At 40.5% G+C, this 124,639-nt stretch overlaps 6 protein-coding genes and 1 non-coding gene across 8 annotated transcripts; 5 read left to right on the top strand and 2 right to left on the bottom strand.

Moving 5' to 3' along the window:
* Positions 1–3,053: 3,053 nt before the first annotated feature.
* Positions 3,054–37,720, bottom strand: LOC111225618 (unconventional myosin-X-like). The gene is given in 44 exon segments (XM_022750596.1): positions 3,054–3,392; positions 3,966–4,157; positions 4,267–4,443; positions 4,709–4,812; positions 4,870–5,062; positions 5,364–5,487; positions 5,690–5,826; positions 6,243–6,450; positions 6,546–6,694; positions 6,951–7,099; positions 7,411–7,531; positions 7,634–7,791; positions 7,986–8,180; positions 8,668–8,810; positions 9,297–9,352; positions 9,621–9,714; positions 9,828–9,923; positions 10,062–10,166; positions 10,971–11,109; positions 11,200–11,323; positions 11,489–12,393; positions 12,458–12,744; positions 12,854–12,960; positions 13,071–13,188; positions 13,365–13,489; positions 13,588–13,668; positions 13,781–13,883; positions 14,343–14,425; positions 14,503–14,571; positions 14,697–14,789; positions 15,139–15,205; positions 15,871–15,971; positions 16,079–16,225; positions 16,357–16,475; positions 16,568–16,697; positions 17,103–17,209; positions 17,527–17,611; positions 17,739–17,752; positions 17,920–18,044; positions 18,909–19,043; positions 20,381–20,568; positions 21,873–22,031; positions 33,067–33,165; positions 37,700–37,720. Coding segments are annotated over 44 exon segments (6,237 nt in total). The 3' UTR covers positions 3,054–3,287.
* Positions 37,721–60,151: 22,431 nt separating this feature from the next.
* On the top strand, positions 60,152–70,062 carry atg9a (autophagy related 9A). Of its 2 annotated transcripts, none has more exons than XM_022750908.1 (20): positions 60,152–60,304; positions 60,608–60,663; positions 61,826–61,977; positions 62,106–62,149; positions 62,285–62,349; positions 62,491–62,640; positions 62,932–63,073; positions 63,182–63,322; positions 63,482–63,602; positions 63,816–63,991; positions 64,088–64,210; positions 64,505–64,692; positions 65,407–65,560; positions 66,037–66,216; positions 66,340–66,552; positions 66,694–66,926; positions 67,105–67,222; positions 67,346–67,616; positions 68,158–68,303; positions 68,394–70,062. In XM_022750908.1, exons 3-20 carry the CDS (start codon positions 61,875–61,877, stop codon positions 68,400–68,402), a joined length of 2,577 nt encoding a protein of 858 aa, XP_022606629.1. In that variant the 5' UTR covers positions 60,152–60,304; positions 60,608–60,663; positions 61,826–61,874; the 3' UTR covers positions 68,403–70,062. The 2 variants fall into 2 exon arrangements, with proteins under 2 accessions (XP_022606629.1, XP_022606630.1); XM_022750909.1 differs by having other exon boundaries at positions 61,799–61,977.
* Positions 70,063–70,700: 638 nt separating this feature from the next.
* trnak-uuu lies at positions 70,701–70,773 on the top strand. The gene has a single exon. It is a non-coding gene; the product is annotated as a tRNA-Lys (tRNA).
* Positions 70,774–71,653: 880 nt separating this feature from the next.
* On the bottom strand, positions 71,654–74,377 carry cunh21orf58 (chromosome unknown C21orf58 homolog). The gene is made up of 8 exons (XM_022750846.1): positions 74,324–74,377; positions 73,493–73,549; positions 73,258–73,315; positions 72,937–73,010; positions 72,581–72,766; positions 72,210–72,324; positions 71,996–72,132; positions 71,654–71,887 (listed from the first exon to the last, which is right to left on the bottom strand). The coding sequence occupies exons 2-8, from the start codon at positions 73,535–73,537 to the stop codon at positions 71,654–71,656; spliced, it is 849 nt and encodes a 282-aa protein (XP_022606567.1). The 5' UTR covers positions 73,538–73,549; positions 74,324–74,377.
* Positions 74,378–74,887: 510 nt separating this feature from the next.
* On the top strand, positions 74,888–108,253 carry LOC111225811 (pericentrin-like). The gene is made up of 61 exons (XM_022750843.1): positions 74,888–74,935; positions 76,281–76,310; positions 78,582–78,758; positions 79,239–79,382; positions 80,352–80,501; positions 80,628–81,541; positions 81,690–82,007; positions 82,217–82,625; positions 82,853–83,263; positions 83,375–83,593; positions 84,031–84,126; positions 84,266–84,409; positions 84,753–84,882; positions 85,078–85,157; positions 85,358–85,655; positions 85,955–86,055; positions 86,292–86,403; positions 86,660–86,786; positions 87,037–87,156; positions 87,254–87,329; positions 87,585–87,689; positions 87,824–87,935; positions 88,027–88,067; positions 88,146–88,280; positions 88,451–88,697; positions 88,843–88,993; positions 89,418–89,871; positions 90,435–90,632; positions 90,758–90,829; positions 91,049–91,153; positions 91,488–91,640; positions 92,327–92,473; positions 94,297–94,457; positions 94,755–94,927; positions 95,098–95,279; positions 95,420–95,582; positions 95,825–96,067; positions 96,570–96,802; positions 97,060–97,167; positions 97,715–97,735; positions 98,119–98,355; positions 98,460–98,633; positions 98,897–99,049; positions 99,405–99,584; positions 99,690–100,715; positions 101,723–101,893; positions 102,030–102,219; positions 102,323–102,657; positions 102,771–102,873; positions 103,340–103,512; positions 103,601–103,867; positions 104,043–104,200; positions 104,538–104,667; positions 104,829–105,620; positions 105,767–105,982; positions 106,225–106,449; positions 106,664–106,890; positions 106,982–107,061; positions 107,151–107,271; positions 107,405–107,532; positions 107,932–108,253. The coding sequence occupies exons 1-61, from the start codon at positions 74,888–74,890 to the stop codon at positions 108,159–108,161; spliced, it is 12,624 nt and encodes a 4,207-aa protein (XP_022606564.1). The 3' UTR covers positions 108,162–108,253.
* Positions 108,254–111,183: 2,930 nt separating this feature from the next.
* Positions 111,184–117,511, top strand: LOC111225429 (sentrin-specific protease 2-like). The gene is made up of 17 exons (XM_022750286.1): positions 111,184–111,535; positions 112,205–112,266; positions 112,362–112,474; positions 113,254–113,320; positions 113,443–113,524; positions 113,710–113,884; positions 113,990–114,096; positions 114,224–114,306; positions 114,727–114,775; positions 114,855–114,927; positions 115,033–115,176; positions 115,268–115,399; positions 115,636–115,860; positions 115,992–116,071; positions 116,165–116,249; positions 116,337–116,432; positions 116,540–117,511. The coding sequence occupies exons 1-17, from the start codon at positions 111,357–111,359 to the stop codon at positions 116,600–116,602; spliced, it is 1,815 nt and encodes a 604-aa protein (XP_022606007.1). The 5' UTR covers positions 111,184–111,356; the 3' UTR covers positions 116,603–117,511.
* Positions 117,512–119,215: 1,704 nt separating this feature from the next.
* On the top strand, positions 119,216–124,196 carry LOC111225526 (transformer-2 protein homolog alpha-like). Its single transcript, XM_022750459.1, has 8 exons — positions 119,216–119,362; positions 120,964–121,097; positions 121,240–121,399; positions 121,932–122,120; positions 122,591–122,706; positions 122,827–123,003; positions 123,326–123,396; positions 123,560–124,196. The coding sequence occupies exons 1-8, from the start codon at positions 119,330–119,332 to the stop codon at positions 123,568–123,570; spliced, it is 891 nt and encodes a 296-aa protein (XP_022606180.1). The 5' UTR covers positions 119,216–119,329; the 3' UTR covers positions 123,571–124,196.
* The last annotated feature ends 443 nt before the right edge of the window (positions 124,197–124,639 follow it).

The following is a 124,639-nucleotide window of genomic DNA, read 5'->3' as shown; positions in this document are numbered from 1 at the left end:
GTGATGAAGTTGCCCTTGAAGACAGATTTGTGATCAGATACTTCAAAATCTAACTTCAGTTTATTGTTGTCTTTAGCAAACACACTGATCACATTCTACCAATCATGGGGCAACTTCCTCCTACTCAGTGTAATATCAGTGACAGACAGAACCATAGACGTAGAATAATTAGAACAGGCAGCTCCAGGTTCCTCATTAATTATGGCTTATAAACTTGACCTATAGTTTTGCACTCGTTTTAGCCGAAACTAAAATAATCAAAAGTTTAAACTGGAACCTCTGAGTGAGTTCTGCTTATTCTAACTCTATAGGCAGGATCCCAGTGGGTTGTGTGTATGTAGTCAGGACCATAGCCACAATTAAAAACACTGAGGTCACATACTTAATGTTTTTTTCTATGTTAGTGAAGGGACACTTTCTTTTCTTAACTTTCTGGTCAAATAAGTAGATAATTTAGTATTTCCCCACCATTATTGTATTCATTTGGTGTCCTGGTGGCCCAGGGTTTAAGGTGCTGACCATGAACCGCCATGTCTGGCCAGGGACCTTTGTTACATGACATCCCCATTTCTTTTCTTGTCATGTCTCATTCTACACATCTGTCGAATAAAGGCATAACAATGCCCAAAAATATATTTAGAATTCATTTTTAATTTCTTGCAGTGTGGAAAATGCTTCAAAAAAGTTTTTAGATGTAGACCACATTTGGAATTAAAATGTATAGATCGTATAATTGACCAATAAACAACGTGTGAAATATCCAAATTATAATAATAAAAAAAATTACAGAAAAAAAAAATTCTGGAACCTGAGAATCGGGTTAGAGGCTGAGGGTCTCAGACTCATGACCTCAGGTTTTCTAAAATCCTGGCTAGGCCCTGAATGCAGCACAGATAGACAACAGACAATTTCACCTTAAGGAAAATTACTTTAACTCAATTATCTGGTGTGAAAGGCAGCAAACTATAACTATCTTCAGGGCAAAGACTGAAATTCTTGTTGATATATAAACTATAGTTTAGAAACTTTATCTTGGCCAAATTAGACATTTAATTGGACTGTGTTTTGATATTACACTGTATTTTTCCATGTTATTGAAGTATTCCCCCTGGGTATCTGATGTGGGGAAACACTGTTTTTGTCCTCTAGAGGTGTAACACATGAGGGATGCTGCCGTCTACCTGCAGTGCTGCATTGTCAGGTGATGTTGACAGAGCGGTGACTTCATTTTCAGTCCAAGAACACACACATACACATAAAGCAGTGATAACTGTCGGTATTCCCAGTGCACAATTAAACCATTTCCAAGCCCATTTCCTCACAGTGTCTTATCTGCTCCTTTTTCACTGAGACTGAAAAAATCCCTTATATTTTTAATACATTATCCTCCCAAACACACCTTGCAATACATACAGTACAATAGGAAATAAATAACCCCTAACCCTCCCTTGAGATCCCATGCTTTTCCCTTTAAATCACAATCACAACACCATCCTTTGCAAAGGTTAGTCATGTAAATACGTCTTATTTCCAAGGAATACACTCAGTAAAATTACTTTTCTTTTCTCATTTCCCTTTTCTTTTCCAACCAATTGGAATACACCATTAACACACACGCACACACACACACGCACGCACACACACGCACACACAGCAGCATTCCCGACACAGCACTTCAGGGTGGTTAAGATAGCGGGGGGCATACAGTAACATGAGTAGTATCAGTAATAAAAGTCACATAATCATAAACAGGTTGGAAACACAGACAAACTGGAGCTTTGATGCGTTATCGTTTCAGTCACTGATCTCCTTGATAAAAGAAAAGGTGAGATTAGCATGAGCAGACACAGATATACAATACTGTATGGCTCCGGTTGATGCTCTTTAGTGTCAGTCCCACAGATGACAACAATGATAAATTCATCAAAACACTGTGAAAACGTGGCCACCATAGCAGCCAGTCTCATAATAGTCTGTGTTTCTGCTAATTCGTACTTCTCTGTGAGTCACATTAATGGCACAGCCAGTGAAGGATGTACAGTATTGGCATCATATTCAGACATACAGTGGTCATTATTAACACCATTCACTTGCATGTATTTTTACACGAGAGGTGTCACATTTCATTTAGTATGGCATCTATATACTGTACAGTGCAGTGGCCACTGAAAATTCAATAATAACTCTTATATTGTGTGATATACAGTACAAAACGATACATGTTCATTCAGTTTATGTTTACATGTATGTGAATATACAGTAGATGTATGTAGTGTGTGTTACATGTAGACATAGATAGGGAAACATTTTGTCACATACTATTCTGGTTGATATTGTTCTCTTTACAGAGCCACACGGGGCTGTTAACCATGCACAGACTCTTGATGTCAAGCTAAACATGACCAGAGAGCCTCCAAAGCAAAAACCCCTACTCTTCCTTCTTCTCAAGAATATCTATTTGATATTGTTCAGAAATAGTTAAAGCCACTTCCTTTGGCTGCATTTTCTTCTTGTGGCCACACAGTGGCACTGACAAGTGAGCAAGTGAACACTATGTCGGGCATGGAGCTTATTTTGCTTTTAGTAGCCCTGAAGAGGAATCATCATCGAGTCCTTTTTCTCAGTCACAAACGAATGTAAATCTAGCTGATGTTACAGATAAAAGACAGAGAGAGAAACAACAGAGAGAAAGCAAGCAAGAACAAGAATTCAGCATCGTAACGTAATACCAACAGCAAATAAAGATGCAACAGGAGTGAGGACACGTGAAGAGAAAGAGAGAGACTCTGAACTCGGAGGAGGAGTGAGAAAGAAATCTAACTGAGAGAGTGTGGCTTTCTTCTGTCTGGCAGTGCACTGGGGGGGGGGATAGGGAGCCACCTGGGACAGACTGGGCGGCTGAGTTGTGCTTGTAAATTACTGAGATTTGTTTGTCCGGAAAGGAAAGCGGAGAGAAGTTGTGGAGTTGTGCTTGAACATCTACATGCAGGACTACAACTGGGGGTTATGTATTTGAAAGGACCGTCCCAAAATACAGGTTGTTTTCTTTGTCATGCTCATTTTTAAATAAATCCCTTATCCCAAGTGAAACCCAGGCCAGTAGTAGAGTGTGCGTTTTGGCTTCTGTGTCCACTCTTCCCCATTTTGCTTTCCTCGCTCATCCACCGCTCTTGATTCAGCCGTGAGGATTAGCTGGTTGGTGCGACAAAACCAACCAACTAATGCCGTGGGGCCGAGGCATCTGCTTGCCACTTGACAAACCGAGGGCTCTGATTGGTTGGTGCCGATCACCTGACCCAGGAACTGGCGACGCTGGTCACTGACATGATGCTGCAACGTTTCTTCACCATCATATTAATGTAGGCCCTCATGATCTTGGTGATCTCTCCAACCTAAAAAGTAAAAAAATATCCCTCAGTTTGCACATCGGTGTTAATGAGTGGTTAAGAGCTAAAATATTAAAGTGACATTTTGTATGGCAACGGCACTCTGTCAGTCCAGAACTGAAATAAACTGAAATATCTCAACAACTGTTGGACGGATTGATATAAAAGTTTGACATTCATGGTCCTCAGAGGATGAATCCCACTGACTTTGTTGATCCCCAAACTTTTCAAATTCAATCAGGTGTAATTATAAACAGGAAGACAAGACAAAACAAACAAGAATATAAAAAGCAGAAAAAGAAGCATAAGATGAAACATAAGACAAATAATTAGTTGATGAACACAGAATTATTGAGTAACCATTTTGATAATAGAGTCATTCTTTAGTTTTAGTAATTTTTCAAGCTAAAATGCCGACATATAGAAAATTGCTTTTTTTTTTACTGGTTGCCGGTGTTTTATAGATCAAGCATTAATCGAATAATTGAGAAAATAATTGGTGCAGCATTCAATAATGAAAAAAAATCATGAAAAAGGAAATGAAAAAAAAGAAATAAAAGGTAAATAATGAGCTCTCACCAATGGAGTCTCAAAGAACATCTCCCTTTCATCCACGATGATCTTGTAGGTGCAGGGCTGAGAAGCCCCGAAGAAGGTGATGTGTTCGTACTGGAAGGTCTCCAGAGGTTTGGGTTCACCTCGTTTATACACAGACACATTGTCAGCACTCACACCCAGCCACAGGTCGTGAGGGAAACCGCCTTCTTTACACTGCAGAGAGAACAGGGTAGGGAAAGGTCTACTTGTCAGATTTTAACAACAGATTTAACATTTTAAATTCTATTGCACCATCACTCTTCTCTTCTAAGTCTTCTCTCACCTCCACGTCAAACAGAGTAGATCCATATCCAGGCCACTCCTTAATGATGCTCATATATTTAAGCATGGCCTGGTGCTGGGGCATTCCCTGCAGTCGGGTCCACTTCTCCAGCACGCTGGTCCGTGTGGCTGACGTCTCCTCTTTCACCCACATCTCCAACATCTGCTCCTCCTCCACCTGAAACGTCACAGGTCAGCCAGTCGATTAAGAATATTCTGTCAAACTCTCAGTCAGTCAGAGATTTATAGGATTTATATGCTTTTAGAGTAATGAGCTCACAAAATGATATATTGCCGCAATGCAAATTGAATTAAAAAAGTAAGTTAAAGAGTTCTATATGAAATAGGTAGAGTTTAACATGTCATATGTTACACCACTAAAAATACTAGTTACATGTAATGCATCAAAAAGTCTGCAGGACTTGTAGCAAAGGGGCAAAAACCTTCTGTTTCTTCAGTGAACCAGTCTTGAAGCTCCTCCTCAGGGTACCATCCAGGAAGCTCGGGGTCTTTCGTTTCTCCGTTCCGATAGGAACACCTCCTTGTCCTCCAACCAAGCCCTTTCCGTCTCCCACTCCTCCTCCGCCGCCTACTCCAGCGCCACCTGCAGCCCCCACGCCCGGCTTGGTGGAGTGGAGGATGCGATTGCGGAGACGTCCGATTGGATAAACGCTTCCCAGGCTCCATCCGGCCCGGCCTGCACCGTCGCCGTGGAGATACTGGAGACGTAGAGCGGCCAGGTGCTGCAAAGTCTCCTCTGACCCTGGGAAGTGACCACTTATCAGGGACTCATGAGCCTGAGAGAGAAAGAGAGAGCAACACATTTTATGTTTTCAAGAAATGGATTTAAGGACATAATAATCAAATAAAGTATTCTGTACAACTTACTAAACTTTAACTTAAATAAAAATGCTATTTTTCTTACATCCTGACTATTGATAATAATATAAATATCACTATGAGTAATTGGTGAAAACTGTTGCCTACCATGGTCTTAAAATAAGAGCTAAAAATAAGAAAAATAAGGGATCTCATTCTCAGTTAGCAGTAATTATTACCTCTTGTGAATATTGGCTCCAGTTGTGGAGTAAATCTCACCTGTTCAAACATGAAAGCAAACTCCACTCCCTCTTTGGGCATGCTCTCCACATCCAAGAAGCAGTAGAGTTTGAAGTAGAGTTTCCACTCTCCTTCCTCCTCCTCTTCTTCACTACCTGCCAATCTGGAAAACATACGCAGCAGACTCATGTAGAATCCCCAAGCACAGAAACATAAACCAAAGTAACAATTAACAGCAAAACTGGCCAATTACAATCATCTCTAAATCAGTATTTACATTATATGATACTTAACCCAACCAAACAATTGAAATCTGTGCCAATAGAATTCTTATAGATTAACGCAGGGTATGAAAAATTAGATACCTTTCAAACTTGGCCAGAACATCTGCCACAATCACTCTGCTCTCCAAAGCTCGGTCTGTGCAGGCGTTGTGTTCAAACAGAGAAAACAGGTTCTTGCTTTCCTCCATGGCCAGGCCTCTGATCAGCTTCTCCACAACCTGCAGCAGCAACATTAAAACACACTTTCGTTTTCACTCTGAAATGTAATAAGTGGAGCTTACATTTATATTTTTCTTTAAAAATTATCTTTTGCAGATGTTTTTTTCAGTTTTATACACTTTTTTGCTTTTTCTCCTTCCTCTACTTCCTCCTATAATTTGTCACAATAAGAGGGGACGAAAAAGGAAAAAACAAATCAAAAAATACACAATACTTGTGACGGTGTTTCCCCTTCAGAATAAATTAATGTAAGACAGATGTTTAAAATGGATATTATTCACTACATATGGGGGACTGAATGTCCCATAAACACAGAGGAAAATGTAGAAACACTGCCTTTATATCATCTCTCAGGTGGGCCCAGAAAAGTGTTTGTATGATTTGTCAGTGTATGAGTGTGTTTTCTGAGGTGCACCTCTCCAGCTGTGGTGTGCGAATTGATGGAGATCTTGCAGGAGCCTCCGCCATGGCAGTAAACGGTGGTGCTCATCTCCTGTCTCACCAGCAGGGCGGCGATCTCCTCCTGAGAGGGAACAAACTCACGAGTCTTGGTCTTCTTCAGGGATTCCCCGATGAAAGCAGCGTAGCGCTCGATCTCTGTGCCGGGATAGCGCTCACGTACCCTGAATCAAATCCCGTACATACACATTTTATTACACCTTTATCCCATGAATGACAAATCAAAGAGGCACTATCCAAACTGCAAACACACACTGACCTCTTGAGGTGGAAGCGGAGGTATCGGAGGATGGCTCGACTGGGCAGGAAGGTGCAGCTCATGCAGGTGAGCAGGTGCCAGTGTGCCCGATTGGCTGGGCTGTTAGGCTGAGGTACATGATTGGTCTGCTTGATCACCTGACAATATACCTGAAAAACAGAAATATGGAGGAGATTTTAGAAATCTGAAAAAGAAAAAATGTCAAATCACTGTATACACATTGCTTTTCTTATATGTTATATTGGAAAAAGCACTAAGACGCAACTTCTAATATATTTTCATAAAGCTCACACTACACACCACTGTGTTTCTTTATTCAATTCTAACTCTGTGTCTAACATCTTATAAACAAACCAAATTTTTCTGCTGAGACCAGACAAGAAAGTAACTTCAGTTTTCAAGTACCTCATCCCTGAGAGGGCGCAGGTCCTGGCAGGTCTGCAGGATGCCCTGAATGATGGGCACCGTGTCTGCCAGAGTCTCCATCTCCTGCAGCGAGTTGAACACTCGCACCGCCTCATCCTGCAGGCTGGCGTAACCCTGCTGCCTTTGCACTGCATGGAGAAAGACAAAGGGAAGAAAAGGTGAACAAAGACCAAACTTTTTGGTAGAAAAGGGGAAACGTGATCGTGGATGCGAATGTGGGAGGTAACATAACAAAAGAACTTAGAATTGATATTCAGCCATATGATCTGTTTCAGTGCGGAAATCTGCAAACACGACCAGTCATATCACGTTTTAATATTCATGTATCTATATGTGCACAGTTTGGGAAAGAAGAGGAAAAAGAAGACAAGACGCAGGATGAAAAGGAGGAGGAGGAAGAAGAAGAGAGTGTGTGTTGCAGAGTAGGAGTTTTACTTACGGGTGGTGACCTCTCCATAAGGGAGCGGCAGTAGAGGGGAGTGCAGAGGGTGCTGAGTGTATCTGAGGATGGGGTTTCTCCTGTACATCTGCTCCACTATGTCTGGGTTCACACTGTTCTCCTGTGGGAGTGGGAGGAGATTACGATCAACTTTAAAACACATTTTCTGTTGATGCATTATAAATCTTCTCTTCCTGTGTCTGTGTGCATTTGTCTGTTTTACCTTGATGTCTCTGATCAGCTGCAGAGTCGGAGTTTCTATGGGGGTCTTGCTGTCTATGACTCCCTGTATAGCAGCGGTCCACCTCATGGCCTCATTCAGCATCTTGGTGTAGAGGCGGTAGGAATGCTTCCTCCCGTACACTATGATGTTCCAGTAACCTGTAAAAACATTTAGCATGTATTACTATAAAATGAAGAAAAAAAAAATTCCCCTAACGGAAGGTTTTATATGAGAGATATATTCTCTGTAATTTAGCAGGTGCTACATAATTGCACATGTAGCACCTTCTATGTGTAATCCCTGATTAAAGTTACTACTTTCTGTCTCTTTTGCCATTTCTCTCCATCCTCACCTGTCTCCCTGTGCACTCGTTCATCTGGCTGAATGACAGAGCAGAGGGAGTTTAGGACCAGAGTTCCCATCTTGGAGGAGTTTCGCTCTGAGCTCTTGTAGTAATCCAGGGAGTTGTGGGTCAAAACAAACCAGCGCTTCTTCAGCTTCAGGGATGTGCTCTTAGCGTTCGTCTTCATTTCCTTTTGGAGCCAACCTGAAAGATGATGAGAGTAGAGAAGGAGAGAAGAGGAAAAGAGTCAGAGAGACAAGGAAGAATGTAAATGATTTTCACAGCAGGGTTAACCAATAATTTAGTTTTATTTCTCTGAGTAATCATATGGTGACAAATTTCCCACCTTCAGTGTCTAAATGTATGAGGCATTTTACTAAAACCTTTCAAACACGCTTTTTTAAAATACTTCCACATTTTATTTATTCATACATATTTCAACAGATTTTCTCCACTTTGTCACTGCTATTTAAAATATATATATGCTTCAAACTAACTATATATGCAGGTCTTCTTAGGTCTTCCCCTAATTTGACAAACAATTTTGTATACCAATTAGCACTATCTGTAAATGGTACATTTTACGTGTCTTATTATAGTCCCACAGTTCACAAAAAAAGTAATGAAATCTTACTACAGGAAGGTGCATGTAAAAGCTTGTACATATCTAAAAAATAAAATCTCTTCTCACCTCTGACAAGGAACTCCTGCCCGTCGATCCTGGCGTCTCCTTTGGGTTTCTGCAGCAGACTGATCCAGTGATGCATCTCCTCTGGTGTGTCACTGTTGCAGTGGATCACACGGTTGGCAGTAATGATGACAAAAGAGTTGGGCCTGCAGAGGTCAAGTGACAGAAATAAGATGGCATACTGAGTTTTCCAGTTAACACAAAAAAAGCAGAACTGCCCTGTGCCATGTGTTCAAATTTATTGTGAGAGGCACAAAAAGAGTAACTCAGTCGTTACTAGTTTTGTGTCACTCAGCAGCAGAGTCCAAGTTAATCCAGAGTGAAAAATGTTTTATTTTGAAATACAAGCTGTACCGAATTAGTCTATTCAGACTACACTCCTTTTCTACAATATTTTCTATGTATGATTGGAAAACATCAAATCAGCAGATTTCTTTTTATAAAGAAATTCTCTCTCTCTCTTTTTCATTTAAGAAACTATTTTTGAGATTTTAAATATTCTGAGATTTTCATTGACACCAAAAATATTCTGCGATCAAATTCAGGGAATTTGCTGTGCAAAGAACAAAATGGTCCCAGACCTGCTTAGTAAATCAGCATTTTGCTTCTTTTTGATGATCAGACCAACTTACCGATCAGGGTTGTCTGACGCACAAACAGAGTCAATCAGCCCGACGTCAAGGGTTCCCTGAAGGAGGAGTGGAGAATGATTTAAAACATTAATGAAATGCATCATCACTTCTACAGCGTCATGTTCGCAATTACAAAGTGACCTAACTCATAGCTTTTTCATGATAGTTGCTTTAGATCAAATTCATTGTACCCTCTAGAGTAAAAGCCATAAAATAAAAGCCGCCTCACAGGATATTGAACACACATATTGTGTGGAATAAGTGAGAAATGACAGAGGGATAAACACATAAAAAGTTATTGCATTATATTTTTTCAAGACTGACCACAGCGTTCTTTGGATTGGCCTGTTCGTGGGACATCTCCAGCAGCTGCTCAGGAGTGCAAACACGCACCTTACTGAGGACATTAAACCAGCCACTGCACAGAGAGACAGAGGTGTTGTCACTATTATCATCATCAATCTACTCAGATTAACTGTGAATACGAAACATGTTGCTGTTTTCTACATAAAGACTTCATCTGGACAGCACCTTGCATCCTCTGGTGACTCAGCAAACACCTGATAGGTCCTCTCATCCGTCACGATGTTCAGAGCGTTCTCCTTCTCATGATTATCCATGATCTCCCTGTACACATGCGCACACGCGCACACAAACACACACACACGCACGCGCGCACAGGATATAATTGCAGCTGTTATCTAGAAAAAGAAAAAGTAGTAGTGAATATGACAATGTGTGTGCGCGTGTCGTGTTGGATCTTACTTGGCAGCTCTGATATCGATGGTTCCCTTCAGCTTCTCCTCACTGTCGTTCTCGTAGTACATCAGCTTGCTGTCCCTCAGCACAAACCAACGCATCTTCCAGTTTCTAGGGCAAAATGAGACACAATGAAAATAACGGCCAAGATAACACACTCTAGATATTAGAAAGGTTTATCTGACTTGACTACAAATGATAGGTGCACATATTGTGCTTCATTTCTATTTGCAATACAAAGTGAATTTGCTTCTTTATATAGAATAAAATCTGACATATGAAACATGTATCCAAGGGTGGAAGTACCTATTGATGAAAACTATATTGTGCAATTTAAAAACTTTTTAATGTATGTGTAGTTTTTGAATAATAATCATAATCATAACAATAATAAATGATCTTTCTAATAAGTAACTCACTAACTTGTTGTCTAAATGCATTTTAAATAATGAAAGATCTACTTTTTTGAAGTGGAACATCAACTGACACTAAGTAAAGCATCAGTAAAGTCACTGTACATCAGCTTGAGTAGGACACTGTAGTTCGCCAGTTCTGCAGAGGGTTTAAAGCTTCAAGTTAGACAAATACCCCAAATACTTCAACAGAACACTGGACTATCTTAAACAACTCAAGACATATTAACCTTGTCAATTCCATTCAATATATTGAAAAGGTCTTTGAAAAAAATCAAGCTCACATGCAACCACTAGTTAAACTCTTAATTTCATGCAGCATGTAACATGAAAACTGAATTTAAAGGATTTTGGAGGTTTGTCAGGTCTTACTGACTCATGGATAACTACATCATCATTCAACTGAAACATTCACTGGACATTGTATTGGACTGCACTTCCAGCAGAGATGTGGTTTCATTTAATTAGCATGCAGGCTTCACTCAGTAACAACTACAACAACCTCCGTGACAGAGTGGAGAGGCCTCCTCCTTTCTTGTAGAGCCAGCCGGACTTCAGAGACTCTTGTTTGGACCGGAACCACATGAAGGTTTCATCTTTCAGCACACACCAGCGCCTCCGCCACGGGATCATCAGTCCAGCTGGGGGAGCGGAGGAGAAAATTTTAGGTAAAATTTAAAAAGGTGGTAAAGGCTTAATTTCAGAATAAGACACAGATAATATAAATTCACCCTTCATGTAGAGGTAGCCATGGAAATATGGCGGCCCATTTCCATTAAGCAAAGTCACTCTGCCGTTTGTCACTTCCTCATCAGTGTCCATCATCCCATCATGCTCATCATCACTGTCTGCATACTGGAACAGCGGACAATAACATTCATGAGTTACTACAGTAAACAATAAGAAATGACAAAGTGTGTCACACTTTTAGTTTATACTGAACATCGATTGTAACTGCAGAGCTGCTCATACATATCTGCGTGCACGCGTGTGAGGATGCGTGTGAGTGTGTGTCCTCACAGAGTCAGAGCTGCCTCTGTAGGACTCAATGCTGGCGTTGGTGCAGGTTGACTTCCTCGGGTGCTCCTCGTCCGCCACCGCGGCGCTGCCACGGTTGCTCCCGGATACAGAGCTGTCATCTCCCGCAGTGACGGACCCTTCCTCCTCCTCCTGGTCGTAATCCGACTCTGTGTCGGCCGGCATGCTGTAAATTGGCTCTTCCCCGTCCACCAGGCTCTCCACCATGCTTACCTTCCTCTCCGGCTCCAGCTTGGCTCCCTCCTTCTTCTCCCCCTCTCCCGGGGGAGGTGGAGGTGGTATAGGAGGAGGTGGAGGTTGAGGTGGAGGGGCAGCAGAGCCATCTTCAGGTGGAGGCAGAGGAGGAGGGGGAGGAATTCCAGCGGCAGGTGCACCGTCTGTGGGCAGAGGAGGTGGAGGAGGTGGTGCAGGAGGCACCGTCCCCTCTGCAAAGGCAGGTGGGGGAGGAGGGAGCTGAGCAAATATCTCCTGATCCACAGGAGCATCTGTCTCAGCAGGAGGAGGGAAGTCAGGGAGAGGGATGCACTCCTCCTCAGCATGGAAGCCTTCATCCACCTCTTCCTCTTTGGATGCACCTCTGGCGGCACTCTTCCTTTTCGGCGCTTTCGCCTCGGCAGCAGGCTTCGCTCCTACTGCTCCAAGGGAGGGATCCACGCCTCCGAAGTTCAGGAGGTCGATGAGCTCTGTGGCCTTGCGAGAAGCCTCCTTCTTCATCCGTTTGAGCTCAGCGTCCCGGCGCAGCTGCAGCTCCTGTTTGGAGGACTCACACAGCTGCGACACCTCATCCTCTCTCTTCTTCTGCAAGCGCTCGATCTCTCGCTCCAACTGCAGGATCTCCTCCATCTGCCGGGCCTCATCCTGGAGGGGAGATGACATTTTGCGTTAATCTGAAAATCAAAGAAGGCAGAATGAGACACAAAATCCCTGGTGAGACAATGAAAATAAAAACACTAGCCTCTGACGATTTTGTCTTCATCTCTGCTCCTTCATCCGCTTTCTCCTGCTCCCCTTCACCAGGTGTTTTCTTCTCTTCCTCCTCTTTCTTCTTCTGCTCGTCCTCCCTCTTCTTCTTCTCCTCCCGGAGCTTTCGAACACGAGCACGCGCCACCTGGCCTCGCCTGTGTTTCTGGAGCACCAGAGCTGCCTTGCGTCGCTTCACGAATCGCCTGCGCTGGATGTGCTTGCGGAAGTGTTTCTGGAGGATGACGACACTGGCGCGTACACACTTGAAGTGCTTCCTGTAGACAAAACAGGAATGCACGTAAGATACATTGAATAAGAACAGTGTCATTAAGCCACAAATTTGTTCCCAAATGCCGAAAATTGCAGTTTCACTTCAGTTCTTACTTGGCAGAGAAGGTGAGAAGGTGAGCTCGGATTATCATAGCAGCCTGGCGACGGACTTCATCCCTGTCTTTCTCTAAACGCTGCTCCAGAGACTCTTTCAAAAACACCTACAGAGCAAAGGTAAAGAGTTATCAGGAAGAGATGGAGGAGGGAATTACTTTGGATAATGTTAATCATCAGTTGTTACTGGTGCTGTCCAACAGCTCCTAAATGTTACCTTGGTCTTGCCTAACTGCCACTCCTTCTTGGTCTTGTCATATTTCATGAGAAGGTCTGTATTCCTCTTTTTATCATCTCCAGCTGCTGCTACTTTTTCTTTCAGAATGATCTTATACCTGGCAGCCAGAAAAGACATGAGACAGAGGGTGAGACGCAAGAAAAGACAAATTGCAGCAACTTAAACAGAGAAAAAAAAACAAAAGGCATTTCCTCAAAAAGAAATAAATTCAAAGACACAAGCAGAAATAACAAATAACAAGACAAAGATAAATTCAGACTTGAGATATTATACCGAGAGAAAAAGTCTTTGAAAGTCCTGCGGACGGGGAACCCAGCACGACGGATCTTCACAGTCTCCAGCATCCCAGAATACCTCAGCTGGTTCAGGACGACCTCAGGGTCAAACACATTTGGATTCTACGAGTAAAATCAAAGAAAAAAAAAAAAGCTTCAACATTAAACAGAGACCTTATGAGATGATATGCCGTCATCCTGTGAGACAGAAACAGACTGACCTTTTGCATGTTGGGTTTAATGCAGCGGATGAAGAAAGGGTTGGATACACTCAGAGTGGCCATGAGAGCATGAAGGGAGTCCTGAGGAGTCAGAGAAAGAGATGAATTGTTAGCACTTTTCTCCACTACGTATTTACAACTCCCTCTACATGTCTTTTAGCATCGATGTCCGTGAATTGCATTGATCACTCACCCTGAACTGGGAGCTCACAGTAGGTTTGCGCCTGGCTGTTCCCATCTTCTCCTCGTTGTTCCTGCTGCCAACCTTCTCAAACAAGTCATAGATGAAGTCCAGTCTGTGGAGACACAGAAACATAACACGTTATACATCTACATATGAGTTCTGTCAGTGGAAATGACAAAGCAGTGTTCAAAAATCAGAACAGATATCAACTACAGCTTGATTTTTATCCCTGAAGTAATAACTGTTTGTTTTTATAAATCACAATAAATATATAAATACACAACTCAATTATGTTGCTGGCAGGTGGAAATATTATATTTCTTGATGAGATTAGTTGAGTAGTTGAGTAGTTTATTTTTTTAAGAGAACAAATGGTCCTCAAACCTGTTTGTGTCTTGCAAAGTTGACATTCTGGATGTGGTTTGTATTATTATAGTTTTCATAATGACAGTTTGAATCTACTAATTGAAACATGTAGAATGACTTTGCATCAAAAGATTCATATCTACTCAACTCTCTGACTTATCACAGTCCCAATTCACTATTCATTTAGTGCATCTGAATGTCTCACCTGCTGTCCTTGAGCATGTTTAGGATGTCGTCTCTGAAGGTGTCTCTGTTCTTCTCCAGGATTCCTCTAACGTCATACAAGACCTGACGGAAACATAGGTTCATTATAAATATCCCAGACGTCACACAGTAACATATACCCTAAGTTATGTATAACTCACCTCCCCGGCATAATGTTTGATACCAAACTGATGATCAGCAAGTCTGGGCTTCACATAGTAAGGGTTTGTCTGCAGCGAACAAGAAAAGAGAAATTCAAAACTCAAAAATAATGTGACGTTTAGAAGCCGCACAGAAGCTCAACATTTTCTTTAATTATGCAAGAAGTGCCTGAACAAATGTGTAAATAACGCACAGAGTGTCTGCTGTGCAACTTCTCCAGCAGAGTGAAGTCTGTTCCTTTGGGGAATCGACTCTCTTCATTCACCAGTGCCAACAAGCCCAGTTTCTAAGGGAGGGGGGAAAAAAAGCCTGATGTTATTGCATCCTCTTTATCAAATCAGCACCACTTTCTAAAACATCAGTCTAATACTATTAGATCATTTTCCAGAAACCAACGGAGGCAGGCGTCCAACACAGCTCTTAACTGACAGGGAAGCAGCTGTTATTTTAACCCACTTCAAACCAGCTCTGATCCAGAAAAGACTGACGCTTGGCACGGCAACAACATTATGTTAAAGTGGGCCAACATTTCAACCTCCCTGGCCACATGCCCAGAAGATACTAAGAAACTCTCATTATTTCAACTCTAAACACTGTTTATTATGTCACAAACTGTGTAATAGCATTTTTATTACCTTCTCTATAAGGTCAAGACACTCTGCATTGTCCATCCAGTCTATGGCATCCCACTGAACACCCTCCCTGTGGAGCGGAAACAATCATGCATGGAAAACCGGGGTCCAGGATTTCTGTTAACTGCATATCACATGTACAATCTGTGCATACTCAACAAAACACTGGTTAAACAAAACAAAAAGTCTACAGCCATGCTGCGCACACCAGGCTGACGCTGCCAGAACGGCTGAAAAAGATCTTCAAACATAAACGTAACCTGATTATCTCTTAGAGAGACTGTACGGATGGAGTTGTCCTCCACCCGAACTCCTGTGCTAATTTGGTACTGGCAGACACAAAATGTACAATTATATTCTCAAACTCACCAGACTGGCTAAGATTTGAGCAGAATTTAAACTGAATTTGTTCTCAAGTGTCTCTTGTAAAAATAGATCTTCAGCCATTCTGAATAAATACAGATTAACTAACTCACTAAATTACCTTAATTGACTATTTCTTATGAACAGACAAGAAAGTTATGAGGCACACTTTCCTCGATCCACATTTTATTCATGTGGTGACAGAGAATATTGCTTAAAGCTAATGATTTTACTTGTTCTCCTCAGTGTTATTTGATACTTATAATTAATTAATAAAATTACATAATGGTTTTATTAAATGCAGTAATCCAACTAACTGTGTCGTCTTTGCTTGTGCATTCTTGTATAGATATACTGTATGTGGAATTTCACCTGTTGTACTCCAGCTGCTCCAGGGAGAAGATGTGCTTATTAAAGTATTCCTGAAGTTTCTCGTTGGCGTAGTTGATGTTAAACTGTTCAAACCGATTCACCTGGATTGAAAGATGGAACACATCTTATATACAGATCTGTATCTGGTCTGCATGTAAATCATATAGAAGACGTGCCTGAGTCTCATATGAAGGCTTAGAGTTCTGACCTCAAAGTTTTCAAAGCCGAAGATGTCGAGGATGCCGATGGATTTAAAGTTTTCCTTCCCTTTGACTTTCTGATTGATCTTGAGGATGATCCAGGAGAAACACTGGGAATATAACGCCATGGCAACAGAGTCCCGGGAATCCACAGCCTGCAACGATGAGAGAGAGACCCGAGGGATGGTCAGGATGGGTGTGTGAGTGTCGGGAAGAGGCAGGGATCGATCTATACAGGGAGGATAAATGTGTGTACATATGTGTGCATATATATGTGTACATATACCTGCTCTATAGTGAGCGGGGAGCAGATTTCCTCTCCTCTGAGTATTATGGATCGCTGAGTCAGGACTTCAGACAGCTGAAAGGCATCCAGGCCCAGCAGTTCACTGGCATCAGTGACCACTGGAAACATGCACAAAGATGTGTTACACTTCTGCAATGTATCTATGTCAGTTTTAATTTTCCTACTCACTTTACATGAGGTTTTCACTGACCCTGTTTCGTTGTGATCTGGGCTCCTCCTGCAGTCATGAACTCGATGTTTCCCAGCTGTAAGACGCCTGACAGCAGCTTAAACATGTCTCTGATCTCCTCCTCTGTGAACTCTAACACCTTCAGCGCCTCCTGCACACAGAAACCAACAAGAAAAGAGATTAGGCCCTGCCAGAAGATGAGCTGCATGTATTATAAACACTTATTTTCACTTCTTTGCTGGCAAAGTTAAGTCTTTATTCTAATGTCGCAGTGACAGGGAGGATTAAGACAATATATTCTACATCACTACAGTCATAGATGTTTGATAAATGCTGATTGAAATTTCAGCTTTACGAACATGCCATAATTTACAGTAAACTTCCAGGTGCAATGCCAAATATTACACAGAAAAATGTAGCAGAACGATCAGTATAACTTAAAGTAATATGGATTAATTTCTGCTTAATATAATTTTTGCCTCCAGACAAATGTTGTTTTTTTTTTAAACTAGAATATTGGACACAGTTAAAAACAGAGTGATGTAGATAAACTGACCATAACGCTGTTAAACAGTTCTTTGTCATTCAGGCTCTTGTCCTTCAGACATCCTGATTGGCTGAGGTAGTGGAAAGATTCAGCGGGGTCCTCGAGGAAGTAAAGGCCTGACAGAGGAGATTTATGATGTCAGTGTGACAGTGGTAGAGATGAACATTTAGATAATTAACCACGCTTGATGTTTAGACATAGTAAAGTTATACGAACATACTTTGGTTGATTAGAACGTTATCCGTGTTGACCAGAGTTCAAGTACATTCCCTGCAGTTTAATTTTATCTCCAATATGCCATTTTGATTTGTAAATCATATAAAGCTCATATAACCACGTTAACCCAAAGATACATAGGTTTTAGTCAGAAAAAAATGAGCAGGTTTTAAAGGACAATGTTGATATTTGAAGATGTTAACTGAGCCTTTCTTACTTTTATGCTCTTTGTTAGCTCCCGCCAGCAGAGCGTAGAAGATGTGGTAGTTTCGTTCTCCAGGGTTTTGTCGTACCACGCGGTTCTACAGCGAAATCAATGCAGCAAAGCCTCAATTAACACTTCATTATGATTCACTACACAAGACAGACAAGTCAGTAGTAATAAGTTTAAACTTGACATGAGCAGGCTGCAGCCCCGGACATAGTTACCTTTTCCAGTAAGTCTGAAAGGTAGACAGTCAAGGAAACACAATCGAACCTCGTCACTGGTCTTCACATATATTCTCCTTTAACACCCCTTTTTATCGTGCGTATTATGCAGCACATACATTTAGAAAATTCTAATACATCTGATATAAATCTATTTATTTTGTGTAAAAAATAAGGATACAGTCGATGATGCAGCCTCCCTGGATGTTGCCGCCCTCAGAGAAGTGAAGCTGGATGAACTTTCCAAAGCGACTGGAGTTGTTGTTGTAAACAGTCTTTGCGTTACCAAACGCTTCCATGATCGGACTGCAAGGAAAACAAAAAGCTGAGGTTAGCGTGTTTTGTCACATCTGCTTTTATCTGTGCATGACGTTTAGAATATAGTACACAGACCATGTGCTGCAGAGGATGTTCCCTCAATAACTGTTTCCACCAAAAGCAACAATTACACACATCCCTTAGTGTCAGGTACAAATACTGCTTACTTAGCTCTCACACAGTATCTGGGCTTGCTCAGGGGCACTTGGCAGTAATCAGAGCAAACTTCAGGCTAAGGGTTGACTGCTTTGACGCCCTAAAGACTTGACTTAATAAAACCCTTTAAAACCTTTAAATAGAATATTTTGCAAAGGTGCTCACCTTGAATGTTTAACAATTACAGCTACACATTGAATGGACATGAGAACGAAGAGTCGATTAGTCAATTAGTTGTTTGACGGATAGTTTTGATAATTCATTGTTTAGTTTTTTAAAGCAGAAATACCAAACATGCTCAGGTCTCAGCCTTTCTAATGTGGTGTTTTGGTGCTTTTCTCAGTTTTATATCTGTAAACAGAATAACTTCGGGTTTTGGACTGTTGATCGAACACAACAAGAGATATGACCACTTCATTTTTTGTACTATTTTATGGACCAAATGATAAATCAATTACTTGAAAATAATCAGTAGATTTATTTAAAAATAAACATTTTGAGTTGCAGCCCTAGTCAGCATTCAGTGACCCTAAAGACTTTCTTTTAAAAACACATGACTTTACTTAGACTTGCTCTCAAAGATAGATACAGTTAGATAAGAGTCAAGATTTGATCTGGTCTTGTCCCAAAACAACCCTACAGTAAAATCAGAGCAAAAAAGGGAAAGCGTGTCTTCTTCACTTCATCAGTATGTACCTGCTCTGTACGATGGCCTGCTCCACACGTGTGGTTTTCTCTGATGGAGCAGTCCCGGCTGATTTCTGGCTCATCACTGACAGGAACTGCAGCAACAGTTTAGTGCTCTCCGTCTTCCCTGCACCTGATTCACCACTGAACCATGCACACACAAGCACGCACACACATACACACACGCGCACACACAACCCATTTTAATCAAATACACTGTGACCTTCTCTGACATTCCCATATCTCAGATTGGTCTGGTTGTTTAATTGATACTGAGGTTTGATACTTTCAGCGATATTGCATTAGCTCCCAGTCTCTCTCAATCAGGACATCAAGTGAGACAAAGACTGAGCTTAATTGAACGCATGATGAGATGTCTGACCCCACAACCAGATCATGTCAGTTAGCAGAGCAGGCCAGGAGTGGTTCACCAACTTCATCTAGTGGGCTTTTTTAAAATATTGGCAGGGTGTTGTTCATTAATATTCACTACCAAGGGAAACACAATCATTATTTCATCCTATGATTCTTCTTCAGCTGACAAAATTAAATATTTAGAATTGACTCAGTCTCTCTCTCCAATAAACCGCGGAAATCAATATGTCTGGAATGTGCCGACAACCTTGATTGTTTATTATGTGTAATAGCTGTCACTGTCTGCCAGTCTCTGCATGAGCTCCAAAGGTGAAAAATACATTTACATGAATATATTCTAGTGGCTTGATATTCATGATGAGATAGACACAACAAGTTCTCGTTTGTGGTATAATTACATTAGTGTAAACACCAGCAAGGTTATTATAAAAATTGCTGTGGATATTCTGTCAGTTTTCATGTGGTGCCAGGACAAAAGGAGGAAACAGCTATCCTAGCTCTGTCTGAAGGTAACAAATAGGCCTACCAGCACCTACAGAGCTCACCAATGAACACATTATATGTTTGTTTTATCTGTGTTAAACTGAGGTTACTGCTTCCAGCCAAGATACAGCTTGTTACAAAGCCAGGCTAGCTGTTTCCATCTCTTTCCAGCCTTTACGCTAAGCTAAGCTAACCGTCTCCTGGCTGTACACCAAATACACAGATACAAGAGTGGTATCCTATTTCTCATCTAATCTCAGCAAGAAAGTGAATAAACATATGTTCCATAATGTTGAACCTTTCTTTTAAATATACATTCAGACTGCATGCAAAGACATAAAAAATGCATGTGTAACTCCGGGTAAGTAGGACAGTAAGAATAGCTGGAATTTCCAAAAATGGAACTCCCCCCTCGCCCAGTGCATGCTGGGATAGGCTGCAGTCCCCTGAGAGTCTTAACAGTATAACCACTTATTGCATAGAAAATGGATGGATGGAACAACTTTTCTTTCAATGGACAAGCATGAGGCAATGAGGCATGAACTAGAGCTTAAACCAGTTAATTATTAGTTTGAGTGTGTGAGTGTGTGAGTGTGTGTGTGTGTGTGTGTGTGTAAACTCACCTGATGAGAACACACTGGCTGTCGTGGCGTTTCCAGATGCAGCGGTAGCATTCGTTGGCCACAGCAAAGATGTGTGGTGGCAGCTCCCCTAGATGGTGCTTGGAGTAAAGGTCCACCCTCTCTGGGTCATACATACCTGAGATCTGCTTGTAGGGGTTGACAGCTGCCAGGATGCTGCCGATATTGGTCTGAAAAGAGTCAAGATATGACGTTTCAGATTCTATCCTTGTATCGCTTTTGAACCTTTAGTATCCTTTAGTTTTTTCATTTCTCTTTGTCTCAAATATACAGACATGAACATGCACCCACTTACACACTTAAAGCAGTGGCACACATTTGCTAACAACCACTCAGGAACGCACACAGCAATATTAAAGCAGTCTTGTGTTGAGATTAATTTGGAATGGAGGATAAGGGAAAACAGCAGGGTGCAGATGCAGATTTTTATTAGAAAGCTGAGGTCAAATGGGTAAGATGGAGGAGGAGGGAGGCCAGATTTCCATTTTGAACTGTTTGTCCTGTAACAGTCACCTTGTTTTCTCTCCTTCTGCTCTAGAAACGAAAAGAAAAAAAAAAACACTGGAGGTCAGCATCCCCTCCCTTGTGTCATATTACCCTGTCTGTGCATTTTGTGTACTACACACATATAAAACTGTGCTAAAGGACACATACACATGAATGCATGAACATACAGTGGCACAAAAAGCTGACCCACACAGGGTAAATGCTTATGATCAGCTTAAGGGAAATCCGTGTATGGACAATATTTCATCATCTAGATTAGGTCACACCCAGGGCAGCTGTTATTGGTCTGTTGTCTGGTAATCCTCAGGTTTCCAGGCTTTCCAAATGTGACTTTCAACATATCATCATGTGACCAAAATGTAGGTTTATATATTTGTTCTTATCATAATTAACTGATCTCAATATTAATTTATACAACTTTAAAGATAGATTGTTGTCTGTTCAAGTTGAGTTTTATTGGCATCAGCTAATGCATCCATTCATTACGGACAGTAATGACACATCTATTGATGCCTAAGCTAGGGCACATCATCAGTGACGTATCCTGTGGTCAGCGGGTGCTTTGGGTGTTTCGAACATCAGACATTCTCACTCAGGCGACCCAGCCAAGGTTGATCAGGCCTCAGCTTCTGCCCTAGCTGCTCTCTCCCACAGACCGGCTCTCTAGATCCAGAGCCACCTGGAGGCTTTCTCAGCAGCCTCTGTGTTGGTGTAGATGGCTCTCCTCCTCCTCTTACCTGTGATGCCGAGGGCAGCTGTAAACAGTCTGTCTTCATAAGCCTCTCTCTCTCTCTCTCTCTCTCTCTCTCTCTCTCTCTCGCGCTCTCTCTCTCTCGCTCTCTCTCTCTGTCTCAATTGATTTGTGCTTCGCACTAAAAGCTTCACACATGCAAAGATAACAGGAAAGGGAGGGTATACACATAATGTACACACACACACCATGTGTCTTGACATTCAGTTCACTTACATAGATGTTATCCTTCTGGTAGCGCTGGTACAGGTTGTGCATGATGGCGGCCTCATGCAGCTCGGCCAGCGCCGACATATCCTCCACCCCATCGATGCTGGACTGGTGCATAGCATACACCCGCTCCCTGGTAACCTCTGCCTGCTGCAAGTACAACACCTGGAAAACAACAAGATATACAGACTGTCACTCAGCCCTGAGGTACTGTATACTGTAATGAAATGTTGTAATTTGTTTTTCCCACCACGACTTTCAATAATCTTAAAAAACACCTGAACTTGTTGCAGTTGTACTTATCAGAACTTTACAAAACAAGAAATAAGAGCTACTCATATCTGACAGCAATTTCAGGATGGTAGGTAACCAATGTCCACATGAAAACAAACCGCTTTATTAAGGTACAGAAGTTTTTAAAGTTTTTAAAAGCCTTTATTATATATAGAGTCACTGAATGTGAGCTCTTGGCCATGTTTGTGGTGTTTGGCCTTTTGGATGATTTTTCATGCATATATCGGCTTGCTGTGGCGTCAATTGGCAGAACAGAACTTGTTGAAGCCTGTGCTCCTGTTTCATGAGGTGAGTGAAATCCTAGTAATATTTCATTTACATGTTAGCACTAATTAGCAAGTATCGTCTCACCATAGCTGGCTTGTTAGCTTAGCTCTTTAACTAACTAATTAGCCATCAAATGAATTAGCCTTGTGTTATCTTTCGAGCAAGACACCCAGCTGTACTAACGATGCTAGCGGGAGCACCACAGTTATTAAACCGGCATCCATCGAAGTCTCAGCTCTACACTCGCCTCACTCTGAGAAATAGCTCCTCACAAACATATCAGTGACATCTCGGAGGCTATGTCCATCTTTATATAAAGTCTATATGGTTTATCATGTGTGTTTCAGGTACACAAACTGAAAAACATTCTACTGTCAATGTGCTGGAGAATCTCTTATTGAGTCAGCACAACTACTCCACAACACCCCACTCTATGCTGACCGGCTGCTGGTGGTCGCTTCATATTTACTGTACAGACGAGTGTATGGATCTTCTCAATTCTCAGTGAGAAAGCGAAAAGGCATATTTCCTAAATGGGAAAAGGGGATTTTCCTTGTAATATATCACACACACTGACAACGAGTGATGTGCTGTGTGGTATGGTATTAAAATGGTCTGCATTGGCTGCTCAAAAGAAAATACATCACAATACTTCGGGTAGATTTCTGTCAAACCTCTTCCCTCTCAGGTAGATGTAATACTTGATTTCCAGTTGTTAAACTGGTAGTGCTGCCTGCTGGATAATGAAGCTATGTCAGAGTAGTCAATGTGTTGCAATATGATGAAAGTCCACATGATGAGAATACAGAGCGTTGTGGCTCTGCTTTGTCTCCCCAGACCCACATCTCATCTATGTCATCCATTGCCATGGCAACTGGAGAGTCGGGGACAAGACAGGGTGGGGAGCCTGGCTCTGTGAGGGGAAGGAGGAGAAGAAGAAGAAAAAGAAAGAGGAGAGAACAAGAGAGTGAGGACTGAAGCAGAAAGGAAGAGAGAGTAACAGATGTGATGTGGCAGGACCTGACAGGTGAAAGCAGCTCGGTGTGTATTCAGGTCAGGCACACACACGCTGCTACAATGATCCCTGTCTTTTTTCCCCTGTACACAGTCAGAACATGCGCCGGTGCAGGAGATAACTGTGATTGTATTTCAGCATAAAGGTCGTTTATTCACTCCAGCAATATCTACTTGTCTAAGAATAGAAACCACGGCCTTTACAATGCTGGGTTGTTAATATGTCAGCTCAGCCTCACCGCCAGCCTCCACCCTGTGTCTGTGTGTGTGCATTTGTGTGTGTGTTGGTGCAACAGATGTGTTGGAAGTCTGTTGAGAGTGGCAGAGGGGGCACGCTGTAGGCACTCCAGCATCCTGTTCTTAAATAAATCTATTTCACTCCAGTAACACTGTCTTCGCTGCACAGAGCTGCTGCGTGCAGACAGATCTCTCGGGGCGAAAAAAACTTACAACGGTATCATCGTTTCTGTCATCACCAACTGTCTGCAAATAAAATGTTGTGTGTGGACTACAAATGGAAACCTGTGAGCCATATGCTACTATACTACTATCCAACCACATAATAGTTTTTTTTCCCCAGCTTGAACTGCTGTATAATGCAGTTTGTTCTTTCCTTCTCTTGCCTCTCATATTTTGTAAAACTACAGACATCTTGTGCATAGTATGTTGGTAACTGCTCATCAAGTCTCTCACCTTTCTCTCTCACTCAGCTGTGATGAAATGACCCAGTTGCCCCTCATTCTCCATTAGAGAGAACATAACTTATAAAGGCTTCACTGACTAACAGCTCCCCGTCTTCATTATGACCCCGTCCACTTTGTCTTCACCTTTTACAGCCATAGTACTCAGTCAAGGCACTGACATGATGTTATCCAAGCACATACACATTTACATGAGTATTAGAGCCAGTACTGGTAGCACATGTAGAAAAGAGAAATGGTGATTAAGTAAACTGCAACAATACAACAATTATAGGCTGCGGTTTGGATTTTTTTAAACTACTTTTTTCTTAATTCCTGGGCAATTTTCAGCAAAGTTTATGATTCAAAACTGAATTTGCAAAGTTACTGTTAGTGTCATTTATCTTTTCTCTTTAATCTTATCAGAACTATAGCACTGGCAAACCCACAGATATTTATTTACCATCAACTCTGAGGTTCCTCTCAGCTCTACAGTGTTTTCGCATCTTTCAGCTCATTGTTTTGGTTTTAAGGCTCTGCTTCATTCTCACCACTCAGCAGAGAGACAACCTTAGCAGCCGGCTGCTAAACACAGTGGAGCATGTAGCAGCTAAAGAGCCAGATATTTCCCCTCAGGAGGATGGCAATCAAGAGGCAATATTGAACTAATATGTAATATTGAAGACCACCCCCAAATGAATGATAATGTTGATCTAAAGTTCTCAATATCAACTTTATATTGTGATCATATATCAGTGTTGTGTTTACAGCTTGTGTCAACAGTCGCCAAGTGGCCAAAAACGATGAATGCAGGTTTAATTGATTCATCACATTCTCTGACACTGAGTCGTACCCACTCGTGGCTTTTCGCATGTACGTATATGTGTTTACATGTGTGTTTGGTTACGTACTTTACAGTGTCTGATGTGCATGGGAGACACGCTTGTCTGAGTGATGATAAGATGCATTACCGTGCTTGTTAGTCATGGTTTGGACAGCTGTACACATGCAGAGGCACTTTCATATTGACTGTATTACAACTAGAGCTGGGTGTGTTCCTGTAGCTGTGAGAAAGAAAGACGGAAAGTCTCTCAAATTATATCAAAGTCCATTTGCTCCCCTTCTCCCCATTTCTTTATGTTTCACCCAATTAAATCCCTCTCTCCCACTATCACTCTCTGTCTGAATTTTTCTTTTTGAATTCTGTGTCTTCATGTGTCAAACACCATTTCTCCATTTCTCTCATCTCTCTCTCTCCCTTTGTATATCACTCCTCTTTCATCCCTTCCCCCTCTCTGTCATCTGCTGCTCCTTTTCTCTCTGTTCTCTCGCTATCTTCCATTCCACTCTTCATTAATTTACCCCTCTCTCCGCTGCCTGCCCTGCACTGTATTTCCCGCATTTCAACCTCCTACCACTTTCTTTTTCTTCCTCCACTTTTCCTCTTTTATTTTTTATTGCTGGTTCGTTTTAACATCCATACTGTATTTCTGATGAATCCCCTCAGCCAGTTTTCCATCTTTTTTTTCCTGATCTGTGTCTCTGTCTGTCTATCTAATGTACATGGATCCCTGTGTGCTCACTCACACAGACTCACTTAATGCCTAAATGGCTCAATCTGAGACCCCTGCCTGTAAATGGAAGGCTTACTGAGAGCAATTTCAGTCAGAAAGTAAAGCACGCCTTTGCAATCCAGGGAAAATTATAGAGGAACAGTAGATAAGACTTCAAACACACACACACACACACACACACACACACACACACACACACACACACACACACACACACACACATCACTTGTGATAAGTAGAAGGACACCAGGGTGACTAAAATGGAGGCCTGGGTCTCTGCTGTCAAAATGAATTTCCTTTGTTTACAATAAGACGTGTTTAATGTAATGCATGGTACCAGGGAGTAACCAGTGTTTTTTTTTAATGTAGTATGTTGGAAATCAAAATCTCATGTTGCCAGCACAGTTAAGTTAAAGCAAGTTAAAATCCAAAAGGTGTGAATGAACACATTTTGGGTGCTTCTTTTGACTTTACTTGACTGAAATCCTGGTTTTATTGTCCATCTGTATCTATGTTTGCAGCAGATACGTTGACTTGGTGCATTGTTCCTGCACACAGTATCTGACATGTAGTAAGAGGCCAATGTTCAGATGTGTGATGATATTCAAAGTCACAGTAAAATGGGAGTTTGAGCATCTATAGAATTAGAACTTGGAAAATGTTTTTCTTTTTTAAACACCTTTCTCAATTTAATGTTTTATTTTACTGTTTTGTTCTTCTCTTAATATTGACATTATCTGTATTATTGTACAATTACAGATTAACATTTTATCTGTATGTTACAGTAACTGCACTATCATTGTTACTGACTGACAGTAGACTTCAACTCTTGCTTATATGGGTAAGGTACCACACATAAATACATTTTTCTGTTTAAACTGATGAGGCTGAAATTCAATAATTTCACATTTGCTCTGAATAAAAAATAGATTAAGCAATAAGAGGAGGTCAGCTAAGCTATACAGACTCTGCTCCTCTAACCACTAAAATCCAAACCCTAATAGATAGTGTATACATATTTCCATTAAGAATAAATATGTATAAGGTATGAAACAACTGTTTCCACAGGCTGAGTACTCTTCATAATGAAGAGTGGGCTTGTGGGCTTTACAATTGCTTCTAATGCTAAAGCTGCTTTTACATATAAAGGCCTTAAACAGCAGATAAAGCAGAGAAGAGAAAACCATTCGAGACAACCCATATATAATGATTCAGAGAGAGAAGATGCTACGAGCAGAGAAAGTATGTCACTGACTGAAATAAAATGCAGTTGAAGTGTAAGAAGAAAAAAAAAAAAAAAAACTTTTTTGAAAACGTCTGTCTTTTCTTTCCATTGCCCTCTGGTGGGTTTTAACACACATTTTGTGCATGGCTGCTTAGTGTACATTAACACACACAAAAAAGGACACACGCATGCACAAAATGTACTGTATGTGAAGCAGATGCACACACAATAAGTTTTCTGTGAAGAGAGTCTAAAATGGGATACTTCGTATTTAATAATTCATTATTGGAGAGCGGAACAGAGGAAAGACATGGAACTAGTGAGAGGAAACACAGAGAGAGAGCCAGGGAGGGAGACCGACATACAGTGGACTGACAGAGAGAGAGAGACAGAATGAGAGTAATGTACAAGTAGAGCATGGTTAACCAACTCCGATTCGTCTTCAGTAGTATAATCTCTCAAGGAGCTGAAGTGTGGGAGAGGAAGTTTCTTAAAGGATAAGGCTGGTGGTACTCTCTGTCTCACACACACTCCACTTCCTGTTTCATCATTTTCTCTCTTCTCCTGCAAAACTGCAGCATTCTTAACCTGCTTTGCTCATATGAACACACACACACACACACACACACACACACACACACACACACACACACACTTTCACATACACATACAATGACAAGCCTCTTCATCTGACTTCACATATTAGCTGTAGTCAAAGTGAAGAGAGGGAGCAACAGAGATAAAGATGAGAAAGAGAGCTGTGGGCACAGTGACCTATATATTCTGCAGACCTCTATTCACCAGTGCAAGATACAGTATCACACCGTCCTGAACGCACCTGCAGCTCTCCTCGCTGACCTTGAATCAGATCTGACAGACCTGCTTGGGTCAGATTAGGACTGGTGAACACTGAGGAGGTATTTTTTGTCAGATCAGAGTATATTAGAAGAAAAAGGAGCCACTGCAGCTGCAGCAGCAGTGGGACAAAACCACAGTGTACCAATGCATGTAGGGAAAATGAGCTTTTTTGGACGGGTAACAGGAACCAAGTTATTGATTTACTTGGGTGCAAGTATCCACAGGGAGCTGAGGTAATGAACAAATCCAAAATTAAAGTGACAATTTAAAATCTATATATTTAATTTAGTAAAAGTATATTATAAGTCAACGTATTTATAGTGCTAAATTCAATATAATTCCATGCAAAGGCTTTGGACAATCTGAAATAGACACCCACATCTTTTCTAAATAAATTATCAGCAATGAAAAATAATCCAAACAAATTGAATTTCCCTGTCATAATATTAAGTTATAACCCTGTAAGGTAACGTTGTAACACTGACTGTTGTCAACACTGACTGACAGCTTTGACTTGATGGTGAGACAATGAAAACGCTAAGATATGAAGGAGAAAGACTTTCAATGTGTACAGTTAACAAGACTAAGAGTCTGAAAGGCTGTACATAGAGGTGCTGACATGCTCACTACAATAATGCACATTTAATGTTTACCATCTTCACTATCTACAGTATATCTGAGGCTGATGGGAATGTCATGTGTTTTGCAGGGATTTGGGCACAAGTGACAAATTAATTATAAAAGTCAGTAGGATTAACTCTGGGGAACATAATAGCAATCTGTCCAATATATGTGATGTTTCACTCTGGACCAAAGTTGTGGACAGACTGACCAACACACTAACATCCAAGGAAACATACCATCAGCATGGCTAGAATTAGCTCCAAACCTGTATTGTATACCTCAAGAACTGCATCCTACTCCTCCGTTGCTCTTTCTTTTATGACAGAGCTCGATGAGTTGGATTGAGAAAAAGAGGTTAACAACAAGCTTTAACTCAGTTTATACCTTCTCTGCCCCACAGCACCCATTCAGCACTGGAGTGAATAACACATTTCATATGCCATCACCCTTTCAGATTTGGCAACCCACACTCATCCCATCCCCAAGGGGGATCACTGCCTCGTTTCTTCACTGATAAGGGGCACAGCAAAGAGACAGATAGGGAGATGTTCGTGTGTGTGTGTGTGTGTGTGTGTGTGTGTGTGTGCGCGTGGTGTTTTTAAGTTAAATTAACGAGTTAAATTAATCTCATTATGTGATACTAAGCGAGCGAGTAACTATGGTGTCCTCAAAGGGTTAGAAATATGAAACTGTGAAGAGGAATGTGGGTCAGGAGATCACACAGCATCATCAGCTTGTTTCTGTGCCGAATCAGACAAAACAAGTCATTTCTGCGCTTTTCATTAGGCGCATTCGACGGAGTGTGTGTCAATTTTTCTGTGTGTGCGTGTCCAAGTACGTAGTCACTTTGTGTGTGCAGGAGTAAAGGCTTTCCCTGCAGCATGTACTGTTCTCGCGTGAGCTCTCACTGCAGCTTTTACGCTAGCTACTGAAATCCAGGTCACATAACACACATTGTCCATAACTCATCGTTAACGTAACGTCTGTGTGTGTGTGTATACGTGCATGTGTGCTTGTGTGTGTGTGTGTACTATTTAACAGTAGACCTCAGTCTGTGTCTGTATTTCCCACAATAAATTCCCATGGGGGTGTAAATGCGTCCAATGCAAGTATACATTAGGACATCACAATTATCTAACATACGTAAGGAGAAGTCTGACGGTATCCCTGTGACCATATCCATGGCAACCAGCCCAGGAAGATCTCTGTCAGGTACAGAATTGTCTGACGATGTCTGGTTATAAATATAAAGCTGGAAATATAAACTTTCATGTAGGGTGAAATGTGAATGTCAAGCTGCACGTTTTGTTCAACCAGTCTAAAACTCAAAAGATATGCGGTTCACTGTCAAACATGACATTTTAATTTATTTTTTGGGCATATTATGGCATTTTAAAAATGACTAACCATTAATCGATTATCAAAATAGTTGCCAATTAATTATATGTCAATTGATCAATCCTCAATCCTGCTGCTACAAGACAATTTGCACCTCAGTGAGAACATACATTCGTAGCATGTGTGAAATACTACTACTACTAAAGTGCAGTTAGTTCCCTGCTTAAATCTAACATCATTGACATGCAGTACATCCATAAATTATGAATATTGTAAAAACATCTTATAAACTAGCAGGTGCTCTGTTTTATCAAGGCTACGTCTAGTTTTTATATTATCATCAGTACGTTCATTCACTGTATTATCTTCACTATCTATTTGTTTTATCTCTATCTACAACCAGTTCTTTGTTGACCCAGTTTCACCACAGGTTCATTAAAGTTTCATCTAATCTGATCTGATCTAATCATGGTTTCTATACAGTAAGTTGTAGAGACTTAAAGGGGAAAGGTAAAACCTTGGATCATGGAGAGATCTTTGGGCATGATCTGGGGTTTTATGAATCCTAGGGGATTGGTTTAGCTCTTGATTTACCAGACAATTTACCTTCCAACCCGCATTCATGGTCATGAGCTTTATGTAGTGACTGAAAAAATTATACTGCAAATACAGGAGAGATGAAATTAGTTTTCTGTGTTTTTATGGGCTCCTAGCTCAGACACATGATTGGTAGAAAAAGAATGGATGGGTGAATGGATGCATCACAACCAGAGACAACCAGAAATGACCATGGTGGATGTAGACAGTTCTGCGTGATTGTATCATAGCACGCAAAGAATGAAACTGCTGTAGGTGTCAAAAGCCCTCCATAACCTGATGAAGTCAGCATGAAGTCAGAGATGACTTACACGAGAGAACAGTAGGAATAAATCTCACACCATCAGCCCACCACTGCCTACTTTTAAACCTTAATGCATGGTTCAGTATTGGCATTTTTCAGTGGTGAAAAAGCAGGTGTGAATGGAGTATGAATGATGTAAAGGGCTGTATATACCCCTGGTAGTTGTGAGTTGTGCTGATTTGACATGATGGATAGTAGTTCTGCAGCCACAGCATTTGTAACCCAGAACTGGTAATGTGTTGAACTGGGTCAGGGTCTGTAGTGACAGGGAAGCAGGGAGGAGAGTATGAGAAAGAACAGGGTAGAGGAAAAATAAAAGTAGTATCAAAATCAGAAAGAAAAAAAAAAAAAAGCAAAATGCTTTTTAAGACTGGTAGAACAGAAAACATGCAAAATTTTTAAATTTTACATGCCTCATTGGCATCGACACTGAGGTCATTTTTAGCTGTTTTATGAAATATACTTCTGGGATTCATTGCGCTCTGTGGTCACTGAAATAAAAATGTATTTATAACCAAGATCAGGGGGACACAGGGCAGAGCAACAGGGAGGGATGGGGATCCCGGGACTGTTTGCAAGGGTTAGATCCTGTTGTAACAGGGTAACCCCCCCTTTCCTGCTGATTCTCTATCAAATATTCACCACCTCCTGCAGAGCTAACATTTAAACACCAACAGCTAGCAGAGAGGGGAGGGTGGAGGGAGGTAGGGAGAGCTGGATGGGGGCTGGGGAGGTTGAGGACATTCATAATCCAGAGCAAAGAGAATGCCTGCTCCTATAACCAATCCTCTATTTTGGGAAATGCCTGTCGGACCCTGCTGTGTCCCCGAACAGGAACTCCGGGCTACGGCTATAGCATCAAAAGACGATGCTTTTAGAGCAGCATTTGGCCATTTTATGTCTTAAAGGCCACAAAACACAACTTCATTGTATATCTGAGAGAGAGAGGGCAGATGTGGATGTTCTTTGGGGGAATAAATGGACTACTGAGACTCTTGAATTCGGGCCAAAGAGCCAAGTCTATTATTAGCTCCATCTAAATGCTGCCAACTGGAGCGCATGCATGTGTGTGTGTGAAACACATCAGCCATCAAAAAAAAAAAAAAACATTAAATCCAAAGAGCAATGTGTGCATGTCCTTGCTCTGATACAGATTAGATGAGCGCACACATGCACACACATACTCTTAATGAGATTTAAACATTCAATTCCATTATTTTGGCAGGGGGTGTGGTGTTAAAGGGTTGGGGTTGACATCTGACATCCTGAAACAAGCATGTGCGTTTGTGCTCCCATAACACTTTCCATCTATTCAGGCTCTCCTCCGGAGGCTGAATGTGTGTCAGAGATGAATTTTGCATATGTATGAGGAGGAGGAGGAGGAGGAGGAGGATGAAGGAACTTAAGGGGGGGCAGGAAAGTGGAGCATCATGACCAGGAGTTTCTATTGATCCACACAGGAGAGGATGAACCTGCACAGCTGCTTCACCTTCACCCTGACCTTTACATGCATACAAATGCACAGTCCAAGCACACCACTGCAGCTTCAGCTCATCAGTCATCTAATGCTGACACTGTTTACTAGTCTGGTTTAAAATAATTACAGTTTGTATGCTAAACAAACATCACATAAAAAAGTAATGGCATTCTGAGGACCTTTAAAGTTTGGCTCATCACACAAACACAAACCTTTCTATATGTACGGTAAACAATCTTTCCAGATCATCACAGTTCCAATGGAAAATGTGTGTAGTTTGAGCGCCCTGGTGGCCTTGGGGTTTAAGACGCTGCCCATAAACAACAACAACACGAGCTGAAATCCAGCTGGAGGCCTTCCATCTCTCTCTCTCTCTCTTCCCTCATTTCCTGTCATCTCTCTACTGGCAACTCTATAATAAAAGGTATAAAATGCAACCAAAATATTTTCAAAAACTGGCTCATTAAAGCAATTCGTAACTAAACCATGTTTTTCCTTGGAGTTTAAAGATCTAACTGCATACGTTGCCCGTTTGCCCCTGATGCAAGCAGGAGCAGTATGACAGCTATTCAGCTGTAACTATAAAAAACATTACAAGTATCAGAATGATTTCCCTACTTAGAGATAAACAGGCTGTATTAAAGTAAAACCAGGGTGTTTTCATATTAACTTGAATTAGCTACATCAAACTTGTGTTCCTTTATGTAATAACTGAAACGGATTAATCTATTTTATCCACCCAGTAATGTGTTGATCAGGGTCCATATACAACCGTCTGTCATAATCCTGTTCTATCTGTACAGTGTGCAGTATGATTACTTCTACAAAGTTGTGTCTGTTGTGAACGGTGCAATACTACGCTTTTGCTGTCTTTGGTGGTGCTACCTACAAACAGGGTCAGAAAAGACAGGCGCTGGCAGTGCGAGTGTATATGTGCACATTTCTTACCTCGCCATAGTCGGTTGTGACCACAAGGGTTCCATCTCCACAGGAGTTTACAGTGGCAGGAACGAGCTGCTCCTTCTCCCTGACCCAGACACGGGCCCCCTGGATCACACAAACACACACAGATTGAAGTTAGGCAGTGTACAAAAAAAGGAGTCATGAAGTCATGAACCCTCCGGTGACCATGGGCAGCAGCTGAGCTAAAACAACTTGGATGTCTCCGCAGAGTTTAAAATACATGATTATCTCCTCACGCTTCCAGACCTGAAATGATCATTTTCCCACTGATATATCACTGTCATTACATTTCATAAAACCTTGGTAACCATCTCAGTTTAAAAACATGCAGACATGAGCTTGTGGTAACTGACAACGCACCATGAGGTGTCCAGTTGCTGTAGAAGAGAACAGTTAAGATAAAAGGTAAAGAAAAGCACAATGTTGTTTCTAGAGCTGCAACTATTACACTAATGAATTTGTGGATTATATTGTTAATCAGTTCATCCATGTATTTTTTTTTCAAGCAATAATGCCCAATATTTTCAGTTTCTCAAATTCAGGATTAATCGATTAAATGAGAGAATAATCAACAGATTAATCAATGATAAAAATAAACATTAGCTGCAGCCCAAGTGAATTATCTTATTTTAATGCTAATACGTATGAGACTACAAAAAAATAGTTTGTGTTAATGCTGATAGTCACAGGCAAGTTACAGTAGTTTCATCTACTACATGCAACACAGTAAACTATTGTACAGTGAGAGTGTGCATGGCTGCACAGACAGATGTCACAGATGTGTTTAATGGGAGACAAAGTCTTTAACATCTGGATTTCCTATTAAGGTAAAGCAACAGTGCGTGTGAGTGTGTGTGTGTGTGTGTGTGTGTGTGTGTGTGTGTGTCTTGTCATAGAGGAAGTGTGCTCTTCCTGGATCTTTCCACACAGACAAAACCCTCTTTCACACAGTCACTGACCTCTGACCTCCAACCCCTAAAAAGGGGCAAAGCATAACAGGAGGGAGAGAAGAAGGGACAGAGGAAGAGACACGACTAAAAGAAGAATGAGGAGTATTAAATTACAATAAACAAAATCAGCTTTATATTCAAAGCAGTAATTCATCATAATAAAGATTAATATTAATCTTGTTTAGATGATCTGTTAATGCATTACACCTTCTGCTTGCTTGGGAGCATGAAAACATTGCAGGATACTAAATATTATTTTGAAGGGAAGATCACTGTATTAACATATCAATGTCTTCAAAGTGATAAATAAAGTAAAGTGTGGAAGGACTCAATTGTCACACTTTACTTAAAGACCCTATATTTATCATAAGCTTTAATGTATATTAACATTTAATAAATGGTTTATAATAAAAAAAAAAAATGTAGCTGTGAGCAGAAATGAGTGTTTGAGGAGGTTTGAGCCCTGAAAAGATACCAGATGTGTGCGTCTGAATGAAGTGAGCAGCAGAGGAGGGATGGACATGAATTGTTTCAGCAACAGATGGTCCCACACCCCGAAGCACCCCCAGACAACCTTTAACTCTCTCATTTTCCTCTCCTTCTCTCTCTTTTTTAGTCTTTTTCTGTCTTTTTCTTGCACTCAGTCTGACACACACACACACTGATGATAATAGAAAACCAGTCGTGCCCCAGGATATGGAGTTAACCAGGCAGAAATCATTCACACACATACAGTATCTATATATACATGCTGCTGGGTAGCTCAAGGTAAGGCTTAGGGGAGAGAATGTCTGAAAGCTTTTGGATACAGACTTTAACGCTGCTGCCTTTTTCCAAACATAAACTCGTGTCTTCAAACCTTTGCATCAGAGGTACAAACCTTTCACTGACTACATTCCTTAAACTCAAACCTTAGCTTTAATTTGGAGTCCCATATGCCTGAACATGCCCTAATCTTAGCACTTAACCTAAATTACATATATACTATGGCCACATGTGGTATTTACAGGATAATAGTACTATTGCTTTAACATTATTATGTGATTTGACTTGAGTGAACTAAATGAGGTATGGCGTCTTTGCTTTTTCTTCCTCAATTTTGTGATAAAACCACTGTCCTGGAGATATTTTCAGATTCCTCAAAGACTCTTTTAACAATCTGGTTAAAAAAATATTCAGTCTGCTGCTTGATAAAAAAGACTTTCAACCTGTTTCCCAAGTTATGCCTCTTTTTCCAAACAAAAATGATAGCTGGAAATTGTACAGGTTGAGCCAAAATTAAAAATGTATTAAAGGTTATATTGATATATGTTTCTCTACAATATTTTATATTTTTATACAAAATAACACATTAATAGTTTGCTTATGTTACAAAAAGCTGCGTGAATTTGCAAACACAGTCACAACTTCAAAAACGGGATCATTTTCATCATGCAGCAAAATACAGAATATTTTTCATCAGATCGTTATTAGTCTTTGAGGATTCAGGAAATACCATCAGAATAGCAGTAAGTGTTGTTAAACAAAAAAAGGTTGTGATATGTTTATTTTTAGGACTATTAGAGGTTCAGTTCTGTGATTCGAATGTAGTGGTAAAACATGTGCAGCACAAACCGAGGCTAATCTAAAACGTAGTGCAACAGTAGCATGTGTGGAGAAGAGCCATTAAGTCAAAGAACTGACTCAGTAATGTCAGTAACCCAGAAACATCTGTTTAACATAAACCCCAGAGAGAGTACTGATTTGTGCAAGGATGTGTTTTATGGCTCATAGTTCAACTTCTCATTTGTAAGAGAAATTATGTTTTTTCTTCACATTCTAAAATCTGGTTTGCAAAAGTATTGAAAAAACAAGCACAAAATAGAATAATTTAAATAGAAAGACCATCCCAAAGAACACTAACGCACTCTGGCCTAATGGGATATCATTGGGTTTATTGTAGTAACTCTGGCAGAGTGCACTATAAGACATAACAGGGTCTAACTGTGTCACACACAAACAAACAGACACATTCATGCTGAAATTACAGAAATACGAATGTGCAAAAGCGACAGTCCAGACCAAATAAATATGTATACATATATATATATAAACAAAACAAAATCATAGACAAACTAACATTCACATACATCATTTTAACCAACATATGCCCTCTGTGAAAACTGTCATGAAATTAGTTCACATTATTATTATTATTATGATGTTGTTGTGTTTTGGTGCCACAAATGAAGTTGTTTGATGAAGGACATAAAAGTGTTTCTGAGTTTGAGCTCTGCATTTCACTGAGATGTTACATTTAATGCTAATTCACTCTAATCTTTGCATGAACAAGCCTCATACATCTAGAATCACTCTGGCAACTGAAAAATTCAAGAGCCTCCTCTGCTCTCTCTCTCCCCCTCTCTCTCTGTTGTTCTCTCCTCAGCAACTCTCTATATATAGCCCCCTCATCGCTCCTCTAGATCCTCTCTCTCTCTTTCTCTCAGCCTGTTTCGTCCATAAATCCAGCTCGTCTGCCCGTCAGATTCCAGCACACAGAGCGGTTAGAATAGTGATGATGCTGTGACTTGACCCGATGACCTCCCCGGCCTAAGGCTCTATGCTCAAAGCTCACCAGTACTTCACTACATCCTGTTTTAACTGATAAAAAAGACCCCTGACCCCACTTGAACCTCCAATACTGGTCCTTTATCACTGGCCCTGAAGCACACTCATGGCACATAAACACATAGCATATATAAACTCTTTTTCCTCTCCCCGGTTTCTTTTTACAGTCTCCATAAACCAGAGTATAATGAACGTTTGTGCCTTCTGTATCAGTCTCCCCTTTAAGTAAATGGGTCTCTAGTCTCAGATCGATGTACTTTGCTGGAGCCATGTGCAATCTCTGGGGCAGATACAGCAAAGGGGAGACAGAGGGTTATAAATGACCTGCCAGCATTACAACCTACACCCACCAACGCCCTCCTCCTCTTTGTGTCCTCCTCCCCTCCCCCCGTCTATTACTGGCCCAGACAGGCAGGAATGGCCATGCATGACAACAAACTCGGGGTCTTTCTCTGTGTAAAATGTTTTCGTCTTTCACTCTTTCCCTGCTCCGTGAAATCCAAACTGGACCACAGTCAAAACCCTCCAGCTCCGTCTATCATCTTTTCGTCAAGCTCCATTAAACCTCAACTGACCTCAATTTTCGCATCACCCTCAAACATGACCTCTGACCTCACAGCCCAGACCCTGCTCTCTGACCAGCAGGACTTAAAAAGAAAAACAAAACAACCAGCTCAAGAGATGCCATTTGCTGAATTTCTTTATACAAGTTAAGCATGATTAATTAGCGCAGTTGTTCAATTGTCCATAGTCCAATGTAAGTACAGTATGTGTAATTTCAAGTAAGATACACAGTACATTGCATGATTGATAACTTTATATCTTCTCTCAGACATTTATTCTTCCTCTATCTGACTGGTTGTTCAACCCGCCAGCTGTTCTGGAAACATCAGATTTATCAGTTTCGGATAAATATAAGGCAGAACGATTACAGAATCATGCTTCATATAACCTTATATTTGAAATAGCTGTTTGAAGAGCCAATTGTGTGTGTTTACATGCACATAAGTATCCTGGTTTTGAGTCTTATCCTGGTCTTTATCACCTTTAGGATATGGAACATAAGAAAAATGGTTATTCATCTCCCTATTTATATTATTCGAACAGTGTCTAGATTTCTGATCATCTGTATGCACAGTCCATTTCATTCACTATGTGCTGCACCAACAAAAAATGTTTAGAAACCTTGATAAGGTGTTTACATGCCACAGTATCCTGGCTTCTATCAGAAAACTCCAGGTTACGTATCAAGGTTTCTCGAAACTAGCCGGGGGCCTTATCCTGGATTTTGAAAGCAGGATATGACATTTACGTACACCGCACATACCCTGGATAGTCATGTGCATGTTAACACATTCATTGGTTCTTTTGATGATCGTCAAATTAAAATTTCATGCTGGCAAGCTGTAGTCTGGTTTGTGGGACTACCAAAGAGCAACATATCTGACGAAATAAACAACCAAATTCACATTGAGGTTTTCATAGTGACCGTGTTTGATGATTGTTTGTTTGATTTTATGACAATGTAGATTATGAATACAGTGTCTCTTGGCTCAAAAATCTTTGTCATCAGAAAATCCTTAAAAGCACAAGAACTTTTTATAAACAGGATCTGTTTGCAACTGCATCCCCACATGACAACAGAAGCCTCTAAATCTCTGTAATCTGATTTTCATACTGTACAAGAAAACAACAGCTACCTGGAAAGGTTAATCTCAGTTAAATGCTACTAACAAATGCTCATAACGGAAATACACATGATAAAATAGTGAAAAACAGAAATTACACAGACTGAAAAGTGGCAAACATACAGTCTTTCGCATTTTAAATGACCACCATTAATTTAGTAAGTACTGTGATATGTAATATGATTCGACTTTTTTTTAAAAAGTGTATAGTCTCATAATAATAATCTCACAAACATAGTCTCTTTCCCCCATATGTATCAAGGCCTGTGTGCAGAGGGAAAGCAGCAATGTTGATTACACCAAGAAGAAAAATGGAACAATTATTAAGAAAATCCTGAACATCTAATAATCTTTCATTACTGAACACACAATAGAGAGCATCCCCAGAGCATTGGCCCAGACCCCTGACCAGCTGCATATGTGTGTGTGTGTGTGTGTGTGTGTGTGTCTGAAAAAAGGCCTTGTTTCTGCTCGGATGATTATGTGGATGGCCCGTGCCATTTGATTGAGGCATCGCCCTGGAGACAGCCTCTGATAAAGGACCCCTGCCTCTGAGAAACACTAATGGCCGAACAAACACTCGTGAATCCTAGACACAAACATATGGTCAATGTCTGCAGGCGCACACACACACACACACACACACACACACACACACACACAATGAACTTCAAACTGCACATTCAACAGACACTCAATTGGACATCAATACACCTGATACTATCTCAAATACTCTGGAATAGGAATAGGTGTTTGATCGAATGGGGGAAAAAAAGAGAAATTCATGTGAAGAAGAAAGAAATGCAAGAGGTTATAATACACCGTCTGAGCAGCACTACTTCTTCAGGGCAGAATGGACGCTACAGTGACTCAGTATCACCAAGTGACAAGATGTTCCAGCCAGGCCAGGGCTAGCTGGTTAGCATGCTAACTTAAGTAATAGAAGTGTGATAGAAAAAGAAGCAAACAAGAGCTAAAAGTGGTGTTGGTTTACAAAGCTGGAGACAGCTCTTGGCAAGTAAAGGAATCAAGTTGATGCTGCACTCGCAAAAAGCTGTTAATGCTAATGTTGGCTACGTGGCAATAGAAAAACTCACACATTGCTCCTTCAAGTACTTTAACTTTAATAAAGTTTAGGGGAAAACACACACATACACACAAGCCAAACAATGGAGGTGAAACGAGAAGAAGTTTGTGGCCACAGCTTATTTTTTGTTTTTCTGCATTTTCAAAACATAAGAGCAACACGGAGGGATAACGCAAGCTGATAACGTGCACAATCTGTTCAATGGCTGCTGTGTCAAATTGATATCATACAGTCCGACAGATTTTGACAAAGATGTTTTTAAACTCATTGTGCATATAGTGACATGTAACTAATACCTTGATGTTGAGCTGGTACTATAGGTTCCCCATCATAACACACACACCATCGTGTTAGCATGTTAACATTTTTGGTCTTAAACCAAAGTATGAATAAATTTAAGTTTCACCTGATGATGACATTAGAAAAGTCAGAGGATCGTATAATTCATCCTGAGGGGAACATGAAGGTGTGTACCAAATTTCATGTAAATCCACTGAGTAGCCGAATTGTTGACATATTTTACTCAAAACCACAAATGTGAACCAAAGCTAGAGAAAAGGATTGTCAAAGTCAGAGGGATTTTTCCTCTGGGGACTGTGGATGTCTGCACAAATTTCATGTCAATCCATATGATAGTTTATTGAAATATTTTAGTCTGGACCAAAGTGGTGCAGTGACTGACATTTCCATCTCTACAGCCACGTGGTTAGCTGGCTAAAAAGAAAAGAAGAAATGAAGGGAAAAGAAAAATAATAGAAGAAAGAAACATAAATGAATGACAGAGACAGAAAGAGAGAAAAGGACTGACACACAAGAACAGAGGCATATTTGACAACGTGGCTGGCATCGACTGACAGGAGAACAGAGGAGAGGAGACAGAGAGGACAGAGAAACAGAGAAGACGGAGACAATAGGGATGGTCCTATAAATGCACAAAATGTACCAATGGTTAGAAGTAGAGGAGGTTGAAGAAGACACAAAATGACACAAGCAAGACACAAATGAATAAATGATGAAGGAAACAGCTGACCGGTCACCAGCTAATGGAAGATAACTAATGACCAGCATGGAGGTGGGAGGACACAATGGGATCTCTTGAGACTAAAGGTCAGGGGTGCATTAAGAGTTGACTTTGAATGTGTGTGTGTGTGTGTGTGTGTGTGTGTGTGTGTGTGTGTGTGTGTGTGTGTGTGTGTGTGTGTGTGTGTGTGTGTTTGTCTAGCTCCGGCTGTCAGCTTCAACAAACTCATTAACTACAGTTACTAAAACCACAATGCTGAAGCAGCAAAACACAGTCAACAATTAATAATCTAACGTGAGAATATTTCTGAGTCCAGCTGCCTCTCTTCTTCACAATCAATGTTTTGGCACCTAAAGACAGAATAAAGATCATGTTGTGCTGCACCACATACCCCATTCAAATCCTGCCTGTGCTCTCCCTGTGATGGATGTGTGATGGTGGAGTGGATGTGGGTGTGGTAGTAAGTGCTTATGTCAGTTAATCAGGCGAGAAAGCACAATTAATCAGGCGAGAGGAGGAGAGCAAATATGGTCCTTGTCCATCCTTAGTGAAGGGATAGTTTTTGTTATTGACGTTATACAGTTCCTTCAAGTAGAGTGAGTGGAAACTTTCTAATCTCTTCAAGTCAATGAGGTTAACGGGTGAAAGAGCTCTGACCAGCTGCATGCGATACATGTTGGGTACTTAATTTAAACTTCCACTTAAAGGTTTCTCTCTTTTTTCATTTTTCACACCACTATTTCTGTCACTTCTCATGTGAACAGTTTTAGTGTGCCACACTATGAATTGTCTTCTAGAGAGACTGTCTGAAAATGTGCACTGTTAACCTCATACATAACCACTATCATGTCTCGCCTGTTTTGATGATGGTCGACTTTTCATCACACCTTCACCAAAACAGTTTAGATTTCCAGTCACACAACTTGCCATAAAAAACTAGTCCTTTCCTAGTATATCCTGGCCTTTACAGCAGGTTCGGCACAATACACAAGAGTGAATAGTTTGGGCAAGGTAAAGCACAAAATTAGGAGCAGCAATTAATGACAAGGTTAATTATGATAGTAAAAACTACAATCACAATATTAATATTCAGACATCATATCTATATATCCAATATCCATTCTCCAAAAAAGGCCTATTTTCTGCCATGCTTAAGATTTTTACTCAAGTGCCAGAATGATTGGACAGTAGATACGTAACTATGGAAACTTAGAGAAAATTGACTTGACTTGCCATAATAACACGTCTCTTGTAAATGGAAGACCCCATAGGACGTGCACTGTGGAGTATTTGTGGTTATTTATTTTATGTTCAGTTTAGTTGAACTTGCCACCAACCGCATTGGACACTAAGCACTGCATGGTGTCAAACTGGTCCTTTTGGCATGAACGTTAGAAGCATTGGCTGTCATGGAGGGTATTGCATGACATGTTTTTCTCTAACATTAACATGACACAGTTTCTGAATGTATCTACTGTAGCGCAGCCCAGCCTGTGTTGGAGACCTAAATCGTGTCAGTAATACTCCATTAAAGGTGATAATACAATCACCTTTAATGGAACATTAAAAGCTTTCAGCAGATTATGGCTGCTGGAAGGACAGCAACAACGTGTGTGTGTGTGTGTGTGTGTGTGTGTGTGTGTGTGTGTGTGTGTGTGTGTGTGTGTGTGGTGTGTGTGTGAGCGGGCGAGTGTCACCTGTCCTATATGAGTCAGATCTGTCAGTGAGAGAGATTACAGTCAAAATTCAACACTAAGTTAAAGAAAACATCTGGGGCTAAATAAAACCTGCTAAAAGTCACAAGTGAATATAAAGACATGGATTTTAGCCTCAAGCATTCATTTAGTATAATTATCTTTTAATCAAAGGTTTTATAAGGTGGCTCGCTATTATTTAGAGGAATGCTGCATTTTGAAATTGCGAACATCCCATTTTTGTTATTGCTTCACATAACAGAGGACCTTCCACAGACTTACGTCCATTCCCTGACCTTTAACTATGACAAATACATTAGCTGATGATTTCCTACATTTCCTTGAATTTGCAGCATTCAGCTGTGGGGTTTTCATGTAGGTGAAGACAGTAATAGTGAAAGTTTTTCCAGGAAGATGCACCTGATACTCAAAGTGTGTCAACATTCTGCTAAACAAAGAGTAAACCTCTGCTTCTTCTACAGTGGATTTCTACCTGAAAACATCTCACTCATCAAACTTCATGTTAGCCCACCTGAAACCGCAACACCAAAGCTTGTCAGTTGAAACGGTCAAATCAAGAACAACAGACACCCGGAGATGCGAAATACGTTTTTGCCTTTAAAGCTGCAACACTTAGTATCTCAACTGATTATTCGATCGCAAGAAAATGAATCAGCACCTATTAGAATAATTGAATAAATACTTTGGTAGATTTATAAGCAAAACTGCCAAAGACTTCCTGTCCCAGCCTCTCAGATGTAAAAGCCTCTTGATGCTTTTATTTGTCATGCATGATAGGAAACTATCACTAATCACAACTGAACTGTAAACTTTGAACTGTTGGTTGGACTATTTTCTGACATTTTATGGACAAAACAATCAATTCATTAATCAAGAAAATGCAGCCCTAGCTGTAAACATACAATATTTTAACAGAATTAAATGTCTTTATCTTAAGCCTCATGATTCCATGACCTAAACTAACAATTAACACTAAAATGGCTTCTTTTCAAAGCATTTCCAAACCAACAAAATGTCGTCGTCTTTCTACATTTGACTAGTGTAACACATAAACCCCTACACACACACACACACACACACACACACACACACACACACACACACACACACACGCACACACAGAGAACCCATCAGGTCAAAGCTCACAGTAACTGTAGATACAGAAGTGCCAAGAGTCTTATGTGCAAAAGCGCAGTGTGTTTCCTATTTGGCTGTGTTACTGTTATTCTGGAATATCTGAGGCTTTAGACTGATAACCTTTTAACCTGTCCTGAATTCCAAAACAAACACATGAATGATTTATCCAAAGTAAACCAGATCAGAGTCTACCGCTAAATTACAAGCAGGGATAAAGGCAGCAGATAGAAGCAGCTGTTAATGTTGTTTTGTATCTGTGTGTGTGTGTGTGTGTGTGTGTGTGTGTGTGTGTGTGTGTGTGTGTGTGTGTGTGTGTGCATGTGCATGTAATTGCAAGTGTGTGTTTGTACAGTTGAAATCCTCTTTAAGAGGCCAGTTTTGAACACTCTGCTAATTATCACATTCTCTCTCATCTTGGATTAAAACTACAGTCACACACCCCCACCCCCACCCCCAACCCTGGCACCCTGGCAACAAGACTCCACGGCAACAGTGTGGAAACAGGGCGCCATGGAAACAGCCTCTCTCCTCTTAGAGCTGGTGGATGCTGGGAGATGGTGTTCAGGAGGATTGTGGGATATGCTGCGTGTATGTATAATAATGTATTTATTTATTTGTTTGTTTTATATACTCTATTTATATTTTTGTGGTGTTGTTTTCTTATCCATAGTTTAAATATAGAAAGTGTTGGATATTGTACAGATTTGAGACTAATTGTCCAGAAATTCAAAACAATCATACTTTAAGTCAGGAAAGACAATTACAAATGAGCCAGTACAAGAAATTAGATATCATGCAGTGTACTAAAGAAAAAAACTCATTCTTACTTTACTGTTATCAAAATAATAGTGACAATTTAAATTTTCAGTCAGGTTTCCCAGCTGCATCATAGCCTATTTAAGAGAAGCATAGGATTCTGGGACATGATGCTTCATTCATACAGTGTAAAATAGCTTCAATGCAATTTGACTGAGTGGAGCGGTAGTCTCACACCTACACGTGTAGAACAAGCAGGAGAGTGAGACGGGAAGAAAAGGAGGAGATATGGAGGAGTGGAAAAACAGAGCTGGAAAAATGCCAGAAGGAGGAGAGGGACTGGCAGAGCAGCGCTGAGAGCGGTCGGTTGAGCGAGATGGAGAAGCACCAAGAGAATGGCCGCAGGGAGAGAGAGAGCTTCAGAGGGAAGGGAAAAGAGAAGAGAGAGAGAGAGGGAAGCAAAGCTGATGCAGCTCCTGAGCAGAACAAATGTGTTTGGAGCTGCTGAATATAGGTCACACATCTCCAGTGACTGTTACCTTCCCTCCACTGAACCAGCTTCCTACAGCATGCACCTTATATGAAATCCTGTATAATATGTACCACAATTGATGGGCACAGGCCCTACTAGCTACTTTTACCCCTCAGTCTTGTGTGTCAAAATGCATCACACAAAAGATGTTGATGATGATGTTTAAGCTGCAGAAAGTCAGGAAAATGGAAGCTGCTTTGATTTCGCCATCTTTGCATGAATGTTTCACAGCTTATATGCAAGCAGCTGTACAGAATGCATGCAGATGATTAATATTTTACTGCGGAGCAAGTTCTTTGCATGAAAAATCAACTTCTGTGTGAGAAAGCTTTCATTGCCCCATAACTGTTCTCAGTGTGGTATATAGTGCCCACTCAACAAATTGCGGACGTAAATAACAATTTACAGCCTGAGGGAGAGCAACACAGCGAACAAGAGAAGAAGAGGAGTGTTGACCGGGGGAAAAGACAGGACAGAACATGAGGCTGTAAACAGGCAGATATGATAAAGCAGCAGTGACAGCAGGTTTGAGATAATGTGTCACTGCATCGCCAAAGCTGTTCTCTCTACATTCACACCTGTCTGTCCCCTGGTTATCAGTTCATGGTGGCTGTGCACCTGCAATCCAGTCCAAACCTATCACACACACCAACACAAACACAAACTGTCACCCCCGAGACCAAATGTCATCTACCTCTCTTACACACACACACACACACACACACACACACACACACACACACACAGATTCAGGTGTTTAGGTGTTTAGAGCACAGAGTATTTCAATGCACAGCTCCTCGGTAAATGGGACAGTGATTACACTACGCTGCTGTCATCTGAACACAGAGTTGAGAAGGTCAGTAGTTTCCAGTATATACGCAGCTTCTTTTATGGTAAATGTAAACCACATTTAAAAGAGGTCCTCCTTATGCTATACGAAAGAAAGAAAAGGAAGTAGAAATAAAAAACCATCTCTGCATTGTTGCTATTATTTGCCCTGCTATACAGTATATATCCATTGCATTTCATGTCTTTGCAAGCCAAAGAGAATTTTCTGCCCTGAACAATTCAGTTCTGTGCTATTCAGTTCTAATATTCAGTGTAGAAAACACTAGACATCACTGCAAGGTCAATTGCGAGGTCTATTAAGTAGCTGTTGTGGTTTCAATATTTCAATCATATCACACAATCCACATCAGCAGATGGAGTTTTCACATTTGTTGTAATGGATGTTTAAATTTCTATTGTGAGCATTGTGCATGTGAAGGACTTCTCATCTATTTTACTCTGTGCTCTGTTTACTTTCATTCTATTCAATTATGTAAAGTGCTTAAATGTTATTACAGTGCAGTACTGAGTTTTGGTAATGCCCTAATTGTGATTCTAAATACAGCTAACAATGTAGGAAAAAGAGCTGACATTTTGACTAGAGAAATTAAACCATAGGCCATAGGGGTCAGTTACGCCACCTGTTTTTAAGTTGAAAGTGTTAATTAAGTGGAGATCACAACATTACAACAGATTGCACCACAGACACTATTTTTTATGTAGAGATTAGCTGTTACTAAATAGAGTGTTGCAGGAATGAGTCCTAAATCCCAGGAATTAGTTAGCATTTTTGCACTTCTTCACCCCATGGAAGTTTTGATTAAATGCCGAAAATAAGGTCTATGATTCACACAAAATATTATGAAATAAAGTCATACACATATATGACCTGACGCTTGAGATTCTAAATTACATTTCAAATTGTTGCATTAATGCCAGTAAATGTGAGTTGTGACTCCAATGTAGTTAACTCAACCAAATGACAAGCTAACGTTAGCTTGTAAAGAGATCACCTGTTTCAAGTGAAGTTTAGATTTGGGGAATATGTTTGACACATCTGTCCTGACACTTACAGGTATAGGTAAAAGGTATAGACCTGTTAGGCTGTTAGGCTACCTTTGATCTGAAACAAATCTAAGAGATTCCCCAAACTTAGTCCTGCAATCGGCTCACTTCCTTGCCACGTTTGAGGTAAAATATGAAAGAAAATATGACATCATAACAGGAATTTCATCCCGGGATCACATTTAAACACTAATTTTCTGCGTTTTATTTTAATGTCCCTCTAGGTTTTTCTCACTGTTACAAACTGTATCTCCAGTAGCATCCTCTAATTTTTGACATGAATGTTGTTTTTTAACCACAGTAACCAGAAAAGGATTGATTTTCACTTTATGTCACTACTACTACCATATTCCACTACGAACCAACATGGTTCGAAAATGAGGGGATTATACAATATTCTAATGCCACCTGACATTTCATGCTTGGCTGGCTGGCCAACTATCATGTTTTCTGCCTGGGCTGAGAGTGAGACAGAGAGAGGGGTCAGCTGTTCACTCTTTCTGGTTTAAAGGATAGAGCGACAAATGGAGGAATGCAGTGGGGATATAAGGTTGAGGGATGGAGTGGTGAGGACAGCAGAGGAATGAAACTAAGTGGATGTTTGAGAGACACCTCCCAAGAGGACTGATTACTCAGCGGCCCACTGCATGAAGGCATATTTCTGGATATCAGGACTGTGAGCCTGAACATATAACTCAATAAGTAACTCCATTTTCAGGTCTCTCATAGGCTTTCAGCGTCCATGCTGTGTGGGGCTGCAGGGTTGCTGATGTGTTGGTCTGTGAATCAATGTTATGATCAATATATTACAGACAGACTGGTGGGAAATGGAGCAAGAGAGATGATTGTAGCTTTTCACTGTTGCTGTATGATCATCCTAAGGGTTGTCACGGTTATGTCATGCCATCATTTACCTTTTTTTTTTTCTTTAATTGTTAATGTAACACATAACTGCCACGACTCAATGCTGTATTACCCAGCAACAGCTAGAAAAAGAAAGGTATTGCATGGACACCAGTGCTCACCATGGCACTTACATATACCCACTGTACTACTCACACACACCAATAAATGGCATGACATCACTGCCGATGTGAGAGGCATTTAAACCCATATCAGATTAACTTAAGAGGGAGGAGGATAAGTAGCTTGGAGAGGATGGATATTGGCATCAAAAGCAGTGGACAAGAATATGTTTCATCAGATTGCATGTATGTATGCATGCGTGTGTGTGTGTGTGTGTGTGTGCACGCACGCACACGTGCCACTAAATAGTGTGTGTGTGTGTGTGTGTGTGTGATACCACAACACAAATGAAATGGAGGGAAAGGGGAAGAGGTAAGAGCTGGCTTGCATCTCCTGAGGTGGGTGAGAAAGGAATGGAAGAGGGAATATGAGAAGTAAACTGAAGGGAAAACTTGGACACCGCTCTGGATCTGACTGGAGAAAACATCAGTCTTGGTTTTTACAACTGTAAGAGTTGTTCTGTCAAATAAATCCCAGGATGCTGGAGGTGAAAGCCTACAGTGGATTTCTCCCAGCAGGACAGGCAGTGGAAGAATGTGGAGGAGAGTGAATTAATAACCACTGATTTACCTAATATTCAATTATGATGCCAGTTGTTAACCATTTATCTCCCTCCTGTCCCACCTATTCCATTCACACACGCACAAATATCCCTCATCCTTCTCCTCCTCCTCCTTCGACTTTCCAGATAGCCAGCCACCCTCCTTCTCCCCCTCCCCCTCCACCCCCTCCTCAATTCCCGCAGCCGTGTACCGGCCCATTCCCACCCATGGATCCATCCCATTAACAGTGCAAGAAAGTAGCAGAAATTGTGTCTTCGCAGCAGCATGGTGAGGGAGGGCTGTTGCTGAAGGCCAACACGGTCTGCCCTCTGTTAACAGATTGGCTTTAATCCGAGAGCCAGCTTTATGGATGCAAAAGCCCGTGTCAGCCCTCGTTTGGCCAATTTATCTGCGGCTCTGCTCTGAATTAATTCACCAAGCCGGCAACCAGGCCCTGATGCTCTGCAGTGATAATGAAATAACAGGGGTTTAGTTTATTTCCAATCGATATATGGATGAACACGCAATGAGACAGGCCTGTTCCTTGTGGTATTTGCAGGGGACGGTCAGGAATGGTTCCAGTCGACAGAAGCAAAGCAACACCTGCCCTGACCAAACCCGATGTGGATCATAAAGAAAACCCGTAGAAAGCATCTTGCAGCATACAGGCACATGCATCGGTGGAAATCCAGGCTATATCACGTCGTCAACGCTTAATCTGTCATTAATGTTTAGCTCGATAACAGTGACACATATTCTCCGTGGCTTACCTCTGCAAAAAACGCGTCCATCCTCCCTACTCCTCCCAGACGACGCGCGCCCGGCCCCGCAGAGCGCAGACACCGGCTCCGGTTTCGTGTGCGCAAATCTCGCCAACGGAAGGGTGAGCGTGCTTGTCAAGATGGGGGAAAGGTAGTGTCGCCTCGGTGTTGGTGTATCCCATTCACCAGGCGTTTGTCTTCATCTCCGAGATATGCTCAATTGCTCAAACACGCCTCAGCAGCGCTCGGGCTCGATGCGCCAAAAAAACACAAGCCACATGAGAAAAATCCAATTGGAGTCTATGAAAAATTAAAAATGTCCACGCCAGGGAGTCGTCGGTGGAGCGCTAATTGAAGCGCCCCGGTTTTCCAGGTCTGCCTCGTTTGAGTGTTTCAGTGTGTGTGCATGTGTGGATGTATGTGTGTGAGCGTGTATGTGTGTGGGTGTGTGTGGGTGTGTGTGTGAGGCTGTGAGTAACTGTGGTGCGTGGGGTTGAGAGAGAGGACCAGTCCGGGGGCAGAATGAGCTCGACGCTGTCCACGGCACACACCGACGGGGCGGTGCAGACTCAGCCTCTTTTAACACAAAACTCACACATTCAGCTTGTACATGTAAGCTACACACAGGCAGATATAGAGCGGTAAACTACAGGTTTGAAGCTTTAGGGCTGTGGTTAACGCTGGACTAACATGGATTTTCTTTCTCCAGTCATAAAAAACAGTTGTGTTATCAGTGAGTCTATGTTTGGGGAAAAAAGAAGTTGCTTTGGTTTGGTGACTACCAGAAGAGATGAAAGAGCCTCTGTCCCACTTGGCCCAATTACAGGTGTTGATCCTGAAATGAACCAGACTGTCCAGCAGCAACATCATTTTTCATACAGCAGTGATCTCTGGCAAAAACTGCTAATAGCTATGATACAAAGAGAAAATTAAGAAAGTAAGACAGGTGTCTCTCCTCTTGTCAAAATCACAAAAACAAACAAACAAACAAACAAAAAAACAGCTGCTTTTGTTAATAGATATTCAGCATCTTGCTCAAGGGCACTCCAGCCAGTCTTCTGATCTCATACCTCCATATCAAAGCCCCACTGCTCTAGGATCAAAAAATCAAAGTCAATGCAGTGCAATGTTTTCACATGAGAAACATTCATGGTGCCATTTTCTTAAAAGTTGTAATAGGTTTATAATAATTTACTAATGTCTTATCTTGGTGCATAATTTTTTTAGCTTTTTAATTCACCAGGAAAACTCATCCAATAGATCAGTTGACCTCTGATATTTTGGGCTGCTCAAAATTTCATTTATTAACAGATGATTAACATTTAGAAGTGCACACTTGATCTTTGTTACACTGTATAAATGACTTATTAACACTGCAGAGCAGATGGTTTAATGCTTTATTTATGACTATTAAGTTGTTATTCATTAATTATTTCTTATTAATCGTTTATACCTGAATTTATACGATTAATAGTTAAAGATTTGTTAACACATAATAAAGCCTTTAGTTACAACTTATAAACTCTTTAAAAAAGGTGACTTATTAAAAGTGTAGAAATTGTGTTGTGAGATGAAATAATGAGTTTTGATAAGCTGTCTTGAGTCTATACGAATATGTAACAATGCTGAGGAAGAAATCCCCCTAACATTCATTGAAATTATGTCTAAATTAGCCATGAGGCAAGAGCTGTCAGCGCTATTCACTCTAATGCTTCTCCAAAACCAAACCACAAAGAGAGAGAATGAGGGGGGAGAGTTAATATTTCTGTATGATCTTTCCTAAAAAGCCTCCCCCTCATGGCATGGAAGGAGGAGGAGGCTTGGTTACAGGGTTATTCAGGGGCCCCTGGGTGAAAAATGATATCTCACAACACACACACACACACACACACACACACACACACACACACACACACACACACACACACACACACACACACACACACACACACACACACGAGCAGAACAGTGAAAATCTAAATCAACAAGGATAACACACAGCACACCTAACTACACCAGTTTGTATGAATGAGATGGAAATGGAGAGACAGCTGGTTAATGTGATGTGGACCATGTGCGGTTTTATTCTCTTCTTCAGAAGACCAAACAGCAGGGGCCAGGTGCAGCTATCAGCAGCCCAGCAGGCTGAGGCCTCTCTGGGGTAACGTATTGTGAAGCTCAGCCTGTTCCCTCTGGAGCCCTGGAGGTATAGAGGGGGCCTCCTGTATGCATGCATGCATGGAAGTATTATTTAGCTGCACCCTCTGTCTTCATCAGGGAGACAGTTCAAAAGCTAGACACAACAACGGGGCCCCCGTTTTTGTTAGAAGTGTGTGCGTCTGTAGGGGGTATGGGTACACACATGTGCACATACACAAACACTCAGGAAATGAGACCTGATCTTTATAATCTTTCATATGAACTGGCCTTAAGGGAAAAGAAAACTTGTGTGATCAACCTGCGCAGACCTCATCACGCACTCACGCTCACTGTAAACAGTAAGCTTGTCTGGGCTTACACTGGAGGCGGCTACATGGCTGGTATATAAACATCAAGATTACCACTGTGCCACCCACTCCACTCTCTCAGTGACCACACCCCCTCCAACAGTATATACAATACGAGATTTAATGTAAATTAAGAAGTAATTTTGATCAGAAGGATCAAAATAAACAAAGAAGCAAAGAAAAAAGATGACAATAACATACCAATTCAAAATTACATCATATTAATTCTTTAATGTGTAAATCTGCTGAAGACCAAGCCTCATGAGATGATCTGCATTTTAATGTATGTTAGAAGATGACTACAAGTCACTTTAAATATTGCTACTTCTGCAAACATCCACCTTAATTACATAGGATGTGAACAAATGACAATGTTATTTTGTGGTGATGCATTCAGGTACCCCAAACTGTTTATTGACATAGGACTAACAGAGGTGACAGCTCTCTCAGTTTGAATAGCTGGTCCGCAGCAGTGCTTACACATCATAATGGACTCTCAAATTATCTCTATGGCTTTCTCAGAAGTTTTTCTTTTAAAAGTTTAATGAAGCCCTGCTCTGAAGGACACTGGCATCATTTACCATTCTGTGAGAAAAGTGGAGATTAATGTTGTGATTGTATTGGGAGATTTTGAAGACAATGCTTTTACTGTATTTTCCATTTATGACATTCTTTAGCTAGCTAGAGCTGATGCTGAAATTAGTTGATTGATCAACAAAAAAATGTCAACAAAACTCTTTTAATAATTGATGATTGTTTAAGTAATTTACCAGACAAAAATTCTTATGCTACGCCTTCTCAAATATGACAATTTGCTGCTTTTCTCTAATGTATATCATTGTAAATTAAATACCTGTGGGTTTTAGACTCATGGACTAAACAATCAATGAACTAATCTTCGTGTTAGCCCTAGTGATAAGGTGCATTTTTCAAAATAAGATTTTGGCTAAACCTATTATAGTTCAAACTGTATGCACTAAACCCCTCCCAACTGGTACTCCAGGGTGCATAAAACAATGCTCTGGTCATATTTTTGATCTACATCTACATGGAAGTCAATAGACCAAATGCAACAGCTACAGATTTGAACTGAATATTCCCGGGAGTGAAAAAGCCGGAGGGGGGGTGGTCGCTGCTACTCGTAATTACTCGGCTAAAAGCCATCGGCCCAAGAGACATCTCAACATGCACATGTGTACAGGAACACACACATGCATGGAAACCCACACACACATCAAAATACACAAACAATAGAAAGTCTGGGCTATTAAATTCTCATTACCATGACAACATCAGGACCAAGCGACCCTCAGCAGTGAAGTGTGGGGCAGATTTTGTTCCCTGCGAGCCAGGAGCAGAACTCTGCTAACTCATCTGAACACAGCTCTGTGTCCCTCTGTTTCTCCTTGACATGACCCTCTCCTCTTACTGTTACTCTGCATATATATAATATAAGTGTGTATGGTGGGGTGGGGGAAGGTGGGTGTAAATCAGAGAGAGGTGTGTGTGTTGTGGACGGATCATCAATAGGTCCTCAGCTTCTTTGAGTGAAAACGCAGACAGATTACTGAAGAGCTCAGACCCGAGGCCACCCAACCATGATGCTGAGTCTTCATGTACATATGCATGGGAGCATACTAACAAATAAGACTAACATGTGGATAACCACGGGCATATCATTTTATCTAACTGGTGTGTGAGTGTGTGTGTGTGTATGTGTGCACATGTCATATGTTGCATGCACTAATAGGCATCACTCACCAGTGTCACAGCCAATCAATTTCACAACCCCAGCATCAATAAATCTCGCTTCATTTATTACCCTCTCTCTCTTTCAGCCGCTCCTCTTCTGTGACCCGACTCCCTCACTCCAGACACAGCTGTTTATGGCTGTCTGAGAGGATACGCTGAATCAAAGAGGTGCAGAGAATCTCACTGTGGAACCGGTTGACCATCAACCTTACTTTGTATTGGTTTACTGGTAAAATGGGACAATCAAAACAAGGCCTGATGGCTCTCTTTTTTCTAAATGGTCACAGCCAGACAAAGATGCATTGTTCAGTCCAATTTCCTAAGATTTTAGGTGTGAAAACTATAAAAAATAGTAACATTCTTTAAGACACAGCTCCTTGTTATAGGTTTTAAATAATTCTATTTAATGTATAATATTCTTCACCATTCTTATATTAAAGAATTTCGCATGCATGTGTTCTGCAATAAATCAACAAAGTCACTCTTTTGAGACGACAAAAAGTAGCTGTTACTACAATAGCTGCAGCAGTTTAATGAAAACCTAGTTTTCATCAATCTACATTATAGTTTATATGGCTTGCAATGAGACACACTCACACACACAAACAAACACACACTTGATGAAATGTAATATTGAGCAGATGAGGTTACTTAGTCGCTCTAATTTGATTTATTCTGAATTACTCGTCAATATTAAACTCCTGCCAGTGGAGGGCAAACACTCCTGTCCACAGCAGTAACATTTCAACATTAGTCAATCAGATATGCTCACATATCAAAATCAAAAACAAAACATGGAACACATTTTTAAACCCAAAATGAAATGAAAACCAGATTTATATTTTCACTTTTGAGGATAACTTCTCCAACATATCATACAGGATGAATACCACTATTGGTTGTCAGAGAAATGGAGTTAAATTTAATAAACTTAAGTAACAGCTGTTAAGTGAAGGAGTAATAACACCAGCTATAATCATAAGGAGGAATGCGGATATTCTTAAGGATAAAGGTGACTCTTCTCCTTAGCAGAATAGTTCACATTTTGAGATATACATGCATTCACTTTCTTTCTTGTGTCTGTGGGTGAATATGAAGCTACACTCAGCAGCCGCTTAGTTTAGCTTAGCTTAGTTTAGCTTAAAGAATGGAAATGGGGAAACAGCTAATCTTGCTTTGTTTAAAGGTGACGAAATCTGCCCCTGGTTTTTTTCTACCTTTGGACAGAGCCAGACTAGCTGTTTCCCCCTGATTCCAGTTTTTGTGCTAAGCTAAGCTAACTGGCTTCTGACTGTAGCCTCATATATACCATACAGATGTGAGTGGTATCAACTTTCTCTAACTCTTGGTAAGAAAAAAAATTAGCATATTTGTTACTATTCATTTAAAAAGGAACTACTGCAATTATTGTTGGGTGTTTCCATTATTTTGTCCTTGAGCCTCAGCTGGTTTCTATGAGTCTTCACATGCCACCACATTTTCATATCTCTTTTCATCTGTATTGATTATTAAGTACTCTACTGACATCGAGCAATAACCTTTCTGTCTGGTGAGCAAGTCTGAAGGGCATTTACACGTCTGGATGGCGATTCACAATAGATAGACAGCAGAGCTAAGTGTGGAGAAAGTAAGGCCAAAGTAAATATGGAAGAGACTACTGCTGTGCAAAGACCCAATCTGAACTGCAAACGTATTTGATAAAATAGTAAAAAGTACAAAGAGCTAAGTGGAAAATTGAAATACAAAGAAACAAGAGCCACTGTTGTGCATCTTGGGGACAATTCATGCAGTCTGGTGTCAGAGTTCACTCCCAGGGGACCATCACACTGATTCATGCATTCATGTCTAATGCACACCAAACACACACTCTCAGATAGTGACATATATGATGTTACCTGATCTGTATGACTCATACCACCCATTCAGTCCTTGGCCTGGATTTAAAATGAAATCACATTTCTGAGAAGAAAGAAGGATCGCAGAAGGTCATTTCAGAAGAAACTTACTGATCAGGCCTCTTTTTAAATGGAATAAAATGTAAGTGTTCAAGTTATAATTATGATCAGCAGACCATGGAGTGTATCACTGCTACTATTCAGCAATACTACTATGGACTGTTCTAAAAAACCTATTAGGTCGACAGTGCCACATCAGCAAATTATGAATGAAAGTTTGACCTCCCCTTGGTCTCCACACGGGCCTATGCTTTTAATTCAACATAGAGTTTTTTGTTCCTTGGGTATGATTCATATTTTTATCTTTCTTAGTGTCATACTAGACCAACAGGGTGAGTTAGGTCCCTTCCTCACCTTCTACATGGGAAAATGAAGAGATCAGTAATCTCTTTGTTCAGGTCGCCTCTATTTCACTCATGTAACACACACACTCACCCGCATACACACAAAAACAATCTAACCTTCCCTATATTAGTCATATATCTGTACTCAAATCAAATAGGAAATTGATATCAGTGCTCCATTCTGTGTTTCTGTGTGTGAGAAATGTAGGAGACCAAAGGTTGGCTGATATGAGAAAAAAATACATGTCTGTCTTGAAAACCAGAGGATCTCCTTCCATCTTGTTAAAAAAATTGCTTGTTAAACATAACTGGCAATCCAACTTGACTGAATGAAGTTCAAAGTGAAATGGCCATTTTCAAATGGCATGTTTCAGAGATCATTCAGGCACTGAGGTCATGTCTTTAACATAATTACTATTTCTGAATTAGGGGGTTTTGAGGCATGTGGGAGAAATTTTGCAACATTTTACAATTTTAGAAATGGTGGGAATTTTCCAGGCTGATCAACATAGAATATAACTGAACAGCTGACAGAATTAAAAATAAGATAAAAGACAAATGGTGAAAAATAAAAACTGTGATGACTCATACTTCAGTATTCAACCCGTCAATAATAATGATAGCAATGGATACAACTATTAAATATCTATTGTGTATCTGGTCAGCCCTAAAGGAAGTGGGACAATTAAGGCTGTGGGAAAACTGCCCCAGGGGTACCAGCAGAGAGAAGAAGACAAGCTACAGTTTCAAATTTAAAGGGAGGTTTGGGAGTGTGATGTGTATGCCCCCGTGTGTGGAGATTTCATACCTGCTCTGTTGGGTTTGCATGGGTGCACGTACAGGAAGGGACATGATCTAATTAAGTTGTTCCAGAGACATGACTTCATCCTGTTTCCCTTTTCCCTACCCCCCACCCAGACCATCGTATAGAGCAACCCCACCTGCCACGCCCCACTCCCACCCACCCCCCATCTAACCCAAGCACCACCCATGGGTTGTATGGCAGCATGACAGCACGTCTTTGGACCAAATTAGCTGTCAATGCAGCCCCCTAATTCCCGACAGACAGTGGGGTAATTTAATCAGCCGGCTATAGCCTGCAGCAGAGCACACATGCTTACATGCACGCACGCTCGCACGCACACACACACACACGCATGCACGCACGCACGCACGCACACACACCCACACACACACACACACACACACACAGCAATTGTTTTAGCAATAAACTCATAAGACATAAGAACATCAACGTAATTCAACATTAAGAACAAACCATTTAGTAGAGACAAAGGAGGTAAAAAGCACCAACTACCCTATTTTTCATTTATCTTTCTGTCAGAGCTACTTAATTTCTAAGTTACTGCTAAGCTAATCAATGTAATGTAATATGTGACATTGCATTTCATTCATTGGGATCAGGAAAAGGGCAAAAACGTTTTAACTCAGGCAGGATAGAAAATGATCTACTTCATCTGCAATTTTACCCCTAACCTTTCCTGTACAAATTAAATGCAATGCAACAGTTTAAATATGGTCTATCAATAGATGGAGGTTTGTGGTAAGCAACTTCTACATTATACAGTATGTTATTTCAACATCTTAGTTACTGTTTGGTGTTTATCAGCCAGTGCGCTTCGTTGTGACAGACTTTTACCACTGGATTAAGTTGAATGAAGCCTAATCCTAATCAGAACAGATTAAATTACCCAGATCACTATAATAACTAGATTACACAGACTCCCCCTGACTCAAGACACCCCTGCCCTTTTTAAAAAAAATCTTGGTACACACAAACACACACACACATACATACACATACACATACACATACACACACACATACACACACACACACACACACACGCTGTCAGAAATGGTTATATGGGATGGGATGAATAAGTACTTAATTGTAAAGGTGTAAAAGAAGGAGAAAGGTTAAAAAGTAACAGAGGAATGAAGAACTGCAGAACTGCCAGATTGTAAACAGTATGATGTTGTGTGCGCATCATTTGTGAGTATGTCCGTATGTTTGTGTTTTTTTGTGTGTCTGGTTCTGGTGTCTGTGAGTGAAAACATTAATTAATTTCCATTAATTCACTTCTCTTAATGAGATCATCATTGCTAAATTCACTTGTGCGCACACACACACGTGATTGGTGTTAACAGTGTAACTAATGCATAACACAGTGAACAAAATCCCAGCTGTCACTCCAGAGGCTTAACAATCATATATGAATATTCATCACAGCAGAGACTGACAGAAGGTGAGTTTGGCTTTGCAAAGCATCATTTTTGAACTGTAGAGTCAGCTCCTGCACCTCATCTACTGTATGTCCATCAAAGTCCAATTCACAGAACCATTTTTAAATTAAGCATGTAGCTGGAAACCAGTCCAAACATCATTCAAAAAGCAATGGTTGCTTTTATTTTTGGGTATAGCGAGGCTCTATAGCAAAAATACATGGTGCTTAAATCTCCATCACAGAATTCTGTGAGGTAGCATTGATGAGGATCAGATCTTACTGTATGTGCAATCACCAGATTCAGGTCCTTTTGGTGTAGAGGTTGTACGGCATGGGGGACAAGTATTGAGCTGTGTTTAGATTAGGGTTGAAAAATATTGTATTTTTCAATAATATTTTTCTAAAGTACCAATTTTGGCAATTCTTTACTTTCATTTTCAAATTCCCTTGGAAAGAAGGAAAGAACAATGTAATTCAAACTAAAACTGGGATGATACACTTAGCTAAAACTAACAAATATGGTATAATATAGTGTATAAATCATGACAGAATATTGAATTTGTGTTGAAATTGCTTTAGAGATTATTTTGTCCACCCCAGAGAGTAGGCCAAATAAACAAAACACCCTTTCTGTATGATGAAATACACTTCAACAGTAACTACATCCTCCAAAATTATCATATATTTGAATCAACACCTGTCTAAAACCACTCCAATAAAATGTTAACATTATAATCTTCACAAAGGAAAGATTTATTGCAGGACTGTTGCATTAGGTGCATTTATTTTAGCCAGTTTTTCCTAATAAACTGCCAACTGAGTATAATAAACAATGTATACAAATATTAAATAAAAAAATATCAAGATATTCACATCACATACTGTATCAATATGAAATCACTTAGAAACTCTGCTAACAAGTTGTGCTCACAAAATTGCGTCTTTTGTCAGCACCTGCTTTGACTGTGACCTGTTTGTTTTCTGCAGCATCTCAGACCAAAACAAATCTTTCGTGGGGCACTTCCGGTGTCCGTTAAACCCACCCCCACCCCCCACCCCCCTTCACGTTCTCAGTCAGAAAGGTGTAACGAAGCCCAGTGAATTAAACACACAAGAAGAAGTACAACTGAATTAAGTAACCTCCTGTACACGAGAGCCAACAAAAACTATCTAGCCACAACCATTAGCCAACGCTAGCATTGCCGTGATATGCTCCACAGCAATGCAGACAGTTAGCCTGCTAGCCATAGCAACATTTGCCAAGTCCATTCATAATATTGGTAACAGCAAGTTTGCAAACGTTATAATGCCCTTTGTAGCCGGTAACTTATGAAAACAGAAATATAAGCCATCGAGTTACTTACAGTCAAGGAGAAGAAAAGCCAGTTATGGAAGAAAAGCTGTGGCCCTTTAGATGCTCATAGGGCTCTCCATCTCAGTAAAGCCAGACCAGCATTGGCTCCAGGGTCAGACTGAGAAGAAAATTCAGCCTTGGACTTATCTGCACAGGCCAACTACACCAATGAAGACACAGACAGAGCCGGTAAAAACTTTAAAAACATTTTGAATGTTTTGATAGGCCACCAGCCGACCAGGATTAGAGCCGGTAGTCCGCACGGCCAGTCTTCCTGTGCTCTGGTCTTATCTGTGTTTGTCAGAGGCCTATTTAGACAAAAACGTGGTTTATTCAGTGGAGGAAATTCTAGAAAACTGCTTTCACCTGAACGCTGCATATGGGTGCAAGTGTGGGCGGAGCCTGTGTGTTTATAAGTGTGGCAAGGCCCTATGGTTTAACATGGAAGGACTCACATGCACTAACATGCACAAGCTGCCAGACCCAATACCAAAACAAAGAAGAGAAGCTCATATTACAACTATAGACTGTATATAAAAAGATTAAAACATATACAGAGGGAGTGTGACTTCATTCTCTGCTCAGGGCGCCATCCCTTCCCTATATCTTTTCATAGAAAATAGTTGTTTCCTGCTGTATTATTGTTTAAAATCTCGTTTAGAGAAACTTTAATAATGACGTTAATGACATGAAACAAAAGTTCAAAATTTCAGATGAAACTTTTGATTGCATGCATTATAAAGCCCCCCATGTTCGGGACACCCCAGAGCATAGGTTTTATATGTATATATGACACTCATTCATGTGATCATACAATAGGCTACAGTTGATCAAATGTAGTCTTCAGTTTTATTTTAAGATATAAGATGATCCATTATTGATCACAGAAAATAAAAGCTTTGTAATAACAGGAAATATACATGTAAACTCCACATGTAGCAGCATCTGTCAGGCTTCTAGTGCTACTAAAAACGACCAGGCGGTGGTAGTAAATACCCATTTAATCAACAACCAGAGTAAATAGTGAAGAGACTATCATGGAGGGTCACACAGGGCGTGTTACTGACGTCCCAAATCTACACAACACATTCTTACAGCCCGCCTGTCGACGAACCCGATTGGCTGCCTATCCTACTGCTGGAGAGCTCGTCTTCTGATTGGATAGTGTCCTTGCCACTCAGCTGTGGTAAACGACACACTGCTAGCTGTTTCGAAAATGAAACTGGCTTGTATCTGAGTTCGAGAGGGAACGAAGAGAAAACGAAAACAAGACGGTTACCAGATAAAATCTCCGGGATTTCGATCAAGGTTTTAATCTGACGCATCGGAGGCAGGGGAAACGAAAGGGTAAGGTAACTCCATGTGGCGTTTGGGAGATGATATTTTTGTAGAGAGAGAGAGAGGGGCAGGCCTGTGCTGTCAAACCACGATAACAACAACACCTGAACCAGTTCTCCTGTGTCACTGCTTATTACCATTTCAATCATCAAAAGTCAGCTATTTCTGACATTTTGTGTGAACTCAACCTTGTGCTGCACTGTAAATTGCCTCCGAGGAGAAACAAGGCATACGTCTTGCAGTCTGTTGTGGTCCTAGATTAGACTGTAAACGACAGCTTAAAGGAAATCTGCCTTCCTGTTTTTTTTTCAGCTGGGAATGTTGAGTAACCACCAGAGCTGGAAAAGACGTACTGCACTGCAATGGAGGTAAGGATATTTCTTTAACTGACATAACACGTACAATATCTTTGCTTTCAGAGGTGTATCAGTATATAGCATTAGTTAAATGGCACCAGCACCTTTGGTATCTCCTCCCAACTACATGTCACATGAAGAGCTCTGTCCTTACACCACAAAATCTTGTTATTACTTTTCTTTTATAAGTCTAAACTTATATGCACAGTAAATATGGTGCCATCTTGAGGAACATTTTGCCTTTTTTTTTTTAATTTTCTTTGTACTTCATTCCTGCCAGGTGCTATTGTTTTGTCAATACTGTACTATATGTGTTATGCTTCATAGCATGTAATTATGATATCAAGGCAATAAGAAATTAATCTGAGGAGTCTCTTTGGGACCTCCTGTCATTATTATTATCTGTCTGAAGGCTTTGAGACCTGCAGTGCCAGGTGGATATGACATTGTTTATAATAATTTTGCTGTCACAGCTTTAATTAAGTAGACATATCTTGTGATAAAAGCCTTTGTCAATGACCCATTTGGCTGGTTTTGGTTTCAGCTGATTAGTTACTTTGTTTAACTGACAAGGGCAAATGCAACATACAGGGGATTTACCATAAGTTTCATATGGTATTCTCAGTACACACCCTTTACATTTAACATAATCGCTGAACCTTTCCCCGGCCATTCGTTACAATTCGTTCATTATTTAGTCCCATCTGAAGCTAGTACATCATGTAGAGGCTTCAGTATTGTATAAGGAAAGTGCCCTTTAAACTGGATGTCTAGTTTTGAATCTCCTGTGTCAGCAAGTATCCAGCTGTAGGCTGTCTGCTCTTTCAATGATCCTGACCTCTGATCTCTCAAAAGGATCCGACAAAATTGAATTTTTCTTGAGGGATCAATATTAAATAATGCAAAAATCAATAATGAGTTATACTCTTAGTGTCACGAGGAATGTTGCCTTTAAAGATCAAGGATAATGTTGATGGTAAGGCCTCAATAGGGGCTGTAGGCCGAACCACACATTTTTCATAATTTAGACTGGCGTAATCGCAAAAATGAGTTGGTGATGATTATATGGCTCCTCATTTCCCCTTCTCCTCTCCATTAATGTTGACTGTTTGTCTTCATATCTTCCACACTCTTGCCTTACCCTCAGCTCCCTCTGCTTTTCTCTGTTCTCCAGTCTGTAGCAGTGGGTTTGGCTACTTGGTGAGACTGAAGCTGCTGTCAGTATGGCGCACTTTGACACAGAGTACCAGCGTCTGGAGGCGTCCTACAGCGACTCTCCCCCTGGAGAGGAGAACCTGCTGATGCATGTGCCTGAAGGAGCCAAATGTATGACACACACATACACACAAAGATCACAAACAGATCATGGACTTCAGAATCACATTCTTCTCTTTTACACAGACAGTGATACTTCACAAGAACGCCATTACTAATTTGCAATGCATCTTTTGCAGCCCAATGGCACCACATAGAAAACCTGGACCTGTTTTTCCAGAGAATATCCTTTTATATGTTTTTGGCATATATTCGTTGTTTGTTATGTTCTGTGAATTGTGCTTTCTTGAATTTGGCACTGTGAATGATCTCAACACAAATAACATTTCTACCCATAGTAGTCCTTAACATTCAATACGTCTATAATCTGCATCAGAAGAATGGATTCACCTGTATGCTGCTGGGAGAGATCTTTGAGCTGGTGTACGTATCCTGCCCATCATAAATTATGTTTTTCATGCAAAGTAGTATCTGTATAGGAGTTTAAGGTGTCTTATATGTGTATTTTCTCCCTGTCTTTCCTCACTTCCTCTTTCTCTTTCTCCTCTTTGTCTTTCCATGCAGTCAGTTGCTATTTGTGGTTGGCTTCACAGTGTTCCTAGCTAACTGTGTAGATTATGACATCCTCTTTGCCAACAAGTTTGTAAATCACACTGATTCATCTAAAGTCACCTTGCCGGATGCCTTCCTCCCAGTGAATGTCTGCAGTGCCCGGTGGGTATGACATAGTTTATAATAATTGTACTTAATGATATGTACCTTTTTGCATAAAATCTACAAGTGTCATTTACATTGCAAATGTGGTGTAGCTGAGGATAGGTCAAGTGATTGCTTTTTTAGGATACAAGAATCCAGTGACACACCTGTAAAGAAAGAGCACTGCTTTAACATTCATGTAGAATTTCTACAGTACAGTGTGATGTAAATCATCAGATGGGACTGTTATTTTTAGTCTTGTGTATTGGGAAATGATTGAATGATAAAAGTAAATATTTTCTCCCATAGTATCCAAGACAATGCATTTGTGATCTTTGTGCTGATAATCTCTGGGGTGTTTTGGCTACATCGGCTGGTCAAATTTATCTACAACGTCTGCTGCTACTGGGAGATCCGATCCTTCTATATCAACGCCCTCAAGATGACCATGGTGAGAAAGACAAACTAACGTCACATGATTTGTTCTGTTGACATTAAAAATACAGTCTCCTGGAATGTTAAAAATTGAGACAGCCTTCACTGTGCTTTTTCTTCTCAGTCAGAGCTCCCCTATGCAACATGGCAGGAGGTTCAGGCCAGGATAGTGGAGATCCAGAAGGAACACCAGATCTGCATACACAAAAAGGAACTTACAGAGCTTGATATTTACCACCGCATTCTCCGCTTTAAAAACTACATGGTGTGTTCATTTGTGATGAAATGTTAATAACACTGTTTGGTGCAAAACTATTCATGTTTAACACTACCCACACGCTCATGTTTAAAGCTACTTGCAAACATAATGACACAGTGGTGTGACCTGAAACCAAACTAAAGCTGTCTTCCTCCGCTTTTCTAGGTCGCTATGGTGAATAAATCACTCCTTCCTGTGCGATTTCGACTTCCTGTACTTGGGGAGTGTGTGTTCTACACCCGGGGTCTCAAGTACAACTTTGAGCTCATCTTCTTTTGGGGGCCAGGTGTGTGTATTTTCACTGTGATTCATTATATGCGTACAATATGTATCCGCATTTCTACGGTGTCTTGTTTAGGTGAAATCATGGGTCTGTTTGCAGGCTTTGACAAGGTTTAGAATTACAATGAAGTCTTATTTTTTATCTCCCTTGTTTTTTTGTTTTGTTTTTGTTTTTGTTTTTGTTTTTGTTTTTGTTTTTTTTGTTGTTTCTCTGTAGGCTCTCTATTTGAGAATGAGTGGAGCCTAAAAACAGAGTATAAGAGAGGAGGCAACAGGCTTGAGCTGGCTGACAGGCTAGCGTCTCGTATCCTGTGGATTGGCATTGCCAATCTGCTGCTGTGTCCGGTCATTCTGGTGTGGCAGATCCTCTATGCCTTCTTTAGTTACACTGAGGTAATTGCTCCAGAAGAGCAGATACAAACTCTAATCAATTTCCTCCTTCATTTAGTACTGTAGATAATAGTTTGTTGTGTGTTTGTGTGTATCTAGGTGATCAAGCGAGAGCCTGGTTCTCTGGGAGCGAGATGCTGGTCTCTCTACGGTCGCTGCTACCTGCGTCACTTCAATGAGCTGGACCACGAGCTCATGTCACGTCTCAGCAAAGGCTACAAGGTCAGTGGACTAGCTCACCCTCTGCAAACAGTTGATGCTCTGAAGTTGCTTGTCCTTCAGGTTTACAACTGCAAAATTTTATAGCACTGAATTGTTATTTTTCTTTAAATAAATGCAAGGAATGCGTCTGTACATGGCAGTGTAGAAAATCACATAACATTAAAATAAAATATTTTTGAATACATACCATGCTCTTAGTGTTTATATTTGTGCTTCTCATTACTTATGGAATTGATTAAGTGTTTCCTCCTTTTTCTCTTCCTCTTCCTTCTCTTTTGTTCCCATTTCATTCAGGCTGCATCCAAGTATATGAACTGTTTCCTTTCACCACTGCTGACGGTGGTTGCCAAAAATGTAGCGTTTTTTGCTGGGTCCCTCCTGGCCGTTCTCATCGCCCTGACCATCTATGATGAAGACGTTCTTGCAGTGGAACATGTTCTCTCATCAATCACACTGCTGGGAGTGTGTATCACAGTCTGCAGGTAGGGATTAGTGTTACCCAGTCAATCTGTCGGCTGCTCTCATCTATCTAAATGCACATAATTGATTTAATGATTTTATTTAACCAAAGCATTTTATGAACATACAGATGATCATTTAGATCATTTAATGATTAGTCAGGATACACAACAATGCCCAAAGGCTTATTTCCATTATGGTCCATTGGATTGGGAAAGCAGAGGAGGGAGGAGAAAGTACTACAGCCTGTAGCAGCTTGTCAGTGAGTCGTTCAGTCACTAAAATACATCACTAGTTCCCCACTCCTCTCTGCTAATGTATTAACTTCATCATTATAAAACAGACATTAAATTGCAAACATCAGGTGCAAATATCCAACATGAATAAAAGACACAAACCTTCAACTGGAAAGTCAGGGTATGTTATCCACCAGCCATTTTTTTTATTGCGCTTTTAAAGCTACCCAGAGTTGTAATCTCTTTAATGCTCTTGGGCAGCTTACTCTGCTGTATAACTGATGAGTATAAGAGGGTTTCCTTCCCTAAGTAGCTGCTGACTCTTTGAAATCTGTGTTAGCTCTGAATTGAAATCGTCAAGTATTGGGGAACATTACCACAAACTGAGTTCTACCTGTCTAATTCTATTTTGTACTTTTGTGAGGACAGAGACAGACCGATATTATCCAATATCCTTCAAAATAAAGTTCTTTTCCACCATCATCATCTCTCTCTCCTCAGGTCATTTATTCCTGATAAACACATGGTGTTTTGTCCTGAGCAGCTGTTGCGGGTTATCCTGGCTCATATCCACTACATGCCTGACCATTGGCAGGGTAATGCACATAGATATGAGACCCGGGACCAGTTCTCCCAGCTCTTCCAGTACAAAGCAGTGAGTACAAATACTCACAGCATGAAAATGTGAGGTGTAATTAATATTACTAATAAGGGCTTTATTGCACACATATATAACAATCTAGTTACCTTTCTAGAGAATATTGTCTTAGCTCACAGATTATTTTCTCTAATGACAAGCTTTACTCTCGCACTGTTATTTGCATTTATATCTTAAAGCAGACCAGTAAAAACCACAGGTTTCTGCTGCCGGCTATGACATAGATCCACTGAAGAAATGGGGTTTTAGTGCCGTGTTGCGAAGCACCTTGTTGGTACTTGTAAGGGGAAGAGATTAACTCTCCACTCCCAGATTTCCTCAGCTGGTGGCACTTTTAAATCTTTAATCTTAAAGGAACCAAAAGGATTATGTCATTTTTAAAAAGCACATTTCAAGTTTTAGGTACGAGTTGGCTCAATCCTTGTCTGTTATCTGACTCTAATGTGAATGTTTCCCCATCTGTTTGTGCCCAGGTGTTTATTTTAGAGGAGTTGCTAAGTCCAGTCGTGACTCCCATCATCCTCATCTTCTGTCTGAGGAGAAAGTCTCTGGAGATCATTGATTTCTTCAGGAACTTCACAGTGGAGGTGGTTGGGGTGGGAGACACCTGCTCCTTTGCCCAGATGGACATCAGGCAGCATGGACACCCTGCGGTGAGGGACTGCTGCAATAAGTGAAGCCATACACACATGAAGCCACACCTGTAGACACGCATTTAAAGTGCTTACGTAGAGAGTGTTGTGTGTCTCTGATTTTACTCTTTCCTCCCTCTCTAGTGGATGTCGGCGGGCAAGACAGAGGCATCTATCTACCAACAGGCAGAGGATGGAAAGACGGAGTTATCTCTAATGCACTTTGCCATTACCAACCCTCAGTGGCAACCTCCGCAAGAGACAACACACTTCATCAGCCAGTTGAAAGAAAGAGTTCACAGAGAGGCCACAGGGGCTCCTACAGACACACATCCACTCTCACTGTCAGAGTCTGAGGTATGGAGATAAGCCATGCTAAGTCATGCTAAGTATCATGGTGCTTTTAAGTTAAATTTCCTAACATCTTAAGAAGTAAAATTGGATTTACTCTTTTTTTCTCTTATCCTTTTTCTGCCTCTCGCTGTCTTTCTCTCATAGCCAAGGAGCCTCATTGCAAACCTCTTGGCAGGTCCCTCTACACTGGCCTCTGTTCATTTTGGCAGGGACGGTTCTCTGACCAATCACGCAGCAGCTGGCATAAGTGATGGAGCATCTGCCTTGCGCTCCCTTTCCCCAATCAGCAGCAGTCTGCACCTGAGAGGTAGTTTGAGTGCAGCTCACAGGACTGCTGGTCACACTTCAGCCATGAGCAAGGCAATGGCAGGCTCTGGGTAAGAAAATACTCCTTCTGAAATATGCCTCAACTCAATTCCTTTTCAGGCCACATCTTTCTGTCCAACACTAAATACTCTCTGAGCTACTGTCTTTCGCTACCATTTTACTTTGTATCCCCATGCCTTTCTCTTTCTGTCCTCATTTTCTCCACATTCTTGCTCTCTCCTCCTGTAGGACTGATGCCCGAACTGTGAGCTCGGGCAGCAGTGCATGGGAGGGTCAACTCACCAGTTTGGTCCTATCAGAGTACGCCTCCACTGAGATGAGCATCCATGCACTTTACATGCATGAGGTAAGTGTGTCTATGCACACATGCGAGCTGTGGCCTTGTCATTATGAAAATCTTACAGATCTTCTCCATCTTGGGTCCCATGCGTAATACCTCCAACTGTATCTATATTTTTTTGTCTTGTAGCTTCATAAACAGCAGTCTCGTGGCGAGGTGTCTCGTCACACCTGGCACAGGCAGGAGAGTGATGAAAGCAGTGATAGCATCCCTGATGAAGTGAGGAGCCATCCCAATCCTCATTCTAGAAATTTCCCCCGCTCACATACTTTCCCCACCACAGTTCCCAGTCCTAGTGCCATTCCCACTTCAGCTTCAGCAACCAGCAGTGCCACCGTGGGCCATCAGGGGGCATCATCACAGGGCAGCAGCCATCGGCGCCATAGTGGACCTACCACAGGTATCCACATTGTGGTTATCTCTCCATTTTTCACATCACATGCATTTAAATGAATGGTTATTTAATGATCCTTTGGACAGCATCAGAATAATTTCCACCTATGGTTCTTTTCATATATTATCTAATATAATATTTTTAACATTACCTATCTCTTATTGCTTTGGAAGATTATTGCACTAAATTCTTACTTTTCTGATTCTGTCACAGAGGTTTTTCACACCTTCCAGCACCATTATTTCTATGAATGAAAACACATTGGTAGAAAATTTGTGTAGATAGATAGATAGATACTTTATTTCGTGATGACGTATATATTAGAAAGAGATGTAGGACCAGTTTAGGACAAGAAATACTGATGTAGTGTACAAATCATTCTCAATCCTGGTGTAAAAGTGAGTGGCTGAGTTTGGCTCAGTAGAAGATCTATAGAGCTTTCAGAGTATTTCATTATTTGTAAACCAACTGAGAACACAGCTGTGCTGGTGCTATAGAGATCAGTGCTAATTGCTGACACCTTTCAACCACACTGTCTGTTTTCCAGACTGTTTTGGTGCAGGGTGGAAGGTAGTGAGGTCTGCCCGTGTGCCCATGGGAGGTTGGGCAGAGGAGGACCAGGCAGCACCACGACAGCACGAGCCGCTACCAGAGGAGAGCTCAGAGGACGAAATGCCTCCTCACATACACAAGGTGATTGCAGTTTGTGTGTGACTGGGATGGTGTTGTTAATCTGCTTGTGTTCACTGCAACTAAACAGATGTTTTTTTTATTTCTTTTTAGGTTACATAATCAAGTCATGTGAATAAGTATCAGCACCCTACCTTCCATAGATAACCACCACAAACACACACCCTCACCCTTGACCAAACCTTTCTCCAGGATTGGCCATCTGATCAGACACAGATGAAGATGGAAATGTGAAAAGTGTACCAAGATCCCTACAAATACGCAAGTAGTAAAACCATCTGGACAAGTTTAGATTGATTTATGAGAACCATGACTTACTAAATGACTTCCAACATGCCTAAATAGGCACACAGGGTAAATCTCTGAACTTGTGTATCAGAAGAGGACCTAAAGGATCAAGTTCTTTCCAATAGCCATTGGTACCGTCAGATTACACTACACTTTTTTATAATGTCTAAGGATTACAAAATGAAAGTGCATGTGTTGCTGCGATGTAACATAAATTGTGAACACTCAGCACTGCTGCCATAGAAAAATACAGAACAATTTGAACAAACTATGATCACAATAGTCCAAATTGTGCTCTTTTCACAATCAGATGGTGTGAGAAGTGAAATCTGAAGAATGTATTGTGTCTCTATAACAATAACAACATTCAAAATGTTGGTTACATACAGACTTTCATTGTGTATATCTGTTCTTGTACCAGTAGCAAAAGGCTGTGCATCGTGCGCTGTGCTCTGTTTCAGCTTGTATTCTGCCTCTTCGCAAAAAATATTAAGGCCTCAAACAGTATAATATTCAGTTGATATTTTTCAATTACATATTTTACTCCTTAGAGTTTTTTGGTTTTTTTTTAAATTTCATTCTGGATTCATTAAATTTCAAAGTTCAAGTGAATTTTCTAAAATGTTCTGAAACTTTTCCTGAAGTTTGGCTCTGTTTGCACAGATAGATGCTAATTTTAAAGATAGATTGTACAAAGAAGCCTGGTATTGTGCATGCGCACATGCACTATGTACATAAATGTTATCAGGTCAAGTAGCCTGCAGCCATACAGAATACTGAATACATCACTTTAACACAGTTGTAGGGTATTTTATATAATCAGAGATGTTGAATGCAAACACATTTTAATCTGATTTCACCCAGGTTTTTACTGTTTACCATTCATTATTTTACAACAGACTAGCTAAAAGGTGCGGCAGACAAATAAGGCTGTTAAGCATGTAATATTGACTTCTGTGCCATACAAGAAGCCCCCAATCACAAGTGCATGACTGTCATCCACTCATCTTCTAAAAAGTTGTAACTAGATCACCCCACAGCAAAAATACTGACCATCCTCCATGTCCTGCTTAACCACAGCATGATTTTCCTCTGTTCCTCTATCATTAAGCCGCAATTCTTTAAAAGAATTATGCACTTTAAAAATTTGTTGATGCAGAGGGCGTCACTTATCTTGGATTGTTTGTATGTTTTCATATATATATTTTTTAATTATTTTATTTATCAAAAGGGATGTGCCATGATGATTGACAGTTGTGAATCAAGGTTGTGTTTTCTGTTGTGCATTTTGATCAGGATAAAAAGCTCTGTCACACTGCTGGACTGATAATATGGTCTAGGATGCAGTGATCCAGTGTGGTAAAGTTAGATTAAAAGTGATTACTGTTGTTTTTTGTTTGTTGTTTTATAGATCCTGTAAAATACCATTTTGTACAGCTGTAATTTCATCCATTAAAGACAAATGGTAAATGGACTGCACTTATATAACTTTTCTTCTCTTATCAACCACTCAAAGCGCTTTACACTGCAAGTCACATACACCCATTCACTCACACATTTATTCAGCGTATTTCTATGCATAACGCGATTTTTCTCTATCACACACACTCACACACTGATGATACATCGGGGACATTTTGGGGTTCAGTACAGTCAATATGTGGACTGGAGAAAACGGGGATCGAACCGACGACCTTCTGATTAGTTCATATCTAAAGACTGAAAAAACAACTAGCGAATGTTGAGAGGCTTAATGATGATGAACCCCCTAATTAATATTTGGCTAATGACTGACTGATCGACTACTATTGTACCACAAAGTCGCTTTAGCGTTACGTTACATTTTCCGTCTGAATATGTCTTGAAGGTGATGTTGCCAAGGACTAACGGCTAACTTGTTAGCTGTTAGCAGCTAAACCGTTAGCTGATAGCAGCTAAGCCGTTAGCTGTTAGCAGCTAAACCGTTAGCTGTTAACGACTTATCCCCTTAGTATACGGCTATCTTGTTAATTTTGCTAGCTACGTAATGTTTGTTGTTAACGGTTATGAACCAGAAAAATTATCATGATCATGTTATATTCTTATTCTGTGTCGTATTATTTCATTGTCAGAGCCCGGATAGCTCAGTCGGTAGAGCATCAGACTTTTAATCTGAGGGTCCAGGGTTCAAGTCCCTGTTCGGGCGATAATGTTTTTCTCTTTTTTGTCACATCTCTAACTGTTCTTTTGAAGCATCTGTCTTCTGTCTTTTTGTTATTACTGTGTCAAAACTCTTCAAAGTCGGGATCTACTGATTTGACAAGCTAGTGGAACCGTTATACATGACCTAACGATATATATCAGCGATGGTTCATTTAGACTTGCGTTAACTACTACACTTGTAAATGTTTTGGCTAAGTTATAATGTATTGGATGGAAGGTGTTAGTCAAGGTTTACGTTTATCATTGAATCATCACTTTTATCACAAATTATATAAATAAATGTCCCTCAAAATATAATTCTAAATACCAAGAAAATGTAAAAAGTTAATGGTATTCATGTAGCTACTGCAAACAGAATTTACCGATGGGGATAGCTCAGGATAGCTAGCTAACTTTAGCTACGTTTTTGCCTAGCCTACTTCAAGTGGATGTGTTTTACAAAAGAATTGACCACTTACAAACATAAAAAATAAAGTTTAAGTTTGATCAGCAGTAGTGTACATCCACTGGATTATTATTTGTCATTCATATGAACATTTTGAAAAATCTCAAGGATAATAGTAACTTTTACATTAGATCCAACTATTTGTAAATGTGCAATGTGTGTGCCTCTGAATTTTTTTGTACTTTTTAGGCTGGAGTTATTGTCATGACCAGTGTTGTGCAGCCAGGGCTTCTTCAAAAACTTTTATGCATTTAAATTAAGAGACAACAGGGGACTTTCAGAGAGAAATCTGAGTTCAGTAAAGACATAAACACACAAACATCAAATGTGTTTGTTAGCATGTGTGTGTGTGTATATATATAATCCTCTATGTGTGTCTATATAAGAACTTAAAGTATACAGGTGCTGTTAGGGATGCTTACACGTTGAGAGGTGGAAGTGTAATAGGTGCTGATACATGGTGTAAGGAGGATAGGTGCCCCCCTGCTTGTCCTGCTGGGACAGATGACACGCCTGGTAACCATGTAGGGTAGCTGATGGGAGGCAGCTGAGGTCCTGCAGGGGTAGGACCATAGTGATGATGATGATGGACAGCATTTCCCCTTGGTTTGACATCTTGCCTTACAAAAATAGGGGTTCCCTGGTAACTGTCCTGGAAATACAGATTTGGGACTTTGTTGCAAGACAAAGATTACAGTTTTGTAAAGAGTGGCGACTTTGTGCTTTGACTCTATGTGTCAGAAAGTGTCTGTGTGTTTACCTGTCCAAAATGAGTGGAACAGTGACTGGACCCCCCGAGTGGCGAGAAGGCCATAGGAGGCATGGCTTTCAGCATCATGTTGTGCATTATAATCTGGTGCATCTGGGCATTTTGCATCAGCATCAGTTCCACCATGTCTAATATTCAAATTACACATACAAACATGAATACAGGGAGACCGAAATAAGATATATATTTATTTGCTGTTACATACCCTCCTTGATGCTGCCTGAACGTGGTGCAGGGTATGGGTGAGGTGGGGGAATCTGAGCAATCAGAGGCTGCTGTGGTGGCAGCTGTTGTATGATGGTGGCAGGCTGCTGGGGTAGCTGAAGAGAGAAATGAAAAAAGGGGAAATGATTAGTTCTTTTACATATTTAATTTGCACTATTCTTGGCCTCATTGCACATCAATCTGGATTGCAGCGTCAGTGATAAATATCTAATATGAAAGGAAATTGATGAACAAAAATAGAAAAAGGGAATAGGAAAAGAATATTAAATGCTTTCAACAAGCCACATAGAAGCAGAGTAACAGATCTGTGGGATTGGAGATGTTTTTGAGAATTAATGTCAATTGTCTCACAGTCTGTTGAACGATGCGTGGAGGTGGTGGAGGTGGCAGGAAGGGCAGAACAGGAGCTGGGTGGTGGATGTGGGTGGGTACCATGGTTGGGAGTGGTGGAGGGGCAGCGACAAATTGTGACTGGTGGTGTCTTTGGGGACCTCCCCAGGTGTGAGGTCTGCTGAGATCTTCTAGCATGTGCTGCTCCTACACAGAAATTGACATTGTGACAAGTGAAACAATAAATACTGAAAACACTGGTCAAATTTCTTCTGTTTTTCTCTTGCATTGATTTTTATGGTCTTCATCTCTCTTAAAGTAGGTAAATAATATGTGACTAAATAAAAATGTATAGAAGATAAAGATTTTGTACTGACCCTCAGTCTTTGCAGCAGGTCCTGCTTTCGCCTTAGTGCACGGTGCAGTGCATCCATCTGCCCATCATAACTCCCTGAGCACAGAAAATCATGTTTTCACAAACTAACCCTGTAACTTTTTACTGTCCCCCATGTTTACGACCTCAACTTGCTCAGTCAATACAGTTCCATATCATATCAGTTTACTACCAGGTTAAGTTTATAACTACGTGACATCTTGGGAAGTCATTCTTCGTTTCAGCTAAACATGTATAACTGAGATATGGCAATACCATCCACAGCTTGAAAGGCTTCATCACAAACAATTCTTTGATATCTTACTTGCAGACTGGGCAGACTCTGCTCTGTCGTCCATATTGTGCTTTTTGTTTTCCAGTCTCTAGGAATGTAAGTCAAGAATGTTACTTGAAGATTATGATGTGTAATTTTTTCAAAAAAGGAGACAAAAAAGGTCTAGCTAAACTATTTTACATGAGAATCCTTGAGAGGAAAAATTACCAAAGTAAATGAAGATCAAACTACAGCGTTCTATAAACTGTAGACTAACTTCACCTACCTTCTCCAGTAGTTTGAGTTGGAGTCTTGTCATCTGATCAACCATGGAGCTGCCATCCTAAATATACCAATAATTGGTTGAAATACTAGACACAAACATACAGATGTGCATGTATATGCTTTTAATACCTAATTAACCTGAAATCTTGGCATTTGGAGTCACACAAACTGTGTTCACCTGTGTGTTTGAGTCAAAACTAAAGCCGCACAGTGGTTGCCATGGGGCATACCTGTTTACCACTATGACTTGCATACCTGCATGGTTTCTATGCTGAGATAGAGAAGAGGGAGGCAGTCTTTCGACATCAAATACCATTACTCAGTACCCAAAATGCACTTATTCTGGAAACAAATAGAATTACCCTGCTTGGATCCAATTTCATCTGGAAATATAGATAGATAGATAGATAGATAGATAGATAGATGTATTCGTTAAAGGTAACCTACAAATAACAGGATTACAGGATGACAGGATTACACTTATTGTTATGGTTTGAATAAATGTAACATGAATGGTGATCTTTTGACCCACTTTTATAAGATATACTTCACTGTCATTTAGTTCCAGTAGTGTATATAAAAAGTGTTTTAGGCATTTTAGATGTTTAGATTCTTATCCATCCTTATCCAGTACCATCAGATCCCAAATTCATTCTGCTGCATGACATCAACCCCAGACATACAGCCAGAGTCATAAAGAAATATCTTCAGGGTCAAGAGGAATAAAAAGTCCTGCAACAGATGGTATAGTCCCCAAAGAGCCCTGATCTCAACATCATGGAATCAGTCTGGGATCACATGAAGAGACGTTAAAAACTGTATTCAGATGTACCTTGTACTAGAACTGTTGTAAATGGCAATGGATAAGTTAGGGGTTAGTTTTTTTCTGTTTACTGCACTTTGTATAAAGTAAATTAATAAATAAAAACTATTCATGGCATTATTTTTGAAAGCATCCTCCCTTTGTACAGTGCCGTACGTTGCTCTATTGCCATAGAAACTCCGCAGCAAGTGAGGGACTGGGCATTCACTTTCAAAACAGAAATGAACAGAGGCATGTTTTGTATTCGCCTGCACTGATTGGCTACAACAGCCGTCAATCCAACATTGGCTACTACGAGGTGGTTTATTGGTGCTGCAGGAATATGTTTAACCGAGGCAAATACCATTGGCTAAAGACGTGGACTGAAATGATTTGATTCGTCCGTTCATTCAAGGAAACTCGATAAGGGCGGAGTTGAAATGTCTTGGCGGCCATATTGAATATTATCTGTTGACAGTTGTGTCTACGATAGCTGAAATATTTTGTTTTAGCTAACTTATGCTAGACGTTGTGCTTTTCAACTGAATTAGGACATCTGTCCTAAACTTTTAATGCCTTTGTTTAAACCAAGAGATGGACGAAGATGAACGTCAGAGGAAACTAGAAGCAGGGAGAGCTAAGGTTTGTTGCCAACATTTAACGCACGCTAATACGGAATGCTAGCAGTTAGCTAACTCTTTTGTCATAGCACTGCGTTTGTCCACAGCTAACTACACCCACCTCCACATTTTATTACGTTTGATTTATTTTATCGTTGCTTGGATTCCAATTATCCGTTAAATTTCGGGTACTGGCAACTTTACTCATTTGCCGCGCACATGTGGCGGGTTGAACATTAGCAGAGCTTGCACATAGCTAACGATAACAATAACATTTATGGAGTAGATAATCGGCTAATGAACTGAATCACTTCACATACACTTCGAGTCCAGCACGGATAGAATGAGGCACTTACAGAGTCGAGGGAGATTATTTCTAACCTGTAAAATGAATACTTTAAAAACATTTAAGATATTGCCTGTGTCAAGGCAAAGAGCAGGTGCAGCCCCTGTTTTTGTTGTTTTTTTAAAATAATATTTTGGCACATGGTTAGAGTAACTTCCATACAGAACTGCCCATTGTTGCATTTCAGCATCATAAGCTTTGTGTATCACTATATACAATCACAATTTCAGCAGCCATTGTAACTTTCGCCAACATCCAGAAACATGTTATAGTTATAAAATGTTCCCAGTATAAGGGGTCTATAAGTTTAACATGGGTATAGCTCTGTCTCAAGCCTTGAAAACAATAAAATTTAGATTCCTAATGTTAGTAGTTAGATTATTTTATTATATTTTATTCTAGTTACACTCCTTTTAGCTCTCTACAGCTGTCTGAGAGCCAAGAGATAGTATAGTAGAGTATTCCAAATGGTATTTTTTCACCATTCTGTGAAATGTATTACTGTGGTGCTGCCAAAATTGGGAAAAAAGCAAGCAGCTGTTTTACTTCAATGGAAGACCATATTAGTAATGAATCAATAACCAAGAATTACTCTCTATGGATAACCAGGCCACGTTGTCTAAAATCTAGGTTCAAAACTAGGTCACCTTCCAAAGAGATAGACCATCTCGTGATGGGATCACACCAGTAAAGATGCCTGTCAAAATGTTGACGTTATGAGCAATGAATACTCAGTACTTATTATTACATTATTGCATGAGTAAATAAGTAAAGTTTTGTGACTGCATCTTGCACAGTTGTGACATTATTGCTCAAAATCACCTCTTTGACAGTTCCCGCTACAGTAGATGTGTCCATGACCACAATATGTCAAGATGACACACATACACATGCACACAGACTCACCAAGTCAATATCATATCGTCCCTGCCATAGTGGCTGGTAGTGAAGATGATAAATTACTATATTGCATGATGCTAATAAAACAACGCAACTGAACCACTGATATTCCTTATGACAGAAATCTTCCAACATGCCACGAAACCAGTCAGTAAGTATAGAAATTGGTGACTGGCGGGGACATTTGACTTTGTTTATGGGATTATTGGTTTGTGGACATTGTGATTTCACCCTTCTTGTTTTTCTTTCTCTTGACTGGGCAATCAGGGCTTTCTTATGCTTTTCTGCACTATGATAAAGAATGATGCAAAATACAGATTTTCAATTTTCTAAACCTGAAAGTAAATCTGCATTGCCTTCATAATTTGACTGTCTAATATACAGTAGCTGCACACCTTGCATACTCTGTCATGCTGGTTTGCGGCCATCAGGTGGTGCAGTGAGCCCATGAGATTTGGTAAGGTTAGATATGTTGCTCTTGCATCTTGCATGAATGGTGTTGCCATGGTAATGCAGTGCTGTCACTTGCCTTTACTGTATTTGGCGCATGAAAAGCTCTGATTTCTCTGCCTCAATGAAAGCATAGCATATATGTATAAAACATGCATACAGACAAGCAGAAATGTAAACAAAGAATCTGTTCCCATTAGAAACAGCAGCATGGCCTCACCCTGTCTTAGTACTGACATTGTTGCAACACAATAGCAGTATTCAGTTCAGTGACATCTGACCACAGTAAGATCCAGCCTGCTGGTTAGTCAGACTTTCAGTGGTGCGGAAGCAGCCTTGGGCTAAACACAGTTCATCTCGCTGATGTGTCTTTTGAAGATGTGATGTGCGTTGTGGCAGGCGGAGGTGGTGAATAGGGTGATGGAAGGACACAAAGGGTGGGGTTTTAGGTGAGTAAGAGAGCAGATGAATGACGTGAATTGGGAAAAGATTTAATTGTGGAGGAGCTGAGGGAATGAGTTTAAAAAGAAAAAGCTTTAACCTGGTTTCAGGAGTCAAATTAGGAAGGTGGTATTGTGGTGGATGCATTGCACGGCACTAAATGGGAGTACAAAGTAAAACCTTAGATATGGTTTTATGACCAGGCATGTAACATGTCAATAGAACAAATACTGGTGCACATGCACACACAATGTTTTCGTGCACATGTATGTGACTCATCACACAAAGCAACAAGTAGCTCTCCTGAGGACATGTAATCTCAAATTGAATTGAGCATGCACACTCTGATGCTGCTTGCCACACACAGAGCTCTGTCTCCTCCTCTCCATGTGAGTACATCTCCCAGTCTCCACCCTCTTCCCTTAGCCTAGACACATGCCATCCACTCTCCAGAGTTTGTGGAGCCCTCTGCTCTGTGCGTTGGCTGTGGCAGTGGGTTTTAGGATAAGAGGCTGGGTCCAATGTGCTGTTGCCTACAGACTAAGATCTACAACTGGACAATAGAGCAGCTGACATGATGAGGAAGAATTGAGAGGTCTGAGCACCAGCAAGAAAGGGAGCCGTTGACTGACTGTCAGTTATTGATGGAGGGCTTGATGAGGGTCTCTGTCACAATGTGAACTGCTGTAATCTGATTTAAGCTGCTTAAAGAAGAGGGAGACAGGCTGAGAGAGAGAGAGAGACAGAGAGAGAGACAGCGATAAAAAGAGGAGGAGTGTGTTGCAAAGAGAAACAGCCTGAGGTGGATTTGTACCAAATCGGTCTCTCTGGAATTCAAGCTCAATATCCTGGCTTGATTGGGGATGATGTTTTTCACTGTGAATGAACTTCACAGGCTTAAACTCTTGATATTTTTGTCCTTTCATGACTTCAGAGAAGACTCTGTGTTGCTACAAAAAGCTCCAGTATACCTGTCTTCTTTGCTCTGATTTTGATTTTCCTACAAGCTGAAAAATACGAAGTGACTGAGATGGATTTCTTTTTCATTTCTTTAACCTTGCTCTGTTTCTGGTCTGCCGAGAGGTTGTCCAATATGTGTCTCTAAAATCTGTATTTCTCATGGGCTTGGAATTGCTATCTGGAGATCTGAGCATATTTAGTGTCATCACCTCATTTTGAACTTGTCGGGTTATGGTGTACTCTATTTTGGGTATGAGTTTGGGATTTCTTCTTGTTTCTTTGGGCACTGTCTTTTTTGCTGCACAACTCTGACTCATCAAAATAAGGGCTTCCAATCTTTTTTTCATTTCTACAATGGGGACTATCAACTACTTATATGCGTATTTATATTTTGCTTAATGATTTCAGAATGATGTTTTGAATACTTTTTCTTTTTTCAAATGAGGACATACATCTGGACTCTAGTTCTTTCTCACCTTTGACCGCTGAGTTTCACCATGCTGATAGTGTGGTGGTGCTCAGTGGTTCTGACCTATGTATCCATCTACCTCTCGCTGTCCTTCCTGCGCAGCTTGCTAGCTTCAGACAGAAACGGGCGAAAAGCGTCAGTGCGGGGGCGCCGAAAAAGACGCAGAAGAGGAAGGGCCAGACTGTCACGCAGAATGACAGCTCAACGCAAGACTGTCACGTAGAACCAGCACCTCCATCAGCCAGTGACACAGAGTTGAACAGCAAGACCAACCATGAGGTACTTCACACTATATAGAGATTATCAGTACATCAATAATGCAGTTTGTGGAGGAGACTGAAGAAATCTGATTTGAAACTGTAGGTTTAATTTAAACAGCCAGATAGATTTGTCACACAATTGCTTGACTGCATGACTTCACTCTGGGTTACACCACCTGATCTCCACAATTTGTCTAATTTTGTTTGCTCACTCTATGCGCAAACAAGTGGTCCGTGCCCCCTGTTCGATAAACATACATTAGAGAAATGGGTCACTAACCATCATGTTGCCTGTAGGGCATGTTGTCATAGCAACCTGGCCAGGATTAACTGTGGCACTGTTTACTGCCTTTTTAAAGGGAAAGTTCACCCACAAAATCAGATACAGTAAGTGCATGTTTGTGGCACATGGACTACATTGACTTTTTTTGCATTAGTATCAGGCAAGGTAGTTAATATCACACTTATTTAACATATTTACATTAACTTAATTCTTCAGGAACCCCAAAAGCCAGAAAAATCAGAGGTTCAGCAGAACCAGAGACAGAAGGATCAGCCCACCATCCTGGAGCAATGCCCGTCCCCTGTGGAAGAGTTGAGAGACGAGGAGCTACTTGCACTAACTGGCAAAGAACAACTCAAGGTATACACAGTCGGTGATTTAACATTTACATAGGATATCAAACTCTACTGCATTTTTAGGATAAAATGTCATTTTTCATAGTGTATGTTATAGCATCTGACTTAAACACTGTTTTTTTTGTTTGGATTAATTTAGAAATTGTATGTCCTCTAAGTCACTTACTGGTTTTATTTTGGAGTTGCTGTTAAAGACTGAACTGAGCTTGTGTACAACTAAACAAGACTAGCAAAAGGGAAGATGGGTGTGATGTGATGAATGCATACTTAGCATTAAAATCCTAGGCTCTAAATTCACACGGTGGAAACTGGTCCCTTAAACTGATTTTATAAATCAGTGTTCCTGTTTACATACCATGTTGTAGTGTATTTAGATGTGTTTGGACACACGGATTGATTTATTTTCATGCTTTGTTAACCTGCCAAGACAATGGAAGTCTTGTATTGCTGCAGGTACTATTGAAGACGGTTTGTGTATTTCTGTGTCTGTGTCATCATCAGGCCATGGGGAATGTAACTGTCTCCTCTTCTGCATGGCTGCTTGGCTGCACCGATCTGAATGTGCAGCATATTTCATCTATAATATGAATGTCAGTGTGTAGAGGAATAAGGTTAAACAGGCTGTCCTCAGGTTGTAAAATGGCCTTAAATAGGATTTACTATAGTGTCACAAAGTGTTTCACATATTGCAGTAGTTTTAAAAGCCTTAAAAAGTGATGTTTTATTTATATTTTATTTCAGTTAGGAAGTTGGCCCTATATGTTCAAGTAGTCGGTGGTTCAGTACTTTCTGGCTAGCAACACAGGAAAGAATTAGTTTGAATTGGCCTATTTTTCATTATTTCATCTTAGGACTGCTTAAAGGTTTGAATTGCTTTACATACTCAAAGTGTGCTGCGCTTCACCTTAGGAAGGTGTGTGTATGTATGATTGTGTGTATGGATATAAAATTTACCCATAATTTATACTTACAGCAGTTACAGGAGGCTGTGGAGAAGCGTAATGAGATAATTGCCAAGCTCAGCTCCAACCTGCAGGAGGCCTTGGCCAGCAGAGACCAGGTGCAGCTGGAGGCACAGTCACTTGCTGGACAGATTCAGGCGCTACAGAGACAGCTCCAACAGGTTAGTGCCACTGAAAGCTAAATCTGTGGAAGGATATCAGGATAATTGGTGCCTAAAAACATGCACTTCACAATTCATATGCACAACAACTGAAACTGGATATTGTCTGAATTGTCTTTTACACAGACCAGTGCAGATTTTCTGCGCATCAAAAGTCAGTCAGGAGCTGAAGGCCTTAACATTCATCAACAGCAACCTCAGCATGGCCACTGCTCCCAAGATGCAGACCTCAGTTATAAGGAGGCACCATCAGAGGGATCAGGAAGTGGAGGACCTGCCTTTCATTCAAGTGTTGAAGTCTTCAGCACTGACGGTGACACTGAGACTGACGGTGTTCTGCACAAACTGAGGGCTGAGCTGGAAGAAGAAAGGGAGAACAGCCAACGCTTAAGTGCTGAACTAGCGGAGGAGATGGAGAAACACCAACATGTGCTTTCTTTACTGGAGAAGGAGAAGAAAAGAAATGAAGAGGAAGGAAAAGAAAGGGAGGCACAGCTGCAAGACCTCCAGACCCAGTGCCTTGAGATGCAGCAGTACAAAGAGGAGAAGGAGAAACTAAACAGAGAAGTGCTTGAGCTGAGGAAAAGGCTTCATGAGGAAGAAGATGCAGAGAGGAGATTTAATGAAGAGGTGGCCACATCTGCCCTTCGTCTCAAGAGCCTTGAGGAGGAAAGACAGACACAGGAAGAGGAGATGAAGAGGCTCAAAGAGGAGCATAGGGAGGAAGTGGAGAGAGTCAGGCAGGTGTTGGAGGAAAGAGAGAAAGAACTGATGTTTAGGGAGGAGGAGTTTATGGGACTCAAAGCTTCTAAGAATTGGCAGAACAAAGCAAAAGCTGGTGTTAGCTGCGATGAAAGTATTTGTTTAGATGAGGCCAATCTGGAAAGTGGACCTGATCAGGACAGTATGAATGTATCAATACCTGGGGACATTATGATGGAGAGATACTTGTCTTCAGCTCCCCTTGCACACTCTCGGTCTTCATTAGTCAATGAAAGCTTCGAACACTGCAGCCAGCTGGACATCTCTGCAGACCACAGGTTAGAGGACTTCTATTGTAATTGGTCTATATGTGTGTTGCAGAATCTATTTTCATCTTGCATGCCTCATATTTCAGTAGGTTTCATCACTTGAGTTTGTTTTCTAGCCTAGTTAAATCCCCTAATTTATCTGTGCCTCTCTTCATAGTTTTGAGCTGAACAGTGAAGTGCTGGGAGATGAGCCTCTGTTGTCAATTTCAAACCGCCACCTCGACGAAAACGACAACCTCCATGATAATTCCAATCCTCAGTCTCTGTCTCAGTGGCTTCACAACTCCACTTCTGAAGATCTGGATATGAGTAAACTGTCCGAGCAGCAGTTTGAGGAGACAGATCTGGAGAAGGAGCTGCTTAATCAGCAGTGTGGGGAGCTCCATGAGGAGCTGGCTCTCAAGGACAGGGACTTGAATGTATTAAGGGAGGAAGTCTTGAGGAGTGCAGAAGAGCTGGAGGAGGCCAGGAGCAGGTAAGGAATTTGATTAGGGCATGTGGTGATTTAGTTGATGATTTCCAGATCACTGCATGTTTTATCGTATTATACATGTATTACTTCTCTGCGCTCTTACTTGCAAAAGAAACATTCAGTTATTTAAATAATAACCTCATGTTGGTACTACATTAAATATACAAGTACCAAATAAACATTTGGATAAATAAAGTATATCATGTATTCAGGTGGGCTCAAGTAACAGAGGAGCTCAGACAAGCTCTCTGGGAACTTGAAGAGGAAAAGGAGAAACGGAGACATGTTGAGGACGAGATGAACTTGAAAGCCCATGAACAAGACAACCTGAAGAACAAGCTTAGTGCCTTAATGGAAGAAAGAGAAAATGAGAATGCAGTAATGTTGATGGGCGAGGAAGCTACTGGAACTCTCCTGCTCGTCCCTGATAACTTTCTATCAGAGGAGGAAGATAAACTGGCAGGGGAGCTTAAGAAGGAGCAGGAGAAGGAGGCTGCACTCCCGTCTCATCAAAAACAGCAGGAGCTGCTCGTATCGTCTCTGCAGGAGATGAAGCAGAGTGCAGACTCTGCGAGACAGAGCCCAGAGCCCAGAGATGACAACCAGCTGCAAACACTACAGGTATACCAGTATAATAAGTGTGTTTGTGTTAACAGCTTAATAAGAATATAAACATGCCAGTCAGGGCATGCAGTTTTTTTTTAACCCATCTTGATTTGGATGGATGGAAATAGTATTATATAGCAGCATTAATATGTTTGTGCTAAAAGGCTTCAAAGGGAGGAGGCAAGAAAAATGAATATAATGTACAGAAAGCTAAAAGAATGTCCCTTTCTTTCTGTCACTAGGCCCATTGTGACCATCTCATGTCAGAGCTAGAGGAGACAAAAACAAAGCTTAAAGCTGCCTTATTAAGTCAAAGCACCATCAAGCTGGATGAAACATTAAAGGAGCTTGAAGCTACACATGCACAGGTTCTGAATATCCAAACAGAGGTGGAGAGACTGCAGAAAGAGCTGGAGAAGAGCCACGCCAGTCTGGACAGTGCAGAGAAAGAGAGGAATGAACTGGAAACTCAGATCTTCTGCCTGAGACAAAACCTGGCCAACCTGGAGGAGGCTCAGGCCCAGGCAGTGCATGAGAAGGAGGAGCACAAGAGAAAAGAAGAGGAGATGGATGAGAGGATTAAAATAACAGAACAAGTCTTAGAGGAGGAACTTGAACAGTTTGAGAACTTGCTAAAAGCCAAGGATGTTGAGGTGAGACAGGATGATGTGCAGCTGATTTATTTTGCACAGATTCCAGCAAGGAAATCTGTTTGAATTACTACTGTCCAAAGATTAAGATGATGTACAAAATGATTGTTACAGTTGGCTGAAGAGAAGGAGAAATGGGAGGAAGAGAGGCAGGAGAAGGAGAAGGAGCTCCTTGATGTGAGGCATCTCATGGAGGAGCAGAGGAGGGAGAGGGAAGAGGAGGTTAAGTCTCTCCTGGAGAAGCAGGTCCTAGCTGTGGAGGAGGTTGGAGAGAAGCTCAAGACATCTCACCAACAGGAGATAAATGACCTGATGGAGAAACATAAACAAGAGGTGGGATTTACAACGTGCACAAATTTTACAGACCGTCAGTTTTAAAGATCTATGATAGTGTTCATCTCTAAGAAGTTAAATATAAATATTTGTATTTATTTAACTCCAAGGACCCATATTTATTCTTGTGCCACCCTGAAATTGCCTCACATTTCTTATATATTTGCATGTATTATATGTTAATATATATAACCTAGAACAGTGCATATATATACTGTATTTAGTGTTGCTGAAACTCATATTGACCATATTCTGTTAAAGTTAACAGAACTTAACAAAAAGTGATCTGTTTTTGCTGCTTTTTTTTATGATTTTTTTTAAACTATGAGCTGCCACACCAACCTGAAATAGGTACAGATTCAGTTGAAGTACTTTTCAACATTCATCATTAAAATATATAAAGTTTCCTCATTTCCTTGATATGTTTATTTGCATAGATTTCTGACTTGAACACCCACGTGGAGACGGAGCTGCTGAAGCGGCAGGCCAGTATGGAGGAAGAACAAAAGGGACAAATCAGCTTAATCAAACAGGTATCAGATACGGGAGGTTTCACTTTTGTGTTCTTTTTGAAATGCTTTCCCAGGAGTATTTAGACTTATTCACTTTAAGTTACTTATCCTTTTCCATGCTTGTACCATTTTTATCTCTCATCCTGTTCCTTCCCCCCAGGTGACTGAACGTGAGCATGAGCGGATGGTGTCCGAGCTGACTGTCAAACACACTGAGGAGCTTAGTCAATTGAAGACAGAGCTGTCCCTGGAGCTGAGAGAGAGCATGGAGGCTGCCCACCAGGCTGAACTGCAGCAGTCACAGGTATACTATATATACACACAAGCACAGTGGAACATCTTCAGCCACAGCATGCAGCGCAATAACACTTATAGCTGTCTTCCTCCCTTACATAACCATTTCATAGTGAAGTTTTATGGTTTTAGGAGTCATTAATACTGGTATTTTGGCACTTTGGAGATTTTGAAATTTAATCTTATTCCTGTTAATCTTATTTGCACAAGTTATCAATAACTATGGAAGAAAATGGTGTAAGATTAAAATCTAAATGTAATGTATAACCTTCATTTCCCCCCAACATGCAATCACTGTTACACTGAGGAAAAGCTCTGACACAAACCACACCTTATGCTTTCATTTCCTTTAGGCCCAAAAGGCCCTCGAGCTTGAAGCCCTGCGTCTGAGCTTGACCAACGTCCACATGTCCCAGCTGGAGCGCTCCCAGGTAAACCAGGAGCAGCTGGAAAGACTGCGTGAGCTGCACCAACAAGGCATGGGTGAGTCCAGACTGCAGTGCTTTTCAGTTGTTGTGTCAGTGTTCTTTTTCATGTTTGCCTTTGGGTGCACTCAACATGTGCGCCATTATGGATGTAGGTGAGTCACCCTTATTCTTTAGAAGCTTGTTCTGTGATTAACATTTGTAACCTTCAAATTCTTTGAAACTCTTTGTGTGTGTCTGTGTCTATGTTCAGATGAGTTGAAGCAGCAGTGGGAGATTCGTGTTGCTCAGGAGAGAGCGAGCATGGAGGAAACACAGACCAAAGAGATACAGGTAAAAACTGTCATACATATGTTGCATTTGACAACTACATTTTTGTTATTTTAATCGATAAATTTTTTTATAATAATTGTTCAATTTCTTTTGCATATTTTACCAGTCTTTTAGTTTTATTGAAATTGATATTTCAGATTATCATGCTCTCTTTTCTTTTTTCTTTTCTTTCTGTTTTTTTCTTTCTTTTTTTTTTTTAGGCTCTAAAGTTACAGTGGGAGAAGGAGGCTGAGAGCACCCGGTCAAATCTCCACACATCTCTCTCAGAGACCCAGGACAGCCTCTCTGCCACCCAGACAGAACTCGCCAGCACCCAGGCCTCCCTCGCCCAGATCAACAAAGCTCTATCTGAAGCCCAGGCAGCTCTGTCACAGACCCAGTCAGAGCTGCGGGAGTCACAGGCCAGGCTGGAGGAACTCCAGACCTCCAGTAAAGAGGAGAACCAAAAACTAGAAGAGGAGCTGAAACAAGCCTGGGCTGACAGAGATGCTGCTGCTTGTGAGTTGCATTCTTCCATTAAGGCTGCGGAATCCTCTAAACTCACAATTTTAATAATGAAAACTGCAAATAGTTTTATTTAAATCTTTATTTTATACATTAAATTATATATTTGTATGTGTAATCATGCTAACAGGCTAATGGGGGAGGCATGATTTTTTGAGAATATCTAATTTCTGTAAGCAAATATTTTTTATTTGCAAGATTATGGTCAATTAAATTTTGAATAGTTTGTATTTTATGTTCTAATTTTTAAAAATTGTGAATCCTGTGCTTCTGGTGTTGTGAATGCTGATCAGGTTCTCTGGAGGAGTTGGTTTCTAGTCATAAGGAAGTGCTGCAGGAGAAAGAGCAGAAAGTACTACACCTAGAGGAGAAGGAGAAGCAACTGCAGCAAGAGGTCAGTTCACCGGAACACATGAACATTTAGTCAGGTTGTTATTTATTTCTCATTTCAGGTCACAGACCCCTGCATTAATAAAAGGATCTTCACAATTTTTATGAATGTTTTTGTATTATTTTATATATATGTTATAGACATTACACTAATTTAGCTAGTATTAGTCTATAAAAACAATAGGAAACACACATCGTTTGTTGTTATTTTTAGAATGGTGTTTTTTCTCTGTCAAACAGGTTGTGCGCTTACAGGAGGAGAAGACTTTGCTGAAACAGAGCTCAGAACAGGAAGTAGGTCAGCTGTGGATCCAACTGGAGAGCATGAGGGCTAGTCGACAAGAGTTGGGAGGTGAGATTGATGAAATCTCCTTAACTAATACTTTATTTTCATCTACTGTAGTTATTTAAATACACTTAAGTTATTCAAAACTTACCAAGTAGAAAGTGTTTAAAACATGTTAGTAGTTAACAATGGCTGTCTTTGATGTGATGATGCAGAGGAAGAGGAAACTTGAACAACTTTACTCTCAAACATCAGTTGCGTTTGTGTATGACCATCTACTGTGTTCTTCTGTTCTGTCTTTTGCTAACTTATTGTCTCACAGAGCTGAAGGAGCAGCTGCTCGCTCGCTCGTCTCGTGTTGATGACATCGAACGCCTGAAGACAGAGTTTAATGAACAAAAACGAGGAATCAAAGAGCAGAATGAGGCTGAGCTGGAAAGCTTGAGGAGGTATGTGAGCACACACAGTCTTTTATGCATTTATTCTTACTGAAGTCTTTAGTGTACATTAGCTAATGTTCAAAATGTGATGTTTGGAATAGAAACAGATTCAAACTCTTTATCACAGATGTGGTTTGCAATGCATGCAATGTATTGGCCACAGTTTACAGGATTGTCAGCTATCTGTCAATTTTCCTATTTTTTTTCCTTTTACTGACCCAAGTCAAATTACACATGCATTACCTTCATCCTCCTTCAGGTACTTTGAGCAGCGGTTGCGTGTGACAGAGGAGAGCCACAGAGAGGAAATTGCTCTGCTTCAGCTAAGACTGGTAGAAGGTGCTTTGGAGGAATCTGTGCTTAAAACCACAAATGACAGGTATGCCTCTCGGCCTATATCAGGACTAGTTACTTGTATTGAAATCTTGCATAAAGTTCTGCGAATAACACTGGTGCCTATGGTCTCTCTATCACAGTTCCATTTTTCAAGATGAAGCTGAAGAGGAAAAAGATGTTCTTTCTGGTACCAGCCTCAATCTTGAACAACACAAGGTAAAAGTGCACATATACTGTATGTGAGCAAATTAATAGCACAAGACATTTTAAAGATCGGCTGTTGTCAGATAAATGTCTGGTGTAGAGTTGTTTGAAACGTTTAAGCTACTGTCCAAGTTGCTTAATAAAATTTTTCGCTAATCTCTCTAGCTTATGTTGTAGTGGAGTAAAGTTTTCTGCACATTTCAGCCACATTACTTTGGGGATCTTAATTACACTGTATTTTAAGGTATTGTGTTTTGTCTCATCCAGGAGTTGCTTGACAGTTTGCGCCTTCAGCTGGAGGAGAAACACTCAGTGGAGCTTGCCAACCTACGATCCTCCTTGGCTCTTTCATTCAAGGAAGAGGTGATGCAGGTCAGACACAGACTCAGTCCTTCAACCTTTAATGTCTCTGAGAAAACCGTATAAGAAGCTAATGTGAGAGGTTGTTGGAACACGGTACCTTACTCTCTAATTTACTTACATTTTATGTTGTTATTGTGCATTAGGTGCGCTCAGACCTCACAGACCATTACTATGAAGAGCTGCAGGAGATGAAGACTCGTCATGCTTTGGAGCTAGAGCAACTCAAAGCCAAACTTTCTGACAGTCACTTACGAGGTACGTCACGCATAATAAAAACATTTGCAGATTTGTTGTGAGATGATGCTAAAGCTCAACAAAAACAACCTTATAAATATCTTTGTCATAGAGCTTACCAGAGTCCGTTTGGAGGCTGCAAGGCAGGTTGAGGTAAGAAAAGATAATCAATAATGTATACAGCAAACTACACACTTTTATGAATCATATAATAATTGGGATTTTAATTAGGTGGAGGTCGAACAGAGACTGTGGTGTCACACTGAGGAGCTGCAGACAAGGATGACCATCATCCACACCCTGGAGAACAGACTGGCTGCCATGAGTGAACAGCATGATTCAGAAATGCAGAAGAGCACACAGAAGGTACATACACTTACACAAGCCTGCATAATAGAAAGGTATCGTACACAGTTAAAAAAAAAAAAAAAAATGGGTCGGAATATACTGATAGTAATTTAAAAACACAGATTGAATTTATACAATATGCAAATCTCAAACCATGCTACTCAACATGTTCTCTTCAACTCCTACAGTTGAAACAGGAGTTTGCTGGGGAGCTCGTTTGTCTTGAGGCAGCTCTGAAACAAGAGAGGGAGCGTGTGCAGGAAGAGATGAAGAGGTTGAGAGAAGAGCTCCAAGAGAAACATGAAGCTGAGATATCTGTCCTGAGGTCAGATCTTGTCCGGGAGACTGAGAAAGAGCGGACACATCTTGAAAAAGCACTTCATGAGGAGAAGGAGAAGTTAAAGTCTCTACAGGCTGCACTGGACAACAATGACAGTAAGATCATTTTTGAACAAATCATTTAGGTTGTCAGTAGAATGTCAGTGAATTATAACTTTCAGTCAGATCAGAAGTTTTGGAAATTGAACAAATTTAAGTAGTGGTTCTCTATGAGTTCCTAACATGTTGCATTTGTATATAGGCCCACAGGTCCTAATCGTGAGGCAGAGACTGGAGGCCCAGTATGACAGTGAGCTGCAAAAGGCAAAGAGCTACATGGCAACAGAAATCAAGGAGCTCACTGCTCTCCTCAAGGGGCAGGGTGAAGAGCGGCTACATCAAGCTCAAGAGAGGTGAGATCTGTCTGAGATTAAGACCCTAAAGTCTTGATTGAAACTTGATGTCGAGGGGTTTGTCAAAGGTTAGACCGTATACAACCCTGAATCATGTCTGTAATGCTATATTAAGCAAGTTTCTTTGCTTATCTAAGATCTAAGGAAATGCAGATAGGTAATTAGGGCTGCAGCTACTGATTGTTTGTGTTATTGATGTAATGTTTTAGCTAAAACAAATTTCTATCTTGATTTATTATATAAAATTTAAAGATGTATGTAAATATAAAGTGACATCTTTCAGCTTTGACTGTTGGTCACAAAAACAACCAATTCAAACATGTTCACTTAAAAAAAAAAAAAGAAAAAAAAGAAAGAAGAAAAAAAGTCCAATATATCCATTGTTTTTAATAACCTTGGGTGCTGTTTTTGTCGGTGCATTCAGGTTCCAAGAGGAAAAAGCAGTGTTGGAGCAGCATTTGGTCCAGAAATATGAAATCTCTCTGGCAGAGCTAAAGAACAACCGTCAAACTGAGCTGGAACATGAGAGGGCAACACTACTCAAGAAACACTCCCAAGAGATGGACACACTCAATGCCAAATACAAAGCACAGCTAGATTCACTCAGTGCCAGTCACAGAGATCAGCTTGCAGCTATTGCTGCTGATCTTGAATCCAAACACAATGCTGAGATTGTTGCCTTGGAGGCGGCCCTCAATTCCAAACAAAACGCAGACCTTGAAAGTCTGGAGGTCGTGTTTCAGGAGACCAATCAGGCTCAGCTGGAGGCTCTAGAAGCTGAGTTAACTCGCAAACACCAGGAAGAGAGCGATGAATTGGAAAAGCGGATGCTGGGTAATATGGACACTTTGGAGGCCACATACCTGAAGGAAGTACAAGTAAGAAGACGCTCATAGAAAGTGAAACATGATGTCAAGCCTTATCTGGACAATGCTTGAATAGCCTTAAACAGGTTATAGGTTAATATTTCCTCCAGCCACCTGTAGGCAGTTATGGTAGTTCTGAAATGTTTTTGTAACTGATTGCAGGCTGTTGAGAGATTTTATACTTCCATAAACTAAAGTGGGATTGTCAGAACAGTGGTTTGTGCAGTAGGAGGCGCAGCACCACTAGACCTGTGGCAAACACTGCCACTGCTGTTAGCTACAGTAGCAAGGAAGCTCATTGTGCTGGTTGTGCTGACTTAATTAACTGTATCATTAGGAGTTATTGTTATTCTCTGGGGAGTTACTGAAAAAATTTGATATAATGATCAATTATATGAGGAAATATTGTCCCTACTGGGGTTCCATCATACTTTCATACGCAAGTATGAAAATATGATGTATGATTGTATTTTTTATGTATTTTAAATGTCATAAATTTAACTTGGTGAACCCTGCAGTTTCTCAGTTTGAAGGGCATTAACGTACTTACAAGGCTACTGTCTTCTCAATCTCAGACACTGCGGGATGAAAAGTTGCAGCTTGAAGAGAGGCACCGTCAAGATCTGAATCGCCAGAAGTCAGAACATAGACAGATAATTGAGCGCCATGCTGCAGAAGAGCTGTCCATCAGGGAGGAACTGAGGAAAGAACTGGCTCAGGTACACATGGAGAAGTTTAGTGCCATGGCAGCAGAGCTCAGCCACATTCACAAGGTGAGAAATAAAAATGGGTGGTGGACCTCTGGCTAACATTTTATCAATTCAATTATTATTCATTCAGTAAACAAAAATACAGGTAATTTACAACCTCTGCTGTTTTTCCTGATTTTCTCTTACAGACTGAGCTGGCTGTTCAAAAAGATGCCTTAGATACTGAACACTGCAAAGCCCTGGAGACCCTCAAGAAGCAGGTACTTACCCAGTCATCCGTACATTACTTTGTTTTCCTAATCTCTTAAATTGCCCAAATTTTAACTGTCTTCTCTTGAAGGACACTGGTTATAAAATTAGTGCAACCTGAGCATATATAATTGCTCAGCATCTTCATGTTGACATAAATGGTAAATATGGATTTTTCTGTAATTTGTAACTGAAGCAAAAATTCAGTGTCCTTTTCTGTACTTTTGAAGGTTTTGGAGCTTGAGCAACAACACAGCACTGCTCTCCAGGAGCTCTCTTGTACCTACAGTGCTGAGAAAGAGCAACTCATCAGGCAGCACAAACTCCAGCTCCAGGTGTGCAATGCATGATAGAGCATCACATTGTATGTGTGTGTCTGTGTGAGTGAGAGAGAGACAGTGAATCTGTCATCTACAGGGTGAATAAAGATCCCATGCTCTGCCTTGCTAGTTGCTTTTAATGGTTGTCACTAGAGTTCTTGTCTCTGTCGCTCTTACAGCCCATTAGTGGAGGGATTACACAGAGATATTATTCATCCTTTTATAATGGCGTATTTGTGTGTGGAGGCACTGAGTATTTATTTGGATTTTTTCTGAGAAGCTTTGAATGTAAGCATTTGACCAACTGCCGGCATAGCCTGTTATTAAACACATACATGTCCTACTGTAGGAATTAAGGGGTGTCTCTGCAAGGGAATTGGAGGCATGTCGCAGGGAGCTTGAAGAGGAGTCATCAAGGCAACGTCAGCACTTCCTAGAGGAGGTGGAGCTCCTCAAAGTCCAATCAGAGGAGAGACTGCAGGATAGGATAAATCAACTGAAGGTAAAGGAAATGCTTGAGAGGAAAAGATGACTTTGGTTAGTTTTGATTAAGATCTTTGAAATTAAACATTTTTTGGCATATAATGTAATCAATTCATTATATGTCGGCAAATATCATAAAGGTCTTTCCAAACCTTTATTTCGTTTTATTTTAAGTTGTGTATTTATTTGAATGTGAGTGCTTGTTTGAAACATCATTATGTAATATCTGTGGATTATTGAGAGCTGTAGTGTGTGTTGTGGCACTGCCCCGTCTAAGCTCCAGCTGCACCAGTTCACTCCTAGGGATAGTTCTTTCTCTTGGATTCTGTCCCACTGGAGCTTTATTCAAACCCAGTTTCCACATAATCCACCATCATATATGTAGAAGTGTTCTTGTCCGTCTGTCTCTCCGCTCTCTGAATCTGTGCTCTGCTGGTTCATGCGTGCGTTGTTGTTGCTGCCATCTGAATGGTGGCTAAATGGGATGGATCTAAGCTTTTTATCCTCTGATGCAGAAGGTTTTAAGGCTGAATGTACTTTTTTTTCCCCAGATATTTAGCATTTGACCATCTGAAATGTGAAGCCAGTAGTCTGCTATAAGCCAGTAAGACAAAGCCAGAGATCTTTTTGTAGCTGGGAAACAAATAAACCTACAGTAGACTGCATCTTTTAATTCATGAATCCACATTACTGCTTTCTTTGAAGACGGAGTTTGAAGAGCAGAAGGAGGCGGAGCTTGAGAACCTGAGGCGGTGCTTCACTTCTGAACAAGAGAAGAAGGAGCAGAGCTACACAGGCAAAATGAGCCAACTTACTGCCCAGCTGCAGCAGCTTGATGCTGTGGTGGCCCAGGTACTGGATACACACTTGCATAAAAAAATTCACTAACCAATCTAGTATTTTTACAGTTTATATATATATATAATGTTCTTAATGCAAAATAAAAGCTTGAATAGGATGACTCCTGCAGCTTCTCTTTGCTAGGGGCAAGACTAGACAGGCCTGAGAAAAATGTGTTGTATTATGGATATTGTAGTTCAAAGGACAATCTTAAGGAGGTGAATGAGAAAATACAATGAAATGGAAAGTGGATATCATCAGAAAATAGAAGATCTGGGAATTAAGAGAGAGAACAATATTGGTGCTAAAGCATGGCCTCCATAGGCTGGATTTTCCTCTCTCCACTACATCAGATTACATCTTGTTAAAGGCATCATATCAATGAATCTACTAATCTGGTGTGTATATGTTTGTGTGTTGTGCATTCACACTCTGGTGATTGAAGCAGGCAGAAGGGCTGAAGCGATTAGTTGATTAATCAATCAATGGAAAAATATTTCATTTTCTTTCAAAATTGCCAAAGGATTTCCTAATTCTAGCTTCTGAAAGCTACAATGATTTGCAGCTTTTGTTCATTTTATGGGATAGTAAACTGAATATCATTTTTGTTTTGTCTGATCAACAGTTGAAAATCCAGACATTTGAAGACATGAGTTTGGGCTTCAGTGAATTGTAATGGATTTTTTCGCTATTTTCTGATAACTTACAGACGAAGATTAATTAGAGACGGTCCAATTAAAAGATGGTATAAAAAATTGTTTGTTTCAGCCGTGGCAAAGAAGTGAAATACAGACTTCAGATGGATGGGGTCATTGGAGCAAAGCCTCGCTGGTTTTGTTTGTTGTGGAGATTTGAAGCTTTTGGAGCAAATCTGCATTCATTTGTTGTTGTGGAGATTTGAAGCATGCTGCGACATTTCAGTCGGTCATTTACTTGGATCATCCTAGTTAGTACCAAATTATTGCTATGCTCTTTAAAGCTTGTTTATTTCTAAAACATTTTGACTCACTTCATAAATGTCTGATTTCTGCATTCCCGTGCCCTTGTTCTGCTTCTGCTAATTCTGTAAATTTATAAAAAATCTGCATAAATACGATGTATGTATACATTTGTTTCCATGGCACCTGCACGGTTTGGCTTTTTATAGTGAGATATTAACACACACACCCCTTGGGGTTAGCAAAGAGACGCTTGGAGAGTTTGGGAGGGTACTGTTGTCAGGGCAACAGCATTGTTTTGTTGAGGCAGGTGGCTGCATGAGACATGTTTGATAGGAGAGGGAGGGAAAAAGAGGGGGAAGACATGGTGAAAGGACAAGGAGAGAATGGACTGCCTGAGGAAGGAAAGGTAAGAAAAATTAGCACAGATATGGAAGAAAACTCTACAGAGAGAGAGTGCAGTAATGTGCCAAGGATGCCTGATGGTTATAGTTGGGGTGTGTGTGTATGAGTTAGGCTGGTTTCAAATGAGTATTTTCTCTTACTGTAGATATATTACTACAGATATAGATCTGACTGTTAACATTTGGTTTTGATTCCCAGTGGTCCCCTTATGTATGCAGAACAGACCTTCTGCTTTTGTCATGCTGGCTCTGCTGGGATGTTGTTGACCAGGTGGTTTTGTTATTTCTGTTGTTACCAAGACTTGAAGTTGTCATTTGATTCATTGGGGGTTGAACCTCTTTCCATGTCTAGTTTCACTCTGTTACCTCTTTCTGAGATTCAGTTGCACACATTGGTATGTCTTTTAAACAAGTCTTAGCACAGGTGGGAAAGGGGCAGTCCATAGGTTATTGTTTTTTAGAATTGACAACCTTTGTGTGTCCATTTTCCCAGCTGCGAGCAGAGGTTGGCTGTCTGCAGGGAGAGTTAGAAGGGAAGCGTGCAGAAATGGAGACCCTGGACACCCTCCTTCAACGAAGGGAACGAGAAAGTCAGGAGGGAGGCAACCTTCTAAAGATGCTCACTGATGACTTGCAGACTGCCAAAGAGGAAAGGTACATGATGTTTTTGGTGTCCTTTTTAAGCAAAAAAAAAAAAAAAATTTCTATCCTTGCAACTTTTGCTGGTATGTCAGTTCTCCTCATGTCATAAAAAGCATTCATTGCATTTTACTGAAAATAAGCTTGAAATAAACTGGTTAAACGTATCTACAAAACACACACGGGTGGTTGTATGTTTTATTGTTTTTTCAAACATTTCTTATCATGTACCTGGAGACAACTTGCCAGTTTGACAAATGGAGCAAAAGATGGCTCGGCGTATGTGTGTCTGATGTGTTACTTCTGTTCCAGACGTAAACTGCATAAGGCCAACGAAAAGCTGGGTAAGGTGCTGATTGAGATGCTTCGCAGCACTGTTGCAACAGAGGAGCTGATTGGCCAAAAGATCAGTGCCAGAACCAAAACATCTCAGCAGGCGACTCATCAGAGGAGCTCATCAGGGATGAAAGATCCACAAGAGTCAGGTCTGTTAGCATCTGATTCACTCTGAAGTTACATGGCATGTTACTTTGGTCTCACGGGAGGTTTTTGTTAGAGGTACAGTTATGACTTAAATAGTAAGATTCAGTTTGTCATAGACCAAGAGGCCAATATTTGTATCGATGCAACAAATATTTTTGACTTTTTCTCATAGGTATCTCAGTTGCAGACTTGTCATCAGAGGACCTGGAGCTAACCCAGCGGCTCTGTGAGAGCCTGCTGGTTTCAGATACTCAGATCAATCCTGGAGGAGAAGAAGCAGCTCTGAATGCCTGCAGCAGACTGCGACACACAGTAGACACACTACTGGAGCTGCTCAACCAGGCCAACACACAGGTAACGGATGTTTAGACCCAACGATACTTCCAGATGTGTTTCTCAACAATGCACACAAAAACCTTCTTTCAAATATCTTTTATTCGGTTTTATAAAGTGCTACCTGTCTAAAAATCGTGGGTTTCTCCCCTTTTCTTCAGCTGGAGCAGACTCATGATGTCCACATTTCTCTGGAGGAAAGGTTCTCTCAGGGCAGAGAAGACTCCGCCCAGCTTCTTGAGCAGCACAAGCTCTTATTGGAACAGCTCGATCAGGAGGCGAAGCTGAAGAATCAGCTCCAGCTGGAGCTCCACAAAGCAGAGGGTGAGAACTGTATCCTCATTGGCTTTGCTTCACTTGACTCGTCTTATGCTGCCAAGTTACAGTAGTTAATCCACTGACTGTTGACACGCCTTTCTCTTCTGCCTATGCTCCAATTTCACCCCTTGCACTGAAGTTTAAACACAATTCAGCTATTTGTTATGCTAAGCACAAGAATCTGAAGCATATTATGTCTTTCTTTTTTCTTCTCATATAACCTCTTTGCATTTGCTTCATGTATTTAGGGCTTCTAGAGGGCTACGTGGCTGAGAAAGTGGTCCTAGAGGAGTCTCTGCAGCAGAAGGAGGCCCAAGAGGAGAGACTAGTGGAGGAGCTGGAGGACCTGAAGGTGAAGCTGCACCAGATGCAGAGCCTCACCGGAGAGCTGGACAGCCTCAGAATGAAGCATCAGGAGCTCAGTGAGGAGCACACAATTCTCCTGCGTCAGAAGGAGCATCTCTCCGCTGGTCTGGGGGAGAGGGAGAAAGGTGAGTGGAGGAGGCACAAACTCATGAAATCTAGTGTGTCTGTATTAAGTGTTACGCGACCTCTTTAGTGAGCTTGACCATACACTTATGTAATGTCTGTGCTCAGATGTGTCTTCTCTCCGTAGGCCATTGGCTCAATTTAGCTCCTGACGCAGGTTTGTGGGTCAGAGTGGAGTATGTGTGTGATGGGGGGGGTGGGAGATGAATATGCAGTATATTTGCAGTGCTGTGTGAGGTTGCCGTTTGTAACTCTGTCATCGCCAGTAGTTTTTAGCAAAGGCTCTTGGAGTGCTGTGTTATTTGTTATTTTTACCTCTTAAAGAATGTTTTAGATCAGAGCTGTTGAGGAGAATGCATTCAGTGTTTTTTCAGGAGGAAAATCACAGTATGTTTAATAGTTGTATTACTTAACTCCTTATCTCTTGCCTGCTTTTAAAATCCTTCTGCATACATGTTTTTACTTTGAAAGCATTGCCCTAACCATCCTCTCTCATTCTTGAAGCTCTACTAGCAGAGACAGAGCGTTTGACCCAGGACAGGCTGGACTTGCAGCGGCAGGCAGAGAAGGACCACGGCTCTCTGTCTCAGCGCCTCAGGGCCCTGGAGAGAGAGCTGGAAGAGCAGGAAACAAAGGGCCTGGAGACAGAGCTGCACCACAAGACCCACACTGAAGACCTTAACCAGCGTGTCCAAGCACTGGAGAAACAGCTGAAACACGACCGCCAGTTCATAGAGGTGACTTTTTACATTGAAATAACATGATCGTTTAAAAAAACAAACAAAAAAACCCAACTTATTTCTGTATTTAAAATGTAATTCTTCATACATCTGCTCTTTCAGTTTCCCCTTTCGTTTTTGCGGTTGTCTGATCACTGCATACACTCACTTAACATTCTTCCTAGTGTTATTTAAGAGTGGAATGGACAATCTCTCCTGTTATTGCTTAATGTAGTGGACACCATCTTACACATGGTTCTTCCCTATACATACAGGAGCAAGCTGTGGAGCGCGAACATGAGAGAGACGAGTTCCAACAGGAGATCCGAAGGCTGGAGGTCCAACTCAGACAGACTGCCAGTGTGGATAACAAAGGACACAGGGTGAGGCCCATTAACTGTAGAATTGTACATATACAGCTTAAGGGTGAAGCTTTATGTTTAGCAACCACATTATAAATTTTACCATCACTGAGCTCCATTTTGTGACCTCATTACCGCATACATTAACTCCGTGGTTCAGTCACATAGTATTCCTCATGCAAGGCTAGTAATCCGACAGATTTATATGAAGCAATGTTCGGGGAGGTCACAAATAGGGCCGAGTCTCACTTTGAGATTGGTGTTTATTTTGACATAGAAAACCATAAAGCAGCATAATAACATCTTTAACAGAGCAGTATTGCAAAAATATATTTCTCTTTCTAGATATTGACAGGTACTAAAAGTGTGAGGCATTTGCAGTGAGTTTGATTTTTGACATGTTTGATGTGATGAGTGCCTTCATGTTTTGCTGATGGCTTTATTTATGGGCTACCTGAAGAATACATAGTACTACTTACAGAGGTTGACGTGATGAATGTATTGTTTGTTTGCTAATGAGCCTGACTTTTACCATGTGTTTACCCCTGTGCTGAACGGATTGCTGTAGTTTGAGGACTTGGTTCTGCAGGTATGAAATCTAACTGTAGCCTACTTCTCTTACCACCTCTTACTCTTGTGCATGGTGTGCATTGTACATCATTACTTTAGTGCAACCATCCATAGATAAATCGTACTGCTTTATGTGCTTCCTGTACGTTTTTCATTCATTCCCCTTTCATCATCCATTCGCTAATATTCATTTGCTTCAGTTTTGCTCTCCATTTGTCTCTCACCTCCATGTCACTGCTCTCTGGAATGGCTTAATTTCAGTGTTCGGTACCAGTGGCTGTTGATCCGGAATGGCTTATTCAATTAAAAATCATGCAGTTTTCCATTTGCAAATTCTTTTTTTCCGACTTAAAAATCTCAAAACTTGTTATCCAAAATGTTGTCCCCTGTATGTCTCTGCAGGTGGAAAGTCTACAAGCTGTCATCAAAGACAAGATGGAGGACCATGCCTCCTTGCTCGCAGCCAATCAGCAGGCCCAGCGCGACCTTGCAGAACGCAACGAGGAGATAGACAAGCTAGCCGGGAGAATCAGAGAGCTAGAGCAAGCACTGCTTAACAGCGCTGAGAGTAATAGGTCTACCAGTCAACTTGAACAAGAGCTTCAGAGAGTGAAGTTGAGAGAACAGGAGCTCACACAAGTAAGAACAAATGCACACTTTCAGTTTAGGTCTAGTGTCGGTGTTAGTGCACACCTTCACTTTTTTTCTCTAGAATTTACGTCTTATTTTTTTCTGTCTGTCAGGATAAGCAGGCACTGGAGCAGCAGCAGCTGTCTAACAGGCTTCAGATCTCCGCTCTCCAGTCCAAACTGGATGAGACGAGGCACTGTTACCATGACAACACGCGTGACCCCACTCAGGAGCTTAGGGATGCCCTGGACACTGCTCAGCAAAGCCTCCAGAGCAAAGAGCAAGAGGTCTGTAAGATTTTATGCAAAGCTGGTGTAATGTAGCCAAGATGATTATGGCTGATAAGTGGTTTTTGACTTGCGCATTTGGTTGTAGTGCCAACCTTTGGTACAAATGCAGATGAGTATTCAGATCCATCTTGTAAAACCACCACTAGGATAAGAGATCTCTGAAAGCTCAATATTTTTAACCTAGTACAGAAAACTATGTTGCAATTATAGAATTTTGAAAATTGAAATTTAATTTTTTTTCAATAAATAATGTCTTTCAGGCTGAGGTCCTGCTTGGTCAACTGGAGAATGTGCAGAGAGACTTGAACATCAAAGAGGTTGAACTAAAACACCTCACACTACAGCTGGAGCTTCTGACCAATCAGAATGCAGCTCATGTTAATGAGCTCCAGGAACAGATTGCTGCACTGAAGGCAAGAGCTACTTCACACAACATGATGTATATTTCTCCCTCTCAGACGATTCAATATGTCTCAATCCGTAATAATGGAAATAGAATATTAATAAGTGTGATTAAGTAAATAAATTGTTTTCTCAATTTTGTTTCACTGGATTTGTTCCACTGTGGGTTTTTGTGGATGGCTTGAAGCAGGTGGTGAGAATGCAGCATGCTAACAAGAGAGTTTGAATTTTGGTTGGATCTGTGGTTGATGTAGCAGAATCCGAATCTTGTATCGTTTTTCAGATTTGGACTGGTTAATCTTTAAACCCATGTTATCTATGTTATTAGATTATAATTGAAACTGGCATGTACAACTGTGCTTGCAGGAGACTGTGTCGGCACTCACTATAGTCAAGGAGGAGAAAGAAGAACAAAGTGATGTGGAGGAAATGGAGGAAGAGACACTTCCCTCAGCACTACTCCAGGAGAAAAACCAGGAGATCGACCATCTCAACAATGAGATCCAAAGGCTTGAACAGGAGCTGGAGAATACCAGGGACAACAAGGTTGTTATAAAAACACACAATGCATGCAGACAGTGTGGGAATACATGTAGTTGATGAGACAGTGATGAAAAATTTAATTGTCTGCTTCTAATCTTTCTGAAAAAGGCTTTTGAGATTGAGCTTGAGGATCTACGCTCACAGGTGGAACATCTTCAGTCTGAAATCGCGAGAGTGCGTCAGGACAAAGAGGAAGAAGAGGAGCGCCTTCATGAGGTCATCAGCACGCTGCAGGCAGAACTCGCCACACTGGGCCCCAACCTACATGAAGTTAGCGACTCTCAGGATGGTGACAGCATCAATCCCTCACCCGCTCCCAGTCCTGAACCTCACCACTACACTGTCCAGGAACAGGAGAGGAGGGGAGGGCCAAGCAGCCTGAAGCAAGAGCTCAGTCTGACTCATTCTGCATCCTCTCGATCCCTTCGATCTCGTCTCAAGGCTCTTCAGAGTCAGCTTGAGACTGCAGTGGCAGAGAAAGAGGGACTAGAGCGATTATTGCTCACCCAGGAGGAAGAGTATAGAGGACATGGTGAGGAGTTTGGGAAAAGGCTGAAAGCTGAGAGGGAGAAGGCAGATGAGCTCCAAGGTCTCCTCACCCTCAAGGAAGCTGAGCTGGTGGAGATGAAAGAACAAGTAGAAGAGGAGAGCGACAAGAGGAAACTATCTGAGGAGGAGAGGGACAGTTGGAAATTTCAAGCTGAAGAGGTGAGCTCCCTGCACAAGGAGAAAGCCCACCTTAACACCCTGGTTACTGACCTCCAAAAGAAAGAACGGGAGAGGGTGAGAGAGCTTGAGACTCTAAAAACAAAGGAGCAGGAAATTAAAATAGAAATAGAGGTTCTCAGAGAAACCAGTCTCACTCTTGAGAGACAAGCTCAGGAGGTAAGAGCCGAGGTGGTAGACATGGAGGAAGTGGTTGCTGGGGAAAGGGCAAAGATTAAAACACTTGAGACTGTGAAGGGAGAGCTTTCTGCTGAAAGTGAGGCACTGAGGAGGAGGGAGGGGCAACTCCAGGAGGAAATCGAAAGGCTTAGACAGGAGGCGACTTCAATGAGAGGCCTAATCCAGGACCTGACAGCTCAACTCAATGAAAAGGAAACCAGTCAAGAAGAGGCTCAAAAGGAGGTGCTGGTGAGTGTTGCTACTGTACAAAGTAAACTGAATGTTTTTTCAGTTTTAAAAACACAATCTAAAATGCAAATTTGAACCAGAACTCCAAACACAGGATATGCTGTCACTTTCAAATTGATTGATAGTTAGAAAAAAAGTACATCTAAGCTGAGATTTAATCATTTATCTAGTTTCTAATCATGTCTGTTTGAACATATTACTTCAAATGTATATGGTCAAAAAAAAAACTGACTGTGCCTTTAGACTAGTCAGGACACCCAGAACAAGACCGTGTTCCAGATTTGAAGATGTCTGGGTTTTTCTTTGCAAAGTCACCCAGACAACTCAGTGAACCTGCTTCAACAGGCCCCAAGTCCCACCAAGAAATATCTTGACACTTTTTTTTTTTTTTTTGCTCACATGCAGCTGTGTTAGCGACTGCAGGCAAGACCACATCTGTTTATAGTTAGGAGCGTAATGACGTGTTACGGCACTGAGACAGCAGAATCTTGCACAGAGGAAGTGACATTAAAATGAGGAAGAAGGAGCAAAATCTTTGTTAGCTCTTGTTTTAAAAGCTGGTGCACGTTATTTTTCAATTCTTTACGATCTATCTTGGCAGGATGTGGTAAGGAGAAGTTGTGTTCTTTTTAAAGAAACTATGGAGGCTGAAATGCATTGGTTGTGCTGTTGCATTTCTTTCCATTCTGTCGAACATTGTTTGTACTGTTGCACAGCTGGTTTTGACATACAGTATGTCATAATGGTCACAGCATGTTAGAATGGTTTGTAATAGTAAAAGATGGCATCAAATTTCTAAGCTGGGAACAATGCATGTATGACATATGGTGCTCATTAAAATGTTGCTACATTGCAAAGCACTTAACTCCGTTCATCTTGCGCTCAAAAGTTCTTTAGAGAAAACTGAAAAGGGAATGAAAAACATGCGGCGTGAATGCATATGCCAATCCAGGAAAGTGACTATTATGATACTTACTGCTAATATGGATGTTTTTCTTTTTATTCAGACACATGCTGAAGTGACCCTGGCTAAAGCAGACGCTGCCTTGAGACAGAAGGAGACTGAGCTCATCAGACTGAGAGCAGATCATCAGGCTCTGAGGGTGGAGCTGACTGCAGTGAAACAGGGTCTGTGTACCAGTACAGAGAGGGCTGAGAAACTACATGAGGAAGGACAGGTGAGAATATAAAACTGAACAGAAAATCAGATACAGTTCCTGCACCTCTGGGAGTTAATTCATTAGAATTAATTAAATTAGACCTACGTATTATAAACTTAGTAGATGAATTTTAATGTCTCCTTCTGTCTATCAGACCAAAGACCGTGCCCTTGTTGACCTGGATAATGATAACCAGCAGCTGAAGGCAGAGCTTCGAGGTTTACAGGAGGACCTGGCTCTACAGGAAGAGGAATTGGCCTATCAACAAAAAGAACTACAGCAACTCCGACAGCGCTGTCAACAACAGGACACACTTCATCATCAACAAGGATACGCACAGAAAGGTGAGGACTTAATGTGTCTTGAAACATGTACTCTGCTGTTAAATATTCAGGTTATGTACTAATTGTTCTCATAATGACAATTTTTATTTTCTTCATTCAACAGATATTTCTCACAGAGCTTTTGAGGACATTGTGAGTGTCTCTCGTGATGAAGCCTCTCTGAGCTCTCCAGAGGTTTTAAGGAGACTTGAATGCTCCGAGGACAGAATCCCAGAACGGTTCCACGCCTCTGTTCTCTGCTCTCGCCTGTCTGAGCTCAGTGCTCTGAACAGCACAGGCCTGGATCTGCCCCAGGTCAAGACATCTCCCAGGGTTGTGATGGAGCCTCCCCACTCTAGAACCATCACACCAGATCCAGCCACACAAAATACCCACTCCCCAGGCTCAGTGTCAGTCTCTGACAACTTCTCCATGCTTGACTCTCTGGATGCTGACAAAGTATGTTGTCTGACAATGGTTGCATATCCTATTTTTGGACATTCTGTAAGAAGTGTTTGGATTTTTATCTTGGCTCAGATGTGGCTTAATATTTGTAATTCTTATGTTCTTAGGTGCATGAGTTGGATGGACTTGATCTAACAACCCCTCCATCCCCCATTGGCTCAATCTCCTCCTTATCAGCACCAGAATGGGCCAGTGATGGATATGGAAGCAGTGAGTATTTCCACACCGAGCCTGATGCCTGTGTAACTGTTATCTGAGAAGATTTTCAGTCCTCTCGGTCATGGTTTATCTAGAGGTGGTACATCAAGGCAACTAGACTTGTTTAAAATGAAAGCCTTTTGGATAAGATGTGAATGTCCAGTTGCCTTGACTCATAGCACTTATAGATACTAACTAATTAAGCAAGAAATATTCAACAAAGGATAAATACAACTCTGAACTAACCTGTTCATGGCACACAACATGAAACCCATTGATTCCTCCTCAAGACAAATCTTTAAAAACTGAGAAGAGAAGAATTCATACTTATGTTGTTATTTAACTTTTTTTCTTAATGGGGGTAAAACATTGTCGGTTTTGGTCGTTTAATGGAGATTGTCGACAGTAAAAGAAAAAAAAAAGTAGAATATCACCAGACTCATCTACTTAACTCTTCTGTTCTCCTCTTGTGCTTCAGATGTGAGTTCAGAGTTGGGTGCGAGGCTCAGAGTGGAGCTTGAACAGACTGAAAGACTGGATGCTCAGTTTGTTGAGTACCTCCGCTGCCGAGGGATGAACCCAACAGTTAACACAGATAGTGCTGCAGGCAGTATGAGCTACAGTGATGACCTGTTATCACCTGAGCTTCAGGTGGGCTTCATCTACACTTAAAAATGTTTCTATTTATTTGACAGTAAGCCCTAAATTGTACTCAATTTCTTTCCCCATCTTTCTGCAGGGTCTGTTGAAGAAAGTGTATCAAGAAAGCTGCAGAATTCTCACCTTGTCCCAACGGCGTGCCACTTCCTCCTCCCAGCCTCATGTCTCAGACTTAAAAGCCTTCTCACTGAGCCAAGCACAGCAGCATTGTGAAGATAGGTCCACCCTACTGGACAAATCATCCTCCAACCCCCCTATGAGCTGGCAGCAGGAGAAAAGGGCACTGCAGGAGACTGTGATTGCCCTCCGAGAGCTGCTCTGTCGAATGGCAGAGAGACATACACAAGTGAGTTTCTGTATCTTTTTAAATGAAGGCTTTACTATCATCTACTGAGGGGAAAAATTATTGTAAATGCTGTGCAGTGAAGTTTTTGTTAAAGTTTTGACATTTAATTGATTTCTTATCTGATAACTTCAGTGCTGTGGAATATCTGTGCTGATCTTCCATTTTTCTTCCTCAGACGGACTACAGAGGTGAAAATGACTGGCACAGAGATCAACTACACACTGATGGACAGGTTGAATCCCACCTAAAGGTGGAGCTGGATGAGAGTCGGAAACAACTGAAATGTGCTCATGACACTCAGCAAGAGCAAAATAACAAAATGCAATCACTCAGGTATACCTACGTACTGTATAACAGCAACATTTTATGTCAGAAACAAGTCAACATCATATATAAAATGGAGCACACTGTGTACTATCCGCCATATTGATTGAGATCAGCTTTGGCATAATTTTTAAAGTTATCAAGTAGATGCCACAAACAGATGCAATTTTTTTAAAATGGGATATCTGTATTTTCAATAACTTTGTATCTTATTTTATTAATTTGGATTCAGTTTTAATTGGCTAGTTTGTATTTTTTGAGCTCATGTCTAGGAATATCAGTCACACAAACATACATTCATGTAATGCTGCCAAAAGTGGTGAAAAGTATAATTTTGCTTCTCCAGGCTTGCCATCGAAGAAGGTGAGGAAGCTTTGAGGAGGGAGCAAACCAGAGTCCAGGAGCTTCAACAACAACTGGAGCAAGAGCGAGCTCTTAGTGTCCGTAAAGAAAGAGAGGAAGAGGAAAGGAGAGAGGTAAGAGAAGAGAAAACCAGAGAACTTGGTTTATTAGTCATGCCCATAATATGGCTCTGCAGTGTGGCTGTGTTTATAAGATCAAACTATGTGAAGAATCCAAAGTGACTTCAGCTTTCCTTTTTAAACTCTGAAAAATGACCCTCCTCTTCCCTGTCCAGGCTATGCAAGTATCCTCTGAGCAGCAGAGGTCAGAGGTCATGGCTCTGAAGGGTCAGGTAGAACAGGAGAAGGTGTCCTGCAGCAACCTCAGACGTGAGCTTCAGATTGAACAGTCTCGCAGTATGCTGCTGGAGAAACGGCTTGACGACACCCAGAAGGAGCTAGAAGATGAACGTCAACGTTCTGCCCACCAACAAGATCTCAACTTGACAGAAAAGACTCGTCTCGAGCGTCTCCTGACTGAGGCAGAATCTCGTTTGGGTGAGATTCACTCTAAACTCGCAGATGCTCACAGAAAGCTGGATGAAGAGAGAGACCGAAGCTCCAGGCAGGTGGATGAGCTCAGCCGCAGACATGAGGCTGATGCAGCCAGAGACAGGAAGTTTATCTCCGACATGCGTGTCCAGCTAGAGCAGGAGCGAAGCCAGGGGGAGGAACTGGCAGCTGTGACAGACAAACTGAGGGCCGAGCTACTGCAGAGCAGAAGGAAGTGGGAAGAGGAGGACAGAACGAGGAGGGAGGAGCTGCAGAGGGAGCAGGAGGCCGCCACTCGACATCGTGTAGCTATGGAGACCTTGAAGGAGCAGAAACAGGAAGCCAGCCTTGCTTTAGAGGTGGAGCGAGAGCGGTCCAAACGCCAAGGGGCGGATCTCGCAGAGCTGAAGGAGAGACTCCGACTGCTGAAGGACAAAGAGAGGGAGAGGGAGGAGCAGTGGGAGAGGGAGAGGAGGAAGGGGAGGCAGGAGCAGATGGAGAAGGAGATACGACAGGAGAGAGCCAATAACAAACTGGTAAGATATCATCAATTTAGTTTTTACACTTCTCTACTGTACTCACTTCTTTCTCAAATTTAATGCACATATTTTAGATATATATTTAAGATTTTGAAGTTTGAATACATGGAAGCACACCTCCTGATGACCATTTCTGACTTTAGTGCGAGTTGGAGTTGTTGAGGCAAAAGGACCAGCAGCGCATGCAGGAGCTCCAACACACTCTGGCAGAGCTGGAAAGAGAGGAGAAAGAGATGGCTGCTCATAGGCTGTCTGGACGAACCACAGGACAGCAGCACAAGGCTGCATCTTCACAGCATCTCCAAAGCAACTTCCAGGCTGACAGCGCCCAGGCAGGCAGCTCACAACATAACCAGCAGGTATACAAGTGGTTATTATTCTCACATGAACACTGCTGAAGGAGCTAATATTTGTAATAGCAGTAATAATACTAGACACTCTTTAGTGAAGGTCCCTTTCTGATCTTTGACCTATTTGTCACTTAATTTGTGTTGGATTCATATAATGTTGGTAATGTTGTAAAAATGTAATTAAATTTAAACTTAAATGGACTCCTGCTTGGTTAAACGTAAAATAAAAGAATCTATATTTATCACTATAGATACCGTCCATGTCCTCGTCATCATCATCCAGTCTGCTGGAGAGGTTGTTGAAGGAGAACTCAGAGTTGACAGAGCGGGTAACATCACTGAGTCAGGAGAGAGCCACTCTCAAACATCGACTCACCCTCCTGGAGCGGCAGCTGCGCCGCACAGAGAATGAGCTTGCCAAGATCACCACTGAAACTGAAAACAGACCCATCAATGATGTGACCAGCAACAGCAAGGTCAGTAGGAAATGCATACACATACACACATTTGTTATGATATAAACAATCGCATAATAGTCATTTTTGGATCAGATTTCAGATTAGATAGATTTTTTGAAATTAAACACTGTAGTGTTTTCCTAGATAGACTTTTTGGGCACCTCCAAATAGATTTACCCTTATCCTAAACACAGTGATGAAACAATTCCAACCTCTGTTCAATTGTTTGCAGATGCAGCGTTTGTATGAGCGTTACCTGCGCGCTGAGAGCTTCAGGAAAGCTCTGGTGTACCAGAAGCGTTACCTGCTGCTGTTGTTGGGAGGTTTCCAGGAGTGTGAGCAGGCCACACTGTGTCTCATCGCTCATATGGGGGCACGGCCCTCACTTCCACTCTCCTCCCAGCGCAGACCCCTCGGACGATTTAGGGCTGTTGTACGAGTTGTCATAGCAGTCTCAAGGTAGAGGCCACACCAGAATGTAAATGTTTTTTAAAAGGTTAGCTTTGTGTACGGATAAACCAAACCAACCCTATATTTATTTTTCTTACAGAATGAGGTTCCTCACCAAAAAATGGCAGAAAGCAATTAGAAGATTATCTTTATCTGGGACTGTCAATGGGCATGCTCCAGGTTAGTTCTGTGAACACAATTTAACATGATATCCATCACTTGACCGTGTATATGAGTGGTTGGATTTTTAATCTTAATGTCTCTTACAGGACCTAAAGTTGAAGTTTTAAGGCAGCAACAGCGAAGATCAAATTCTGACTCGCCCCCAAACAGAGACACGGTGTCAGCTCTTGTTCCACCCAGCAAATCGCCCTTCAGGTTGCACAACAGGTTTGGTCTACTCTGCAGCAAATAGTTTTTTTTAACTTCAGACTTCAATTGAAAAATTTAAGTTAAAGACCCTACAAATATTTCAGTTGAATCGAAGTAAATGTTCCTCTAGTAAGATCTGTTCTTTCTTCAGGTCATACTCCAGCACCTCTCTGGCCTCGGGGCATTCAGGGGGAACGTCTCAGGACCCAGAGCTATCCCTGACAGATTATATCCATCATCTAGAGAAAGTCCAGCAACGGTTGGTGGGAGCCAGGCGAGGTGAGAAGCATGAAGTATAAGTTGGCTGAAACAGGTGAATTTTTGCACCAGAAATTGAGTTGAATGCACCATGGTGGAAGAAATAAAATCACTCTGGTGATGGAAATTTCAAGGCATCCTCCTTTAATACCAAATTAATAAACACGACGTGTTGGGTTCTGAGCACCTAATTAATATAAAGTGTGATATGTGTAGTCACAGGGTACTGGGTGTATGTTTTTATATCTTTTAGACACATGCCCCTTTCTTTGGTCACTCATTTTCCAGGATAAGTTCAGTACAAGACAGTACAAGTAATTCTAGGACAAATAATGATGTTGTGTTGGGCGGCCTAACATTTCCTGGGAACATGTTATCAAATCCCACAAAACCTCTGTGCTCTATCATCTCCCAACCTAGTAAGCAAGACTCATTTAGCCGTGCCCCCTAAAGAGGAAAGGAGGATACAGTCAGCCTGTTCCCCTGATATGATTGGTTATCGGCAGCGCTGGCTGCAGGAGAACAGGACGTGGCTGTACCTGAGCTGCTTGTCGCCACTTTACCTGAATGGTCCAGGTGAGTGTGAGTGTAACATACTCACTCCACCAAATAATAAAGCAGCACAATGCTCTTCTCAGAATGGGTACTGACTTGTCAGCAGTCACTGAGTGCACTAGACTTTACACTGCGGTCTCAAACAAACACGTCCTGCAGGTTTCTCACCCTCCTATAATTCATAGCATGTTTAAGATAATTTTTGCTGATTAAACATATATAATGTTACTGATTTAAATTCTAAAGCATTTTGAGTGCATTTTGTTTCAGTACATGTCAGAATGACGGAAAAATCAACTTTACATCATGGTTGGGACAACTGAGATTTGACTAAGCTGTCGAACAACATTGTATTCAGAAATTGTGTTGTTAGAAATTTGAGCCTGAGACAAATGATAAAGCAGTCATGGACAATGCACAAAGGATAATGATAACATTAAGGTTTCTTACTAGCTGTTTGGTGGGTGATCAAATGTCAGAGCTTGCTATCAGCACATGAACATGCCAAACATGATCAAAGTCACTTACTACGTACTATATTGTATAGTGCTCTTTATTAACCCCCTATTATTTTATTTTAGTGTCCAAACTATGAAAGTGTGGAATTTATCCATTATATAGTGTCAATTTTCAAAATTGGATTGAAAAATGGGATGTACACTATACACCTAGATGGATAAATAAGATAGTTGTTTGCAATGACGGCTTAGCGCTGAAAAGTAAGCATGCTGTAGGTGTGATTTTCTTTACATGAAGGCTAAGTCACTTTAAGTGATATAGAAATATATGAAATAGAAAACTTCTAAATATTAGACAACAGTTCTACCTTAGCTCTTTTTGGTGTGATGGATTACATGTTTCAAGCTTGTTTCATTCATACTGATATTAACTCAAAACTAGTGGCTGTCTTGAATGTAGAAAAAAAGGCATTCATAAATCTAAAAAAAACTGGTATGCTCTGAAAAATGGTTGGCAGTACGGTGAAGTAGATGTGCATAATTCATAGTAAATGGACTGAAACGTACAGAAACACCAGTATAATACTATAATGAACCATGCCTAGTGTGTGACAGCCATGCTGACAATGGACAGTTTTTCATCTGTTTTCATTACAGCTGCATTTTCTCATGTGTTTGACAGAACTGAATATTTCATCTGAAGACGATAAATGAGGTTCTGCTGACATACCTTTGCAATATTCATTGATGTGTTAAAATACTAGAGGATTGTTCATTTTGGCAGCAGAGCAGTAGTGGCAGATCATATAAATATTTCAAGTTTTTTTTTCTAATAGGTGTTTTTGCACTGCAAAAAATTTGATTACCCAACTGTGCTTGTACATTTATTCTGTGTTATTGTTTGTTTTTAAACAAATCAAATTTTTCAGCAAGCCGACAGTTCTTAATAAAAATCTTTTAATTCACTCAAAGAAATACAACACAAACCATCAACAGTGGTTTTGTTCTGAACTGTATGATACCTTGGTTGCTATTTATGTAACTTACTTAAGTCTTGAGATAAAGGTTGTTTTTTGTTTGTGTCTTCTCAGGCTCGTCTGTTCTCCAGCCCGACCCAAAGTAGTCCACTGAAAGAATGAATGTGTCCTATCTGCATATCATTACAAAACTGTCCATGCCTTACATTTATGTAGATATTTGTAGAAAGTATTATCAGATTTGTTGAATTTTTTGATGACATGATTTTTTTTTTTTTTTAGTACATAAGTACATAAATTATTTTTTAAGATTTTCTATTGTAATTTTTCTATTCCCTGTACCTCGGTATTTTGAAGGTCACTCTTGAGCTGTTGCAAAAACAGATGTTTTTGATTATTTTAAGTAGTGCTGTTTGTCATTTTTCTAATGTTTTATACCATTTTGTTGCTATGTAAATAAGGCTGATGTTCATGTGTCCAAATGTGCACTGGTTTTATACTGCAAATCTATGATGGACATAGTTAGTGAATATATTATTGCATAAAGGTGAACCATATGTTTTTGTATTATCTATGTTTCTACCATAAAATTAATAAATATTTTAAATGTGTGATTACAAGCCAAACAGATCTGAGAACTATTTCTTATGGTAGCTCAGAATTTACATATATCCTGGATTATCTGACATTTTTGCACAATTTTTCAAGAAAGAATTTATATAAGATATTTGATTGTCGTGCTATTTAATTTAATTAATAACATTAAATGCAGGGTGGATAAATAACAAGAATAGAGTAATGGAACAGAACAATAAGAAAAAAAAAAGGCATAGGCTCTATTAAAGCAGTCACAGGCAGATGAGATGTGTATAGGTTTTTCTCTCCATTTTACCATATTTTTCTTTTGCCTTAGTTCATTCTTGGCCTTTTCATACATGGCATGCTGAATAACTATTATTTTGCTATCATAAAGTTACTGCTGATAAGTTAGACCTCTGTTTATTTCACTTGTAGTGAGATTTATGATTACTAAATTATTACGAACACCCAAGATTGAATTTACAAAATACATTTTATGAAACTAAGTCAGACTTTTAACTTATCAGAATGTATATTGTTAAAATTCAGAAACTAAATCAAAATTATGAGAATATGAGATCTAAATCTATAAATCTAAATCTTCGATCATAGATTCAATTTTTTTGTCTTTTTTGGTCTATTCTTTGAACAATTCAGAATCATAATGATCTTTATTAGCGAAGCATGTTTGTGCTTAAGAATTTGACTCTGGTGTCTAATCGCTCGCAATGTACCAATAATAATGTTCAGGAAGATACATATGGATATACAGCAAAAACAAGTACAACCAAACTGATCTAATTGCAAATTTCATTAACTCCGAGACAATTAAACATTTCCTCCTTATTTCTGTTTCTGAGTGTCAGTGAGATGTTGATCATTATTACATAACAGCTGATATCTGAGCTGCTCAGCAGCAGCCAATGATATTTTGATCTGCCGCTGACGTTCTTTACCTTCTCGGTCAGGGGTTGGTTCGTTTATTTACTCCTCAAAAGCCGCTTGTGAGCGGTGTTCCAAATCTTGTTTCCAAACAGATGTACTGTAAGAGTCCGCCCACGCGCCTTTTCCGTCGACGTACAAAACGTTCGCACTACGTGAAACATCAACACGGTGTGACGCACATCCTTCGCGTTTCAGCACAGTGATGCTAACGCTTAGCTAAGGTAACGGTGGGCGGTCTGTGTCGTAGATCGTTGTTTGACTTCTTATCTGCGGTGAAATAGTCCTGGCCCACGTAGAAGACCTCGTTACAATTTTCTCGTATTTGTCTGGGATGTATGGATGGATAGTTGACGGAATCTCGTCGCTGTTTGAGCCCATTACGGGGCAAAACCCCACCGAGTGGCCCGGGAAAGGTAACGTTAGCCAGGAGGTACCCACGCGACCTGGCGTTAAAGCGGGAGCACAGCGGCAGGAGAGTCACGGCAGACCGGCTAAACGGAACTACCAGAGGTCGGTTGTTGAAGATAAAGGCTATTTTTAGTACTCTGTGTAATACCAGTTGTATTGTACATCCTAATATCCGCCTGGTTGGCTACTAATCAATCGGATATTGTAGCTAAGGTCGGAGGTTGGTGTCTGGAAGTCTCCTAAGTATTACTAATCAGCAACATAAAAAGTAATGTGATATAATATATTCGTGTAAATATTGCCTTGTATTGTTGTCAATGTGTTGTAGTATTGGAAAACTGCTATCCTTTAACGTTTATTTCCTGTGGTATGAGCAGCATTTTAGTTGTGATGGGCATGTTTGACAATTGTTTGATTGACGTCAACCTTCTTTTGACAATTTCCTCATATTTTATAGACCATTGTATTAGACTGACTTGTCAGATTAATCAATAATGAAAGTACTGAGGTGTAGCCCTAATATTTTATCCATCTCATTTATATCAATGAGGGTAGACTAAATAGTAGAGACACCACCCAGTATAATACAATACAGCTTTAAACTACATCATCTAAAATGACCATAAAATTCAATCAACACTTAAACAGATTAAACAAAGAATGAACATTATCACCTTGATAAAGATTTAATGTGATTTGATATCATATCACTGAGAAAATAATATTGAGATACAGTTGATATCATCCATCTCAAATCTTTTTCTGTTACAGTGTTGATGTTGCAGACAATGTTTGCCAGAGTGACCCGGTAGAGGTGAAAAGACGCAAGCGAGGTTTGTCTGCAAAAGAAAACAAAACGTCTTGATATTTATTCTAAACATGTAGTCAAATAGAGAGGGTTGTTGATTTGTTGTGTCCTCTGTTTCAGATGTAGTCATCAGCTTTGTGAAGAAGACTGTGGCCGGGGTAGCAGGTCTGCTCAGGCTGCGAAACCCGCTGACCACCAGGCGTGAGAAGCCTAGATATTATGAAGAGACACAGGTTTGTGCTCGACCTACCACCATCAAAAACGTGCATTTGGAATTTGGTGGAGGAAAACTAACAGTGGTGGAAGACGTATTCAGATCCTTCATAATATACCATTATTTCCACCAATGGAAATTACTGTTTGATGAAACAGATGTACAGCTGCTGTGTTGAATGTCCAGTGGACTTTTCGTTTTGTAGATATCAATTGTCCTGTTTAGATTTGGTCAGAAATGCTTCCTGGGTGGGAATAGTACTAAATAGAGGAGCATTACATGCAAACTGCACTGAGGACACATTTGGGAGTGTTACTGTATTTTTTTAGGTTGTGTCCGACTTTTTTGTTTTAAAGATCCACCTACACACATTTGTAGTTTGCATATACAAAAATAAACCTACAAAACGTGGATATAGTTGATTTGCCTATACCAAACAACCCAGTTTCAAAGGCTTTACTTGCAGCAAGATGTTCAGTAGCCATTGGAGTCCTCTCCTCTCTGTTCAGCAGTGACCAGATACCTAAATGTAACATCAAATGTGAACAGGCAAGAAATGGTGACAATGTGCGTAATTAAGTTCCATTTGAGACACATTCTGATAACATGAACTATAATGCATATCGAGTAGCTCAAGACACAAAATTACTAGGTGTGAGCAAAGTCAGTGTGACTGCTACACTGTACTAGACACTTAAAACTTTTTTAACCAGTAGGGTTTGGACAAGAACATCAGAAAACAAGCACAACCTAGGCTTTCTTCATCTTTAATGACCTTGTATTTCCTCTGTGATTCAGCCTGTCACTCTGATGGGGATAGATGAGCTCCACACCTCATGGTTGAACAATACTGAATGGAGAATGGGTAAGTGGGGGCAGCTGTTACTGCAGGAAAATACTAAATTTGTCTCATCCACATTCTTTCCTGTGTAGTCCTGTCATCATAATCCCTGTCTTCATTCGGATGATTTTTTCTTTATTCCACAGATAAACCAGTGGGTGGAGTGAATGAGAGGAGTGGCAAAAATCCCTTTCAGGGATCCTCACCTCCTTTAATGAGGAAATACAGGTAGGTGATCCAGTATTTGAGACTCTTTATTCCTACCCTACACCACCTCACTGCTGTTTTAACCTTTATGTATCCAGTTGTCTATGATTATATTTGTAGAGCTGTCTTATTCATCAATGTTTGTTCATTAGTGTCATCTTTTGAGGATGCTCCCTTGCTAATGTACATAACCTTTTTTGATCCAGTGGGACAGCGCTCTCTGCAGGCCTTGCGGACAGGGGGAAGGACAGGGAGAGGAGAGGCTCCCTTCAGCTGTTGCCCTCTAGGTCTGTTCTGAGAGTAGGAACCGCTAACCCTGACCCAGCCTGCAATGGCTTTGGACACAGCCGCTGCTACAAGCCCAGTCTTACTGTGGAAGAGGTAAAATAATGTTTTGAGTTATATTTACCAAGAGAAACACCTCATAATCACACCTAAAGACTGATATTTGGCCTAGTCAGTGACGTGTTTGGGTTGTGCCTCTAGGCCATAAAGCAGAATAATAAGGAGCACTACAGGCGCTTGCTGGAGATGGTGACAGAAAAATACAGCAAAAGTCAGCCACTACCTTTCAACCAAACAAAACCGCAAGAGTGAGTATAACGATAAGTGTTGTTCTTTTTTTTTGAGGGGGGGGGTTCCACCAAAATCTACTCAACAGTATACCCCATGATATGAGCTGGTTCGTCCTCTCTGATCCTTTTCTCCTTTTGGTCCTAGTGAGTCACTGTCACAGGGTGATCACAAACCTGCTGCTTCAGGGAAAACCTTTGAACCAGTCCCCAGGAAGACGGCATACACAGGTAAGACACCTCTATAGACCTTACTCACCTCCAAAAATAGTAGAATCTGTAAATGTGTTTATTGTGGGTAGTTGTAAGTGATGCTTCATCTACAGATTGGTTTTTCAATATAAAATGTCATTGTTATTATAATACCATGACAATATAATTTAGTCCAAATATACTTAATTTACTTTTAATTATTGAAAAATGACTTTACAATTAATTTATAATTGGCAATACATTTTCTGTTGATCAACTAATCATTTCAGTTCTAATTACCTCAGACTTGTTTAGGGCTTTTTTTTTTTTTTAATAGATGTAAACCATTCCTTGAATAAACAGATCCCTATCCACATTACTCAGTCAGTATGTTCCTATCAGTGATAATGTTCCAGTGAACTCTGCCCCGTTGGACTGACATTTGTGTCTGTTGCACAGCTGCCCCGAGCATGTTTACATGGAGAAATGCTTCTGCAACCAAGGACAGGTTAGTGTAGTATGTATTTGCATGTGTGTGCTGCGTATGTTGATGAATTTTATTTCTATAACCTATGACTCATCTCCAGGTGGGGTGGCTTGACTTTCAGCAAGTCAGTCAACGGCAGCTTTGAGGAAACACAGTCTTTTAGAAATGCAAAGGTAGACATTTCTCTTGCTCTCTCCCATCATGTTAAAGCGTTCATGAAGTTATAATTACGTGTGAAAAAATAAATGTATTTTCCTGGCATGTCTGTGCATCGGCAGAAACAGGCAGCGGAATTGGACCTCTCTACAGAAGTAGCGACTCGCCTCAATCTAGTGGACAGAGAGACTCCTGCTGTCTGTCTGTCTGACACACATTCTGCACATACAAGGCACAGTGATGAGGACATACCTAGGCTGACCAAGGTGAGATTAAATGTTTCATAGAGATAGATGTAGTCCCACTGTGTTGAAGACAACATGGATGAACATGCGTGTGTTTATTGTCTGTGTGTAGGAAATGGCAGCAGAGGTGAGTGGTGCCCTGGCTCAGAGTGATCCCAACCTTGTTCTAAGCGCAGCTTTCAAACTTCGCATCACGCAGAGAGACCTGGCCACGCTGCAGGAAGGGGGCTGGCTCAACGATGAGGTAAGGTGTAGTAGGAGCCTGAAGACAGTTTTGGTAAAGTTCATTAAATTTGGGGTGCCAATTTTACTTATTAATTTCATTGCAATACAATCAACTTTGGTTGCAATACAATCGGTCTATATGAAGAGCTAATGAATTCACTTAATAGAACATTGTGGATCTGTTGATATGTGACCAATGTACAGTATATTTTTTAAAATGTAATATCTTGTGCCTTTTCTGCTTCCTTGGTCAAGGTGATGAACTTCTACCTGTCCCTGGTCGTAGAGCGGTGTTCTGGCCAAGCAGCAGGATTGAGAGTCTACTCGTTTAGCACGTTCTTCTTCCCCAAGCTGCGGGGTGGAGGAGGCGGACAGGCTGGAGGACATGCTGCCGTGAAGCGCTGGACCAAGGCTGTCGACCTCTTCCTGTACGACCTTATCCTGGTCCCTCTGCATCTTGGTGTCCACTGGGCAATGGCTGTGAGTCAGAACTACAACTACAACGACAATGACTGATTTATCATATGTAATATCTGTAATATTCCAGAGTTCCTATAAAAACTTGTTATTATACTGTATGTTTTAACTTTTTTTCCTCAATCTCATTCCAGGTGATAGATTTTAAATCAAAGACAGTGAAGTCATATGACTCGATGGGCCAGAGGCATGATGACATCTGTAGTCAATTACTGTGAGTAATTTGGTTATCTGGCAATTTTGAATGCTTTTTCCATTTATTCCCCTATATTATTACATAATTAGTGGCATCATGCTCATTCTCCAGACTCTATCTTAAAGAGGAGCACAAAGCAAAGAAAGGCAGAGAGCTCGACAGTGCCAAATGGACTATTGGAAGCTTGAGGGCAACTGTAAGTTAAACTCAGATGAATGACATGACACTTACATTTTGTCCTTCACTGTAAGATTAATGAGGTTGTATTGTGTATGCCTTGTAGGAAATTCCCCAGCAGAAAAATGGCAGTGACTGTGGTGTTTTTGCCTGTAAATACGCCGACTATATTGCAAAAGGAATGCCTCTCACCTTCAAACAGGTATATATTGTATATTAACTGGATGTAGGAATACTTTTTTGTATCGTTTTAATTTTAATTTTTTACATAATTTTTAAACTGAAAGTAACATCTGCCTCTGTCTACAGTGCCACATGCCCCTCTTCAGAAAGTTAATGATTTGGGAAATCCTCAATCAGAAGCTGCTATAGAGGATTGGATCAATCTCCTGTCCATCAACCGCCTAACAAGAGAGACTTTCTCAATGGGAGCAACATCTCTGTACAGTAACTACATGTTGAAAAAAAAGAAATAAATGGGCCAAAGAAGTGGACTGACATCTAACCCAGTCTTGCTGTTCTGGTCTGGAGAAATCAAACACTAGTCTTAAGAGTTAATTATGTCCCTTTTCCTATCAGGGACATATTGATGTTTTGTAATCTCTGAGTTGTAATTGGAGACATTATTAGGATGTAAGAAGTGTATGTCTTATACAAGCTTTGGCACTACTGACTGAATGGCTTTTTTTATTGACTTTGGATTGTTTCTGTTACTGTTTTGAAGTATTGCCTGAAGTGCCTTCAGCCCTCTGACACTGAGCTCAACATAGAGCATGCTTTTGTTTTTTTTATTTTCAACTCCAAGTCAGTTCTGAGGAGCTGGACTCAAAATTCATTATTTCGATTGTCATAATCAGTGATATTTTGGTGTAATTTGGCTGTTCTCCTCCTGGTTATGATCAACAAAGTGGATGGCAAATAACTACATTTAGTCTCTGTTTGACATATAGACTATGAAAATTAAAATACCTCCTTTCCATACATTAATGCATGGTTGAGTGCTTGTAATATAACTTTTGCTATTATTTATGATGTGATTGAATGAGCAAGTGTATTTGGAGTGTATGTATAGTTTGTTTTTCCTCCATGAGTGGAGTGTTAATAGTTGTTTGCCCATATGTAATAAAGCGCTGTTAGGTCTGTGAATCTTTTCCATGAGCATAATGCAAGAGGCTACTTAGGGCTATTACAATGACTTACAGTGTAGTATTCTGCATAGCAAACTACTGTACACACATGCATGTTTGAGTTCATGCTTTGAAAATGTGATTCTTTTTTTTCCCCATGTAATAAAGTATTTCTTTTTTAAATTGGCGTTTGGTATTTTAAGTAACTCATGCAGTGTTTCTGGAGGGTCCCTCTGTAGCTACAGGGTATGAATTTATATTACAATAAATTGTCACATTTATCTTATTGCACAGGCTATACAACACCTCAGCCAAAGGAAGTGGACTAATCTAATTATTATTGTTTATTTATTATCAACTGTTATTATTATTATTATTATCAACAACGAGCTAATGGACACATGAATTTCCCCTAGGGGATAAATAAAGTATTTATCTATCTATCTATCTGGACCTTTGTAGTCTATGTCCACAAAGTACAACCTCTGGTTTGGATTTGATCATTTAATCAGATTAAATAGGTTGTAAAATATGAAGTGACAGGACCTGGTTAAGGTCGTTGATATGTGTTTTGTTATGAAATGACATATTGCAACGCTATTGTTAGAATGTAGGTTAAGGTAATGTTAACTCCGAAGCCGGCACCTGTTTTCATGGCGACAGTAAACATTAATGTTGCGGACTGAGGGAATGAAAGCAGGGTGCTGGATTTTATACATTGTGATGATGATGAAGATACATTGTAAACAGACCACATTTCATACACATCTATCTATCCAGATTTTTACATTAGTGTGTATACCGCGGAATGTTCACAGCTAAAGTGAGCGACATCACAGAGTGGGGAGAAGCTGTTCATCCTGTCTTAAAGATTTCTGTTGAACTCTAAATGCTGCATATCACAGTGGATCTTTGTGTAATTTATGCCCTGGTAAAACAACCAGCTGCTACTGCCCCAGACAAACAAACAAGTGACAAGGAAGTGACATCCTGTCGAATGACCTGCCTGCCTGATGAGAGGACTGACAGATCATATTTTCATTTTGACCCCAAAAGAGCGTAGTGACATGTATACATTATTGTAATGGACTGAGGGCGCAGTTTGCTTATTGTATTTGAATATTGTCACTGTAGAGCAGGTTAAGTATTTCAAAATTAATTATCAATAGCGTTTGAATCCAATTTTCATTCATAGAACGCCCACGAATATGTGAAAATGAAAATGCAAATTGGATTACTTGAACCTTATCTAAGATTTGGGACCATGCTTACATCAACACACCTTAAATATTTAAAATTAAAATAGCACAAATTGTTAAACTCAATAGTTAGAATTTGTGCACTATGTATAATTTCTTATTGTTCAAACTTACAAATAAGTGTAAAAATATATACTCAAGTGTTTAATGTTAATTTGACAAGAGGTCACTTTCTTGTTCAGGGAAATGAAAATATTGTTTTCACTTCACAAAACAAAAACACAAGTTTATAAGTAATATTTATGTATTTTAGTGCAATAAAATGCAATAAAAATAATAATAATAAGTCTTAAAATTAGCTAAAATGTAGTTCCAAAATTAAATTAATTGCTTAAATATATATATAGGGGACCATTCAATAAAACGATTATTATCTTAAGTAGTAGTAGAAGTAGTAGTATTACGCTTAATTAAATATTATTATTATTATTATTATTATTATTACTATTATTATTATTATGCTTGATTATATGATTATATGTGTCATTTATTTGCCCTTTAAATATCTGCTTTTCTGCCAAATAAAGTTTTTCTAGACGCTTTTATTCTGAAGATCAAACCGGAAGAGGGCAACGATCTACTCTAGCTGCACAATCTGCCCATTCAGATCAAACCGGTTTGCTTTGCGGTAGACTCGGTGATATCAAGTTAAATCAGTTGTTAAGCCAGTTTACAACGCACTATTTATACATCTGCTGTCTAGTTACATAAATATGAGCGACAACGAGAAAGAGTTCAGGGAGCAGGTGAGTTGTGTTTATGACTAAATAACGGTTCAAAAATAGAAGTTAAGCTAGCTAACCATAGCTAGCTAGCTTAGCTGTTAGCTGCGTTTGCAGGTCTGGTAATGGAAACAAATTTCGAAAACTGGCCGCAAACCTGAGAGAAGTGTGTTCTATGTAAGGCTGGCCGTTTTGTGTGAACTATTATAAGTGATACGCTCCTACAAATATATAGTACCACAGTGTTGTTAATGTTGATGTAACGTTACCTTAGCTAAAGCAAGAGGCCTACAAAGCACAACAGCGCGGAGATGTGACCGCTGCCCGGCCATGCTACTTTGATTTTACCGCTTATTTGTAGCTCAATTGTTACTTAGCTGTACCTATTGAAATACCCACCAGCCAATATGAAATATCAACAGCAAGTCACTTTAGAAATTAACTTTCAGCTTTGTGTCAGTACATGGTAGTTAGGGCCATTGAAGACCATCAGGGCTGCAACTAATGAATATTTTTGTCATCAGTTGTTATTTTTTCGATTAATCGATTACTCTTTTGGTTAACAATATTTGTCAATTTCAATCATTTTTCATAGCTCAAAAAGTTAATGTCTTGTTTTGTCTAAAAATCCAAGGAAGTTGAGTCTACAATCACAGAGGACTAAAGAAACATGAAAATATTCACATTTGAGAAGCTGAAACTAGAGAAATTTGGCATATTTACTTTTAAAAAATTACTCCTAAATATTAATTGATTATCAGAATAGTTGCTGATTATATCTCTGTCAATTGACTAATCGATTAATCGACTAATCTTGCAGCTCTCAAGACAATAGCAAGCTAACATACAAACGTGTATTCACCTAATATATGTTGTTTTCTGGTTTTGCTGTTGTTTTCTTTGTACATTTTAGTTTTTAACAGAAACCAACATGCCTTATCACCCTTGTTTGTTCTTTGTTAAGGTTGAGGTTGGAAGAAAGAAAAAGGCGGAAGACGTTTCAGATGTGAAGTTGTTAATGTTTGAAGCTGATGGTGTTGATGCATGCTAATGTATTGGATGCTGAAAAGAAGCAATCAAGATCTGTCCCCACTACTAGTGTTGTAATGGCAGATGGTAAATGGGGGAAGAGGAGGAAAAAAGAAGTCATAAGGTCAAACAGAAGAAAGAAGAAATGAAGGGTTGTTTTGAAGTAATGAAGTTAAAGAAGTTATGAAGTTAAGATCAGAAGTTTACCAGGGTATGAGTAATTTCCTAACAGCCTGCTATGTTATTACTCTTTCATTCTGTTTCTTTCTCTAAAGCATGCACTTTTTATTTCCTCTCTGTGTCAGAAACATCACTGGTCAATCCCTCCATACCATTTAGGTTTATTCTGTGTGCAATCTGAAATTCAGCTAAATTATTTCATTTCTACTTTAAATATCTGTTGCATTGTATGAACTTTTATGATCAAATTCCTAAATATTTAGTGTCAAACCTGTTTAATGCCAAAATGTGGTGAACTCCCTCTGAAAGGGGCATGTAGAGGGTGAACGCAGTCACTTCCTGTCCCCTTTTATTCTTGTTTTTTGGCAAAACCTTGGCTTAGGAGTGTTTCTGACCTCAGTGTCTGGTCTGTCCAGGACTCTCGGCCTGGCTCGAGGAGTGCGTCCCCTCGGGGGTCAGCGAAATCCACCAGCCGCTCACCAGCACGCTCCAAAGATGGCTCCCGCCGTTCCAGGTCCAGATCTCGTTCTCGATCCAGATCCAAATCCAGGTAATATGGGTTTAATTTTTCAAAGTTGGCTGTGGTGTGTAGTTCATTTGTACACAAGAACTACATTTCTCAAACTTAATTATGAGTTTAATTATGATTTATTGTATTACACACATGAATAATAGTTTATGTCTATCCCCAGGTCCCGGTCCCACCGAAGCTCACGTAGACACTACTCCCGCTCTCGTTCCCGCTCACACCGACGCCGTTCCAGGAGCCGATCTCGTAGCTGGGAGTACCGCCGCCGTAGGAGCCATAGCCGTTCCCCCATGTCAAACCGACGCAGACACATTGGCAATAGGGTTCGTAGAGTCTTTTATACATGCTCAGGCTGCAGTTCCTATGGGCCTTCTAATTTGTGAATTTGTAATTTAATGTTTTAATGATCTACAAAGCCCTTGATCTAAAGAAACTTCATGGACACACTAGTGTTTTCAGTTTCTTAATTTGATAAGATCATGAGTAAATCTCCTTTGTGGTGTGTAATCTTCATGAATTTTACATATAAAAAAAACGTTGAAAATGCAAATTGCTGCAAAGTCCTCAAATTTTCTCAACTATCATTTTATCACAACATTATAATGTTACTTCATTTGCAGCTATTTTACCTCACCCTTTGAATTGACCAACTTGTACACATCAAATTACAAAAAAAACTTGACAAATACAATGTGCATGCATTTATAAACTGCCTATTTTCACATTCAACAGAAACATTTTCCAATTTTCTCTGTAATACCCAGGTGCTGATATGCTCTGAAAAGAAGGATTTTGTAGCAGTGATGTGGCAGGTTGTTTGTGTACAATATTTTCACACTCCTTTTACTCTCACAGGCCAACCCAGACCCCAACAACTGTCTGGGTGTGTTTGGACTGAGCCTGTACACCACTGAGAGGGATCTGAGGGAGGTTTTCTCTAAATATGGCCCTTTGAGTGATGTCAACATTGTGTATGACCAGCAGTCACGTCGCTCAAGAGGCTTTGCCTTTGTCTACTTTGAAAACTGTGAGGACTCCAAGGAGGTAGGAAGAAGATGGTGATACGTATTTAAAAATGTTTTCACAGTTTACCTTCAATTTCTCAGCAAATAAGATTCGATATCATCAAGTACTTGAATACTTTTTGGTTTTTACCGTTTAGCAATTTTAATACATTACTTTTTCCTCTAGTAGCCTGCGATGGATGTTTTGTTTTATGAAAGTGTATTGTGTTGGTGAGAGAAGTGTGTTTACTGACAGGAAAGAAGTGAAAGTTAATCGTATCTTTTTTGGTAAAATTATAACGATATGATTTATTGTTGAAACTTCTCTATAGAGTTTCTGTTATTAATGACAACCATCATATAAATAGGTTCTGTTGGAGTTGAATGAGTGTTTGTGCATTCAGTACACTTGCATCTGAATTCTATGCAATGCACTGAAATTAAATGTTTAACACGAAAAGCATTTCATTAGTTTACTAGATAAAAAGTCTACTTCTGACTGTGTTTCAGGCCAAGGAGCGTGCTAATGGAATGGAGCTTGATGGACGCAGGATCCGAGTGGATTTCTCCATCACTAAACGAGCCCATACTCCCACTCCTGGAATCTACATGGGACGTCCCACATAGTGAGTGTTTCTTAACCATGCAGGGTTTTATATGTTACATAAGGGATATATTCTGGAAGTTACTGAGTGTGTTGTCTTTTAAGGTGTCACCAACGTTATTTCTATGTGTGTTCTTTTAAGTGGGGGTGGTGGTGGCAGTGGCGGCGGCGGCGGAGGCGGCGGTGGTGGTGGTGGCAGTGGTGGTGGTTCGTCACGGCGTGTCTCGAGGGACTATGACAGGGGCTACGACAGAGGTTATGACAGAGGTTACGATCGTGATTATGATCGTTATGACGACCGAGAGTACAGATCATACAGGTGGGTTCTTTTTGGCCTGTTTGGCCCAGTATTTCACTTGACTTTGACAAGTGATAGGACTGCATCTATTAAAATGATAAATTTTCAGAATGGAATAGTCTACTGATAACTCTTAAGGTTGTATAAGAATATTTTAAAGATCTAGAATAAATATGGCTGATATTAAGTTGGCCAGATGTCTTAAAAATAAATTATGAAACAAAATCCTGGCTTTTTTTTTTTTTTTTCTGGCTCAAACGAATAAATTAATTCAGTTATCCTAATTATGTTTAACATTAAAAGCCCCAGGTGAAGTGTGGTGGTTTTCTTTTTCCCTCTACAGACGCAGATCTCCATCTCCTTACTACAGCAGAGGGTATCGCTCTCGATCCCGATCCCGATCCTACTCACCACGTATGTTGATGCCATCTTTCTATTATTTGGCTGCAAGATATATTGACTTAGAATTTGAATATATTGACTTATTTACAGTTTATATGAAATCCAGATGTTACCTTCGCACATACCATTTATTTGATCCACATTTGTGTTCTTTTTGTCATTTCTTTTTTCACAGGTCACTACTGAGCAGTGTGAGAAGAGTCAACGACAGATTTAGTGTTATTGTTTAAATACTTGTTTCTTTAATGTTTTTTGAACATATTATATATGTGATAGGAATTCAGGATTTGATATATATTAAAAGCTAAACCAAGTTCTCCTGAAAATGCAGTGTGTCTGAGCACCGAAACATAAATGGTGATTTTAATCTTTACCTAATTTGTCGGAAGTGTCATGAAAAGTTCATGAAGAGTCATGAAAAATTTGGTTCCGGTGAAAACAGGCAATTCTGCAGATCTACACCAAATATCAATCACTTTTCACTTGAATTGAAATATGTGAAATCACAATAGCTAAGAGAAATCTGAAACAGAATCTCTTTGGTGTTGATAATTAAACAGTTCTGGTTTCTTTATGATTGGCTGGACAGACTTGATTTTACATCAGTATTATCAAGTATTTTCTGTGGACATTATATTACTATTTCACATTTAGCTGTTTGTATGTAGCTGGTAAAATTGTCAAGATCCTAGTTTGCTCCGGGATGTATTTGAAATACCATGTTTGTTTTTAATTTTGTCTTTTTTGGTGCAAAGTACTTTTTATGGGGTCGGGCGGGGGGTTGTATATAAACAATAAAAAAAATAACTTGGGTCATTTGCTCTGATTATTAACACTGAAGTATTATGTAATAGTTGCACTGCTACATGGTTTTAGATACGGCAAGAATGCTGCAGGTGTTGGACCACGAATTCCCATCAAACATTTGGCGTTACTTTTGTTTTGATTTTGTTTTTTTGTTTTTTTGTTTTTTTTCTTGACAGAAATAAAAATGTTACTGCTTGGACTTCAAGCACGCACTGTCATTACATTTTTACATTTTTTTTTTATATTTGCGAAGAAATGCTACATGTGTATATACAAATGTATGATGTTCTACAGGCAGCCCATACACTCTCTAATGCTGTATATATGTGCCATTGGACAACTTACTCACAGCAGCAGTAGAAGTGTTTTGGCTGGAATTGAATTTTTTTATGCAAGGACAGACTTTTGTTTTTAGTAATACTTAATTCTGTCACAACTCAAGTGAGAA

This window comes from Seriola dumerili, unplaced genomic scaffold, assembly GCF_002260705.1.
Source record: "Seriola dumerili isolate Sdu_G_001 unplaced genomic scaffold, Sdu_1.0 BDQW01000149.1, whole genome shotgun sequence".
Lineage (NCBI taxonomy): Eukaryota > Metazoa > Chordata > Actinopteri > Carangiformes > Carangidae > Seriola > Seriola dumerili.
This window is presented reverse-complemented; position numbering and strand designations above follow the sequence as displayed.

Coding starts and splice junctions, on each gene's coding strand:
- atg9a (XM_022750908.1), top strand. CDS start 61,875: ATGGCGCACTTTGACACAGAGTACCAGCGTCTGGAGGCGTCCTACAGC. Junction 63,992..64,087: donor CCTTCTTTAGTTACACTGAG/GTAATTGCTCCA, acceptor GTGTGTATCTAG/GTGATCAAGCGAGAGCCTGG. Junction 66,217..66,339: donor GGCAGCATGGACACCCTGCG/GTGAGGGACTGC, acceptor CTCCCTCTCTAG/TGGATGTCGGCGGGCAAGAC.
- cunh21orf58 (XM_022750846.1), bottom strand. CDS start 73,537: ATGGTTGATCAGATGACAAGACTCCAACTCAAACTACTGGAGAAG. Junction 72,767..72,936: donor ACCTGCTGCAAAGACTGAGG/GTCAGTACAAAA, acceptor ATTTCTGTGTAG/GAGCAGCACATGCTAGAAGA. Junction 72,133..72,209: donor TTCAGGCAGCATCAAGGAGG/GTATGTAACAGC, acceptor TTTGAATATTAG/ACATGGTGGAACTGATGCTG.
- LOC111225811 (XM_022750843.1), top strand. CDS start 74,888: ATGGACGAAGATGAACGTCAGAGGAAACTAGAAGCAGGGAGAGCTAAG. Junction 91,641..92,326: donor ATAGGATAAATCAACTGAAG/GTAAAGGAAATG, acceptor CTTTCTTTGAAG/ACGGAGTTTGAAGAGCAGAA. Junction 92,474..94,296: donor TTGATGCTGTGGTGGCCCAG/GTACTGGATACA, acceptor CCATTTTCCCAG/CTGCGAGCAGAGGTTGGCTG.
- LOC111225429 (XM_022750286.1), top strand. CDS start 111,357: ATGTATGGATGGATAGTTGACGGAATCTCGTCGCTGTTTGAGCCCATT. Junction 112,475..113,253: donor GATATTATGAAGAGACACAG/GTTTGTGCTCGA, acceptor TCTGTGATTCAG/CCTGTCACTCTGATGGGGAT. Junction 113,321..113,442: donor CAATACTGAATGGAGAATGG/GTAAGTGGGGGC, acceptor TTTATTCCACAG/ATAAACCAGTGGGTGGAGTG.
- LOC111225526 (XM_022750459.1), top strand. CDS start 119,330: ATGAGCGACAACGAGAAAGAGTTCAGGGAGCAG. Junction 121,400..121,931: donor GCAGACACATTGGCAATAGG/GTTCGTAGAGTC, acceptor TTACTCTCACAG/GCCAACCCAGACCCCAACAA. Junction 123,004..123,325: donor CGAGAGTACAGATCATACAG/GTGGGTTCTTTT, acceptor TTCCCTCTACAG/ACGCAGATCTCCATCTCCTT.